The sequence below is a fragment of the Empidonax traillii genome, unplaced genomic scaffold (assembly GCF_003031625.1).
Source record: "Empidonax traillii isolate 1590-97213 ecotype Southwest subspecies unplaced genomic scaffold, ASM303162v1 scaffold395:size559319, whole genome shotgun sequence".
In the NCBI taxonomy this organism is placed as follows: Eukaryota; Metazoa; Chordata; class Aves; order Passeriformes; family Tyrannidae; genus Empidonax; species Empidonax traillii.
The window spans coordinates 315208-446523 of NW_020955588.1; the positions used below are offsets into that span (position 1 = coordinate 315208).

The 131316-nt window shown below is 40.8% G+C and overlaps 8 protein-coding genes across 13 annotated transcripts in view; 5 read left to right on the plus strand and 3 right to left on the minus strand.

Annotated features, from left to right (window-relative positions):
* Positions 1-2193, plus strand: part of PDCD5 (programmed cell death 5) — a 12786-nt gene extending 10593 nt beyond the window's left edge. The window contains exons 2-6 of the mRNA XM_027893540.1: positions 494-534; positions 807-868; positions 1283-1374; positions 1623-1694; positions 2010-2193. Of these exons, the coding sequence (XP_027749341.1) occupies positions 494-534; positions 807-868; positions 1283-1374; positions 1623-1694; positions 2010-2057 (315 nt within the window). The 3' untranslated portion in view covers positions 2058-2193. The remainder of the gene's footprint in view (positions 1-493; positions 535-806; positions 869-1282; positions 1375-1622; positions 1695-2009) is intronic.
* Positions 2194-3377: 1184 nt separating this feature from the next.
* On the minus strand, positions 3378-54083 carry ANKRD27 (ankyrin repeat domain 27). Of its 6 annotated transcripts, none has more exons than XM_027893556.1 (29): positions 54005-54083; positions 34931-35061; positions 33884-33994; positions 32707-32863; positions 31064-31218; positions 30692-30751; positions 30543-30596; positions 30391-30456; positions 30236-30312; positions 29783-29904; positions 28767-28845; positions 27880-28012; positions 23169-23261; positions 22192-22319; positions 21668-21750; positions 20822-20937; positions 20018-20110; positions 19424-19621; positions 19055-19114; positions 18824-18943; positions 15658-15702; positions 13085-13207; positions 11272-11469; positions 10102-10221; positions 9387-9548; positions 8412-8520; positions 7197-7278; positions 6610-6682; positions 3378-5008 (listed from the first exon to the last, which is right to left on the minus strand). In XM_027893556.1, the coding sequence occupies exons 2-29, from the start codon at positions 35030-35032 to the stop codon at positions 4733-4735; spliced, it is 3195 nt and encodes a 1064-aa protein (XP_027749357.1). In that variant the 5' UTR covers positions 35033-35061; positions 54005-54083; the 3' UTR covers positions 3378-4732. The 6 variants fall into 6 exon arrangements, with proteins under 6 accessions (XP_027749357.1, XP_027749356.1, XP_027749355.1 ...); XM_027893555.1 differs by lacking the exon at positions 54005-54083 and adding an exon at positions 43733-43812; XM_027893554.1 differs by lacking the exon at positions 54005-54083 and adding an exon at positions 43086-43472.
* LOC114062278 (translation initiation factor IF-2-like) lies at positions 41302-43891 on the plus strand. Its single transcript, XM_027893541.1, has 2 exons — positions 41302-41388; positions 43076-43891. The coding sequence occupies exons 1-2, from the start codon at positions 41302-41304 to the stop codon at positions 43889-43891; spliced, it is 903 nt and encodes a 300-aa protein (XP_027749342.1).
* Positions 44110-46863, plus strand: RGS9BP (regulator of G protein signaling 9 binding protein). Its single transcript, XM_027893562.1, has one exon. It carries the CDS (start codon positions 44327-44329, stop codon positions 45038-45040), a length of 714 nt encoding a protein of 237 aa, XP_027749363.1. The 5' UTR covers positions 44110-44326; the 3' UTR covers positions 45041-46863.
* Positions 54084-54150: 67 nt separating the features above from the next.
* On the plus strand, positions 54151-59047 carry NUDT19 (nudix hydrolase 19). The gene is made up of 3 exons (XM_027893560.1): positions 54151-54840; positions 56580-56787; positions 57824-59047. The coding sequence occupies exons 1-3, from the start codon at positions 54166-54168 to the stop codon at positions 58048-58050; spliced, it is 1110 nt and encodes a 369-aa protein (XP_027749361.1). The 5' UTR covers positions 54151-54165; the 3' UTR covers positions 58051-59047.
* A 1162-nt stretch (positions 59048-60209) lies between these two features.
* On the plus strand, positions 60210-84449 carry TDRD12 (tudor domain containing 12). The gene is made up of 31 exons (XM_027893552.1): positions 60210-60292; positions 61665-61714; positions 61905-62063; positions 62362-62498; positions 63875-63994; positions 64699-64754; positions 65763-65848; positions 66776-66977; positions 67464-67540; positions 67699-67757; positions 68492-68552; positions 69261-69371; positions 69770-69955; positions 70589-70742; positions 71817-71944; positions 72720-72908; positions 74235-74363; positions 75301-75418; positions 76173-76306; positions 76399-76619; positions 76816-76915; positions 77806-77993; positions 78296-78506; positions 79047-79139; positions 80252-80421; positions 81862-81971; positions 82830-82884; positions 83378-83491; positions 83579-83732; positions 83821-83887; positions 84248-84449. Exons 2-31 carry the CDS (start codon positions 61670-61672, stop codon positions 84331-84333), a joined length of 3720 nt encoding a protein of 1239 aa, XP_027749353.1. The 5' UTR covers positions 60210-60292; positions 61665-61669; the 3' UTR covers positions 84334-84449.
* Positions 84450-95467: 11018 nt separating this feature from the next.
* Positions 95468-100434, minus strand: CLEC3A (C-type lectin domain family 3 member A). Its single transcript, XM_027893553.1, has 3 exons — positions 100320-100434; positions 98389-98469; positions 95468-95859 (listed from the first exon to the last, which is right to left on the minus strand). Exons 1-3 carry the CDS (start codon positions 100432-100434, stop codon positions 95468-95470), a joined length of 588 nt encoding a protein of 195 aa, XP_027749354.1.
* A 12670-nt stretch (positions 100435-113104) lies between these two features.
* The window catches only part of VAT1L (vesicle amine transport 1 like), a 56272-nt gene continuing 38060 nt past the window's right edge, over positions 113105-131316 (minus strand). Inside the window, exons 8-9 of the mRNA XM_027893549.1 lie at positions 118095-118178; positions 113105-115978 (exon numbers count right to left, since the gene is read on the minus strand). Of these exons, the coding sequence (XP_027749350.1) occupies positions 115880-115978; positions 118095-118178 (183 nt within the window). The 3' untranslated portion in view covers positions 113105-115879. The remainder of the gene's footprint in view (positions 115979-118094; positions 118179-131316) is intronic.

The window sequence follows — 131316 nt, forward strand, 5'->3', positions numbered from 1 at the left end:
GCCCGGCCGTGCCCGGAGCCCTGAGGGCGGTCGGTGCCCGCGGACACCTCTCCTCATCAGCCCTCCTGCCCTGGGAGGTTCCGCACACGAGCGGGCCCTCCCCCGACCTTGCTCCACACCACTCACTATGCCAGGGATCACCTCCCATCCATCTCGGTTCTCATTCTCTTAACTTACTTTAATGGGTTTATAATGCTTTTGTCAGTTTTCTGGGCTTCGGGGAAGTTTATTATTCTAGACCTAAGGGGAAGGCAGCCTGTGGACAGATCCAGGAGCAGCACTCATCCCACTGTTGGCATCGCTGCGTTGTGAGGAAAGCAGAGCGTGGCATTTTTATTTGCTGGGGCAGCAGATTCCCATTTCCAGGATCTCATCCACGGCCAGGCGGGCTCAGGCAGGTTTAGAGTCCGTGGATGCTGCTGGAATATTTGGACTGACTGTCCTGTGTGAAATGTTCCTGGATTGAGGTATTTACTCCGCTCTCATTCCTTAGGAGCCTCCCGGTGATCCATCGCAACAGGAAGCAAAGCAGAGGTACCAATGAGATATTGAATTTTGGTCTTGCATCTAATAATAATTTTTAAGCTGGGGGTTTTTTTTGATTTCTTGGAAGACATTGCCAGCTGTGTAACTTCAATGTACATAGAACTGCCCATGACAGGAAAAGCTGTAAAAGAAATCATGTAAATGTAAGGTTTGAAGTGACCTTCCATGAATCAAAAGCCTTCTGTAGTTTGCTGTTCTGTGCATGTTATTTTAGGTATTTGAAATCCCACTTTTAACGTGAGGTTCATTTTCCCTTACAGGGAAGCAGAGATAAGAAATACTATTTTAGCCCAAGTTCTTGATCAAGCAGCTCGTGCAAGGTGTGAGTATCCAAGTAATTTTCTGATAAAAATTTCTCACCTAGTGGAGTCCAGTGCTGCTCAAATCCAGCAGGTGCTTGTAGGGAGGCCAGACTAGAAAAATGCTGTTGTTGCTGAGAAGATAAAATTGCAGCAATATCAGTGATTGGAGGGGAGGGGCTACCTGACATCTGAGTAATGTTAATCAATTATTTGTTTTAAATTAATAATAGGAATTGTAGGGAAAGTCAAAACTGGTTAATCTAATAACGAACTGCCTTGTGTCTGGCATAAGTGAAAATGCTTTTTTCAATTTATTTCACAACCCTGGCATGAAGGAGAGGATTTCAAAGGAACATTTATCACTTTTTAGTTACTTGGTGAAGGTATTTGAGAATGTTTTAAACCCAAATGAGCAGAATCTGTTTTTGTTGCAGTAAGCAATTTAGCACTTGTGAAACCAGACAAAGCAAAAGCAGTAGAGAATTATCTTATACAGATGGCAAGATTTGGACAGCTAGCTGGAAAGGTGAGTATCTTTTCATAATTCTTTCTCTCCTATATTTCTTTTCAAATCTGATTCACTCTAAAAAGAAAAAGGAAAAAGGATGTTTCTTATAGCTGTAAATTAAATAACTGAAAAGGCAATTGAGAGCTTTTAAATATTATTATATAATTACATCAAAAACCTTTCATAAGAAAGAAAATTGTGATTCATTGTTTGATACTAAGCATTGCTCAGAATGTGTTTGTACAGCTGTTCTTTCACTCTCCCAGGTATCAGAACAAGGTTTGATAGAAATACTTGAAAAAGTGAGTCAGCAAACAGAAAAGAAAACAACAGTGAAGGTAAGCTCTCTTTCCTAAATGTAATGTTGTTATAAAACAGCAGAAAAACAAGAGATACTGGACCAGTTTGATTCAGGGCAGAACTTTGTATCTCTCTGCCCTGCCCTGGAGAGTGCTGAGATGAAAGCAGAGCAGGCACATCTGCAGCTGGTGTGTGACACGGGCTGTGCCACTCTGTCCTGTCCCACTGGAAGGGGAGGGATGGGGGGATGTTCTGCCCCAGGTAGTGCATCGTCAAATGCAGAGTGGGAAAGGCTTGTGCCAGCCTGGATTCACTGTGACCCCTCTAGTTTCACCTTACCTATTTCACTTTAGTTCAACAGAAGGAGAGTACTGGATTCTGATGAAGAGGATGATTACTGATGCTACTGTAAGGCTGCCAAACGAACGCCTGGAGAAAGGCAACTTGCTGTTGTTATCAGGCAGAACGCAAGATCTGAACATGTTTACGCTTCTTCACTTTTTTTTTTTATTATTATTATTATAAAAGGCCAACAAATGAACTTGTAAAATAAATTTGAGAAGGGGGATTTTATAACTTAAATTTTTGTAGTCTAAGAGGCCCAAGCAGTGCGAGGTTCCCCACGGCTTCATGAGCATGAATGTTTTGTTGCCCCTTACTCAGTGTGTAAGCTCTGCTTTCAGCCACTGCACACACTTAACTTGCTGCTGTTGGAGATACCAAACACAGCAGGAGCCAAGTGACAAGCTGGGAACAGCCACTCTCTCTCTCCAGGAGTTTAAAATCTTGCCTCCAAGTGGCAGAAGTGTTAGAAAGGAGATTTCCTGAGCCCCTGGCTATCTCCAAAAAAAGCAGGTTAACTGTGTAACACAGCACTGTTCAGACACTCGGTATCATATGTTCTTAAAACTACCTCCACTTTTATCAAATGGCTGGAGTGTTTCTTACTGGAAAAAAAAAAAAAAAAAAGACCATTTCCCTAAACTTTCTGCAACTCCTGCATGCATAAATTAAAACTGAACTTGTGCTACACCTTTATTCAAAAATATGGTTATGGAAGTTAGTAGGATAAATACTGTAATGTGCTGATGAACACTCTACCACAGACCCCTTATCTGACATAACAGGATCATGTATGAATCCACCTGCAGTGTTTTTTGGAACAGAATAAAATGGTTTCAAGTGAGCACTAGTGAGTATTTTTCATCTTGTGTGAATGTGGTTAAAAAAGTATTAAACAGTTGTTATTTTTGTTTCATTTGGACTAGATTTGGAATTTTTCTTGAATATCAAAGTTGTTCTTACAGATAAGGACAGTGACTTACTCTGGGTCTTCTATAGTGTCACAAGAGGGGAGAAAACTTGGTTTGTCTCTTTCCTTTGAAGTCTTTTGGCTTGTAAGAGCTGAACATCCATCCTTTTTTTTTTTTTTTTTTTTTTTAATGTGAATGTAGAGCTGGAAAAGGAGGTTATGTGACAATTTTGAATTTCACTACCAATTATATTTTGTACACCTCTGTGCCTTAAATCCAAAACCACACAACCTAATCATCTGTGAATGGGAGGGAAGAAAATCATATAGAACTGAAGAGTAAATTCCAGGAGAACCTTTAATTTACAACTCAGTACAAGGTGAAATCTTCAAATGCCTAAAAAAAACCAAGCAAGGAAATCTGCACAACAGAAAAATGCTTGGACAAAAGGACTCCAAGAAAACAGCATTTTCAAGAGTTATTTTACTAGTTTTTGCTTTCCATCATTTGGCACAAATCCAAGGCACATCAGAAAATCATATGAACCCATAAATTATTAGAAAAATAAACACATTGCCCTCAAATTCAAATGTCATTTGACATTTTAACTCTTAGATTAAAAAGTTATTTGAAAAACCCATCAGTCTGTCTTCCAGCTTTGTACTTTGCCAGGCAGGTTACTAATACCACAGTTAAAAGAAATTATCCATACAAACAGTTTGGAAAGAGAAATAAAATGCAAGCTGGATGTGATGAGCCAAGAACAAAAAATACTGTCAAACCAGGCTTGTGCTATTTACACGTAACTGAACAGTGGAAAATGAAACTGAAATCTAAGCAGCCACCTCGTAGTTCCCTGTGAGCTTTCAGTGATCACCCCTGGGAATGGGGTGGGATCTGGCATAATCCAACCAAAGCTCACTGATGAGAGTACCTTTTATATGGGAATCTCACCTTTTTAAGAGCAGTCCAGAGCAGCCTCCTAAGCAGTTCTGTCTGCAGATGTTGCCCAGGTTCAGGATCATGAACAGGTGTGCATTTTGGCATTACTTGCTTTAGAGGAAGGAAAAAACCAAACTATTTTGTGTGTCCTTACAAGCTTCTGCAGTGTTTTTATTAGGCTGTGAAGAGCAAGCCTAAAGTTTAGTTTTGTTAAGGGCTCTCTACTTTTCCCCCAGTATTTTGGCTCCTGTGTAAGAACTTGATGCTGCAGCTCCAATACAGGGGAGCATTGCCAAGGAATCAGCAGGGATTACATCTCTTCACATTAATAATGCAATGCTGCAGATGTTATGGCCTATTGTCTGCCCAGCTACTGAACTATACAGAAATATATACTATAATGGTTTGTAACATTACAATAAAAATAGAGACATTTCAGTTATCTCTGGCAATAAATACCTTGTTATCCAATATAACTTTTCATATATATATAAATATATTCTCAGTGTAGTGATAAAAACTGAAAATGCAAAAATTATTCAAAGACTTTTAAAACAAAGTGGGTGGCTGAAAAATACAACACAGGGTTTCATTTGGTTTCCTGTTACATAGAATTTTTTAGTTAAGGGCTAAGTAGGATAGGAAGGTAATTCTGCTGTCTACATCTTGGTACGTCCCTGTCTGTGAGATCAGTAATGATCTGGCTGTGTTACCTCCACCATAAACAGGAGTCATTCTTCAAAGTGCTGAAACATTCAGTTTGTGCTGCAGAGCTGTCCTGTCCTCTGCTCCGAGCACAGGCCTGCACGTGGCACCGATGACATACAGTGAAGGGTTATCAAAACTCACACCACCAAGTTCCTCAGCTTTTGGCATCAAATTCAGTGATCTGAAATGGAGTCCTCACAGCAGTCTTGTGACTGTGAAACACCCAGACTTCCAGGGCTGGATGAACCACTGTCACTGCCATCCTCTGCTGGAAGGGGCACGTTAACCGTGTGTCTCCGCTGCATTAACTGGCTCCTGTGAGGAACTTCCATCGTGTCATCTTGTTCCACAAACTCACCACTGTTCCCCATGTCCATACCCTGAACTGTGCTCTGGGCCAGCGTTCCCACAGACTTTAACTTGGTTTTGTCAAAGCTTTTAATAGCCATCTGTGAGGAGAGAGGAAGGGGATGTTAAGAGCGTTATCTACTTTCTTCATTGAAAGAAGTTGAAATGAATATGGTGTTATAATTATCATATCAGTTGCATGGTATTCTTCCTACTGAGAACACAGCAAAGGATTAAAAATGGCAGATTCTGCAGGACAGTAATTATACTTAGGCTATATATGAGAAAATAAGAAGAGGCCACATCAGTACAAGAACTGGAAACATAACAGGCATTCCAAAACTTATTTTCACTGCAGTATTCCAACATCATCCTAATTCTTCTAAACAGCTTTGTAATGCAAGGCTCAAGCTACCTGAAATTAACAGCCTTGTCTTTTACTATTATGGAAGTAGCAATACAGACATGGTCAACCAGGCACTGCTGAAGGTAAAGGCAAAATTTCCCTGTTTCCAGTTGTTACCTCTGAGGGAATACACACCCACCCTTCCCCCTCTCCCTTAATGCCTCTTTTTGGTCATTCCAACTATTGTATCTTCCATTTCCACACCTGCTCCTGATTCTTCCTTTACAAAGTGGGTGGCTCTCCTTGATTACTGGCACAATTGAGAGCTGTGTGACTCGTGAATTCACTGTACAGCCACAGCTGTATGAACTCACCCCAGCACACGCTGAAGAGCTGTGCATCATGGTCACATATTAGTTCTTTACACCTGTGCACTGACATGACACTGCATTCAGGGAGCCACAGTTATAAAATCTAAACCCCATGTTTAATTAAGTAGTGGAATATTATCATTAATACAAGAATTAATAAAACATTACACCTTTATAGCATTAATTTGGTGTTCTCGGGGCTCTCTGCAAATGTTCAGTCTCCTAAGGGCTCTATGAAATAGAACACTACCCCATTTTCTAGCTGGACATGAGCAGCACAGTCTGCATTTCCAAGGCTGTGTCAATCTAATGATGGGCAGCTGCTGGACTAACCTGGTCAAACCCGCTTTATTTTGGACAGGTTAGTTTTTCTGTTGATGAAAGTGTGCTGACACGGCTCAGCAGAAGATGCAACAAGAGCCAAAGGCAGCATCAGGAGGAGGAGGGAGCACATACCCTGGGTGAAGGGCAGCATCCAGCAGTCAGGTTGGTGTGGGATGCCACCACAGCCCCTGGCAGAGATGGATCTATCACATACAGTTGAGTCACAGCTGACAATGCAGCGTGCACTTTGCTGTCACCCTTGCAAGCAGTCTCCTCCTCTTACAAGCAGACTAATGCAAGCCCTGATTTTAATCCACTGAAAAATGTGTCTCTTGCCAAAGAATCCCTGCTTGGCTACAGCTCCTAAAACTGTATGGTTTTTCAGTCCTAGGTTTTGATGCAGTGACACAGAAAACAAGAGATGAAGCCTGCAGTAAGAGGCTTAGGAGGTTTAAAAGTAAGAGTAAGGTGTTTAGGAGATGTTATTGAAGCACCACTGAAGTTTGAACAACTATGAACCAGCAGCAATTTGGCAAACAGGTCAAGTGATTCAACACCCATCACTAGTAAAGAAACTTTCCTCTTGTATGTACCCATAGCCATAGAAAACAAACATATTTGGTACATTATACAAATAATTCAAGCAAGTATTTCCACTTACCTGGTGCAGTAACTGATAGTCAAAATTTGGGACACTTTTATCTCTTGTTATTGTTCTCCGTAAATGTTTTTCTCTAAGGAAGATTTTAAAGAAATGAGAGAGATTAAATGTCTTTATATAAGGCTTCCATAAAAGCTTCTATCACAGAAGCTCCACAAGGTGGAACTCTCTAACCAGAGACAGGCTGCTCCCTGACACCACCTTCCCTGTATTTTACTACAGAATAAATATTAACATTAAAAAATAAAATAGGCAAACCCCAACTAATGAGTGAACATTGGTTTTTTTTTAAGCTGTCTGGCTCTGACACCCTTAAATGATGGTACACCAAGTATTAGTGCAAACCCAGTTTTAAATACATTTTAAACACGTTTGTAAGTGCTCCTTTACCACCCCAGTGAGCATTTCATGCCCAGAACATCTGCCTGGGGATGTGAACGTGCAAGCCTCGGGGGATTAACGTCCACTGTCACACCAGCACGAGATGTGTAACCATGACTGACCCTCTCTGGGCTTTTTTAGCAGATGTATTTCTTGTTCATGTGTGGGAAACAACAAACACAGTCTGAGGAAGCTCCTCTGCTTACTTGTTAAATCTGTTAATTGATTGGACCAGTTGAAGTTGTCTGCTTACGGGATCATCGGCTTTCTCACAGGGCTTGGAATGCACTGGGGGTTTAAAAGAACAGGCAGCTAAAATTACAACTGAGTCACAATTAGGAATTAAAAAAACAGTTCTGAATGAAAAGTGTTATCTACTGACATTAGATTTTAAATTTTACAGTAGAATTATAACTGTACTAACTTGAATCAGAGTGGCAATTTGTCTTTGGAAATTTTAAAGCATTTTATAATTCACAGGAGTAAGCATTCCTCATCAGATTAGCCAGACTGGCCAGACTTCTGCAGAGCCTGTGTAATTTTTACAAACCTGAATTAATTAACACACAGATGTCAAAAATATCTTCAATTGTTGTTTTAGAACTATTCCCATATTATTTGAAAGAACTATCTCAGTTTCAGGCATCAGCACACTGTGTGATTTTGGCTTTCCATTAACCAGACATTCACAGTCTTTCTGAGGGTGGAATAGAAGAGTTATTTTGAAAACTCATGGACACTGAAATGGGCCCTCCTGCTCCTCATCTTCCCTCACTTCCTGCCCTGCAGCCTCCCTGTCCTGTCTGCCTGGCTCAGCACAGAACTTGTTATGTCCCCTGCCCCAGCTTAGTGAACTCTACCAGCTTCAAAATGCCCCTGAAACACTTGTGAGCCAGCACAAGGGGAGCAGTGGGTAATCCCAATCAGGGGATGAGAGGGGAGGAGGGATGGGAACACCTCTCTCCCGTGGCCATAAAGGCACTGCAGCAGCTCAGCTGCACTGTCACCCTGTACCACGTGTCTCTGCATGTTGTCTGAGGCTGTGCCACGTCCTGCCACTGCTCAAAGTCCTCTGCAAACTGTGCTGAAAGGTTTAGACAGTTCCCTCTGTGGCTTTTATGTCTGTCCCAAAATAAGAGACAGTAATGAATGAAATCTGTTGTACTTTCCACTGAAATGCTTCTGTTTGTGAAATTTGCACGCATATCCCAAAAAAGAGAAAACTAAGTTTGCAGCAATGTCATGAACATAACACAAAGTCTGCCGCAATTAAAGTATTCTAGGTGTTACCTATCATAAATATGCAAAATAATTGACAGTTCTTTAATTATATGTAAATCAATTACATTAAATATTTGATGTATTTGCATATGAATTCCTAAATCCCTCTTTATTCATACCAGTGGAAATATGACAGATACCTTTTTTCCTTATCTTGACAGTGGCACGCTGCTCACTCTCCTTCTCTCCTTCTGCTGATGTGGGTACAGAGCTTGCTGCTGCTTCCAGCAACTTAAGGATATTTGAGTTCTTCATTTTAAGAGTTTCCATATTTTTCACCATTATTAAAGAAAAACATCAGCAAAATTTAGGATTTTAGTCTGTGCAGAGTGTGTCAATTAATTGCTGCCAAAATGAATGTAATATACACAAAATATCTCATTATAAACATAAAGCTGAAATTGTATCATTTTGAGTAGGGGCAAAATCAGTGTTCCACAAGTTGCACTGTACCAGAGGAATGGCTTAGTAGTCTCGACCTCTTATTTTAAACTATATAACTTATGGTTGAGCTAATTTCAGTTTAAATGGTAATATACATACTAAAATTGATTCAATACAGAATTCTGTGGTCATTATGCTACATCTCAGGCTATTTAAGCATATAAAGAGAGGGACCATACATCAAATCCTTTAAGGGTGAAAAAATTCTGTATCATTTAATATCAGATAGAATGAGAATGTTATTGCTATTAATAAAGGGGAAGCTCACAGTTCTCTGTTGCAAGATAAAAGGTATGAAAAGGCTTGAAGGGCAGAAGGTGGTGGGTGGAAAAAGGAAGATTGCTGGCAGCGCAACTGATCAGTGAAAGGTGTTCATTTGCCAGCATTTCTTCTGCTCTCTCTGCCATGACATAATGTCATTTTTATTTACATATGTGCTTTCACTCTTTCAAGACTCATCCTTTTTGCCCAGGATAACTTATTTTAGAAACACACCAGGTTTCATAAGATCATTTGTACGCTGCGCAATGAACAGGCATCTCGAGTCTCCGTATCACACGTGACTGTTAAACACAGAAGCCTGGCAGACACTGTCCTGCCAAACATTTCTATTTGCTGCCTTTCCCACGCTGTGCACGTGGCACTTTGGGGACCGGGGTGGCTGCACTCACGGGCTCAGCGCAGTCTGCAGGGGTGCAGCTCCTGTCGTTCCTCAGGTGTGTCAGGGCCCCGTTCTGCAGGAGCAGATCCACCAGGGCCTCGTTCCTCCCCGCCACGGCCTCGTGCAGGGCTGTGTTGCCCTTGGCATTGGAAAGGTTCACAGAGGCTCCACGCTGGATGGACAGCAAAACGAAATCCCAGTTACAAAGGCAGAGCAGCACGGACTGCAGATGACACATTATTCTGCTTTCCTCTCCTTTCCCATGCAGGAGCAAGGACAAGGCAGAAGAGGCCTCTGCAGTCACCATAAGCCATCTGATCATATTATTCCCTCCTCTCTCATAGCCACAATTTCCAGGATCAGCTCATTTCATTTTTGCATATATCTATCTACTACATAGTCCAAGTTTAGGAGATATTTAAAAAAGAAAAACAAAATCAAAATAACCCCCCCTTTGGGACAGAATCATAAGCCAGAAAACCCAACACCTGCCACATAAAAGTTCCATAAAAACAGCTAACTGTACAATAGTAAGGTAATATTTACGTAATTAAAATCTGGGAAGAGAAGGCATTGGAAAGAGTGAGTTAAAAAACCCTCTTTTTTTCCCCTGAGTAGTTTTGACAGAGAAATATTGAACTAAAAATACTGATCCTGAGTAGTGGGTAAGCCCACATCCCACATAAGAAATACCACTCTGAACATTCTGTTTTCAGTGATGTTACCTCTATCAACAGGGCAGTAGTCTCATAGTGACCGTTCAAGCATGCATAAATTAAAGGAGTATTTCCATAGATATCCTTTTTATTTTGTTTAGCATTGTAATCCATCAGACACTTTACCACCTATGGAAAGAAATAACTTTTTAATTTAAGATACCAGCACACCACAATCATTCAGTGAAAGCCCCCTCCTACTTTTTTTAACCACTATTTTGAAATCTAGATTGAGAAAGGGATAGAAGAAAAAAGGATGGAGAAAACAAGTGTCACATTTGCCAAAGAGATGACAACCACAAACAACTCTTTCTATCAGACTACTTTTCATATTTTAACACACGCTTTTAAAAAGTAAAAACTTAAAGCAACTACAAGGTAGGAGGTATGTGGAAAATATACATAACCAAAGATCAAAACCAAACCACCACAGCAGCAATACCCATCAGACTTTTCCCAGCTCATAAGAATACTTGGAAGGAGTTCTTTATGTGGTAAGTATCCCATGAACTAACCTTCATTAACCTACAAGTGCAAGTTGTATTCTTGTTCTTGCTTCCCTAGTGCTTTGTCTTCCCATCATCTTCACAGTTCTTTTTTCTTCCTGCAGTCCTCAGCTCCTTATTCTTATAACCCCAATTTTCCACTTTTCTGCATCTTCCCATTTGCTTGTCTGCCCCTGCTTTTTCCTGATTGTTATCTTCCCCCTCTCATTTACTCTTCCTCCTGTATTAAACCTCGTCCCTTACTGAGGGTAGGGTATATCTGCTACCCTCAGAGCTCTAGTTGGCTCATGAGTTGAAAACACAGCAAATATTTAATACTGTGGCTACTGAAGACACCAGGAGGTGCACATGACCTCCTTGAAGAGAAAGTATAGAGGAACATACACAGGAAGATTCAGCTGCACAAGACATTTTTAAAGTGTCTGGAGTATGACAGTAGCTGTTGGCAGCACTTGCATGAAACCAGTATTTTAGATCATTCAGAAAGGTGTCTACTGAAACAGTTTCAGCTGAAAGATCCCCTTTCCATCTGGAGATTTTACACATTGAAATAAAAAGCAGAATCACCGAACTAATTTTCTCTGTTACTGGTTTAGTCTTGTTGATAATTCCCCACCGCAGCCTTTTTGCTGGTGGCCAAGTGTCAACCAGCTTTATGAAGAGGGTGGGTTACCTGGAAGTGCCCTTTCTGGCAGGCCAGGTGAAGAGGAGCTGCGTGTTTTGCGTTCTTGGCACTGACACTGGCCCCGTGTTTCAGCAGGAGCGAGACGAGCTCGGAGCGCCCGTGCAGCGCTGCCATGTGCAGCGGGGTGAAACCCTCCTGGTTGGAAACGTTGACTCCGAGCCCATTGGCAGAGATCCTTGAAATCTTCTGTTGAGGAAAAGACAGCACAAAACTATGAAAACAATCATGCTGCTTTCTGTTAACCAAAGAGCAGCCTGGTTTACACAAACCAGGTAGATGGATGTTACAACAAGTTCTGCTACGGAGCCTAACTTGAGGGCTCCAGGAAAAGTCAGCAAACCAGAGCAGCTGGGTGGTATTTTTGGACAGAACAATGTTACTGTTCTCTCTTTTCTTCCAACATAATAACTTCATAGACAGAAACTCCAGACAAAGTATTCGTGATATTAAAAAGAGACTAAAGCAGCACAGGTTGAGATGGAAGTAAAACTTTAAAGTCTTTACACAGCTGTTACGGTGCTCATACTAGATATTAGTTTTAATGAGTTACTTTAATTTATACAGACATTTATGCTAGTCAAGACAGACACTACACACTTGTTTTACTGCTACATGAAGCTTGAGGTAATAAGGATAAAAACTAAAATTAATTTTACTCATCTGGAAGTAATACTGGCCCAGAGAGCAGATTCCCACAGGGAGTCAAGATAAGGAAACTATCTTGTCAAGATAGTATCCTACAGGACAGCTTACAAAGCAGTACAGAACACCTTGGTTCACTCCTCTCACAAACTGTGAATGCCTGACATTTACAGTGCTGGACAGTCATTCTGCCTGTCTGTCCTCAATGTGTGCTGCCTTTTCAATGTGTGCTGCCTAACACAGGGGTTATGATTAGTTAACAAGTTCCTTCTTCTCCTCATTCAGCAGACAAGTAAATTCCACAGCAGATGCCAGCAATAAAATGAGCTTTATGGTCCCAGGCTCTGGCATCTTTAGCACATGATCTCAGTACTGAGGGCACACCCATTACCAGAGACTAAAGCACAGTGTGAATGTGAAGCAAGTAATTGGTCTTCTACTTCCAAGAAGCTGGGATCATTCCTTATTTAAAAAAAAAAAAAAAAAAAAAAAAAAAAAAAAAAAAAAAAAAAAAAAAAAAAAAAAAAAAAAAAAAAAAAAAAAAAAAAAAAAAAAAAAAAAAAAAAAAAAAAAAAAAAAAAAAAAAAAAAGTGTATTGTAAAGCCTGATTGTCTTCTATAGTCCATGATAAATGAGGGGGAAGGAAATATTTGCAACTGAAAACAAAGTCTTTGTAATTATATTTAATCTCTGAAAAGGTTTTAGATGTAGCCTGTAGGAAAGATGTCACGCAATTAAAAAAAGACTTTATCAGCATTACATTGATTACAGGATTAGTAGGTACTCCTTGCTAAACTGATTACCAAGGTAAGTAGTGTGACAGTTAGCAATGTAAACTACAAAAAAGAACCAGAGGCTTAGAAAAGTATTATTATTCAAAGTTGCCCACATATTCTAAAAGCAAACTGTTAAGCTTTCTCACTCCATTAGGAATCAAGCAAGTCTTTGAATACTGTTCCTGTATCCAAAATTTTCAACAGTGCAATTAAAAAAAGGAACAATTTCATGGCATCAGATGAACTGTGATGATCTGTGTATAGTTAATTCCTTTTTAGACAGAGATACAGAGGTGCTGGGCCATAGGAATTCTACTTCTCTGGAGCTAAAATTTACATTAAAAGAATATAAATTATTCTTTTTACTGAATGAACATTCCAACCTTTTGTGCTGGCCCACATTTTGAGCACTGGCATAATGGATGGCAGAATTCTGGTTTTGAGGTACTGGCTGAGTCATCCTCATCTTCCAAGTCTTCTTCCACCCATTCCAGGAGATAACGTACCTGGCATAAAAAAGAAGTCCTTCTTTATAGGCTCCAAAGATTCCATGTCCTAATAAATCTGCATATGTAGATAAGTAAGATTTTCACAATACACTCGTGAACCTCTCAGGGAGATTATACAGCCACCTCCTGGCATCAGCTGCCCACAGGCCAAACGAAATCAAATGTTACTTTGACAAAGCAGTTAGAAAGTTCCCCAAGTACAGCAGTGAAGTGAATTATAAATGACTTCCTGCTGCCTAATCACAATTTCGGCGTTCACCCATTCTCAAACCCTCCAAATCCTTTTAGCTCAGACGATTTGTGCCATTTCATATCAATGTGAATTTTGTTTCAACTTTTGCTTTAAGGAACATAAATGACAAGGATGACGACATTTAACTGACACCCAAAACTTTGCAGGGGCTTTGACTTTTCTTAGGTCTGTGAATTCCCAGGACCTGGACACTTTTTCCTCCATGTACAATGCCTCATGTTTGAGGGAAAGGCCCTTTAGGGAAGACAGTCTCAGGACTCAGAGCATTCATGTGCAATTCGCAAACAGTAATGATTACTGCATGTTAATTTTACATTACATTTTAGGCAACAACAAAAAAATAGCTCTTTATGAAATACATTTTTTCCTTGAAATGCATTAATCTACTGTTCACTAAAGACATCTCAGAATTAGCAATGACTGTAGTGTCTCGATTATTACACCACCTGGCAATGTCAAGCCTGACACCTACCTGGTGCATCATTCTGAGTTTGTAAACTCATTGGGACGAGTGTTTCAGGAACTCAAGAGAGAAGTGGGAGTTCAGTTGGTCTCCTAATGCAAGGGACAGTCCATCAACAGTCACCTTTGCCTAAGTGCATGCCAAGGACAAACATCAGGGCACAAGAAAGACCAGGGCCCTCCTGTGTTGTGGTGAGATCTCCCCGAGCTCCTGCAGATCCTCTGGGAAGCTCCCAGACACAGCGAGTTACAGAATTACAGAGTGGGTGTGAAGCATGTCATCTGGTGAAGGGTTTTCCTTTTACCCTTTTTTTTTTTTTTTCCAGCAGCTTTTAAGAGAGCTGTGAAAAGACGTATCATTGCCCTGTTACCGTGAAGGAAGATTGGCCCTTTGCCTCCCTACTGAACAGTGGCAGCAAAATCGAGGAACCCCTTCCTGCTGGAGCTGAGACAGAGGCAGCTCTGCTGGAGTTGTGGGCTGGGCTTGGTGTCACAGACCTGGGCCAAGCCAAGAACTCTACAGTTCATAGTCAAGAAGAGAATGGGGACAACAAAATTTCCTGCAGGTTCCTCCCACTCTATTTACTCTCACACTTGTCAGCAGGTTGTGCTCCAACACATTATTAATCTATCCAATTAAACACATGCAGTTAGAACAAATCCTAGGACAACTAGTAAGGGCCAAATACCTGATTCTGAATGACAACATAATTGAGACAGGAAAAGGAAGTTTTTCCACAGAGAATATTGCAGGCTCTATGCTGATGACAAAGGTTTTCTGGCTTCCTGAACAATCACATCATAATTTTTTTTTTTTTAGTCTTCCAGTTTCATAGCACTTTTTTTAATGCCTCCTCTTGCAAAGTTCAATTGGCTGTCACAGCAAAAATCTACAACCCTTGTGATCCTGCTGCTGGGTCTGTTCCTGTGGAGACAGACCTCAACAAACAAAATAAGAGCCCATTTCTCATTTACAGCACCTATCCTCCATTACTACGGGCACTAAACATAGAATAAAGAATAGGTAATATTTAAAGCATTAGAGAACCTGGAAATTTAGGAATTAAAAAGCATTTGTGGATTAAAAACAACTGTGTTACTGGAATGCTTTTCAACTCAAACCGTTCAATATCCAGAACTGGCACAGAAACAAGGAACTGGGAATAACGTTTTCTATTGGATTGGCTGTCAAAAATTCGGTTTACCAGAAAGCTCCTCTTTTTGCCTTTTTTTTTTTGTTTTCTTTGACTGCATATCCAGTCCAACTGACCTCAGCACTGCCCTGCAATGCACCATACCCCCATCTACAGTGGCATTTAAGAGAGCACCTTGAGCACCTATAAGCAGATAAACTGATCTTTCCCACAGTATTTCAACATGCCTGCCCTGAGTGTTGTTCTTCCCAAGTTCTTTACATCTCCTAGAGGTGACTGTGCATACATTTTTAAATGACAGGCTTTCACAAAGGAATTATTCAATTTAAAGTAATTTCTTTAGTGCAAGAGGTCATGGAAATATCAAAATAATTGTCCCTAAAGCAGTGTAGGTAAAATAATTTGGGGACATGGAATGAATACTTTTTTCTGGAAAATGAGCTGAATGTGATAAGTAGTTGCTGAAGGAAGGTATTACCCAAAGCATTCCTCACTTTATATTATATAAAAATAGCTTCCTCAATTGGAATGAGATAAATTAGAATTCAATAATATTCAACAACCATGCTAAGACTCACCATTTCCAGATCTCCATCAGCAACTGCTCTCAGGAGTTTTTCCACCTATGTATGAAGAAAATAACTTATTTGTTTTGTTAGTATTGATATTAAGCAGTACACAGAAAATCCTGTGTCCTTTGCTAACCTCCTAAGCTCATGCAGTAGGATTACTGCTGGCCCATTTCATATTTATTGATAAAGTTTTAAGGGAAAAACCTTCCCCCTTTATGAAATACAAAAGCTGTACAAGGCCTGTGGCCATTTAATGATCTCTGACTTGCTTAGTTAAAGGTGAACAGTACTTATCTAAATTGAGTATATGTGACCCATACACAAACAAAGCCATGTAAGCTGATATATATTATTATGCTGGTTCAGCAGCAGCTGCCCCATACATTTCTGCAGTGAACCTAACACTAAAAACCCCTAGTCAAGACAAATTTCTACCCTAATAAACACTAATACTGTTTTGGACTCTTGCTGAGCTACTCTAAGCTACCACAGAGGGTGGCAGGGTTTATTGTGCTATTTGAGAAGAAACAGTTTGAGCTGAAAAAGTTTCTCCCCACTTCTCTGATTGCCTACTCTCCCATGAAGGAGTGGAGATCTGACCTGATAGGAATGGGAAAGGTGCCAGCAAGAGGGCAGGGAGAGTCCATTAGTCCTGTCACTGGGTACCTCACCCGGCCTCTGCAGATTGCTGAAGAATCATTTAATAAGCTTTGTGAAAGTCTGTTTCGGCATTATAGCAAATTATTCCAGCACTGTGCTAGAAACACCAAAGATGCTGCTGTGTTAACAAAGTTGTTTCAATATTAAGAAAAGTCTTTCAAGTGGAAGATACCACACAGTGACAGCTACAGTCACATTTCAAACTCTGTCTAGAAATGATCACCTTGCTGAGTGTGACAGCGGTGTTTGGCAAGGCAAATGAGGAAGAATGAGGCTGAAGTTTGTGTTTGACTGGTCTGATCTCAGACACAAACAGCTCAAACAGGACACAAACAGCTCAAAGATCAGAGGCTAGATTAAATTTCTCTATTTTTATCTCCTTTAAGGAAAGATGTGAAGTTTTATTTTATTACTATCTTTCTAATACAGGATGAAGGTCCTTGAAATCATGCACCAGCCACTCAAGGCAGAATCTACAATTCTTGATTTTTCTTTCCCACCTTTGAATGTCTAAATCTAAGCCAGTCATTTAACCCCACCCTCTGGTATCTACAGAGCAGAATGCAGTTGACAAAGAACACTTGACTGCAATTCAGGTCAAACTAAGCATGTCTGAGGTTAACTCCTCTCTGGAGGTACCAGTTTCTTTCCACGGACTAAGGAGGGAAAAATAGATGTCTGAAGTTAAGACAACCATCTTCCAGACATCTGAAGGTGGGTGAGCTGAATCCCAATCTAAAATGGACTATATATATATACTAGGGAGATCTGTGCCTCCTGTAAATTTCCCCATAACATACAGGGTTATGGAGAATAAAGATTTTTCAGGAGTTCGTTTTATCACATACAAGATGCCAAAGAATAATAGCCAGTGACCCACAAGCTCTGATAATTTCTTTCCAGAAATAACAACTTCCTTACAGTTCTAAAAACTGCCTTAGGCCCAACAGTGGTACAACATCTGTTATGCAGCTTATAGATAATTTATTAAAAAGCACTTAGGGCAAAACGTCTGCTACATGCATTTCCCCCATCTTTCCAGTTTGTTTTCTCATTCCTCCATGGAACAGAAGTACCTTCCTTTAAATGTAAAAATAGATGAAACAAACCTACTACAATTCACTTGCATGCCCAGTTTTTCAGCTGCTGAACAGAAATTGTGCAAGGACTTACTAGTTCCAACAGAGCAAGTCCCAGTTTGCAATCCTGGCTCTTTTATTCTCTCTTTTCCAAGTCATAAGCAAACCATCATAAGTGGCTCATTTAAGTGAATAGTTTACTTCAGTACTGATAATAAAGGTCTAACTGGATCCCCTTAATCCCTGGTGTAAACCTGGAAAACTGACCACATCAGCTTTCCATTATTTCCAGTGGCATTCCCCTCATGGAGCTCTCCCAGGATCAGGCTCTTAACTCTTTGGTTACTAAGAATAAGAGCAGTGAGCCCACGTGAAACTTGGCAGACAGAAATGAACTAAAGCTGGATTACAGGAGAAGGTCATTAACCCCAAGGACCTCAGGTATAAGCTGCTTGTAATCTTTTTCCCTGGACTGAACTACAGTCTTAGCTCTTGGGTGTCATAAATTTGTTCCTTTAAGGAAAAACAAATCCTCAATCTATTCACTTAGAGTCCTTGACTCTGTACAAACAGGGAGGTACATGCCTACACTGAGCGTCTCATAGACCAACTGAAGTGGGAAGTAATATTGTCCAGTCAAAATTTACATCTTTGTGTTTCTTCAGTGTTTGTAGCAAACTGAAACTTTTGGCAAGAGCCTTTTAATAGCAGGAAAGAAAGAATCTGAATGTAGAGGTGAGATGAAGAGAAACAAACATACTAAGGAGGTCAATTTGGAAAAAACTGCATAGAAGGACTATGGAAAAAATAAAGAGAAGCATCAGAATGAATGGTGATATGACTGTCTTAGGAGGGGATAAATGGGAAGTATGGACCTGAGGTCCCATATGAAAAGATTCAGAGGATGGCATCTTGGATGGTGTGGACAGAGCAAAATCAGCAAACACATAAATGTAAGATATTTTATAAATACTCTGTATTCTTCACTTGTTACAAAACTGATTCCTGTGCCTATTTTGAAAGCTTGTCTTAACATTCCAGTTTGTTGTTTGCCAGCATGCCTGTACTAGTCTCTTTTCCCTGACAGATTTTGTAAGCTAACGATAGCATCTATTTCCTGGAAAGGTCCTTGGGGCACTGTACTTTTGCAAACCTGAGCAAATTCTCCAATTACGTCGTTAACTTCAGTGAATCTGAACAACCACTCCAAATGTGCTTTCAATTTTTCCCCAGCAATAACCAACAGAGCAGTTGATACCATAAAAAATAAGTGCTCAGGTACTGAGATGAGAAGCCCCTGAGGTCAGCAGCACATAATTTTCCAAACCAGACAGAAGGCTATTCCTGAAGAAGCAGTTTAAAACTGGGACGAAATATCACTCTTCTACCTTCCTTCACTTTGCTTATTGTCAAAACTTATACCTCAGTCTTACCTCTTTATAACTATTTTTTACTTCTTCTTGCCTTATATCAGTTGATGCTGAGGACAGGCTTGAGACAGATGATCCTCTGCTGAAAGTCTCTGTTGAGAGCTGAGGAGACCTAAGTGGTGACTTACAGTTGGAAAAAACAAACAAAATTCAAACAAACAAACAAAGTTACATATCATTTTAAGGAAGTTAAAAACAGGCAAAAAAAATTTAGAAACTTGCTTTGGTTGTTACCTCAGAAGCACTTTGTCCTCTTTCAAATGTTAGATAGTTTAATTCCATCAGTGACAAAATCTGCATAAAAATATTAAAGAAAATCAGTGTAACTCCACTTGAAGAAGAATCCAGTGACTGAAACACAAGTTAGGTGACAACCTAATATTAGTAACAGATTATGACTGAGCAGATTAAAAGTACCCATTTAAAAGTTCATGTTCTATCCCACAGACTGTATTCCTGCTACTAGAGTTAAAACGGGACCCTCCTCCTTCCAAGTGAAACACACATTTTCACTTTTATTGTGAAACCCTATTAGCAGGTGAGCATCTACACTCTGTGGCTTTGCATCAGACAGGATTCAGGCCAGAAGATAAAGAAGAATACCTTGGAATTTAATGCACACTGTAGGGAAGTCTCCTTCATCCGGTTTTGAATTTCTGGATTTGCCCCATTTTGCAAAAGCACTTCTATGATCCCTTGATAGCCCCAGCGAGCAGCAATATGGAGAGGAGTGTCTCCCTTCTCATTGCCAATATCTAGTCTGCAGGAATGCACATCATAGTAGACTAAAGCTTTGACACACTGGAAAGAAAAGGAAAGCTATCAATAAATCATGGTGTTATCTCTCAATTCAGATAACATCCTAAGCTTGCTTTCATTGCTGCTCATATATCCTAAAAAGCTTTCTTTCATTGCTGCTCATATAATTCACTGCCTAAAGAGGAGGCTTAAATGGTTCAGTCATTAAATAAAGAGTTAAATAACTCAACTAAATTTGCACTGTACTATCTTTAATGTGAATTCATAATAAAAATTGCTATGAGCTACCAAATAGTCCTGATTTAGAGCATTAAATAGTTTGTCCTCCAAATCTTTTTATTTACTTTTGAAATATGTAAGTTTAGTGCAAATTTGCATCACTGCTTAATTCCATTCCATTAGAATGTCCATTTAGTTTGTTACCAAACAATTACTTACATCCTCGTGACCGTAAGTGCAGGCTAAATGAAGTGGAGTATTTCCATTATTGTCCTGAACATCAGTGCTTCCCTTATAGTGCAATAAGAGCAGCTTAAAAGGAAAACAGAAGTAGACATTTAAGTAACTGAAAAATTAATGGGCAAACAATTATTGCTCTGCAGATTCCTTCAGGGTTCTAGCATGATGAAGCACTTCATGAAACCCTGGTGGTCCTGCTTCTGACACCACCCTCTTGGTACTGCAGTACTGTTTGTGCCCCACCCTGAGAACCAAATAAAAGCCACTTCTTACATTTTCAGAATTGCCATTGAAAAAAATGAATTCTCTACTGCAGCAAACACTGCAAGACATTTACTATTACATTTTAAGGGCCTGTGCAAGTGAAGACACAGCTTAATTTCAACGATGCTAATCGAAGACTATCACATATGTAAAATTCAAGTAGACAATAATTACTAGAGTTACACAGTCTATCCTAAACACAAAGTCATTTCACTCATTCCAGTGACTGCAATGGTTCTTCTGTCTCAATCAAGAGCTCTCCATTTGTACCACATACTGGACATTTGTATTAACAAAATGGATGAATTATCAGGCACGCACAGCTGTCAATTGCTTGGTTATTACCTGTGCAGTATAAGAACAAAATAAAATATTTTGCAAACTACAGTGATAAAAGATCCTCATTTCTGACACTACACAGTTCTGGTAAAAGCTTCTCAGAGGACCTAAATGACAGCAATAGTAAAACAGCTCAGTAAGAGTAATTTATTTATTATTTAGTTAGGTGTTGGTGCTTACTGTAACATTTTGATATCCCTTCTGACAGGCAAGGTGAAGTGGAGTAGAACCGTGGTAATCTGTAGCATTGACAATGGCTCCTTTGGCTACCAGTAAATCTACTAGTGATGTTTGCCCTTGGAAAACAAAGAGACAGTAAAAAAAAAATAAGTAAACTTTGCCCAAGAACATTGCTACTTTTCAAATTCAAGCAGGAACTATAAACCAAGATACCCTACGTTTCTGCATACTATGTTTCTATATACTCTATATTAATTTCCTTGGTATTTGTTTTTTTTTTTTTGTTGCAGATTACTCAAGGTCATGAAGAAAACCTCTAGGTAAAAGCAAGCAACACTTTCACCCTATGAGTAAAAAATATTCAGATTCAATATAATAACAAAAGAGGAAAATATTTATAAATAAACACCCACTAAGAAAATACATCTTTTAATAAAAGATCAATGATACAATGAACGTTAAAATACAGATGTTACAGATCTAGCATGCATAGCCAGCTGCAGGAGAGATAAAAGATTCATTTCTCAATCTGCCAGTTCTTTAAAACAAGACTGGTTTATGACTTCACATTTATACCTTTTTCAGAGCTGAAGAAAGCACTACTGTGGTAACCACTACAGTAAAAGTAAACAGCCAGCAAATAAAGAATAAATTAGCCATAAGAAACTGAGCTTAAAAGAAAATACAATAACTTCAGCCTGTGCCCAGATAACTGCTTCAATAGAAAAGAAGCAAAAAACCAATTTAATGCAATACTCCGATTTTAATTGCAAAGGTGGAAAACATGCTGACATAAAGAAACATAAGGAATAGTAAACACTAGTGAGGAAAACCAACACCACTCACCACAAATAGCAGCTATGTGAAGTGGTGTGTATCCCCGGTCATCCCGGGAAAATGGAGTGATAATGGAGGGATCATTCAGTTTCCTGGAAAAAACAATGGTTTGGAAGCAGCCCAGTCACCCAACATGGCAGTGGTGAGGAGAGAGAAGGAGAAAAATGTCCTAGGCTGACAAAAAAAATGATTCTGGAACTTTTTATCCTTTCACATTGACAAGTTATTCTATAGAGATCTCTACATTTCGTTAAGGGATGTGGTTTCACCCAAGACCTGTAAGTTTGGCTCAAGAGAAGAAACACCACGTTTACCAAAGGACACAGAGCCTCCATCACAGAATCGGTGGGTTCCAAGGTATTCTGTTTTCTAGTATTTCCTCTGCTATTTCAAACCACACAGGCACACTCTCTCTACCCCCATCCTGAAGCGCTACCAAATTCCTCTTTAACCAAAAGCAGCTTGCTTTCTAAAGTAAAGATACAGGCTTTTACACAACTTTGTGTGCATCTGTGGGGATGAAGAGTGCTCACCCAGAAACCAGCCTCTCGCATTTGTCGCAGTAACAGAGCGGGTGGCACATTTTCTGCACAGTGTCCTTATCACTGTCACCTTGGCTTAGCAATCGCTCCACTTCTTCCTGGTTACCTGAAGCAATATGCTACAAAAAAAAAAAAAAAAAAAAAAAAAAAAAAAAACAGAAAAAAGAGAATGAGGAACCAATACAAAAGGCCTCCTTTTAGGGAAGAAAAAAAAACAAAAAACAAACAACAAGAGTAATTTACTGAAGCACAAAATGAAAGGAACCCATTATAAAAGACATATTCAAGCATCAGAAAGGAGAAATGAATAGTGCCACAGCACAAAACCCCCTAATGGGCACTCAGGATTAAAAAAAAAATCTGTTCTTGGCTTACTTCACTTTCTATAAAAAATTAAAACAATTCCCATTGTTCTCTTTAGACTCAATCATGAAATTGAGCTCCCTCTGTGCAAAAACATTTCTATAAAATTACTAAGTCTCTAGCCATAAGCTGTGAACATATATAATTAGAAGCTCTGCTTTGTGTCCTTGTAGAGGCAAAATTCTTTCAGAATGACAGTATGAGATTAACATACAATAGGGAGTAGTTATCAGGTGACCACATTTAAATTATTTCAGAAAACTCTTTCAATTTCAAGCACCAAAAGCTGTGAGGGACAACCAGACACTGATATCACATCTGTGCATTAAATGGACCAAGCAATACCAGCAGCAGTAGCATTTCATCCTCATTTGCTTCCATATTTCATGTAACATGCTGAAATCCCTAAGATTATGCTAAGTTAGGATATATTAAGTTTTGGCACAGAAATGTACTAAATCTAAAAGACACTTTTAGCATCTGAAGCACATTTTGCAGTACTAATGTAAATAACACTTCATAACATTCCAGAAAACAGCAGAAAGGGAGGGATATAAACACACAATATATAGGTACATATGTATTCTACCATAAAAATTATTAACCTTAAACAAGCAGTCTATTGGTGTAGCAGACATCTGGGACAACAAGTTCATCCTTTGTCTCAAAAGCAGCTTGTCACACAGACTCTCAGATTCCTGAAAATAAAATATATAAATTATCTATTAATTTATAAGCATAAGTAAAGTATCTTAACAGTGGAATTAAGTTTTAAAAATATTAAACACTATTTACCATGTATGAATTATCAGACACACTGAAGCTTAAATCAGTTTCACATTTAAGATTCTGAGACTCAAAAGACTGTGCACCTGCTGTTCAAAGAAATAGTAAGCAGATGTTCACCAAAATATTCCCTTACTGCAGCTTGCTGTGAACTTGCTGAACCTTAACAAAATTATGGCTGTACCGCTCTAAAAAGAACAAAAACTAGAAAAGACATATCAAAGACAGCAAAACTGTAAGAGGTACAACACAGCTTTCTCACCAGGAGAAAGTAAGACAGCTTCATGTAAGGCATGTCTACTGGTGGCTACTAAAAAAGATGACCCAGATACAACTCTGACTCAAAGACTTTGCTGAACTCTCTGCTACTTGCTGAAAACTAAAAGACTGCACCAGGCAAAGCATTCTGCAGCAGATTCATTCATGCTGTGTTTCCTACTGGGCACTTCTTGAAAATTGGAGTTTGAGCCAAGCACATGGAGTGCCATTGCATTGGTACTTCTCATTTTTTGAGATATCTGAAGATAACGCTCCAGGATGCACTAAAGAATATAAATGCCCCCAAAACCAAGTGCAGATTATTGAGTCAGAACATTGAGTCTCCCGTGAAATAAAGCAACTATCTGAAGAAAACACTTTCTAAGAACATAGATGGAAACACTTGCCCATAGTTGATTGTGATCAAGAGCTGCATATGGTTTGCAGTGAATATAATTTTTTTGGACGCTGTTTGGATAATGACTATCTCTCTAGAAATGGAAAGACTTCAGCCTCCATAAATCATAAGACCACTGCCCTTAAGATACACTGTATGAGGTAAACTTTGATGGTTTAGGATCTGGGCTGTGGCTTCTACAACTATGTCTGTGAAGACCAGATATGAGTAAACCCAGTGTGACTCCACTCTTAACATCACTATGAAGTTTAAGAACCTCATGAACTGCAAATATAGAAGATTGGTTGAATACTAAAAATACAGAGTTCAGATTTTCTAGAAATTAAATCATTTGTGTTTCAAAATCAACACAGATGTTCCTCATAAAGCTGTCTACAAGACCCCTAAACTGTACCACAAATAATACCATTAAAAACATATTTGAGAGGTCTAAAGATAAAAGTCTGTATCTGAACTTTACAGGACATTGTTTGTATTTAGATACTCAAAGATGACATGTATTCACAGATCTTTTCAAATCTAAGTACTTTAGTTAAAGATACCCAAATGTATCTTTTCAGATTTAAAAGGCATGCACTACTATTTCCCTTGGATAAATTTTTCAGTGTGACCAGGAATAACTTCCCTAAGAAATATGCAATCAAAAGTTTGACTGATACAAGTTTCTGATATCTAATCAGAATTTCTAGTATGGATGCTCCCAGACAGCTTTATACTTTGACTGTGAAGAATCTAAGTAATCACCTGCAAGAACTACTGCAGTTTTAGTACAGTTGCTTCCACACTGTGTATTTTCAAGAGAAGTCTTCCCCAAATGGAATAATTATTTAAAAGTCACCTAAGACAGCAACTCTAATAAAGCAGTATTATACATTTATTATACATTTATCATTTAAGTCAGAAAAAGAGGTCATCCCACATATCTTCAAAAGTGAAACATAGAATGACAAAAGAATCAGATACTGGTTGAAGCATTAGGCAAGTTTGGGCCTTTAAAGTCAAAAGTCACTTGTAACAGCCTTACTTCAGTCTGTAAGTTTTTAATTGTTTTTTAAAAGAAACTGCTTTGAGTGGGACTGTCAGGTATTTTAAGTGTATGTCTAGAAAATACACATCCAAACATTAATGATCTTTTTGCTGAACACTACTCAGTGTGGAGAAATTAAATATTTGTACCTATGAGGATGTGCCTGTGTAATCATCTATCCAAAGTGATTTTCACAGATTACAACTGATGATTTGGTGGCAGAAGCCAAGATAGGAAGTCTCAAACACAAAATGAGGCTAATAAAGTGGTTGGAGGGGAGGGGAGCAGAGCAGGGATAATTTCCCTATCTTGAGCTCTTCCCTACCTACAGTTTTTTCCATACATAAAACAAAATGCTGCCTATCCTATCATGGCTACACAACAGTTAGGCATAGCATCCAACTCTTACTGACTGAAACTCTAATTTAATGAAGTTGATAACTCCCAGAAAATAGAACTGATTTTTTTTTTTGAGCTACCAGTTACAGGCTCCTCTCCTCCCCACAACCAAAATGTCTCAGCACAGCTTGCATGACCTTGGTGAAGGGATCTGGCAAGAATGTCCTAAGTGCAATTCACGTACTGATGTGAGGGTGATAATATGCCCATTATCCCACAGGGTACATTAGTTCCCTGCTGAGTTTTCTTTCTGGAGTTGCTTCATCAGGGATTGGACAGCAGCATTACTGAGCTGCCAAAAGCTCCATCTGAAGCCAGCTATAAAATTAAGCATAGCCACATAAAGGGCTGTAATGAAGCCCCAGGGCACAGCAATGTTCCTGCTTACTTATATCCCACAACCCCTTCCACCACAATCTGGAAAACCACGGGGCATCAACATGACAGCTGCTGCTGCTTTCAATGGGAAGTTCATCTCCTTTACCAGAGAATGAAGGAAATATCTCAACTAAGTTGATGAAGGGAGAACAGTGCTCCTGCCTCTCCTCACTACCCTTTTTCCATTCTTGTCAGAGGGGTATTTACCACCTCATCATCTTTCCCTTCACTGAGTACCACATTCCTTCTCCTACACTGGAGAAAAGGTTAGTCTAGCTCTTTTATTTCCTGCTGTGTTGAGGGGGCAAGCCATCACCCACTTCCTCATCTTCAAGGGTCTGCTGCTTTCTCCCCTCACCTCAGGGTGCTGCCTTCAAGTCACGAAAGCAAAGCAGAAGGATCTCATGTTGCACACTCACTGTACACACCCTGAATGAGAAAGTGCTCCAAGTCTGGAGCTGTTCCAGCTGAAGTATGGGCAGGAACACTTACTGCTTGCTCTCCTATTGGTGCAGACACTCATGTCCTCTTTTAGACTTCTCAAATACATAGTTCATCTTTTCCCAAAGAAATAAATACAGCACCTTAATGGCAGTGGCACTCAGGTTATAATCAAAGGAGGGCAATCCCAGCATAAAAACCTGCTCTGCTTAGCTACATAAGGAGGGATAGGTTCAGGCATTTAGTAGGAAACAGTTTTTATTCTAGAAATTTAAGAGCAATATATTCTTTTTTAGCTTGCTGGCAGTGTTGTAGAAGACAATTCTGCTGTAGTTTCAGTTCTCCATTCAGGCCACCAGCCTTGGTATTTGTATTTGGATTGTGAGTGACAGCAGGAAGCAAAATTGTAGGTCAAGTTGTTTTTCTTTTAAACTAATGTTTTTATTTTTTTAAACACAATTCAATACAGCATTACAGACAAGAAATACCACCACAATCTGTTTAACAATATGAAAGTGTTGATTTTTTTTTTCAGTGTACAAAACAAACCTGCTCGACAGGTTCGTGGAAAGACCCCAGACAAGGACAAACCCAAAAATAACAAGAGGCTAAAATGTTATTTTGAGTCCTGCTTCTTTAAGACTGTGCCCCAGGTTATCCCATCCCAAGCCCTGCACACTGAGCCATTATTCTGGCCCCTGCAGTTAGATTCCAATGCTTTGCAGCTGGGCAGACAGACATTGAATTCACTCTGGTTCCAAGTCCACTCCTTTTGATTTCCACATCAGATTGGGAAAACCTAGTTTTACAGCAGTAGGAAGTTTTACAGGAATGGTAAGACTGGATTCCTTTACTAAATAAGCTACAAAGTTCTTAATCACAGAAGTTTCTAAAGTCACACCACTGTCACCTTGACTGGCCTGCAGGGATTGACCAGATTGACAGAAGGTCTAGCTGCCCAGTAGCAAGTAACTCATGCATACACAAACTTCCTGCCCCTGCTAGGTCAGAGATCCCAAGAGCCAAATTCAACCTTCAAACATCACCCTCTCATAGCCCTGCAGTCCCACTAATGTATCAGCTTGGTGTAGCCCAGGAACCTGCACTGCAAACACGCTGAATTTTCAGAGCATGAAGATTTACTGAATTATTCTAAGTTACACTGCAATCTCTGCTCTGATAGCACAGCTAAGCCTTTTAAAATGACACAAGAATTTGTTTAAGCCATGCCTACTCTCAAGTACTGCACTGCTTTCACAACCATGATGGAGTACAAACAGGAGACACCAGAGACTTACTGAAGACTCAGCTGTAGAAAACAGTGTTGTCATTTTTCCCCCAATCACATCAAGATTCATGACTTCACAATTTACCTACTTCATCAAGGAGTATACAGTGAACAAGTATGGCTACAGGGCTAGGACTTAATTGTAATCATTAGATACTTTTAGCATTTGCTTCAGGTAGTCACCTCATTTCTTTAACAAAAAAAAAAAAAAGGAGTTGTTCTGTTGGCTATTTGTATCCTGTGTCTGGATTTACCCCTGCAGTGGTACACAGTTCTACAAGACATCAGACAGATGTTTGACAGGGTTTAACAGTGGCTTACTGTGGGTCTGTCAGAGAGGTTGCCTTGTCGTATGTATTCTATTGCAGCCTCGATTGAGGTTAGACAGTATCCCAGCTCATCCTTCACTGAGCTGCAAAGCCTGAAGTTCTTGATGTAACTCAAGTTGGCCATCCTGAAATAGAAAGTTAAAGCCATGAACCACTAAAAATAAGACACTAGCATGACACCATATTGCAACTCAGGCTGTTCTGAGCTTTGTAGATTGATCAGAACTCCACTATCTCAAATACTCAATGAAATGTTTTTAACTGGAGATAAGAAAGATGAAGGACAAGATAAGAACAGTAGTGGGAGATTGCCTCCCTCACTTCAAAGGTGTTAATGTTTCAAGCACCATAAGCACCAGTGTACAGTGATAGCCACAAGTAAAATGCAACACACAGGACACACCAACACTGAAATTCAGTTCAGGTACAGCTGGAAGGTTTAAGTCGACTTATACTGAAGGTGAGGAGAGATAAGTACGATGGCACAGACCAGAAGGAAGCATTTACACATTCACATCTAGTTTCTCTATAAGAAATGTATCAAACATCTAGAAGATGCATAAAGGTTTCACAGCCCCCAACACTGATGAGAGAGAACCACTGTGCAGTTCATACTGACATGCAGATTTGGTAGAATGGCCTCCCAAAATTAAAACTTCTTTCTAGGATGGGAATCAAAACAGACACATTCCTGATAGGTCCTTAATTTAGTCTCACTAGTAACACATCTCTGGTCTTTGTCCTAGTAATAAACAGTTTTCTCCATTACTGGAAGTGTAAGGGGGCCTGTTGTAAGTTATTACTGCATACTCAAACATTTAGCCCTACAGCAGCACTACATAAGATATGGAGTTCTGTATAGCCAAAGTACTTACATACCAGTTTGGGATTTCTGTTTTTACAAGCAAATACAGTAAAACAGAGAGAAGATCATCTGCACACATGGTTTCCATGTTAACTAAAAAAAAAAAAAAAAAAAAAAAAAAAAAAAAAAAAAAAAAAATCACATCTGATGTTACTCATGTCATGGTTCAAATCAAATACAGAAACCCTAAATGGGAGTTCTACCTCCTCAGACTAAGGCCCAGCTCTGCTAGTAGGGAATGCATTAAATAACCAAGGCAGCCTCCAGATGTTCTCAATCTCTCACTAAAATAAGTTGACAGGAACCAACACACAAATACAGTTTGTATTGTACAAACTGCAATATTTGATTAGCATCCCTCTCTTCCTACACAGAAGGAAATCTTGAGCTCTGGCTCTGAAATTCTTGAAGGCAAAGACACACTCAAAGTTGATACACTTAGGGGAGAAAGGAAGAGATGAAATAAGGAAAGCATAAGTTAACTGTGCTACTCTTATTTGCTTCGTAGAAATATCTTCTCTTTCCAAGCCAGAAAAAATAAATACCAGGTTAGGAGGTTCATGCTTTCCTATCACAGAATCATCTCTGTAATCCACAGTAGCACTCCCACAGCAGCACATAGGTTTTTGTTTGTCTCCCACCAACACCGCATTTTGAAAAAGATGCATCTCAAGAGTATCAATTTCAAGATATCAAGGAGCATGGACCAACAGACAAAAACTATCTAGAAGCATTTAAAGTGAATCGCCCTCAATTCTGCTGCAGGAGGAAGTGTCCTGGCAGATGAAGCTTCCCACATGCCCCAGCTAATACATATATAAGCTAACCCAGAACCCCACCTTACCCCACAAGAACCAGCACTGAAATGTCTACCCTGCCTCCAGTTAGTTTGGTTTGGAGACCTCAGAGACCCCAACTCAGCTGTGTTTGACCCACAAGTGCTGTTCAAACAGTGGGTTATATACTGAAGTGCTCTGTGCGTGCTGGTTAAAAAAAAAGGTTGAAAATTATTGATTCACTAATTACTGACCTCTTTGGCTAGGAGACTGCATAATGATTTGTACAACTTTACGAAGACAAAGTAGCTTCTGTTGAGGAGAAGTACATTTGTTCAACTGACCCAGTTCCCGCTTTGCACGTGGTATATTGAAACTACAAAATAATTTGAAAGAAATGATTAGCATACACAGTTCATGTGCAGGATGTCCAAAGCCCAAGTCTTTACTTATTCAGAGTTGAATTGAAGGATGGTTTTGAAGTGTTTCCATTTCTACATCTTGTAGATGGAAAAGGAAGCATAACAATATAAAAGCAAAGCAAACCACCATCAATGCAACGATTTCAAAGCTTTGCTTTTCTGTCTCAAACAAATGAAGAGAAAACCTCAATAAATGTCTGAAGGAAGACACCTTCAGCTGATCTGATCCTACTGAAGATAGAATCTCAGTGACTCCTCAAAGAAGCCCACAATCATCTCTCTCACCTGAACTCAGGTTTCACTCCAATGTCTTTTTGCTGCAGGTCTTGAAGGCTCCTGGTGATTTTATTAAAAGCAGCATCCTGTCAATAGAAAGGCAACAGTTTTTTTAAAATGCTTTAGATGAATATAACCACCATTTAGCAATCAAAGAAACTTACCTCACTTGCCTCAATAGTCCCCACGTATTTGAAGACTAGATCATAAATAGCATGGTGGATATACATCTGTAGGAAAAAACCCAGTACTTTAGGCATGAAAGGGAGAGTCAAAAATAGCTTGCTAATTATTTTCCTTCATTTCAGATGCTTACTTCAACTGCTTGTTTGATCAGATTCATCTGCTCTTCTTGCTTTGCAAGCATCTTCTGGAAAAGGAAAGCCACACAAACAGCATGAGAAAGTCAGATAATTTATTGTCTAAGTACCACTGTACTATGTATTTAGGGGAGTAAGCATTTACCAAGTGCGAATCTCTCAAAAGATGCTGGAGACATTTGGTATAAAGTGCATTGACAGAATCCTGGGGGGAGAAAAAGAAAAAAAAAAGCCATTGTGACCAATGTGACTTGAAGAAACAAAGCTTAAATCAGCAAATAAAGGAAGCCTTCTCTTCTCAGAAGTGTGCACTATGTTAAGAGTTTAAGCAAGAATAATTACATTTACCAAAACATTAATATGTGGTAATTCACATTTAAGAATTTCACTTTCTCCCTTCCTCCTCTTCTCAACTCTAGGCTAACTCTGACATAGAAAAGCTCAGTACACTCAGACAACCAGAGCAGTGAAACAAATTATACTCAGCAAATTAGACATCAATAAGGAAGGTACTGACTATGTAGTGGCGGAGGCTTTTCCTTTCATGTTCTTTAAATGTTCTGTGGAAAGATCCTATGTATTTATCAAATCTCTCACAGTGTCTTCCCAAGAATTCTCTAACATCTTCAATATTTTTAAGAGAATAGGAGTTTGAGGAAGCTGTAGATTCACCTGGAATGAAAGCCAAGAATTAACACATAGGGTTAATACATATGCATGGGAAAAATACACTTTGTCCCTACACACACAGCCAGCTTATGTGCAATGAAACATTAATTCAGCTTACTGCACCTTTAACTAGAGGTATTATTTTTAACCAAAAGAATTTAATGCATCACATTTGAGAAGTCTCTCTTGCTTTTTATGTCAAGTATTTATTTGGAATAGTTGAAACAGATTTCAATTTTTTTTTTTCATTGTGGTAATTTACTGCCACATGCACTCAGCTTATGAGTTGTGTAAGTCAAGCTTGAAAGTAGAAGAAAAGCACATTACAGTATTGACTGAGTGCACATGCAGGAAGTCAGGGTGCTTTAAGTGAGCTGTAAAAATCCCATCTTGGACTTTTACATAACCTATTCTTTATTTAGACACGCTTTCTCTGAATGGGAGGGCAAAGTTGCTTCATGTAAATATTAAACCTAATCCACTTTCCTTCTGAATAAAACAACAATGCCTCACTTAGAATTCATATTGCTTTTCCAAAGTTTTTTTTTTGGGGGGCAAATCTTTCATTTGCAATCAAAGCCAGACAACTAATAAAAGGCTTAAATCATTCATTTCAAATTACTTTTGAAATTAGAAACTACTTCTCTGAAAGGCTGCTATAAACTATATTAAGTAATGGTTAAAAAGAATGCCACAAGAATAATTTGATATATAGAGTAATATTTATAGAATTTAAGGCTTATAGAATTTAAGGTCAGCTGTCTTTTTTCAGAACAACTTCCATTCTTCCCTCTCAGTACTATTTTCACACTATCCCAATATTATTTCACGTTTTCATCACTTGCTTCAAGTCTTATTTATTTAGGAAGACCAATGTTTTTATTTCAGAAAAAGCTGAAGCCTCTTAGCTACTTAAGGACCTTCTATTCCTCTTAATAAGTAAACACAGATATAAGTTCACAAGGAAATCCTGTAACATTCACAGCATTAAGAGTAGTCTGGAAAATAGTGTTCCAGCCTTGAAGGGCACTTTCATTACAGGAAAAAAATAAGATATTCATCCAGGAAGGCTGCTACACAACTATGCCATTCAACCTCTATCCACCGACAAAGTGATCACAAAAGAATTTACCCCTCCAGTTTTTTGTGCATCCACCTTTGACCTCAAGACACACGTCACATTTAAGACTAAATCCCTGTTTTAAGCATTCAGCACTAAACTGAGTAGTGCTAAAGAAATCATGATGGATTAATTACTCCACTGATTCCTAGTGCTGAGACTTGGGGAGAAATTCAACAGAAGTTTGCCTGGCAGCAACTTCATGTTTCTCTCCAGCAGCACACCAACATCTGCCCCAGGAAGTTAATGAATGCCAAGGGCTTTCAACCAAGCCAACACTTTTCAGAAAGAACAAATATATTAAGCACATCAAACACACTTATTTGCTCACTGTGCAAAGGCAGCCACCAAGTTAACACTTAAACACATACTTGAGCTTTCTGTTTTTTCCAGGGGATGAGCTATGCACAATATGCTAAAGCTTTCTTCTTTTTCATTGTAAAATGTTTCCTCAAAGAGAACGGGTACCGAGAGATGGTAATTAAAACCGGCTCCTAAAACGATGAGGTTTCCTTGTATGAAGATCTCCTGAAACAAAACAAAGACCAGATCAAGTGTGAAACTCTGCTAGAAGAGTTACTCTCTCGCTTCTGCATTGCATAGTTAAATTTCAAGGGAAATAAGAGAAACTTGCAAGACAAGAAAGCCACAGATTGAAAAGATTTCACATTCTCATCTGTGTAGACACTGAAATCTCCTTCAGTCTAAAAGGGCTGGCTGAACCTTGGTCACAGCCACTTTCTTTACCAGTCTGCTACTAGAGGACATTTCAGAAGTTTCAGACAGTCACCAAGGTCTAAGTGACTATTTGTAGATTTTAGAGCACTTTGGTAGAAGGGAAACTGAAAAAACAAACAAACAACAACTTAGAATTAGAACCTAAGCTCAGCTCAGAAAAACACCACACACCATGTCTATGTTTCTGACACAGAGCTTTATTTTCCCAAGTAACTCCAGTGAGCACATCTGCAACAGGAAGATCTAAATGGCAGCCTGCAAAGTACAGGTGCAAGTTCTCAGATTGTACTGTAAAATTACAAGTGAAAAAACTGGGATCCTATGCAGTGTCAGCCTTTTTTGGCACGGCCTGCTGCTACAGCAGTCACTTTGTACTCCCTGAACTAAGGCAGACTTCAGATACAATTCAATACCATCATAATTTTGTCTTAAGCCTTGGTGAACTCTCATCTGCATATAAGACAGGCAGGCTACTACTTGCCTGAAAACTGAAGAGGCAGGTCTTAACTAAGTGAAAAAGGCATTTCTGTCACTCAACAAAACTCCCATATGTAAAAAAACCCACGGATAAATGGACAAATTTGCTTTGCCACAGTAATGGAAGTCAGAGGCTATGTTATCATCTGCACAGGACATGCAGGCATGCCACAACTACTGCTGTGGGCATGCCAAATACAGCTCTTTCTGGAAGGCAGTCTAACTCCTGGTTACCTCTCCTGTAACCACAGGTTCACACTATCAGTCATCAGCTGCAATGAATCACTTATTGGAGTGTCCCCAAGCTACAGTCACACATCAAAACAGAAATACCTTTCCATTTAAGGTTTCAAAGTTTTCTTCTAGTGGCTTCAGAACATAAGATTCAAACTGGCAGGAAGAAAGACTGTTGCTTGAAAGGCTTCCTTTGCATGGAACTAGCACCTGAAAGAGTTAAATCAAGCTTTAGAGAAATGCCATGTATTGCTATGTTTACATCAATAGCTTTTGTCCTTTAGAGGCAAGCACTTAAATCTGGTTTATAAATATTTACTACTAAACACATAGCCACTATAGGTGCTTTTGTTTAAACAAAAGAGGATATTGCTAGTCCAGTAATTAACCCAGGGTTTCACTTAGTGATTTATCTGACAAAGGATGACAGATATAACTGAAGAAACAATACTAAGAGGAGGTGAAATCTTCAGTTACTTAGCACCAGTCCCGCAAATAACATAAAATTAAGCAGCTAATGAAAAAGAAGTATATTTTCAAACTAAAATGAATATCCATCCAAAAGAAGAAAAAAATTAAGGATGAGAAGCATCTTGGGTCTACACCAACAGACTGGAATTTGGGACTAATTCTTAATTAAAAAGCAACAAAGGTTATGATCAGGTAACAGTAACCTCCATGTTTAATGCAGTCTCCAAACACTTAATCTGGAATGATTAATTGCAGAACACCCAGACTAGAAACTTTAAGGACTGGAGTTTTTATTCCATCTCAATTTAATAGCTTTATTTTGCTGTGCAAAATGCTATCAGAAATAAGTGACTATCTGTTCACCAGGAATTCAAAAGGTCAATCTCATTTTCAGTTATAAGCATGTAAGAGAATATGTAACTTCAGTTCACAGCAAAGAAAAGAAATTTCCAGTAAAGTTTAGAAACAACACCAATTTTAACCTTTTACTACCTTAGTATATCAAGAGGTCCATATCAATAAATAACATGCAACTTAAACTAAAAGCTGTTCTGCTTCACTTCCAAGTTTTGCAGGCTTAAACTAACCTTTAAATGTTTCATATCAGACATATGATTTAAACTCAAATACCTAGTACTTAATAATCAGCTTTTAAATCTACTTATTTACACTTACAATGCCATGGAGTTCTGCAACTTTGCTGCACAGGTCAGGGCGTCGCTTCTGAATGGCCAAATAAAAGGGATTTTTCAAGATATCTTCATCATACATAGCCATATGGACTTGAGATATTCCAAGGAGATTTTCTAAAATACATATGGAGAACGGCTGATGTATCACACACAATATATCTGTTAAAACAAGCTATTTGGGAATACCCAGGGGATAGTTTGATTCTCCTCTGAAAGGACAAAGAAGTTTCAGATCTTGATGTAAGCAGACAGTGGCACACTAAGCTATAACTACAGTTACTCAGAAGTTATTCAGACACTTCTTTCATTAATATAAATATCCAATTTCACACTTATCCTCATAATGCCTCCTTAGGCCTTCCAGGGGTTGGAGTCTAACAACGAATACAGAAGAGGAGGAGAGAAGTTAAGATCAGAATTATTAACGCTTTGACATACAAGCTAACTTCTGCTGAAATCTAAAACAAACCAAGAGACAAGTCAGCAGCTCTTCTACAGCAGATTCTACTGCCCCACAGGACATCAATGCTTTTGCACTATGCTCATGTAAGTCTTAAAACTCACCTGCATAAGGATTACTGACACACATCAATGTGACACCCAGATAGGGTAACACACCCTTGTGTAAGGCAATCCTCAACTTTCCAGGGACAGCTACAGAGGTACGCCAGGGAGATATGAATATCCATGTCATAATTAAAAAGTCCCTGTGAAATTCAAAACTTCTGGTCATCTCTATGCCCAGGGAAAAAGTGCCAATGATTTGAGGTCAGGCTGATGCACAACATTTGGCACAATAGTGAGCAAAAAAGGGACTGGAGACAGAAAACCCAAATCTGTAAGCACTGGAAAAAGCTGTCACTAGGTGTGTCACAGTGCCCTGGAAAAGATAACCCTAAGGCACTAAAGCCTTGACTGCTTGCTTTCTCAATTCTAATTGTCTATGACACCCTAGATCCAAGGGTACAAAAAAACCCTAACAAGAGAATGGCTGGAATAACTTCAGAATTATTCTTTTTAAGAAGAATTGAGATTAACAGACTTACAAATGCTTACAACTTGCCTCTATATCTTTGTCCCTCATGCAGCTTCCCTTAGCAATCAGCAAGTTGCATGATTTCCTCACACACTTTCAGCTTTACGTGCTGGGAAAGGGTGAGCTACAAACTTTAGTTTGAGCAAGCTACCCTTAGACAATGAGTATCCCTCTGTTTCCTCACATGAAGAATTACACCTAGCACATTATTTACTCAGTGTGAGCTCATTGTATGGCAGTTTACGGGAGTGGAAAAACACAAACCCAACTCCCATTGATTTTAGATAGCCTTTGGGTTTCAGCCCTGCTGTTAACTGATCTACAGCCTGTTAACTGAGCTGGGCTCTGCTCCTCCTATTAGGCACAAGAAGAGCTGCCTTAGAGAGCCAAACACAGGACAGGGCTTGGAGCAACCTGGTCTAGTGGAAGGTGTCCCTGCCCATGGCAGGAGAGCAGAGCGAGATTATCTCTCAGGTCCCTTCTAACATCAGTCATTCCACGATCTGTCCCACCACAGTGTCTGGGTAAACAGGATTACCACCAGTAATTCCACTGCTACTGATGACTAGAAACATTTCTTGGCAGGCAGCTGCAATCCAAGTTCAAGTTGTGGGATCCTCCCTCAGCCAGTGGCAGGGGAAGGGGAAAAGGCAACAAGCTCAGGGGCAGGTCTGCTGCAGGAACACAGGTGTGTCATCACTGACCTGTATAAGCACAACTAGTTAGCTACAAAAAACCACCCGCCTGCTGAACATCTGGATAGGGCACAATTCCAAGTAAGATCTTAAATGACTGTAGCTTACAGTCCAAACATGACTCAGACAATTTAATATATATAAGTAAATACAGTTTAGTGCATATAAGTCAGGGAACAAGCAGAGCTGTACGTTCACATGTGCACAGTCTGCAAAATAATTTGCCACAGCAAGACTTATTTGGGAGTACCACACATGCTTTTTCTGGATGCTCTGATGGCCTCATCACAAGAGATGAATTGACTGGAGAAGAATCTGAAGTGAGAAAGGCAAGAGGGCCCTGTAAGCAGAATCCAGTCCATGAAAGGCAGTGATGTTTATGCTGAATAAACTGTACGAAACACCAGCTAAGAATTTTTTTCCCCCAGGTGTATCAAACTTTCAGTGAAGGACATTTTTTCCACATCTATCTCAGAAATAGGTCTTAACTGAAGAAAACAGGCTCAGATTACAGATTACAGATCAGAAACACCTTTCAAAAGAGAAGATAAGCACATGGTTTAGATTGCTTGCAAAGGTATCAAGTCTCACATAGTAAATCTCTAAGAACGTGTTAGACAAACCTCTCCCAGGGGTGATAATGGACACAGTGAAGCCAGGAGGCTGGATTACATGGTCTCTCCAGGCACTTTCTAAATCAAGCTTTCATTAATGGAGTTGGCCCACTAAGTTAGTTTCATCTGCCTTTTGTTTGGTGAATTCATGTATCTGGTCAAGCAGCAGAAGATGAGGTTGCTATGCTCTCCCAAGACAGTGATGGAGAAAGTATTAAACCATGAACTGTGCTGGGGTGAAAAAAAGCACATTGACACAAGAAGGCAACCAAGCATGAGAGTGCAGAGTAAAACTGCACTGCACAAATATCTCCAATTTTTTTATGGGGGTGTAATTAAGTTTTACAATCTGTTTGTTTTATTCTTTTATTGACACGAATTTATGGCTATGTATATGACACCTACCATATTTGATTAAAATGCAAATATGAAGAACAGGTAGAATACTTATTACTTAAAACAGTTTACTGTATTCACTTGGACCTCCATCACCCACCCACAGCATTCTTCAGAGAGACAAAAGTGTGGATGTAGAAACCATTTACAAGGTACATAATTAAAAAAACCAAAGGCATTTAGTCTACAGATGCAAGAGAATACATTAAACCTTCCCCAAAGCTCAGGCATTTTTGAGATTAAGTCAATTTTTTTCCACCTCAGAAGTTAAATGCATCTGAAAATACTGGCTAATGCATTGCTATAATTATAGGAATGCATTAGAATCCTCCAGTGAGGGTTTGTTGGCAAAATAAAACATCCAACTTCAACCTACTTTAACTTGGGGGTGACAGAGACCTGCTCTTCCCAGTTACACCTTGGACAACTTTAGATTTACTAACACTGAGAAAGCAGAAAATATACAAAGCCTTATACACATTACTAGAACTGTTTAATGCTTAACAGAAAGCTCACTAAAAACTGTCAAACTATATTCACTATTACGTTACTAAGTTCTATCATGCTGAGCTATAAAGAAATGCTCAAGTACTAATGTTATGTAAAAGGTTTAAATGGAATCATTTAAGTGTGTGGCTTCATGCCTGTAAACACAGAAATAGCTCAAATTGCTGGAAGAACAGAAGCTGTCTGGATCAGACAATCTAATAAGCATTATGTTACAGCTTAAAAAACCCACAATCATAATCTTAAAAGAGCCAAATCCTTTCTGGATCAAAAGCAGAGTGATAATTATAATGACAGAACTACGGTACAAGGCATAGCTCAAGGGAAAAACATGAAATCTAAGCTTGTCACTGTTTTCTTCAAAATACCAGAAATGAAGCCTTTGGTACTAAAACCAGTGAAGAGGAATTAACCCTGAGTTCATTTTGTCATTAATGGTGTTTTCCTTTAGAGACGGTCAAGTGAGGTACCTTTTCCAGACCTTGAAGGTTTCAGTTCTTTTTAAGAAGCATTTTGAAATTTAGACAAACAGTCACTAAAGTAGATAATGTCATTTTATTGGCATTGTTACTTGGCAGTCCACGTTCAAGTTATACAACTATTTACTCAAGTTTTAGGCACATCATCTTCTGAACATCCTGCTATACCCCTATTAAAGACTTAACAAAACATGCTGGAGAAAATGCCCTTCACAGCAGAGCTAGAGATTGTGTATACAAACACTTCAGTGCTGAACAGCATAATATTTTGTTTTCACCAAGGCACTTTAATATTACTACAGCAGAACAACATCAAACCGCTACCAAAGTCAGCAAGAAGTATCAGCCTAGTTCGACAACCTGAAACATCTCCAGGAGAGCAAGTCAGGATATTACACTGGGATGTGAACATCAAGTACCTCAGAGCCTCTCTGCACACAAACTCAACTTCAAAGAAGCAGAATGCCATGTTCTCCAAAACCTTTAGCACCAGGTCCATTAGCATGGCACATTCAAGAAGCATCAATTCACTCAATTTTACTTGCATGGCAATACCAAAGTTTCACATGACAGTATCAATTTCATCTTATCCTGAAAACTACAACAGGAACAACCAAGGCTTAGTAAAGCACTATCTAGAATATCATTTCTTGAAATGCTCAAAACAACGAACAAATCAGAACAAGCAGCACCTTATTATTAAACTAGAAGACTTATCTCAGAGTAGCAGACATTTCTAACAGTTTTTGTCATGCTAGCAAACTGCAGAGCCCCACAGAAAAAAGAGGAAGCAGTAGTTCCCCAGCTGTAAGTTAAAATCTTTTTTTAACCAAAGTGCTTCCCCCACACACTTCAAAAGCACCCCTTGTTCACAGAACAACCAAAGCTAAGCAGATCTTAAAGCACTAAGCAAGCAGGCAGTGAATTTTAAATAGTCCAGATACAATCCTAGTTATTTCTTTAGCCATTTACCAGCACTATTACTCCTCCTTTACTCTGCTTCTGGGAAAAGGTTACAATCTGAACTTGAGCCCTAAATCAGCATTCACATAAAAACAAAAACAAGTAAAACAAGGAAAAAAAATATTTTTGAGCACTTCAGAAACCTTACTCCCTCTCCTAAAGGATGAACACTGAGCATCCTATGAAAATCATCTGAGATACATTCCAGCACATCTTGTTCACCACAAGGGAGCAAAGAAGGAAACAAGCCATTCCTATCCCCTTTAGATTCAGGTTCAGCTTCTATTGGTTTCTGTGAAACTGAAGTATGTCAGAATAACACCTCTCAACTATCAAATTAGAGTGCGGTGAATTTGCATCAGTCAGCTCAAGGCTCACAGGAAAACTAAGTTCTATGACCTCAGAACATCAGCCTTGGAAACCTGAAAACTGAGCTCACCCATGAAAAATAAGAAAGTTCACCCTTTGTATTTTAACAGTGTATTTATTTGCACCATAGTTTGATCTGGACAAATTCTTACTTGCCCCAGACTTGAGGGCAGAGAAAATACTGGCTTGACTTTCCACAGTCACCTGTTCCTTTCCCCCAGGGGAAGGACATTGCAATATGTGGATCATCCTTCAAAAGGCAAACCTCCCACTTCTATCCAGTCACTCCCATATATCTGAGATCATCTTACTTTTCATTAGCCAAGTATTAGGAACAAGCTGCATTCTCCTCTTCACAACAGAATGGAGACTAGATTCCCAATTCTCAATTCTTGCAGGTTTAGAAATCCACTAGAGCAGCTGCCGAAGAACTTTCTTGGCTTACCAGTATTGAAGTTGCATTTAATTCTCAGGTGAGGAAGCCTGAGCTACTCCCAAGCAAGCACTAGACCAAAGTGCAAGTGGTGGTCAGTGAACCACAAACAGTTACAATGAACATTTAGAGGAAGAACATTAACAGAAAACACAAAGTTCCCAAAACAGCTTCTCAAACAAAGACGATTTCCCCAAATATTAGCAAGTTGTATGTAAGGCCACCTCCTCAGGTTCAGAGAGGTGTCAACACTGTTACTTCTTTGGAGGGGGAAGAAAAACAGAGTTGAAATGCATATATAAACAGAGATTTAATTAAGCCAAATATTTTCATTCTTTAGTTACAGAAGGAAAACAGTGGTATAGTTCCCCAGACTATGTACAGGTCACAAAGTAATTTCTTGCCTAGTTACAAACCACCACCACTCACTGATAGCAGGCTGCTGTCAACTCTTAAAACTAGGGACAAGTCTGTGAAGACACCAAGTCTGCAGGGCCAGAGCCAGCACAGGCCACGCACAGAAACACAAAGGAACTGCAGCCAGCAACCCCCCAGCCATTCCCCTCAGTTCCAGTGGTCCTTAGACAGACAACTGGGCAGGAATTTAATTCTTTCCCTGCGTATCTCAATAGGAAAACCAAGTCCTTGCAGGCCAGCACTAAGTCTTACCTCATCACTGCAAGAAACTTAAACATAGACAATTACAAGAAAAACTAATTATGAAATACACTGTAGAATTACACTAGATTCCTCCTTTAGGCAGCAGAGCAAGGGGAAGGAAGGTTGGAAAACAATTTAGCAGGTAAGTTCTAACTAGCAAAATAAATTACTTCTACCACCACTAGTGTTTTGATGCTACACAATGCACCATAACCAGCCTGAGCTAATTAAGAGCTTCCTGACAGTAAACATCATGATAGAGATACCAGTCTTAACATTCTTCCATGATGTAAATTAAGATTCTTGCTAAGGATGAAGTCTCAAGCCACTTAACCAGCAAAATGCTCAGCCAAAAGCAAATCAGAGAAGAGTTATTTAAGGAAGTGCATAGTTTATCAGATATGAGGGAGAGGGTTGATGTTACATTTTATTTTCACTGTATTTCACCCTTATTTTCCTTCTTCGTGTCATTGTGACTTCAAGCTTTCCCAGGTCACAGCAGTCTACAGACAAAGCTAAGAACTATGAGCTTATTTGAAAAGCAAGTCCCTCAGACAAGACTTACCAACCATTTAAACAAAATAAACTTGCATTTACCTAAATTTCTACTCTACTGAAATGAGGATGTAACATTTAATTAGTGATGCATCAAGAAGCACCACAGAATATTTTGCAGATATTTCTATGGGTACTTCATATGAAGAATATGTTCATTTACATCTATTGCAAGAAAGCCTTGGCACAGAACAAGGAAATACATTTCTCCTCCTACTCATTATGCTGCTTCTCAAGTCAGTTCTAACGATTTTTACACTCCGTTCTAAAAGTTTTCTCAGGACAGTATTTTGGCTAGTCAGCATCTTGTTTGATAACAGTATCAAGATCTGGATTTTCAGAATATCACACCTAACAAACTACAACTGAATTTTAAGGTTTTGCACAATCCAAGCAAATCCTATAACTGCATGCAGCTGAACTTAATTTAGAACTAATATAATGACTCCTTCCTCATGACACACCTAAAGATGTACTTAAGCATTACCTTACCTGCACCTGATACATATCATAACTTCTACTACCTTCAAGTTAAAGTAGTCACATGTTTCTGAACCAACACTCCCTCCCTCCCTCCTCTTTCCAGACAAGCTTTCAGAGAAGCAGCTCCAGGATTCTCACGTGCCACTTCAGTGCCATGTGGCAAACTTTAAACACAGCTACTACAGACACACAAAAATATGCACAGTTTAGTCAGCAATAAGCTTAACACTTATGCCACACAGGACCCCAGATTCAAACCCAGAGCTAATCCTTTTTCCACCTGACAATGATTAAGCAATTATAAGACTTCACTTACAATCAGGTCAAAATCATCCCGTGTTTCTTTATGCCTACAAGGAAACAGGCATGACTGATTTGTTTCTTCAAGGCTACCAACACACAAATTGGTAGGGTGCTACTCAGTTTAGTCAGTAACAATTTGGCAGTCTACAGAAGTTATAAGGTGGTTTCTTTCACAGGTAACAACCTGCAGCAGAAGCTACACGGGGGTTTGAACTAGGGCCAAAATTAAAGCAGGACAAAATGTGAATTAAAAAAGTAAAATAAAACACAGTCAGTGGAATCCAATTTACCAAGACAGAGAAGGACGAATGTAGTCTAGACAAGACTCTTCAGGTGCTGTTCAGCAGCAGGAAGTCAGTCTTCCTGGACTCTGCTCCTCACAGCAAATTATCTTGCTCATAACACACACTGCACTGCAGGGCTAGTGATAAGGGAAAGGGTCAAGCTCCCCTCTCGCAGGAGTATGGCTTCACAGCTTTGGCAAGCATCAGAAAACCACTGTGCTACCAACAAACGCTAAGGTATGTTTAGTCGCAAGCTCTCCAGAAGTCACTCCGGCAGGCACACCGCGTGCTGGAGACAACACAGTTTAGTTCACCAAGTGGCACTCAACACCACCAACTGTACTCCCGCAGACGCACACACTGGCACGGCCTAGCGCCCATCGCCGCTCCCCGAGCGGCACCGCAGCGCTGCCAAGGGCAGCGGCCGGAGCATCACTTCTGCTGCCGACAACAGCTGTGTTTCCTGCGCTCTCTGATGTGCCTCGCTTGAGCCAAGCGCGGGCGCCCCGGGTCACACACCGGCCCTTCCCCTGCCCCGCTCACAGGTGGAGGCTCCGTCCCCGGCCGGGCCCCGGAGCGCCCGCAGGACACGGGGGGGCCCGGCGGGACCGGCCTGCCCTGCACAGCGCACACAGCCGGGCTCGGGGGTTAACACGGCCGTGTCCGACCCCGCCGCGGGAGCGGGGGACACTGACCAGGGACACGCGTGTGTCCGCCCGCACGGCCGACCCCGCCGGCGCTCCGGGCAAAGGCCGGGCCGGCAGCGCCCCGCCCGCCGCGCTGCCCAGGCCGGGGCCGAGCGGCTCCCGCAGCGCAGCACGGCGGGCCAGGAGCGCCTCGATGGTCCCAGCCCGGCGGGCGGGTCCCCAGAGCGGGTCCCGCAGCCCCGCGGTCGCTGCGCGGCAGCCCCGGGCAGGAACGCTGCTCACCGCGGCACCGCCGCCTCCCTCCGCCCCAGCCGCGCTGCCCCCGCGCCCGCCTCCCCTCGCCGCCCCGGCAGAGCCCTACCGGGGTCCAGGGCGGGCCCGGCGCGGCCGCACGAAACCAATGGCCGGGCGGCGGCGGGAGGGAACGAGCGAGGAGCCGGGAACGCCGCGGGGTCGCTGCCTGCGGAGGCGGAGCCTGCGAGGGCTTATAGGGCCGGGCCGGGCGCTCCCCGCCATGTGACCGCGGGGCGCCCAGCTGGGGCTGGTTAAGTGTCGGCGGCGGGGACTGTCAGCTGCTCGGCTGTCGCTCCCCGGAGCTTTAGCCTCCGCTGTTTTTATTTTTTAGACATCTTTTTTTTCTTCCTTCCCTCCCGCGCGCCTGGCACTTTTCAGAGAGCAGCGCCCCGCTCCAGCGCGGTGCGGGACGCGCCGCCCCGGGGGCGCTGCGGGCGGCGGAGGCGATGCCGCCCGCCTGGCGGGGCTCCCCGCGGCCCGACCGCGCTCCCGCCACCGCCTGACTGGCCCGGGGAGAGGGCGCTGGATGCAGGAACTGCCCGAAAGCACCGCTTGCCATGTGCGCTGGTAGCGCCCGGCTCGGGCAGCGCCCGCGGCCCGGCACAGGGTAGGGTAGTCGGGGCGGCAGCCGGGCGGGGGCGGCCCCGGGCGCGCCGCGACCATGGTGAAGGAGGAGTGCAAGGCGCTGCTGGACGCGCTCAACAAGGTGACCGCCTGCTACCGGCACATGGTGCTGACCATCGGCGGCACCTCGGACTCCCAGAACCTGCGGGAGGAGCTCAAGAAAACCCGGCAGAAAGCCCAGGAGCTGGCGGTGGCCAACAGGAACAAGCTGACCACGGTCCTGAAGGACAAAACCGTGAGTAAGGAAGATAAAGCCGAGTTCGAGAGGCTATGGGTGATTTTCTCCACGTGCCTAGAGATCCTGGAGATCGACATGAGGAGAGCCCTGGAGCTGGGCCACGAGTTCCCGCTAAACGTCCCCAAAAAGCACCTCATCCAGACGGGAATGAGCGGGGGAACCTCTGGCGTGGCCGCCAGAGCCATGAGCGTCCAGAACATGAAATACGAGGCCGAGCGCAACATAGACGTGATGGATTTGAAAGACCTCGAGAACGAAATCAACCAGGTAGGAGAGATGATGTACGAGATGGAAATGAAGGTCAATGTCCCCCAGTGGACAGTGGAGGCTAAGCAAGACCCAGGGGCTGAACTAAAATCCACCATCAGCGTAGGCGCTTCTTCTATTGGCATGATCTCTGTGGAGGAAAATAAATCCTTCTGCGATATCAGCAAGGTTCTAGCTGGGATTGTTTTCTCTGCTGTGCTCATTATCGCCATTGTCCTGGCAGTGTGTGTGGTTAAACTGTCTTAGGGTGGTGCAAGCTCTGACGGGAGCGACCCCCTCCAGGTCTGCTTGGAATGTTTCATGCCTCACCTTTAGTTTCAAAATGTGTCACTTGGATGAGGTGAGAATTTAAACGGAGCACTGGAAAGAACAAGGCAGAACTTTGCACCTCTCAATATCCTAAGATGCACGATTTGCTTCTTCATGCTTTTTGAAGAAAAGGGATGCAAATCAGCCTGCAGAGTAGGATGTCTTCATTTGCTGGACTTGTAACAGTTAACTGAAGTATCAGGGTATTATCACTACTGGCTGTAACAGGGATTTGTCTGCTATTAATAGATCACTGTTCTCAGAAGCCTGTATTTTTTGTTGTTTCACTAGGCTCTGGTGTTTGCTGCTGGTCACTGTTTACAGTATTCGAGAGTAAGACAAACTTGGAGATTAACACGGGTGTTTTGTCTGACCAAGTGGATAGAATACTTTTTTTTCTTCCCATCAAATACACAAAATATTGTTTCAGTGAAAGAAAGGGGTAAGGATGAAAACCCCAATAAAAGAATGTGACCAACCTCTGATTTTGATAAGTTAATGGTTGGGGAGGGGGGAGAAAACAGAACAAGCAATGTTTGATACCAAGTACTGTTTGTTGATTTAGACTGAATTGTACAGAACCCAGTTGCATGAATTGGCACAGCACATGTGAATGACTAATCGCTTTCTAAATCCAGAGAGAAAAAAGGGAGAGCTGCATATTCAGAAAAATACTAGCAAGCTTCGTGGATCTCATTCAAATTTACCACAATTTTATCTTTCCCTGCAGAAAGGCTGATTCTTGCCAGTAGTTCGAATTTTTCTTTCTGTAGCAGCAGTTTGCACTTTACAATTAATTAACTATGAAAACAGGAGCAATGAATGTACCCACAGCAGATACAGTAACATTTAAAAATAGATTTTAGCAAACAAAAATCAGATTTGAGTTAAAGCACACCTTTCCAACAGGATCTCCTCTCCTGTTGACAGGCAGGGACTGATGCTTGTATGGATACTGTCGCATTTCTGCAAGCTCCCAAATTCTTTGCAGAAATCTAGACAAAGCTAAAAATGTGTCTCAGTTTCAAATCTCATTCATGTCTGATTAATCATCTGGGAAACAGAAAGCCTCTAGGACTGATCCCATTTGATCACTGCAATTTTGGGAGATAAATGTAACAATAGCATAAAACTTTCCAGCGCTTCCCTATAAAATTGTCAACATTTAAATGTAAAGTTGGGGGGGCAGACACTAACTTTGTAGAGAAGCTTCATAATGTTTTGTAGAAGGACTATGTGTTATGGCATTTATTAGATAACTTATGAAGGTAACTTCTATTACTGTGAACACTCACTGTCCGTTCAGGAATGCTCGGTCCATGCACAACAGTGCCATAGGTGTATGAGGCACTCCACGGCCAAATATAAAGGCCCCATAATATTGGGGGTTTAATAAGTCGTCCTTCATTGCTTATTATGGACATTATCAAAATAATAATCAGACATGTTCTGTGAAGTTACTAGACAACAGTCTTCATGCTTGTTAAATAAAACTGACAATGTTCATATAAACACCTAATCTTTTTGAGTTAACAACTAAACATACTTTGAAAAACTGCAGCAAACAATTTATTCTTTAAAACTTAGGAGAACTGGATTTGAGGAAAAAAAGTGTATTTGAATCTGGTCACTTGTAGATGAGAGAAAAATAGTAAGCAGAGGCCTGAATTAAAAGCTGTAGACTATACTAATGTTGAAGGATAATGTGAATTCTGCACACTGATCCATTCTAATTCCGTTCTCTTGGGAATTCACAGTGTTACAAGACAACTCCACATTCCAGTCATGTTTCACTCATTCCACAGGATATGTTTCATACGTAGTTAATCTATGTTCATAGAGATCCCTGACTGCTTTCTAACAAAGTCAAGTCTGTATTGGTGCTACAGTTCCAGCCTGCCTAGACAAGGTGTAATCCCTGTGTGTTCATTTACATGAGATGATCTCCTTCACAATCACGCTGAGTAAACATATTTAAGGAAAATGCAGCAAAAGCTGCAGGATTGCCACCGCTAATCACTAAGGATCTGGAGTATTTCCACTCTTTGCACTCTCCTTTTACTTAGTTCACAGGAAGGTGGATAAGCAGTTGGACTCTACTCTGTGCTGCTCGAAAACTCATGTACCTTGTGAAATCAGATCATTTAACCGCATGTTTTCAAAGCCCAAGTAATGCACGTGTGGTTTCTGGTGGATGAATAAATGGTAACACTGACAGCATTCATTATCTTCTATCTCGGTATCTCCTACACACTTAGCCACAGATAAACAGTTTATCCATGGTTAGTTGTGCAGAAGAATTTTTAAGAATAGGCAATGTCATCTCCTAAAGCAAACTTCAGTGAGTTGGTAAATTGGAAGTTGTCAGTCCATTGCATTTTTTTTCAATTTTGACTTTTTCCTACAGGACTCGAATTCATACAAGTGGCCTCTAAATATGTCTTGCTTTACTATGAATATGCACACAATTAGTACTTAAAAGACAGGCCTCGGAAAATGAATTTTCAAATCATAAGACAAAGCTAGATGCAGATTTATTCGTCATTAGTGTGTTCTATATTGTATTTAAGCTATCTGAATAGAATTCTAAGAGAAAATTGGCACTGCCTACATTGATAATGTTCCTGTCACTCATCTCCTACCCTTGATAGAAATGTTCGTTCCATGTGACAGAGTTCTGGCACAACAGTGCACAAAACCAAAACAAATGAAACCACCATTGCCCAAAACTACTGAGGCTTCTTATAAATTAAGATATAGAGATGTAGATTTGCAGTCTTAGTTTTTTCCTCCTACCAGAATGCAACGGGAAGGAGACTGGAAATGCTGTTTTGTGAGTGAAAAATGGGAACTGATACTTCAAAATACTCTATATTTAAGAGCATGATGAAAAAACACATATTCTCATGCTGATCAGTGGGAATTGTAGTACAAAAGAAGATGGTTATTCCTTAATTTCAGTGTTGATCTACTTCAGTTCTTTTGTCTTTATTCACAGGATACACACATTAAATTTGCTGTATACTGAAATCTTATTCCTGACTTGAATTCTACTGGTTTTGCCTGTGCATGGGTGGTATTTTCTACACTTTGAATACTGCAAACCTGTTACTGTCACTATTTATTTAAAAATAAAGTACTTATAACTTACTGGTTGGCTTGCAGCAGTAATTCAAACCAAACCAAACCTGTTGGACTGAGTCCAGAGGATCAGAGGGATCCCAGGATCAAAGGAATAGAGCAGCTCTGCTATGAGGAAAGCTGAGAGAATTGGGATTGGTTCAGCCTGGAAAAGGGAAGGCCCCAGGGTGACCTAATTGCGGCTTTCCAGTGCCTGAAGGGCAAGGAAGATGAAGTCACACTATGGACAAGGGCCTGGAGTGACAGGACAAGGGGGAACGGCTTCACAGTGACACAGAGCAAAGTTAGATGTGGTATTAGGATAAAATTCTTCCCTATGAGGGCCTGGCACAGGTTGCCCACAGAAGCTGTGGCTGCCCCATCCCTGGAAGTGTTTAAGGTCAGGTTGGACGGGGCTTAGAATCATAGAATCAACCGGGTTGGGAAAGACCTCTGAGATCATCACGTCCAACCCTTGATCCAACACTGCTGTGGTTACTAGGTCATGGCTTGGAGCAACCTGATCTAGTGGAAGGAGTCCCTCACCCATGGCAGGGGGTGGAATGAGATCTTTAAGGTCCCTTCCAACCCAAACTATTCTCTGTTTCTATGAATATCTGGAATATTTGTACAGCTTGTCAGTAAGCTCTTAAAAACTAACGTTCCTATTTCAGCCACAGTAATAAAACAGTACTAAGCCCTCCCATTAACAGTTTTCTTAACATAAACACACCCTTCTCAAGCTCATAAAGTTGAATGTAGTGATGTAGTTTAATTTATAGTGCAAGAGAATCAGCAGTGTGAAAAGTCAGGAAATCTCTGCCTTAGGAAACAGCTACAATAACATTCAGGCTAACAGATGACACTGCCTTCAGCACTACTTGTTCAGTGGTAAGTACAGAACCACTGCCTTGGACAATTGAAAACCGGGGAACGTATTAGACCAGAACAACAGATTAAATTCTCCTTGTGTTAGGATCCAAATTGTCCCTTTCAGCCAGCAAAGCTGGCATTTAATTTAGCAAAAAATACAGATAACCTAAGAGCGTGAAATTTGGTCCTGCAGTATTGATAGCAACAACGATCAACAGTTGTATCACACCATCAGAACTGAGTCTGTTCAATGCAAAAAATTGTAATTTCATTCCAGGATTTCCAGTCTATCACCATAAAACCTCTTTACATTGTTTTTCACTTTACTAACCAAAGAAAGACAGAACCATAATTAAAGTGATTCTCCTTATGTGGGAAACAATGTAACATCAAACTTCTGCACTATGAAAATAAAATTAGATTCGCAATTCTTCACGTAAATATGACAGTATTTTTTACAGTAATGCAATTATTTAAAACTGGACTAAATGACTGATGTAATTATCTTTTGGATTAAAAATTAAACACGTGCTTATTGTTTACAGTCCAAGAGGGCTGGTTATGGACTTGCTTTTCCTTCTCTTGGAAGGTTCATGTTGTTTACACCTTCCAGAAATACCTTCTATTTAAGTGCTAATGGAACTCCTAGTCAACATATTTACCCTTCACAGATTTTCATTATGTAAAAAGTCATCCAGTAAGACCAGTGGATTACAGATCTCTAAGTGCTTTCTCTCAATACGATTATATAAGTCTTTTAATGCAGGAAGAGATCTGAACAAAATAGCAGTCTACACGTGAGCAGCATTTGCTATGGTTAAATGTACAATAAAAGTGGGATTAGAAAAGAATGCCTTTCGCATAAAATTATCTGCATGTGTTAATGGAAGGACAAAAAAGGGAAGGAGATGGGTGTATGTAGTAAATATGTTAGCAAAGTTTGCTTTTTGTTAAATCCAACAGCACCCCAACATTAAGCTACAGCTTCTCTATAAAAAGAGGGACTATCTTATGTCCCATGAGACAAAGAATATAAAATATCCCTGAGTGGAACTGACCATCCATTCTTGGATTAATTCAGTACAGAGTAAGAGTAAAATTATTTTGATTTGCTACACATTGATACCCATTTTACAAAAGTCAATCCTTTTTTCTCTCTCAGTCTCACACTACGAGGGAATTTTTTTCCTGGAGAAAGGCGCTCCCACAAGGCTGGATTCCATCCTGATGGCTTGCTGCTGGAATGCAGCTTCATCAGCTACCACTGATGAAACCTGTGGAAAGGTGAAAAGTCACACAGCATTTAACCAGTGTCAAGGCTGCTGTGGATCTGCTCAGCCAGCCAAGCACAAGGGATTCATGCTGGAAGCAATGTGACTGAAAGCCATGAAGGCAAACATAAATTCAGTCACAGCATCTCTGAAATTCTGCCACCCACAGAGGCCAGTTAGCAAACGCAACCATGTTTATTGCCCAGTTCCAGTAATTTGTCACAATATCTACTATGGTTTTGCCAAAGTGACAGAAATTGACTTTTTGAGCCTCCACAGGGAGGGTTCTTTGGTTTGTTTGTTTGATTTCTTTGCTTGAGTTGTATGTTTTATTTACATTGTATTGCCTGGCATTATTTATCATGTACTTAATAATAACATCTCCACCAAATCAATCAAACAAACAAATCCTCTCAAAGCTAGTTCTAGTTCAGCTGTACAGAAAAGGAAGTCACAATCATAATATAAATATGGTCTGTCATTTTGATAATTTTTCCACTGTGCTTTAAATTATCACTGGAGTCTACACTCACTCAGGTCTGTCTCTCACACACAAATGTTCAAAGAACATATACAGTTGAACTCACTGATGTGGCACAGCACTAAGGAATTACATAGACAAAAACATGGCTTTAAAAATCATGGGGTTTTTTTGTAAGAACATTAAACATCAGATCTTACAGCCATCCATAACTGTCTTAGGGAAAGAAAATTCAAAGGCAATTTCTTTGTATGATCCAGAAGAATCTATACATAAATAGCATAAACCTTGACGAGAAAAAACAAGAAGGAGGGCAACGAGAAAAGACAAAAGAAAATATTTAACTATTTATACTGTATAAAGTGACTGAGGACTACCAGAGACACCAAACATGATACTCCCTTAGCAACTTAATCTAATATGCTAATTGCAGGTGTAACTTGAGTTATAAATACACATTTGAATTCTGGGTCCTAGAGGGAATGCTCCAAATCATTGCTCATATAAGGCATCACTACTCAGTCTGGCGAGAAATTACATGTGTGAATACTATTCATGTAATTAAAAGCTGCAGAATTAGGACCATAATTTCCGTTTCCATAAGACACGTAATCCATTATGCGTCTGTTGCAAATAGAACGTTTCCAGTTGTTAATACTATCTGTAACCCAGTTTTCTCATCTGCTTTATTTCTTGGAATACAATTTTGTATGAAGGTCACTGTATTTTTTATTTTCTTTTTAGTCAGTTTTTATAACGGTGGTATAATCATAAACATGCATTTCCTAGATTTGACATTTATCCATCATTTGTACAGCAGTAACTGGAGTAGGGAAGAATGTTTGCCTTAACTTGCACTCGGCTATCTTTGTGCCCAAAGGACTGCTTCAGATACTGAGCACAGTCCTGAACACTGCTGTAAGCACAGCACTGCAGCTCTGCTGACAGCCCTGGTGTTTTCTCTGTGTCTGAGTTTGCAAACAGCAGCCTACGTGCAGCCACACATTCCACTTTCACTCCCCTGCACGAATGCCTATGAAATCAGACCCGTGAGATTTGATACCAGTGGATACCAACGAAAACAGAGGAATGGGCCACCACATTGACCTCTAGGATGGAGCACCCCTCCTGCAAGGAAAGGCTGAGAGAATTGGGATTGTTCAGCCTGGAGAAGAGAAGCTTTAGGGGTGACCTAATTGTGGCCTTACAGTGCCTGAAGGGAGCCTGCAAGGAAGATGGAGAGAGACCATTGACAAATTCTTCCTTGTGAGGCTGCTGAGGCACTGGTACAGGTTGCCCAGAGCAGCTGTGGCTGCCCCATCCCTGGAAGTATCCAAGGCCAGGCTGGATGGGGCTTAAAGCAACCTTGGATAGTGGAAGGTATCCCAAACCACGGCAGGGGGTGGAATGAGATGGGCTTTATGGTCCCTTCCAACATAAACCATTCTATGATTCTATGACTTGTTTGCCAGGATATTCCTGCTTTGCATACTAGAACTTGTGAGACTTTAGACTGTCCGAGATAAAAATAAAAAAATCACAAAAAACCATTTCACTTAGAAACTTAACATATGAATTTAATAATCATTCCCATTCTCTAGTATAAAATTTTCCTAGATATATTCCAGGGCTATCAGACATTGCATTTTTGCCATACTGAGACAGTTTTGTGTATGTACTGGCATTACAGCTGATTTGAAAGTGACACTGTTCATTACTGGTATATGAGTACTTCCTTCTTAAAATGCCTTCATGCTGAAATGATCGGACTTAATGGACCCTAAATCTTTTTGATCAGCCATCAAGCTCATTGGACATTAAATCTTGAAAAATCTCAGTAGTTTATTAATATTTCACTAGTAAAGCAGCTTTTAGGCAAAGCACATCCCTAACAAGATGTATAGTTAACAGAGTGAAATAGTTAACTACACTAAGAGTGCAAAAGGCAAACAAATACGAGGAGAATATCATGATTTTAGGTTCAAAACACCTTCCAGTAGTAAACAGGCACACTGGTGGGCCTTGTGATTCCATTGCTAAGACGGTAATCACAGATAAGCAATAAGGATTAAGTTAGTATGAAAAAGGGACACACAAGTTACAAGATGTTATTGGTTTTGCTTGTATATTCGGTGATGAGCAAGAGAAGGAGAGAGAGGGCAGGCTTGTATATTGTCTGGCTGTATGTTTTAGCAACATCAGCAGCCTGGCAGCAGGGTGAATTTACGGCCCAGCTGTGTCTGGGTACACCTCAAGTTCAATTTTGGTTTGTCAATTGACATATTCCAGCATCCCACTGATTCAGCTGCTTCTAAATATCCTTTCAGTTCCGGTGACACACATCTCACAGGCATCAAGTACATGCTCACATACAAAATCAAATGGAGAAGTTGTCAGAAGCATGTACAGGTATGTGGGTATTTGCCAAATGCAAACCTGGCAAGAGAAGGATTATGGATAGGAGGAGGATTCTCCATGTTACATGCAAACACCATTCTTACATTTCTCAACCTCTGTTACCAGCTTTCTTCTCCTTAAACTCCTTACAAATTAAGAAAAAAAGTTATTTTAACAAAAATAAAACATTTCCTAAAGGTTCAAAGGGCTTTTTCCTGGCTTTGCTACCTTGCCTGAATATATGTTTTTCAGGTAACAAGGTACTTAAAAACCTCAAAACAGAAGAGCTCTGTATAATCATTAACTAAAACTCTACACAGTCCTCCCCGCTGAAGCCTACTATAATATATTCAAACAACTTAGTGCATACTACGTTTAATTACAGACCTAAAATGACTTTTGTTATCAGCGTGGCTTGCTATGGAATTGAGATAAGGAGATTTCTGCGAGGCCAGCTGGCGGGTCAGCAGCGGTATTACGATTACAAATCCGAGCCCTTGGTTTCTGACCCGGGGCTGACTCCTGAGGCTGCAACCACAGCCCCTCCACGGGCACTCGGGAAGAGCGTGGGCTCCGGGGAAGGTCAGCATTTACACCTCGTCGCGCTGGGGACGCGCTCAGGAGGCGCGAGGCATCCCCAGCCGTATTTCCCAAGCGCACCGAAAGCTACCGATACGTCCTCGCTCCTCTCGGCCGCTCTGCCTTAAACCCCCTGCATTTCCTTAAGCTTTCGCCCTCTGAGGACACACGCTAACTTACCGGCTTAGGGCTGGCGTGGGCTGAGGCATCCCGGCCGCCGGCCCGCCTCCTGCATCCCTCCCCCGGCGCGGTCCCGCCCCGCTCCCGCGGCTGCAGTGGCTCCTCCGGGAGCGCAGGCGGCGGTGCCGCCCGACCGGCCCCTCGCCCTCGGCCCGGCCGAGATGAACCCGCGGCTGCGGCACTGGCGGGAGGCGGCCACGCTGCTGCTGGCGGCGGGCCCGCCGGGCCGCCCTCCGCGCTGCCCGCTCGGCCGCTCCGACTATGAGCTGCTGCTGCTGCGGCGGAGCGGCCGCAGCGGCTTCATGCCCGGCGCCCACGTGTTCCCGGGCGGGCTGGTGGAGGCGGCGGATTTCTCGGCCGAGTGGCTGGCCGTGCTGCCCCCCGCGCCGCGCTGCGGGCTGGGCGCCGTGAAGCCGCCGCCGCCCGGCGGGGGCCGCGCCCCGCTGTTCGCCACCGACCGGGAGCGCCTGGGCTCGCCGCTGCCGGGAGAAGTCGCCTTCCGCATCTGCGCTCTCCGGGAGACCTTCGAGGAGGCGGGGATCCTGCTGCTGGTGCCGGGCCGCGGGCCGGCCCCGCCGCTGCCCGCGGAGCGCCTGCCGCCCGCCGCCGAGCTCGGGCGGTGGCGGCGCCGGGTGCAGGAGGACCCGTCGTGCTTCCTGCAGCTGTGCCGGCACCTGGGCTGCGCCCCCAACATCTGGGCGCTGCACGAGTGGAGCAACTGGCTGACGCCCGTGGGCCGCGGCGGCCGCCGCTATGACACGGCGTTCTACCTGTGCTGCCTGGAGGAGCGGCCGCCCCACGGCTCGCAGGACGACCAGGAGGTGACGGCCGTGCTGGTAAGAGATGGGGATGCCTGGGATGCCGCACGGTGCGGCCGGGCGGGTGTTCCGATGGGCACGGGCGCTCCTGCCCGCAGGATCACAGAGCCATTTAGGCTGGAAAAGATCTCTGAGATCATCGAGTCCAACCTTTGACCGAACGCCACCGTGTCAGCTAGACCTTGGCACTAAGTGCTACATCTGACCTTCCTGAGCACCTCTAGGGACGGCGACTCCACTGCTCCCTGGGCAGCTCATTCCAGTGTTTAATCACCCTTTCTGTGAAGGAATTTTTCCAAATGGCCAATCCAAACTTCCCCTGGCGCAGCTTAAGGCTCTTGTCCTATTGCTTCCAGATCCCTGGGAGCAGAGCCCGACCCCCCCCGGTTTCCCCCTCCTGTCAGGGAGTTGCAGAGGGCGAGAAGGTCCCCCCTGAGCCTCCTTTTCTCCAGGCTGAGCCCCCCCCGGTCCCTCAGGGCTCCTCACAGTACAGATCGTACAGTCCATCAAAGCCATCCTGATAACTCGCCCTTGACATGAGGAAAGGGAAGGGAGGGAATCCTCTCCCCTGCACCCCTGGAGCTGCCACTGCCCCCTGACCGGAGGTGCGGCTGGAGCTGCTGCTGGGAGAGGGTGTTCTGTGAAGGTCGTTTTATCTGACGTGTAATGGCACAGGATCCGTGTCCTGTCACATCACTTTCACCTTGAATTACTGTCTCTTTCAAAGGCGGATGACAAGTATCACTTTTTATACGTTCATTCGTGCAGGGGAGGGTTCTCACATGGCCATAACACAGTATCCTGGGAGACATCCGTGTGGGATGAACAGGTATACTCCAGTGCTGCAAGAGATGCTAGTAATTTTTGTCTTCTGGAGTTACTTGGAATATTTTAAGTAATATACAAACTTTTTGAAATACTCTATTAAAAAATTTGAAGCTTTGGGATTTTTACTTTTTTTTTTTAATTAAGTGGGTAAAAGTAATAAACTTCATAAAGAAACTTCTTTCATGGTCGGGTATATTGGGGTCCTTAAGTTTTTCTAGAATTCTGAAAAGTTTGATTGCAAGTTAGAAGTAGATAAGAAACGAGACAGTTCTGGAAAAGCTTACCTAACGATTTTAGCATCACTGATGCTGCAATATGTAATTTTTTAACAGATTTTCTAAAGAAATTTAGAAGTACTTGAGATCTCATCTTCAAAAGAGTTCATGTTTGTTATAATTTTGCTAATAACAGCATAAATGCACTGCAAATGCTTATGTGCACATTTATACTGCCAAATTCACCATGTGAGATGCAATCATGATCCCTAATAGTTTAAACGTGCAGAAGAAGCTTGAATTGAGGGTGTTCACGCCGTGAAAACAATGCATGAAAGAAGCAGATGTTTAGAGGCACTTTTAATTCTCAGAGCATCAGTAGCAACCTCTGGTGGCACCGAGTTGAATGTTTTGTGTTGGTTTCAGTAGACTTTTAGTCAGTCCTCTAAAACAAATACTGGTTTCTAAACATGTCTATGTGTAAAATAAAAACTTATTGGAAAGAAAGTAACTTTTATAGATGGCTTACATTTTTCAATTTTTAAAATTTCTTGGTTGTTATTTTGGTATAGTTTATATATGGGTTTTTTTGTGTTCAGGAGATGTTACAAGCCCTTTTTCTGTAAAGATGTCCTTGCTAGTGATTTTCCAGGTTACTCAGACTTTCTATCTGCTGATGAAACTACTATTTCAAGGCTTGTTTTCGTCTTACAGTGGTCATCACCTCCAGAAGCCATTGAACGCTTTAAGTCTCAAGAAATGTGGATTCCTCCGCCGCAGTTCTATGAATTTTGTAGGCTCTGCAACTTCTCTTCCCTCAGCGAGTTACACAAGTTCAGCTCTGAGCGAGCTCTGGAGGGCTGTGAGCGCTGGATGCCGGTGATGCTGACTGCTTCCGATGGCTCCATCCAGCTGCTGCCAGGTAAGGAACACCTGACAGTTCTCTTAAACATACAGCATCTCAAGCCACATGACATAAACCATCTGTAAGGAAAACACTCTTTTAAGTCGAGTTTGTACTGTGTGGTTCCTTGTTTGCTCCAGCTGTGACAGTGGCTGCTGTCAGAGACGAGCCAGGGCATCACAGACAGCACAATTATTACTTCATAATGTCATTGTCTCACCACTGTCATAAAGTTTATTTATGAAGAAATTCTAGCCTTTTTTAATCTGACAGATGTATTAGAACTCCTCCTGTTTAGTCCTTTTCAGTGGGAATTCTCTTTTACTTCAGTTATCCATTTGTCTTTGTAATGATAAGGGACTCGAGCACAGCTGCATTGTCAGTCCTCACGACTGCAGTGACAGGGCACTGCACTAAAACCATACATTAAGTCACCTTCCTCCTGCTCTCTCTCCTACTTAAGTCTCTCTCATTTCATAATCATGTACAAGCAGTGTTAAGAAAAGCTGCATTGTACTATTTATTATTTTCTGTTTTTTCAGTTTGCTTTTTGTTAGGCTTTCTCCCTCTTTCTTGTCACAATTGACCTCTAGACTTTCTGTATTTGGGGTTAATTAGGAGTCTTGCACAGGAACAGTTTGCCTTGATATGGCAAAACACTGTTTCCATCAACAAAGCAAAGCTTCTGTTCTTAGTCCTATCTTTGTACACTTGAAAAAGCATTTGTCCTGTTTTCCACCTGTTACATAAAACTCCTATCTCCCCAGGCTGCAATTACAGCATATTAATACTATCAGGAGCTCTGGAACATTTAAGTCAACACCTCAAATGAGCACTGCAGTTTGACTGACAGATGCTTCTGGAAATTTATGGCTCTATTTTTAAATCTGAAGACGCTTAGAGGCAATTTACTTTTGCATTGCAAAATACATTTCCAATGAGTTTCACGTCCTGATAAATATTAAAAAATTGCCAGTGTCACTCAATGAAAAGCTGAAAAATAAAATTTGGTAGTCTATAACTAAAACTTTTTTTTTTTTCCCCCCACCCCTAGGAGATGAGTTATATCCAGAAGATCCAGATTATACAGGAGAAAAGAAAACAATTATGTCAACAGATAAGAAGATTGAAGAGCTCATGAAAGAGGGCAGTGTATTTCACAGGATAGTAATAAAAACCATCCACAATTATGCTGTCTATGTTAATATTCAAGCAAAATATAAGCATATTAATCCGGTGATGATAAACTGTGATAGTTCTGATTTCAACAGCAAACTGTAATATGTGTTTGGTTCAAACCTAGAATATTTTTAATTACATACATATTCAGTGTGGTTTTGGTGCCTTCTAACTGTTGCCAAATAGTCAGGAAAATATTGCTCTGTCCTTCCAGAGCATTTTGTCTGTGTGTGTGTTGTCTGATTTATGTGTACCTAATTCTCTGAGTCTTCGAAACAGTTGTGCCACTGTTGGGTCACAAAGGTCCTTTTCTCACTGAAAATTTTAAGGATGTATTTTGTTCAGAACAAGAATGTTTTGAGTTGAAGAATTCTTTTCCTATGCTTCCCAAAGTTACCCATTAGATAAGTGCAATGTGTGTCTACAAATGAATGAAATCTCTCATTCCATATTTGTTGACATCTCCCAGTCTATTCTCTCTTTCATTTGGGGGAAAAGCAGTGTATGTATGTGTATATATATAATGATTTATTAGCTAAAAGACAATTTTAGAAAGAATATTATAAAGTTCATTTTTATATTTGATATACCTGAATTCTATTTACTAATAGTAATTATACAAAACTTTATAATTTCCAAAGGTAGAGATAATTTAAACAAAGTCCTCTATCAGATCAAGTGCATTATTTTTATCATTATATTTTTTTATCTTCAAGTTGCTAGCAATTAAAAAATTAGAAAAATTAAATTTTTTAGCTTCAAAAGGATACCCACAATTTAAGGGAATAATATTCCTCCTTGGAAACACCCACTTCCATATTCCAGCATCCCACATTTTGCTTCTTAACTACTTTACTAAATATATCTGAGATTTAAGAACTTCAGAGGAAGGACTGTTGCTTAATTTTTTGGTTTGGATTTTTGGTTGGATTTATCTTTTTTTTGTGCAATAAGTGGAGTCAGTGGAGTAGTGATGTAAATTCTTCATCTGGAAGAAGAATGAGTGATGACTTGGGATTACTCAATGAAGTTGTTCAGAAAGCTTTGTTCCAGCTTTTTGTTCTGTGTTTCAATTAAAATCTGCAACATTTGCATTAAATTGGTTTGTAGTATTCATTTGGATTGGGAAAAAAAAGTGTGTCTGCTGTCTCAGAACATGCCCAGATTGTTGTTCATTTTGCAGTTGAGGTTTGTAAACCTCTGCTGAACACAGCCCAAGGGAAGCAGAGCACTGTGTATAATGTATATTACACAGTAAATACCTCCTTCCAGATATTCTGGCTGGGTGGGATGTTCCCTTTTCTCCAGTCGCTGGATGCTTTGCCTGACTGCCATGACTTTGCAAATAACAGCGGGGAGTGGTTTAGGACCCAGGCTTGCCGTTTCCCTCGGAATCCTGGGATGCATCTCATCATGTCCCAAGGACTTGTCTATGTTCAGGTTTCTCAGATGGTTTTGAACTTGCTCTTCTCCTCCAAGGGAAGGTACTTTATTTCCCCACCTTGAGGTGAAGGGACTTGAGGGATGTAGGAAGAGTGACTGCCAGCAGAAACTGAGGCAAAAATAATTGTCAAATGTCAAAGTAACCCTGTCAGCCTTCTCCATAGGGGTTAACACTGGATCTCCTTTCTGATGGATGGGGGGTGTACATTTGCTGAAGTCCTCCTTTTGTAATCAACACACATTTTGAAATCACACACAGCCATTATTATTATTCTTCACATCCCTTGCCACAGCTCCAGCTGTGCCTTAGCTCTCCTGATCCCATTGCTTAACACCCAAGCACCATCCCTCTATTCTCCCTTATGGATACATATTCCTGCTTCCAGTGCTACAGCTGGTCTTTATTTTTTTTTTTCCTGTTGTCCCTGCATTAGTTAAAAGAACTACCAGCATTTTCAAAGAATTACCGCTATTTCACAAGTGCCTCCACTACAAAAGAGATTTTAAGTCTGAAATTTAAGTCTGAAATTCCCCAGCTCCAGAGATTTATTGTATTAATTTCCCATAGGTTCCAGTAGAACCTTTTTTTTCAAATTGTTCACCATAACAAATGCTTTTAGGCGTTATCCCAAGGCTTTCGTTTTCCATTTTATACACGGGAAAGCCAAAGGCTGGACTCCCACGTGCTTTGTAGGGCGGAGCTGCGAGCGCTCCTGCAGCCTTTCGAAGTGCCATTCGCCCCCCACCCACGCCTTTAAGGAGCCGGGAATGCGCCATTTGGGAGCTCTGAGCCCGCCCCCGCACGGGGGTGGCTCCGGAGGCGAGAATTTCCGGGAAAAGAGCTTTCTGGAAGGTTCTTCGGGGAGATTCCGTGCGGAGCGGCGGGAGCGCCGGCGGGGCGGTGTGTGCCGGCCCTGGGACAGCGCGGGGCTGGGCACTGAGGCTCAGTGGGATCGTCCTCACGGGGGATCCTCTGGAACTATGGCAGGACAGGGTGGGGAGGGGGGGTCGGGGCGGGGGGAGGCGGAATAAAGAGGAAAAGCTCGGGTTTTAGCAGCCACGTGTGTCCGTGCTCCGCGTGTTGTGCCTCCTCCTTTGGACGGCGCAGAGGGATAGCGGGTGGTTTGTGTTTTCCAGGAGGGTTTGCAGGCGCTGGGATTGCCGGAGAGGCTCCTCCTGCTGCTCGCAGGTTGATATCACGGCGGCGGGGTGTTAAGTGGCTGTGCGCGGTGGATATGGGATTTGAGTGAATACTTGTGATCTTGCTCAGTTCTTAGCAAAGCGGGAATGTTACTGGGAACGTGTTGGGAGCGCTGGGCTCTTCTCTCGGTGTGCTTCGCCCCCGCTGCTTTTTTGGGCCATTTACCGTGCTTGCACCAATCCACCTGAGGCACTGGTTTAGGTTATTTATGCCCCTCACTTGTTATTGCTGGAAAAAAAAAAAAAAGGTGTCTATTTCAGATGTGTAAGGCAGCACAGTGTATCTCGCTGGAGTGTGTGATAGTGCAGCGTTAAGAGACCTGTGTGTAACTCAGGAGCTGGGCTGGTGTCGCAGGACTTTATCTCAAGCCTCCGAAATAGTTTAGGCTGTTCCATTGTCATGTTAAACCGGGAATAATTAGCGGTGTTTCTTAGCAGAGCTTGTTGCTCGCTGTGACCGCAGGGTAGCTGTACTGGTGCTTGCTTAGTGCTGACTTGTTCAGCAATAGCTTTGGAAGTGGAAGGCCAATGTCCTGATTTTCTTTTCCTGAAACGTTTTATTAGGCACCTGTTTCCAGTGTGAATTAGGTCGTAAGCTAGACACTGCGGGGATTATAAATGCGGTACGCTGGCTTGTGCCAAAAAAAAAAAAATGCAAGTTACTTCAATCTGCGGGTAGTTTGATTATTCCATTGTAATTTTGGGACCCCTCTTTTGTATTAGGCTATGTTTTTTGGTTTGGATTCGTTTTGTTTTGTTTTTTAAACTCGTAAATATTTCCCTCTGGTGTCCATTTGGTCATGCAGGTAGGTTGTAGCAGCGCTTGTTTGCAGTCAGGCTGTGTATCCCTTCTAATGGAAGGGATGGCAAATCTTAATTATACTCTGGCATAGCACCTCATTAAGAAGGCTGGTTTGAACCCTTTGAAACATATTAATCAGTTGCCTAGATTAATACTGTTGACACATGTAGTAAAAATCCGTAGGTGCTTTAGGTGTCTGCTCTTTAGATACACTTCAAAACAAATGGTGGCTCTAAAAATTGTTAATCCAATGTTTGCCGTTCTTTTACAGAAGTGATGAATGTGCCTCAGGGGATAGTCATGGATGTTGTGGTACTAAAGGTATGCTAGTGTTTTTTTTGAAGTCTGAAGGACTGATGTTTATTTCCATGTGACTTTCTGGAAGTGAGGTTTGCAAACAAGGTGCTTGTGTATGAAGTTTTATTTTTATATTTGCTGGTCAGATGTTCTTAAAAGCATCTTGTCATTTTAGCAGGAGTTAATAGTACTTGTTCTCTATCCCTTGCCCCAGATTGAAGATCCAAGTTGCTTTTGGCTTGCTGTAGAAGAATGTGTGCCAGGCCTAGTCTATGAAGTGGCATACAAAAACCTGAATGCTCGAATGAATCAGTTCTATGACAGACATAAAGGTGTGAAGGAACTAAAACCAGAGGTGATAGAAGAGGGCCAGGTAAAGTCATTGCTCTGTTGTGCACATAGAAATAGTCTGTTCTTGGCATTGGTTTGAGGTGAAGTAACAGATGCATGCGTTTTCTGGGATTTCTGTTGCTCTGTAAGAAAGTAGATAATGGGATCTCTGTGGGTTGTGTGTTCTCATCTGTAAGCTTCGTAACTGCACACGCTGCAATGCTTGCATTTTACAAAGAAAATGGAGGGCTGTGTAATAAATACTGTGCTCTTGCCTTTAAAAGACTTTTGAGTGTAATTCAGGTCATTTGCAGGAATCTGCTGTCTTCTTTCTTCCTCAGATTTATGTGGTTTTCAGTGAGGAGCTCAAGTGCTGGTGCAGGGCGGTGTTTCAGTCGGTGCAGTGCCACGCGCTTCATCACCCGCTCAGATGTTTCCTTGTGGATTATGCCAGATACAGTTTGGTGGCATCAGACAAGTATGTGTCGGGTTTTTTTATCACTCTAAGATACCTGTTAGTTGGTGGATACCGATGCTATTAACGCTTATTCAGGTTCACAGTGAGGAGGCTTTGGATTAATTGAGGTGTGGGTTGGGTCCACAGGAGCTGCTAGCTGGGTGATAGGCTCTTACATAGGTGTGGATGCAAACCAGTCCTTAATTTGTGAACTTCTAAAGATGCTTTCCATCTTAGGCTTTGTTTTTTTTAAAGATTCAAAATAGAAATAATGTCAGTTTGTTATGACTGAAATGTATAACTGCAGGTTAACACTATTTATATATTCTTTCCTCCCATAGTAAGTAGCTCTATATTAAAAATTTAAAAATTATGGTCAGTGAAGTTCAGTTACAAACCAAGTTCACTTTCTGTAACAGCTTTTGACATCTGAACAGAAATCTGGGGTTTTTCCCACTGCAGTTTCCTAATTCTTTACTAAGAGTTTCCACAGTTTCTGAGTTTTTGAGAAAGGCCTTAGGAAACCTTCTGTTCCTAAAATCTTGAAAAATCTGTTCTAGAGAAACCTATTCCAGCTCTTCCTTTTAAAGTTTGTTTCTTTATTAAAATATGCAACTTAGAGTACAAGAAACTTAAATAATTTTTTGTAGTAGTTCATAGAATTAAAGCTTACATAAAATACTTCACAATAATTCTTAAGTTAAATCGTGTTTCCCAACACATCAACAGTCAATTTTAAAACAATGTGACAATGCCCCAAATTTAAAATACATTCAATTAGAAATGAATGTGTGATTTGCTGCTTTTTTTATAATACACTAAAAGATTGAACAAAAGTGATAAATACATGCACCTTAAAAGCTTGCTGTATGCAGCATCTTGCTGATTATTAAAAATCTCTAACCAGAGTGTAAAGGGTAAGATTAACTCTCTGGCAATACATTTGTAAAGAATAAATTCTTTTTTAGGAAAATGAGTACAAATGCAAATTTTTTTTGTGTGTATAAAATTTCCTTGTTAACCATACCTGGTTTCTCGCACAGAATTAAAGTCTGCAAACTGGAATATGCAGTGTGAGGTGGTGTATGTGGTAGTGGGAAGGGTTAAAAAGGAAGATATTTATAAGAAGAATATCAAGAAGACTTGAAACTGCAGTGACAAATGATCAGGAAGATTCCAAATAAATAGTGTGTGTATTCCTATCCCAAGTAAATCCCTTCACCAGTCCTGATGGCACTTCTCTCAGGGAAGGACAGGGGTTCCAGGGTGGGAGCCAAATTCCTGGAAGAACTGTGTTGTCATATACAGGGTAACAAGAGGATGTGTCTGAAACCAGTGACTTCTGGAGAACAAAATCTGCCCTGTAAGATCAGGTAATTTGCGCTTTTGTTTTTCAGCATTCGAGTTCCATTGGGACTATTTACAAAACTCCCATACAGAGCAAAGAAGTGTAGCCTGTATTGCACAAAGCCAGTGACGTTGCATCTTGACTTCTGTGAAAACACTGCAAAAATAGGGTAAGTAGAGTTTAATAAATACATTCTATTCCTACATTTCTAAGAAAAAAGTTTTAGTGAAGAATTTTGCTTCTAGAAAGGATTATGTTTCAAGAAGAACATAGGAAATTAGACTTGGAAAACTCCCTCTCTAAAACTCCCTGACAAGAGGGTGGAGCCAGGTGGGGGTCGGGCTCTGCTTTTGAGTAACAAACGACAGGACAAGAGGAAATGGGCTCAGGTTTAGACTGGGTTTAGGAAAACTTCAGCACTGAAAGGATTGTTAAAGGTTGGGCCGGGCTGCCCAGGGCAGTGTCGGAGTCACCATCCCTGGAGGGATTTAAAAGATGTGTAGATGTGGCATCTGGGGACATGAGTTAGGGCTGGACTTGGCAGTAAATGGTTGGACTCGATGATCTTGGTGTTTTTTACCAGTCTAAATGATTCCACGATTCCATTATATTTTATGTTGGATATGGGCCATCATACCTGGATAAAGCAATATCCTGTAATTTTGCTCAGTTCCTTTCATTGGTGAGCTGAAACAATATTATTACCAAGACTGAAGTTATGTTCTAAGTAGTAAGGTTCTGCTACTACAGTTGGTGCACTTTGTAAGATTTGGCATGACTTAAAATAATTTCTTTGCGAGCACAAAGTTCTTTCTGAAATGACCATTTTCATGTTTGATGATGTGGGACAACTTGTTGTGTTTATTTTCCTAGACCAGCCAAAAGATGGGATACTGCTGCTATCCAGCATTTTCGAGACCTTCTCAAAGGTAAAAAATTATTTCTATTTTGGGGAAAAAAATTGTTAGAGAAATATAGTACTTCTGTATAGACACAAGTTTATTATACTTGTGTATACTTGATTATGTTTAAGAGTGTTGTGTGTTAAAAATAACCCATGTTTGGTGCCTCAGTTGGCTGTCCTGGTTTTTTTTTCATATCAAGCCTTCCCTTTTGATATGAGACAGCTTTTGGTCTTAGTAAAAAAGTAGCTGTTTCCTGAGGTTTTGTACTGGCTTACTTACCTCCCTGCTTACTTAGCAGTATATCAAACTCCACGCAGAAGGTGTTTGGGAAAGAGGGGATGAGTTATGAAAGCCAGAAAAGGTCTTAGGCTGATAATTTCACACACCAACTGAGGCATAGCACCTCTTGCTATTCACTTCACCCCCCTCTACACACATCGAAATACCGCTGTGCAAAGTAAAGGTTAGTAGGGAGCAATAACAAAATAGATATTCCCAGACTCTCCCACAAGTAGCGATCCATACTTGTTTCAGTTGCTAATCCATCATTAGTGCATACACAACTACTTCAGGATTTGGGAATGGACTTTTATCCTCTATCTTTGCTTGAATAAAAAACTTCACATAGCTGTACAGCTGCATATACAGCTTCTTTCAAGAAAAGTAAATGTCACTGTTGGAAAGCACACAGTGGTGCTCCAGATTGTCAGAGTCTAAAAGATAAACCAAGACTTCATTGTAGAATTAAGAGCAGTTTGTCTGAAGAGGTCATTCATCTGTTGCAGCTCTCAGTCCTTTTCCAAAGACTGAGGGCAGTTTCCTTTTTGGAACTTGCAAGTGTTTATTGTTAACTTTCTTGTTTCATTTATGTGACGTAACAAATGTTATTACATTTGTTCTTGCTTCTCTAGAGGAATAGGTTACATTTAATTGTGATTTCTGTTTTTGTCTGTCTTGGACAGTACAAGTAAAGATACTTTGATAAGGGTTTAATCTTTATTTTCTTGTTCTTGTTTTCATTATTACATTTAGAGGCTACTGAGGTTAAAGCCATGGTACAGGCACTAGAAGATAATGTGTTTCAGGTGTTTCTTTTTGTGACTGTAAAAGATGAAAAGGTAAGTTGTTTTTTGTTTTTTTTTTAATCTAAACCTGTTGATGCACTTTGCTATTTAAGACTGGAAAACATGAGTTTTGAGTTTTGCAATTTCTGTCAGATACAGTAGGTGCTAAATCATCAACTTGTTAGAGGTTTATTGTAGTTTTACTTGTTGTAGACTTTGAGACATTCCGAGAGGCAGCAATTGCATTTTTCTGTATGTGAACCTTTTTTTGGAAGTTACTGGCAAGTGTAATCCAGCCAGTACTTCAAGTGAACAACTATGTGAATTATTTGGTGCACTTCTTGTGATGTTACCTTTTTGTGGTATCATATTTGAAGATATTTCAGTAGGGCAGCTGCATAATATTCTAAAATAACTGGAAGTTCATGTTTTTGCATACAGCTGAGTCCTCAAGGATGTGGGAAAAAACCCCACAATCCAGTTCCACATGCCAAAATGTGCAACTTGTGCCAGATCTCTGCTGTAGCTACTGCCAGACTTAAGCAGCTGTATGGTAGATACAAGAAGTTTTAGCTTAATATTACTTTATATCTGCCAGATTTTGATGTGTGCTGAGTCCAAAAAAAATAAACCGGCTAGACTGAATTAGAGAGTTTTTTTATGTTTGTAGGGCTCATAGAAAAAGTTAATTCAGTACAGAATTTTGGCCAGAAGCATGAAACTCACAACTAATTAACACCTGTTGAAAGAACATACAGGAAGATGAGACTGACTTTCCTTTTCTGGAGTCAATATTCTTTAGAAAGCATTTGCTGGTATTGCTTGTGTCTGGGCTTCTGTTTGCCTGGTTGCTTTGAGATGTTTTATAATTTATAAAATTACTGCTGTTATTTAAAGCTTCAAATAAATTCTAAACAAATATGTGGAGGTGTAGCTTATTGCTTGCTGACAGTGATCAGTAAAGAGTTTGTTGTTTTACAGATATGTGTTAACGATGATCTGGTCACAAAGTACTTTGCTCGTTACGAGGAACCTAAAGGGAATGCAGAGGGTTCTGCAGATGATTCAGACATGGAAGCATCACTGAATGCTGAGTGTGTTCCAGTGGAGTTTGTGGGTCCTACGTTTGTCCCCAGGCCAAAACTGCCGTTTGGGGAGAAGGTGTCACCCCGTCCTGAAACAGGTGGGAACTGTGTGTGGGAAACAATGATAGATACAGCAGTGAACCTCCTGCAACAGTCTGAGTCCCTTTTTGTGCTGGGTAAGGCAAAGGGGGGCTGAGGTGATCACACAAGTGCTTGTTGATATGGTAGTAGCATCAGTTGTCGCTGATACTACTTGTGGCATTGATCAGTGATGCATTACTGGGTTGTTTGGAATTTTGAGGGATTTATTTGAACAGAGTTGCTTCTGAAAGGAATGTTTACGATGACTTGTGTCATTGTGATTCATGCCTTTCTTTATGAAAGTATGGAACCTTCCATCCCCTCCCCTTCTTCACTCAGTTCACCTGTATAGTTATCTTTACGTAAAGACAGCTATTTGTTGTTGTTTTTACTGTTAGGAAATGATACAAGCAACTAAACAAGTCACTGTCAACCCAGTAAATAAAAATACTGGCTACAGATAATCAAAAATGTGCATCTGCATTTTTTACTTACCTTTGTAGGTCTTCGTGGTTTTAGTTCTGTTCTTGAAGAGACATGCCAAAGGCCAAGCCGAGTTGTAAATGAAAATACTGTGCCTGTAAGTATTGTATTTTGTATTAAATTGTGAAATACAAATTAAATGAAACATACATAGGCCAGATTAGGAACACTGTAGTCATTCAGTATAACACAGGTCTGTATTTTAAATGTTGCTTTTCAACAGTATTTTAGTGTTAAAATGTGTTTTCTTGCTAGATGGTCAACGCAACTCGAGGTTTGCCTTTGAAGGAAAATAAAGCAGTTCAAACAGACAGGTATGGTGCAGCATGTTAAATATTTTAAGTGATTATGGAACCAGATAACTGGGAGCTGTAGTTGTTTCCAGTTACTGCTCTTAGGCAGCTGAAAGGTGGGGGTGTAAGGGAAGGTGCATACACATCCTTGTGGGGAAGGATGGGAATATAAAGCTGCTGATGGTTACCCAGACTACAAGAAAAATATCAGTTTTTTCTAATCAGTAGCTTAACAACAAGGATATGATGGGGAAATATTTTTCTGCACACTGAATGTGTTAATTTGCTTTATTTTGTTCTTAGTGTGATATATAAAGTTTTAAAACTTAATGAAAAATGACTATGAACTTACTTGTGCAATAATTCTACTCTGCTGATGTCAATTAATGCATATGTGATAAGCCTCAGGAGTGTTTTCTATCTCAGTTTCTAACTGATGTAACGATCGATTGTTTCATATTTTGAAACTTTTAAAAAACCTTTTTCCTGCAGCCCAGTCTATTTTTCTGCCAAAGTCAAGGAACCTACCAATTATCTTTGAACAAAGTTCTGCAGGAATATTTTTGCTATGGGTTTTTTTTTTTTTTTTCAAAGGGGTGACTTTTGATTTCTTCCATGTTCAAGTGGTTTTCTCACTGGCATAGATAATACTTCAGAAATACTTTGCACTGCTTCATGACATTTTGGAAATAGTGGTAGTATTTATAAATAATGTTTTATATTTACGTTGGATTTGATACTTGTGTGTTTCTCAGCCTTCCACAGTTCTTAAATTCCGATTCCCTTCAGACGCACACGGGTGAAAATGACCAGCAGGTATTTTAAGCATCATCTTTCATTTAACTTCTCTTGTGCAGATGTTTTGGTAGTGTTGGGTCTGCGGGGGTGGCCTTTGTGGGAGGAGGTCAGGGGCTGATGGCAGCTGTATCAGCAACAAAGCCCAGTGCAGGCCAGAGCTGAGCCAGCCAGCCAGGTTAGGGACGCTCTGTGAATGTAAGATGGGGGGGAAAAAAGCACAGGGGAGGGAACCAGAAAAGAGAAAAGTGAGAAACAGAGGTAATGCCAAGGTCAGAGGAATAATGGGAGCTCCATGCAGGTGTTCCTGAAGGGACTGCAGTCTGCAGAGGACCCACACTGGAGCAAAGAAGTGAGAGGGTAGGAGTGACGGAGAAATTGCCATTTGTGTTGTTCTGCAGTCTGTGCCTCGTGCTGCTCGTATCCTCGGGTGGGGCTGAGTGCCAGCTGTACACACACCATCCACTGCTGCTCTTGAGGGGTTTGACGTGGTTGTGTTAAGATCCTCTTGAAAAACCTTTCTTTAAGAGGTAGTAATAATGAGTATTTGTCTTGTCATTGGTCTGTGTAACGTACCAGTGTGTGTGAATCATATTTAAAGTGTATTTACAATTTATGTGGCTCATTTTCATCAAAATACCATTTTTTAAATACAGTGAGTGCTTTTGAGTTGAGTGTAAGCTAAACCCCTTTTGTTAAGTATTGCCTTCATCATCTATTTGTCATTAGTTTCAGGGTTTTCAAAATCTTGGGGAAGGAAAAAACTTCGTGTTCCTTAGCAAGAAAATTGAGCCATCATCAGTTTTGAAAACAGCACCACTTTCTGATGGTCTGAAAAAGGTACTGCTAACACCATGATGTTACCCTGATTATCTTTTTTAAGACAAGTATCATCCCTTAACTTTATACACTAAATATGAAAGTAATACCTCAGATTGGTTGAGGAATGTGTAGGGGTTGTTCATGTGGTTGAATAAATGAAGCTTCAGAGAGATGCTGTAAAAGTTGTACCTATTTCTCCTGGTATATCAGCCACTGCTGCAAGTCTTTGGATTTGAATTTTAATACAATGATTTAACAACTCAGCCCAGAAGAACTTTTTTCTTATTACCTGCTAAGGACATGTAGTCTGTAGTGGGTCAGAGGCTTTTAAATCACTCGGTGTTGTGTTTTGTCACGTTTTGTTAGTGTTAAAGCGCACAATTTTCATGTGGAACTCTTAATTTCTTTCTCTGCAGGAACTTGTTCAGAACAAATTTTCAGGCCCTAACTTCACCGAGTCTTACTGTTGGCCGCCAGTAGCTTCAGGATATGACCTTGTTGCCATCTCCCACCAGGGAAACGATCCTCTGTTATATATTCCACCAGTTCTTACATTTTTGCAGCTGAAAAGTGCCTCCCATGCCTTGCCACACTCGAGTGGAGTATGTATATACTAGAAGAGAAAACCTGTTACTCCTGTCAAGTGCAACTGTAGAATAATGATCGGAAAGCCAGTGAATGTTGGGAATGTGATCTCAGTTTATCTTCATGATACCTGCCAGTGTCTATAAGGCTTCTGCTTAGAGACCTACAGAGGTCTCTATGTGAATAGGGGAGTTTAAGACTTATTTATCAAGTAATCCCTAACAAGTGGTTCACGTCCTGGAACTTCAGTTTGCAATAAAGCTTTGTTTCTATAGGAGTGGTATGTAATCATTAAATTAAAAGGAGTATTACCTGTTTTAAATACTGTAATTGATTTTCTAACTTAAATTAGATCACAAAAACAGAATCGTTGAGTTTATAAGGGACCTCTGAAAATGGCCCAGTAAAACAAGTGGGACAAGATTCTCCTGCTTCTTTTAAATTTTTGGACCTTTTACTGTTGCATGCATCTCTTTGGGTGTGTAACATCTGTATTCAGGGGGTGCTATAGTACTGAAAGCCTCAGTTTTGAAGTACTTATAGACTGTGTTGTAGTTCATGGCTTTACGCTAAATCCTGAAATAGTTCAATTCTTCAGGTTCTTCTGTCTAGTACTGTGGTGTCAAATTTTTTTGTACCTGTGTATTTAGCCAGTAGCCCTTATTGTATGTCCTGGATGGAGGAAGGCACAACTTGTTTTTGACCTACTGAGAATGTACAAGAAAGGCTGCAGAGACCTTCATCCAGTGTTGATAACCCTTGAGCAGAACAAGGAAGCGACCAGCCGTGTGGAAACCCGAGGCTGTAAGAATCCTTTGTCATCTTAGTTGTGCTTGAAGGCAGTGTGGGCTGCCTTAATTGCAGGAACATGTGAAAGAAGCAGTTTCTGCTTCTTAATTTTTTGGTTCTGCAAAGTGGAGGGGGTTTTGTTTGTTTGTTTAAATGGTGGTTTACAACTTGTTAATGCAATAAATGCTCAGTACTTTGTGCATATAACTCAGTAGTATGCAGAGGGTGCTCCATGGAGAAATAGCATGGAAGTAATAAAAAAAAAGCTGTAGAGAGACTTGCCCTGCTTAAGTATATATAGTTAGAACACTTCAGTTTATTAATCTAGTTTGGTCCCTTTGTTAAGCCTTGGTGGATAATTGCATTTTCAAAAGTGGCTTTTCTTGTGCCAAGGGAACAAGAACTATGGATAAAACTATGTAAGACTTTCCACTTCAGCAGTTCGTCTTCTTTCATCCATCATTCAGGTTTGAGCCTGGTGGATGAATCCAGATCTTTTAGTAGTGGAGCTGTTGGTGTATTTGCACTGATGAGGATTGGTGTGGTTTTATTTATATATATAGATACACATGCACACATGTGTGTAGAAAGCTAAGCTACAGTGTGTGCTTTATTCTACTTTTGAAACTGAACTTTTGTAAAGTTATTCTTGCACATATTTCATTATTTCCTTTCTGGCTGTTTGGTTATGAAGTTATCTCTGCTTTCAGTACCTTATTGGAAAATGAATGGCATCCTGCTTTGTGAACTTGTTAACCTTCAGACATTTCACTTGATTCCAAAATCTCAGAGCTTTGCCCACTCAGGTCTTGGAAGACATGCAGGAGCAGAAAAATACAAGGAAACTTAAAACAACTAATTGACCAGAAGTCAGAAAATGGAGTTGAATGTTCTCTGTTTAAAAAACAACATAATAACAACAAATAAACAGAAACCAAAATCCAAAACCAAACAACAGAAAACTCCCCAGCTTCAAGATGTTGCATTTGAAATGCAAATGTGGCCTTTTTAATAAAGCTACTGTGTTTTTTGGTGTCTTTATAATATTAAGTTGTAAGTTAATGTTAAGTCTTTTCTTCTGACTGGTAGGTGAAGTATTAGTGACTACACCACACAGCCTTCTGAGACTGCTGGAACGCAAGAGCTGGTTATTGTGTAGACTTTGCCATCTTGTTCTTGATGAGATCGAGGTGCTGTTGTCTGACACCACTGAACAGGTAATGGCTTATACACTAAGTTGGTGAAATGCTGTTCTAGTTGTGCATGTCTGAAGCAGTGGCTCATACTGAGGGGAAATAACACTGGAAGATGTGAGCTCTGATGTACTGAATCTGACTTTCCCTGTTATGTGGTGGTGGGTTGGTGTGGGGTTTTTTTGGTTTTTTTGTTTGTTTGTTTGGTTTTTGTTTTGTTTTGTTTTTTTTTGTTTTTTTTTGTTTGGTTTGGGGTTTTTTTGCCCTTTTTTTTTTTTTTTTTTTAATTAAATCTCTTGGTCATCCTGATGTTGTTCCACAGCTGGACTGCTTGTCATTTATTTAAGGTAGTGTCATCAGGAAAAGATTCTTTTTTTTATTTAATCATTTGTAAATTACCTTAATGGCAGGTTGGGTTTATCTTCTGGTTACCTCCTAGTTTTTGCTGACTGCCTCTGGCCTCTTGGATCTACTTTGTGTAGCCTCAGTACTTTGTAGATTTGAACAAATCCTTTTCCTGACTTTTCCATCTTTGGACAGAATCCTGCATTACAGTCTGTGTACATGCATATGCTGTTAGTTCATGCTGTCCTGTCACTTCTCTTCCTTCAGAAGTCATTTAAAGAATAGGATAAAAGTGTACATACCAAACGCTTCCTCCTGGGTTGTGAAATTTGCGTTGTGCTGTGGTAGTGGTTTTGTGGCTGGAAAACCCAGTGTGCTCAGTGTTACTTTTCCATGCTGTCACATGCTCCCTGGAATAGGATGAGAGGAGAGAAAACCCCTTTTTTCTTTGTAGGTGTTTACTATATTAGATTGTTACAAGAAGGCCACTGCTCGAGCGTGGGGGAATCCACCGCATCAGATTGTTGCTGTGGGAACTCAGTGGAACAAACACATCCCACCCTTGATGGAGGAGTTCATGAACGATCCTTACATTGTGATAACAGTTGTCGAAGAAGCTGCCATCTGTGGGAATGTGCAACAGGTAAAAACTGGGGAATGATGTCACTGCTTGTGCGTGTGGCTGCGGATGGTTTGTTGGAAGCAGGTGGAGCTGCAGGTGGAGCTCAGGCTGCTGAGGTGCATCTCCCATGTGTGAGCTGAAGGGGCTGTTCAAGTCCTTTGCAAGAGACTCACTGAATGAGCTGAAGGTCTCATAGGACTGAGGTGAAGATAGTCCCTTGAATATTTCATGGTTAGTGCAAATGAGTCTAAATTTGATGTGAAGTATTTGCAAACAGTATAGTTTGTGACCAGAGTGTTATCAGAATGTTTTTGCAGTTGTTAACTCTGAGTGGCAGAACTACAAGGCAGACATAGTAAAATACTTGTTGTGTTGCTTTGTGCCACACAATACTGAACTTCTGACCTCAGATTTCCAGAGAGCCTATGACAGGTGTCTTCTCACCTGATTTCCAGTCAGTGTGGTGTAGGCCTTAAGGATAATACAAAAGGGTTTAAGTGTAATTTGAATTCTTCTGTGTTTCAAAATGGAGCAGTTTGAGGATTTAAAATGCTGGGAGATCTCCAAGACTAGCCATTCTTGAGCATGACAGGAAACTGAAACACCACGAGTTTCTGTGAGAAGTCTTAATCATTCAGCTGGACAGAACACGTTGGTGTGTGGATGCATTAGTTACTAAGAGTATTGCAGTGGTGCAGAATGCTTTGGGAGAGTGAAGCTTTTTGCAGAATCATAGAAGGATATGAGTTGGGACTTTGAAGATCATCTCGTTCCACCCCCTGCCATGGGCAGGGACACCTTCCACTATCCCAGGTTGCTCCAAGCCCCGTCCAACCTGACCTTGGACACTTCAGGGATTGGGCAGCCACAGCTTCTCTGGGCAACCTGTGCCAGGGCCTCCCCACCTCTCAGGGAAGAATTTCTTCCTAATATCCAATATAAACCTGTTATCTTTCAATGTGAATCCATTCTCTCTTGTCCTGCCACCGCATGCTCTAGTAAATAATCTTGCCCCATCTCTCCTTCCTTTTCTGTTTGTAGTGGTGATTGAAAATTCCAAGCTTAAACTTGTAAATCAATTCAAACTGATGTAAAACCTTAGTGTGGGATTTTGATGATGTGATGGATTTTAATTATGCTTCTGGAAGCTGTGCTGAATGCATGCATTCTGAGAGTTGTATCTCCTGTAGGTTCAGCAAAAGACCTGCCACTTACCAGAGCTGCCATGTATTGCATTCTCTTTGGTATTACAGAATAAAGCTTAGTGGTTATTAAAAAGAAGAATTATATGGTGAAATATGTCTGGGTGACATGAATTACCAGCCCTCTGTTTTGTTCTGTCTCTAGGTCGTGCAGCCTTGCAGGAACAGCAGCAAAATTGCTGAATTACTCAAAATACTGGATTTTACCCACACGAATCTTCAGAAGGTGCTGGTATTCACTGACTCAGAAAATGAAGTAGAGATGATTCATAAGGTAAGAAAGTATTTAAACTTACATAAGTAAGTAGGTTTTTTTTTTTAATAGTGAAGTTAAACAAAAATACCTTGATTTCTGAGAATAAAGGAGGAGTGTGAATTTGGAATTTAATTATTTCTGCTGAAAGTAACCCCAGCCTGCCCTGCTAGTGAAAAAAAAAAAAAAAGAAAGGCTAATTAATTCCTGAATTCTTACCTGCATTCTGCCTTTCAGACTGGGACTTTGAATTGAATCAGACTGACTTTTTTCCAGCAGAAGCTGGCATAGATCCTGTGCTACTTGAAGGTTTCTTCTTATGCAAATATTAGTGTGTCTGGAGTGTTTATTTTTTGATGATTATTAATGGAAGCAAATCTGGTTCGGGCTTGTGACTATTTAACACGTTTTCCTTGAATACTTGAGGGTTCATTTCTTCAAGCATATCAGAATTGCTTACCTGCCAACACTTGAGGAAGTGCTTGTTGATGCAAAGTCGGGTTGAATCTGTTCATAGTATTGCTTGTGTACATCAACTTCAGGTATCTTACCTGGCCTGTGAAAATATTCCAAGAGTTAACTTTAAGAGTGCTTGTTCTCAGAGACTGAAAGGTGAGTCTGCATGTTGTTAGATGATGGGATGGACTCAGAGAAGACACATTAATGGTGGGAAAAGCTTGAAATGAAACTTGCACTTTCCTAAACATCTCCCTAATCTATTAATCCACGGGAACCTGAGATTTTAGTTTTCTTTTTTATACAGGAAATTAAGGAACTTATTTGCCATATTTTTTTTTTTTCATATAAGGAACCTAAATTTCATTAACTCTTTCCATGTGTTTCTTTGCAGTATCTGAAGTGTGCTGGATTCTAGTAAGAGTCAGTGCTTATTAGAGTTGATTAGAGAAGTTACTGCTGCATTGGAGAAATGTGTAACTTTTTTCACTTTGTCATGCAGGCACTAAAGAGCAACTCAGTAGTTACCTTGAAGAAACATAAAGAGAGCAAGTGTAATGTCAGTTGTGTCTCAGAGAGATGGAGAAAAATGCACAGTTCTGGCACTCCTGTTGTGTTGGGTGAGGATTCTCTCTCTGTCTAGTTGGGATTATGTCTTCGTGCTGAGTTAAGATCTACACTAAGTACTTACACTGAAGTTATCACTTACACTGGAGCAGATCCCTGTGAACTCTTTCCAGTTGTACATTTACTTCTTAGTGCTACAGCTGGTGTTTTTTGTATTATTTTTTCCCCTGTTACTGTTGTCCCTACATAAGTTAATAATTACCAGTGTTTTCAGTGGTTTTCCATAATTTTACAATTGCCTCCACTACTGAGGAGGTTTTAAGTCTGAAAAAAAAGAAATATTGTAATAATTTCCCACAAGTTTCAGTAGAATTTTCTCTAAGTTTTTTTGCAGTAACATTCTCAAACTGAATTAGTTTTCCATTTTATACATTGAAAGCAAGAAGTTGGATTTCTCTCTGCTTTGTAGGTTCATACAGAGCTGTGAGCATTCCTGCAGTTTTTCAAGTGTGTTGTGTCTCACTCCTGTGAAGTGCTTGGCTGTGCTCAGTTCTGTGTGTTCTGTAATGCTGACAGGAGATACAGAATTATGCCAGATTGCTAGAGCTTGGCAAGAATTGGTGTGTCTGCCATATGCTGGGGGAATTTATTGATTGGAAAAACCTAATGCCTTCTGGAAGTATATTGGGAAAAGACCTTTTTCTTCATTTTCCAGTCAGTGGGAGGGGAGAAGGAAATCATCCATTATTCACGTGATGTGATACTTCTCATGTTCGAAGTTTACATATCTGTGTGAAATGTGTTTAGTTTTAACAGATGACTGCCTGGAGCCCTTGGGAATTACAGATGCAACTTGTGTGATCCATTTCAGTTTTCCTTCTCTAAGAATCTTGGGCCAGCGCCTACAGAGCATGACTGACACCTTCTGCACCCTGAGAAAGGTTTGAGTAAACCTTCAGTGGGTTAATGCCACATTGGGTTCTTAGTGGTGGATACATGAGAGCCTTCAAAAACACTTTTTTATGATTTTTAGGATTCTTCTGTAGATCAGGAACATACAGATGCCAGATCAGTCATTCTGCTGACAGGGAACAGTCCATGTCATGCACCTGAGATTCTGGGCTATTTGAAGCATGCAGGAGCTGAAATTCCACAACAGCTGCATGATTTGGCTGCCAGGGTGCTGGAATCTGAAGAAAGTGAAAAATTGTCACGGCCCTTGTGTGCCTCTCTTAAAACATTTGGCATTTGCAGGTAAGGAGATGTCAGGTTTTTGTGCTCTGAATGACAACTACTGCTTCTTCCTTGATGAATTTATCTGAAACAGGTTTTGCTCGTGATTTTTTTTCCTTTTTTTTTTTTCCATTTTGCCTGTTACAAGTCAAGTAAAAATAGTTCACAACTGAAAACAAAGAGCTTTTTTCTAAACCTGTGGTGTTTTGTAATGTAGGAATAGAACAGCGTGTCCAGATCGGCACCAAATTAATGTATCAATAGACATGGCCCAGAATATCCCAGATGAAATGATAAAAACACCTGAACGTGTGATGGTGAGTTAGAGTTTTCCTTGGGTTTGGGTACCAAGAGGACAGGTCTTAAATGGCTACTTAGCATGTTACTTCCTTTTTTTTTTTTTTATTCCATAATCCTACTGCAGTATGTACACCATTTGTCTTGGCTATTTGTTATTTTTTAGCCTTCCCCCCCTCTCCCTTGCCCAAATAAGAGTGCCAGATTTTCCTTGTGTCCTTAGCTTGAACTGAAACTGTTTTGCAGGTTATTCTGAGCTCACCTCAGATTTTTTTCTGCTTTGAAGATTCATGTTCCGTGGGAGGAGAACTTGTATTCTGCTTATTCTTTTGCTTTATAAATTGAGACTTTGTACCAAAATTAACAAAGACGAAGGTTTATAGAAACATCAGTTATATTTCTTGTAGAGGAAACACAAAGTAATCTTTGGGAGTGAAGGGAAGTTGAAGTGGAGGGTGACAGATGTGTTGTTGGAAGTGAGGATTTTTTCTTAACTGACATTTTCATGCAAACATTTGTAGTCTTTCATTTAAACCATTTTAGTGCAAAAAGAGCAGTCAGTTCTTCTAAAACTCCCTTTAAGGCTGGAGAGCACTTAGAGTTGAGTTGGAATGGTGTGGAATGCCTTGGTGAGCAGCCTTGGCAGAGTTCACTGGTGTTCACTGCAGTGGGATATCATCAACTGAGACCTAACAGTTCTTGCTCCATAAATCCCTGTCCACTGAACTGCGGGCCCTTAGGATTAATAATAATAACAATAACTCATCATCTGAAATGTGTGCGTACAGCAGCATCTGACACCTTTTGGGGCTGGAAAGAGGTGGGTGATCATGGGTATAAAAGCTTACATTCCACTGATTTAAGGAATCCTCCAGCCCTCCTTTCTGCTTGATGTGTGTGATCCTTTCAGATTCTGCCTCTCCACATTGTACATGCAACGAACTACTTTGGCCGAATAGTGGATAAAGAAAAGGACCAATATGCAATTCTTGCTGAAGAAATGCAGAATTATTTTAAGGTACCAGGACACAGGACTTTTGTAGACGCCGTGGAGAAGTCAGCATTTTATGGGTTATGTGAGGGAGCCCTTTGTCACAGGTAAAATTTGTTGGCTTTCTACTTAATTCATTTGCATGTTTTTATACATGTTTTTAAAAATTTGACTGTTCTGTTAAAAAGTCCATCCCCAAAAGGAGCAAAAAAATCACTGCTGTTCAAATCATGCTTTCCAAAAGCTCTCACATACTCTCTAACTTGGTGAATGGCAAACAGAATGGTCCCCCCACCTCCCCAGTTAAGAGTGCTGTGAAAATGCCATTTTTAAAACGAGAGATGAAAAAATCCTTTTACAACTGGTTACGTGAATAATAATTCTGTGTTTCTTTTCCTACTAAATGAAGGGTTCAGGTGGTAGACATTCCAGCAAAAGAGGAAGAAAATTATGACTGTAAGGTCACAATTAAATATATAGATGAAGGCAGAACAAGTCAAGTCAATAGTGATCAGCTGCTTCACTTACCTGCAAAGTTTCAGAGTCTGCCACCTCAGGCTGTGGAATTCATAGTTTGTAGAGTGAAACCCATTGATAATGAAATTGAATGGAACCCAAAGGTAATACTGAGCAGGTTTTGTATGCTATTTCCTTTACATTCTTCACCTTCTCTCTCTGTGTTACTTTCTACAAGGAAACAGTTTCAAACTGTAAACTTAGGTACCAAATTTCTGCTTCATCAGTATTACTAGTAAATATCTGCCAACGGGCCAGATTCCAAGAAGTCAGTTTCCATTTGTGTTCTCCTACAAAATAATATAGTGAAATTCATGGGATTTTCTTCTCTGTGGTTTAAGTGGTTTCTACCAGAACAGGTTACTGCTGCTTTTGAATCCGGGGGAGAAGGGTAGCCTTTGTAAATTGACTTATGTTTGAGTGCTCTTCCATTGAGGAAGCTCCTTCCTTAAAGACTAATACTATTCTAACATACAGTTAAGGTGGACTATTCCACTGGTTTACTCAAAACTTACTTATTTATATAATACCCTTTGCATTGTTAGAAGATTGTTTCAGTATAGTGAGTTTTATAGTTAAAGTAACTGTAAAGCTGTGTTGGTGTTGATACATCTCAAGTGCAGTGACACCTTGTTTTCTCCCAGGTGACTGATCACATTCGTCACAAAATTAAAGGAAGACTACATCATGCAAAAATAGTCCATACCTTGGGAAGGACAGCTTGGGTTGACCCAGTGGTAGGTATAGAATGACAGCACTGTGAAATCTCGGTATCTTAACTGCATTATAACAAGAGCACCCATTATTCTCTCTCCTTGTGTCTGTCCCTGTAGTGATCTTATCCTGTGTGATACTCACATAGTGATGCTGGTTAATTTGCTGTGGTGGTGTCTGAGCACTGGAACAGGTTGCTCAGGGGTTGTAGAGCCTCAGTCCCTGGAGGCGCTCAGAAACAATTTGGACATGGTCCAAGACTACTCCACAAAGTTAGTAACAAAAGTGTATTTTGGCACTACTAGTTTTCAGGAGTTTGTTGTGTAAAATCGATTCTGCAGTTCCTCACACATCCCTCTGGAAGAATGAAAGTTGGATGTTCCAGGATGATTTCCTGATATCCAAAGAGCTCTTGAACTAAATTTAATTAATTCTGTTTACATTTCTAAGTCTGCTGTCTCTTACAGCTCTTGTGCTACTTTGCTAGTTAGCGTAAATTGTTTTGCAAATTTAAAAAATACTGAAGCTTTTCTCCTTCATTTTCTTGACCAGAATAGGAAGAATAGCTGCTCTTTTTGAATTTTTCTTGTTCCACAGTTTCACATATGTAAACATCCAGCAGATGACTTGATCTTGTGGAGTGAGTCAGCTGAGAAATTGAGTGGAAAGGGACCTGGAAGTCATTCTCTTCAGTAGCTTCTTTTCATATGGTGTATCTCAACCTTTCACCAATTTTTAAGCTTTGGTTTTACTTAACAGTTTTTCTTACTGTGCCCCTCACCCTCCTTTCCCCAGCAGCTTCCTGTTTGGGACTCACAGCTACTCAAAGTATGTGATGTGTATTTTTGGTGTCACTTACTTGATGAGGGCTGGGATTGTTTACTTCATTACTCCCCTGGTTCTGTTAGACAGGACACACTGCCAGATCACTTGAGCCATAATCACAATGGAAAAGGTGATGACACTTAGAAAACAAATATGGGTGGGTTCCTGTTTGAAAATCAGAGAAAACAACTTGCTTACAGGTGGAAGTCAGTAGGGCTGTGCTTGAAGTTAGACTTAAAGAGCAGCTTTGAGTTGGAGTTGAGACCATTTAAGAACTGTGGTTTCTGTTTGTTGTGTTGTGTAATTCAAGATCAGGGTTTCCAGCCTTTCCAGTGTCAAGGTGTGGATCAATGAATACAACATTCGATCTGAGATTCTGTCCACCGGTCTCGGAACTGACAATCCAGAACATCTAGAAGAAATTCAGAAGCTGTGCAGACATGTGCTAGTGTCAGATTATTCAAAGAACTTGGAGCACTTGTAAGTGTTCACAGATTTTTTTTCAGCATATCTTTTTCTGAGGAAAAAATACTATTTAATTTTAATGGATTATTTTTTTATTAATACAGTGATCTTCATTTAAACGTAGAAACAATTGTGTTTGTAATGTGTCTGCTTCCCTTTAACTGTTCTCTAGCCACATAACCACAAGAGAAAGAAAATTCCAGTTCTAGAAAATGTTACACCAGAATTTGATGCAGACAGTCAAGTTAATGATTAAAATAATGGATTGTTCACTATGGTCAGTGGCTGGTTTGAATGCTTACCAGTCAGTACCTAGTACTGAGTCAGAGCAGCTGAGCATGTTGTTTCTGTGTGTTCAACTGTGGAGTGCAAGCTGGAAAATGTAACCAGTTTCCTTTGAATTGATTAGAGCTGTACATTTAAGGACTGTGGCTGCAGGGGGAGTTCTGCAGAAGCAGCACTGAACTTTTTTTCCCTTGTAAACTGGAAACTTCTAGAACTGAGTAAATACAGTGTATGGTGGGAGGGCACATCTCACTCTGCTCTGCTGCAGATCCTTAGGCCCTTGATGTAAAATATTTATGAGCAAGATGTCTGTAGCCTTTTTGTTCTGGCCCCTTCGTGGCCCTCAGTGCAGCCACTTAATCTTCAGTCTGGAAGCTGTCATTGAAAATAGATTTTAGTATTTCTATCTGACCAGCCAAGGGGTTTAAAGTCTTTATAAAGAAGAAAGAAATCTCAAATACTTTTCTTCCAGAGTGGCTATTGCTTGGTAAACAAGAACGGTCCTGGAATACCAGCACAGGCTGTGCTGTCACAGGGCTGAGCAAGTTCAATTAGGCTGTTGGTTCTCTGACTTCACTGATCAGCAGGAGGAGGAACCCTGACCCTTTCCATACTCCATTTCCATCTTAGATTGAGGCTCTTGAATTCCTGTCTAGAACTGTGCTGGATTTCAATCTTAACCAAAGGAATTGGCTTTTCCCGTACTTGTTCAGACTTGGTGTATGAGAACAGTGTTTGCGCTGCTGATGCTTGGAAGGCTTTTTTTTCAGGTTATGTTCCTTACAGAGGATTCTCAGGCTGTGAGTGAGATTTCTGCAGCCTCAGGCAGAACTTTTTTGCATTCATTTCTTCTTTCATGCTGTTAGTGACCAGGAGAGGAAGGTTGGGAACCTCCACATGGTCATTAAAGTGTGTAATGCAAGAGACCAGCCAACTTTACTGTGTTGCTGTGTGCTGTGGCTCCATCTCAGATATGTGTAATGCAAGTGCTTGGATCACTTTTTATAGATTCACTAAGCCTGATACTACTGTTGAAACATTCAGAACTTATTTCAGACTTTGTTAGTAAGGTGCAGGTAAAGCAAGGGGGACTCAGAGAGCTTCTGTAAGGTGAAGTTGACTGGGTATCATTTATGGGTTTCTTTTAAAACGTTGTTTTTCTATGTTCAGAAGCATAAAGGAGAGCACAGCTGATCTTGAGAAGGTGTCCAGTCCACAGGATACGTCAACAGAAGAAGATTCTCCTGAAAGCTGTAATACTTCTGGGAGTTATCCATGTGGTAAACCTTCACATAATTTCCTGAGGTTTTCAAACTTGAATTCAAGTTAGGTGCTTAAAGTCTGTTGAAATACCAGCTTGAATAACAGTGTTATTCTCTGGGAGGTTATTTTTTTCCTGAGATTTGAGGTGGCAGAAAATAGCTTTTTCTCCCACCACCCCCTTCGTTTTTAATCTAATCTCAAGGATGTGGTATTTTTAGTAGAGGCTTAAAGTGTTCAGGCATAGCAGGGGGACACAGCATTACCTGCCAGCAGCCGGCACATGAGTTTGGAGCAGTGAAAGCTGAGAGATGAAAAAGTTGCAGCAGACGAAAGTCAAGTGAGATCCAGGGCTGCTTATCATAGAAGGCTTTTTTCCCTGCTGTGGTAGAGTCACATTGATGTTGTGTTTCCAACGCTAGTGGTGACACCACTGTGAGCTATTTCATCCCTGAAAGTCCCCATCAGTTTCCAAAGTGACATGTTTTGGAGTTCAAATAAATATATCTTGAAACTGCAATAAACTTCTACCTGACCTGGAAAACTGCATGTTTGGTGCTTTTGTTTGGTTGGATGGGTTTTGGGGTTTGTTTTGTGTGTGTGTGTTTATTTTTTGTTTGGTTGGTTTGTTTTTGTTTTGGTTTTTTTATTATTATTTTTATTTTCTTACACCAGCGATAATACTCTTGTTAGTTAAAATTTTCAGTTAATTATTAACTTTATGAAATCATTCAGGTTAGGAAGTGCCCAATATAGAGGCCAATTCAGTCTTGCAGTAGTAATTTCATTGCTAGCAAGTTATTTTTGTGATGGTACTGGGATATTCTGGAAATACATGTTTCTGTGGTGTAAGATGTTTCTGGATGTTGTCTTTTCAGATGATATAGCTCCAACAGAGGAAGCAGAAGACTCTATGCTGCATCAGCATAAATGGTAAGAAAAAGGAGAGTGATTTGTTCTCATCTTGCTTTTATATGAACTGCCAGAGAGGGCTGTATTTGTGTCTGTAGTCAGCTGAAAAGCTTCACTCTGTCAGAGATTGGTCTTGCTAGCACATACCACGGTGTTTGCTGCAGAACACAATTAAAAGAACTCTTTAAGCTACAGGAACCACAGTTAGCATTTCCTTTGGCATTTCAAGACCAGACTGTGATGTCATCCTGAAATAAGTGTGATTCTTTTGGATATCAAACAATGGAGTGTCTCTCCCCACTTGAATTAGTAGATTTGCTCCTCCAAAGACTTGGGACTGTGGTGCTTTTGTAGGAAGCTTGAGTAGGGCCCTGTCACCTGCTTGCCTGGCACTGCTTTTGGTGTTAGTGCCCCTTCAGACAGGGACACATGGCTGAGTGTGTGGGACAGCCTGGTTAGACCAAAGTGGGTTTCTCTTTTGGAAAATAATCCTATTGAAGTACCTTTCTTTCAGCTATCATCCAGAAATCAAGTGGTTTCAAGATAATGAGACTGTTACACTGAAGGTAAAAATACCGAGTGCAGCTGACACTAAGTGCGAGTTCTCTAACGAGAAGGTGGTTTTCAGGTAGGTTTAAGAAACCTAAGTATAACAAAAAAAAGTGTTTTATGATCAGTTTGCATTTAATATTTTTAAACTTCTTGTATATTGCAGTGCTAGGTCAGGAGAAAAACTTTATTTGGCTGACCTGGAACTGCAAGAGTCTGTATTTGCAGAGAAGTCCATGTGTGTGATTAAGGATACAGAGGCTGTGATTGTTCTGGCAAAAGAAAAACAAGGAGCATGGTGCAAATTACTGAAGAAAAAGGTGAAAATTTATTTGAGAGTTATTGAATGTTTTGAATATATTTGTTGTGCATCAGAGCAGATACTTCAAACAGTGTTTTTGCCAACAGAATATTCACGTGTCTTTAGATTTTGAACACTGGGAGGAGCCTGAAGAGGAAAGCTCTTTTACAGTTGGTAAGGATTGAGTGAGTCTGTGTTTATAATACATGAAACAGTGAGTGTTCTCGTTTCGGCATCGGCTTTCTCTGAAATACTCATTTATTTCAGAGATGTGACACTTGCCAGGTTGCTCAGATTCTCTAGAAAGAGGTGAGAGGACCTCTAATAGCAACCTAGGGGCAGCAAAGCATTTTTCTATGAGAATAGCACAGACAAAATTTGGCAGTTAAAAAAGTAGTTTAGGGTATTTTGGTCTAGTTTGTGGTCTAAAGTGTGTTTTGCTAGGTTAGGGTCATTTAATGCTATCACCTATTTGTTCTGAAGTTCATTTTTTTTCTTGGTTTATAAATGTTGCACTTTGTTAATTACTTTTAGGTGCTGGAAAACTGACTTTCCCTGCTGCAGGAAGTGAGGAATGGTTTGACTCCTCAGAATACAGTGATACAGAAAGTGATGAATAGTTGGGAGGAGAAATTCCTTTCTCCTCTGATAAGGATTATATTGTTAATTTTTAATTAAACAGTTTATGTAATTGGTTACTGTTGATTTGATTGTTGATGTAATTGTTAATTAAAAACAGTGCACTCAGGACCTGACTACAGCTGTGCTTTAATTCTAACCTTCACCTGAGAACAGGTATTTGCAAAGCTGTACCTGTTGCAGCAGTACTTAAAAACTGATGTACCTGTGTTTTGGTCTTCCTCTGTACTGTGAGGCAAACAGAAAGCTGTCAAATCACCTTCTTGAAAAAAAGAGCCTCGGGGCTGATGTTTTCTTTTGCCTGTTCTGTTCTTCTTTGACTTGTCTGATACCTAAATATAAGGTGGTTTTCTGTGTGTGGTTTTTTTTGTGTTTGTTTGTTTGTTTTGTTGGGGGGTTTTTGGTTTGGGTTTTTTTTTTGTTTGTTTTCTTTTTGGAGTTTTCGTTTTTGTTTGTCTTTGTCCTTTTGTGGGGTTTGTTTGTTTGTTTTTTGCTGGTACCTTCATCCTTCTGGGTTATTTAAGGCGATCTAAGTTACCTCCAGTTTTTGTTTGAAAAATAAGGCCCCTTACATGAAGTGAGAGCCGAAGCTGGGTTTAGCCATACATTATTAACAACTTGAAAGTGCCAGTCCGTTATGAACAGTGTATAAAATACAGCAGTCTATTCCTGTACTATTGTTCTGGCCTCAAGCCCAGGCCTCGTCAGTGACTGTGGCAGTCAGAGGGTTTGTGAGCTCTGAGAGGGGTCCTGCAGCCCTGGAGAGCTCAAAGGGCCTCACCCAGGGTCACGAGATGCTTGAATTTGGCCATCAGCACGTTTCCATCCCGGCCATAAGCAGGGGTGGGAGCCGCAGGGCTTTGTCCCCAGTGGTTTAGCAGGGCTGCAGGGGGTAATGGCTAATTAATCCCTTGTTTCCCGGGCCGGGCGGGAGCTGCTGTGCTCGGTGTGTCCCTGAGGGAGGCCGGGCGGGAGCTGCTCGCGCTGTCCCTCACGGGCCGGGGCTCGGGCCGCCGCCGCCGCCTTGTGGTGCCGCCCGGTGCTGCAGCCTGAAACTGCGCACCGGGTCCGTGTGCTTTGAATACCGGGCTGGAATTTGAGTCCCCCCCACGCCACCCTCCCCTTCCTGGCACAGCAGGCAGCGAAAGAGATGCCACCCTGCGCCCAGCAGTGCCCGTGTCTCGTGCTGTCCTGGTCTGACTAATCCCAGGGGGCAGCTGAGACCCTCGCGACCACTCCCCTTCCTCCCTCCACGCTGGGAGGGGGGACACAATCAGAAAGGTAAAAACGCAAAACCTCACTGGCTGAGGTAAGACAGTTTAATATGGAAAACAAAGCAGAAGCAAAGAAGTGATAAGAAGAATGGTTTGTGACCAGCCACCTTGTGCCTTGCTGGTCCAGGAGCAGCAGCAGTAGCTGCAGCCCTCGTGGTGCTGAGCATCATGAGGTGTGCAATAATCCCTTTGGTTAGGGGGGTCTGCTTTCCCAGCTCTGTCCCTTCCCTCTGTCTGGTGCTGGGCTGAGGAGCAGAAAAGGTCTCAGCACTGTGCACTCCCTGCTCAGCTGTGGCTGTGTCACCCGCACTGCTTTGGTCACAAATCCAAAACCAGTGCACATTCTCAACACTGTCACCACCTCCAGGCTCAGTGAAGTCCCCCAAATCGGGGGAGGGAGGTGCACACAGATGGGTGGTGGTGATGTCATGGCAGCCACTGTGACATCATCACCCAGGCCAGCATCAAAGGATACCGGGCATCAGTGTGAGCTGCAGTGATCTGAGGAGAGGGCTGTGGAGGAAGGAGCTTGTCCTGGGCTGCTCAGGGAGGAGGGTACTTGCAGGGGCTCTGGGGCCTCTGTTCCCTCTGGGTTGGTGGAGGAGTATCAGGAAACCAAAGCCTGGCACTGCTGGGGCAGAGGTTCTCTCGGTGCTCGCAATCAGCCTGTTCCATTTCACAATGGTGCAGCACAACCCCAGCTCGGGAGGCTCCCATGGCACCGTGGCCGCCAAGAGGGACAACTGCTCCCAGTTTGGGCCCATACGGATCCGGCACCTCTTACGGCAGGAACGGCGGGCCAGAAAGCCCTACAGCCGTCCAGGAGGGCAGCGCAGGGCCAGCCGTGTGCCAGCCCCCGGTGCTGAACCCCCTCACCCAGCACATTAAAGTCTGCTGATCTGCTCTGGGAGATGCCACACTCGTTTGTCAGTCATCCCCCTCCGCCTTTCTCAGGGGAACTGCTAAGGGAGGGGTTGTCTCGTCCCTCAGGGTTGGCAGCGCCTTCCATGCTCCGGCCTCCATTCCCTGTCCTGGTTGAGCTGGGGGGTCATGGCACAGCCTCAGCCCACGGGGGCTGGGTAGTGCTGCCAGCTTTTGGGAGGGGCTGCCAGTTTTGGGGGGGCTGCCTGGCCTGGGGCAAGGTGCCCGATTCAGGGGTGTATCTAGGGGTTCTTTCTGGACTTGTGGGACTGTTGGCAGGTTTAAGATGTGTCCCTGGGTTTGGCAGTATTTGTGGGTTTGGAGATTGCCAACTGGTTTTGGGGGGTGTATGTGGGTGTAGTGTCTGCTGCCAGTTTGAAGAGAAACTCTAGGGTTTGGGAGGGTTACCATTTGTGTCAGGTGTGTCCTGCCACATTTGGTGAGTGCTGCCAGGTGTGGGGTGCATCTGGCTTTAGGGTTTGTTCCTGGATTTGGGCAGTGCCACCAAGGTTTAAGGGTTATTTCTGGTTTGGGGGTGCCACTGGGTTGAAGGCTGTTAAAAGCAGGTAATATAGTGGCATTTGATTTGTGAGGGATTTGAATCCAGCTTATGTTTTAAAGGAACTTCAGTGTGTGATGCATTTGCAGAAAGAAGTATCATAAGTCCTACACATCCTCTCTCATTTCCCTTTGGATGACTGTGCACTGTTTATCTGTTTATCTTGCCTTTGTTTCACTCTCTATCTGAATCTCTGTCATCCCAGTGAAGAACATCACATCTGGTTGCAGTCATAACTCTATTTCCTTGGCAAGACTGTGGGAATTCTCTTCCTATGCACATTAAGTACAACTCAGTGGACTATTTTATGGACTCTCAGCTAATTTTTGTTCTGCCTGAAAATCAATTTGAATTCAATAGGAGGCTAGTACTACATTCATTTACATCCTGACATCTGCTGATCCTGTAATTGAGTAACAAAAAAAAGCAGCCACAGTTGCCTAATCTACTGACTTAGTGTTAAGACGATCTAATGAGGAAAAAAAGCGTTTGTGGAAGTGCAAATTAATGGATATATTGGATTTCATTTCAATCTGGAAAAAACAGTGCATTGGTATGTCCCTGTCAGAGAAATTTCCAATGGCTAGAATCTCATGTTGGCACTAAGTAGCTGGATTTTCAACGAGTCTTAATTGCTGAGTGTTTAACCCTGTTGGACCTTGGGTCTCAAGTCCAAATGTACTTCTCAAAAGCTGGTCATGAGTTCCCCTGAGAGTCATGCACAAGATGTTTGATTTAGGGTATTCACCTTTCCCTACTGAATAAGAATATATATATTCTGTGGTTTTGAAGAGGGACCAAAGGGAGAGTTACCTCCAAAAATAGTCTGTGGCTTGTGCAGACTTTAAAAATGAAAAATAGATCTTTAAAGAGTAATGGTTAACAATATGCCCTCATTACTCATTTTTAAATTGCTTTTCTTGGCACAAAACACTTCTGTGGTGGAGCCTCTATTCCATAGCTGGAGAGAATCCAGCGTTTTAACTCTTTAATGCAACTCACAAAACTCTTCACAATTATTCTGTCTTCAGTGGTAATATGGAACTCCCAAAATAGGTTAATAAAAATCTCCTCACACTTTTGTAGCCCTAAGCTACCCACAAGACTCTCATGGGGGTACCCTCTGCTACAAATATTCAGCAAGTGATTGGAGTAGTCAAATGTAACATATAGCAGTGTTAAAAAGCAGATCTCAGTCCTCTCAGCTAAAGATCATATTCCTGAATGCTTTTCACATGATTCATTAGCTTCTAACAACAAATGTCATCCCTTTGGCAGCAGAGCTTGATAAGGTACTATTTAACTTTTTCCTCAATAAAAGTCAACTGTATCTTGATCTTACAGAGGAATATGAAGACCCAAACTATTTTCTGACACAAGAGGGAAGCAGAGATGCCTGTATAGTGCATATAGCACTGTCAAGCAGGATGGTGGAAAGCAGCACAGGTAAGAGAAGTTCTTAACCTGCCAAGATATTTCCAGCAAAGTTTACCGTATCATGACAAAAAGAAAGTATTAAAATCATCTTTTAGTAGTACCTGATTGACACGGCAGCTAAGGAAGACTTACGAAACAGTTGTGGTCTTGCTTTCTCAGGTTTGAGTTTAAAGACAAAAGGTGCACCCATAGCATCTGGGGCAGACAGTTATCAGCAAAGCTCTTCTGCTCTATGATTAGTGACTACATAACTTCCAAAGAGGAAACTCATGTCTAGCTGTCTCAGAATGTGTAACTTAAAAGATTTGACACTGTAGACATACCCTTATCATTCAATCCTGAGAATTTTCTGCTCTCATCAGCTTTTTTGGAGAGGATACCTTGTACAATAGCTACCAGGTAAAGCTGATTAGAGATCAGAGATCAGCTTTTCTTTTTTTCTTTTTGTTTTTTTCTTTTTTTTTTTTTGCTTCCTTTCTCCCTAGCCCCCTTCTCTGTATCTAATCTCTCTTCTTTCCTCCAAGAAAATAGAACTAAAAAACCCCCAAACCCTCAAAAATGTCCTGCTTTGCTTGATCATTTTTCTCCTCTTGCTTTTTTTTTGCTTGACCACAAAACCAGACAACCCATTATTTACCCAACTCTACTAATGAGTTTCTTTCTCAGATTTTATGTACCCTGCATAATGAAGAACATCTGTACCTTGAGTAAAGCTTGACATTTCCCTGCCTATTGACCATTGGCCTTTTTCTCTTTTCTTTCAGTGCAGTACTACTAAATGTAATGCCTGGGAAAGAAAACTGGCAGAGTCTCCAGAACATTCTATTCTGATCACCTTCCCTCAATATTTCAGTAGAATTACCCAATTCATATGGTAATCATTTCCTTCTAATCAGTGTTTCATATGTGACCTTGCTTATTCACTCCTACTTATTCCCACTTGCCAAGAAAGCCAAATGAGACTATTGGGGGTATATGTCTTTCATGATACTGAGAACAGATTGATCATGTTGGCAGCATGCTAAGAAAAAGATGTTTTTCATTAATTAACACTTATAAATAATTTGTCAAAGGTTATAGAGTGCTTGATGTATTCCATAATAAACAGTTATTACATGGACCAGCCAACCAATACATTGTTTATAACTACAAAAGCTCTTCAGCTGTGCTTAGAGTGCTTTTCAACCTTTATGAAAACCAAGGGGCACCTACTACCTTGTGGAAATGGAATATTTTATGCATCGCTGCCATAATGTGTTTCATACAAATTTATTATATTTTTATTATCCGTATTAACATATCTCTTTATTTTGTCTTGATAGTTTGGTCATCTGCATGGGACTGATTTTTTGAAAGGAGAAAGACCATTTTTCCGGCTACCTTGTGGTGTCTGGCAGACCATCAGCGTTCCAGGTTGAGGTATAGTGATGTATTGTACACACCGCTCAGGGAAGGTGCTATTATTCATTGTCTTCATTAACTCTTTCTAGAAGTGTACTTAAGAGCTTAGATTCTAGTCATTAACATTACTGAACAGCTGCAAACACACACACACGTCAGCAGGTATAGTTAATATTTCCTAAGAAACCTTCTGATTTTATTTTAACACTAGTACAGCACCAAGTTCCAGTAGGGCATCTAATGAAGACTGAAAAATCTGGATTTAAAATTCTGAAAAAAAGGCATAAAAGCATGTGTCTGGTGGACAGGGACTGCATCAAGTCTCCTAGTGCCCCTGATATGTTTGCAAGATCCAGTGGATGCTACTTAAATGCCATATATTGGCAAATATATTGCAGGAAGATTTATAGTGCCATGCAGGCCAAAGTCTGGGAAGATTCCCATGCTTATAGAATCCCTATGAGCCTGTTGTCTTCCCTTTTTCTGGTGTCTACATAGCAGAGTGTTGAAGGGAAAGCTGAAGATGTTTTCTTTGGTACCTGAATCTGATCTCAAAACCTGCATTTGCTTCATATGCATTCCAGGATTCCAAAATGTAATCCGGGCTGATCCCAAGAACTCAGCTGGATTCTCCACAAGAACCATCCACTACCAAAGGGGTTTTTCTGGCCAGTCTCAAGATAAATGCTTTCTCACCTGAAAAGAACCTTTAAAAGGCAATATTCATATGTGATTTACTTGCTAGGGACACTGCATGAAGTGGTTCACCTTCTTTGGGAACACCAAAAGCAGCCCATGAGAATGTAGTCCTGTGTCAGTTAAACTCAGGAATAAATTACAAGAGAACATAAACAAAAACATTACACCTTACTGAAAGATCCCTTGTCCAGATTAAACACACATGTCTATTCTTTAGGAAGATCTCCAAGTACTGCAGCATATTAGTAAAATTTTGCACCTGATACCATTTTGAACCAGTTATATATGTTCCATTTTACAGACATGGGAAGCAGCCTAGGAGATCAGGCAGTTAGAATTTAATTTCATTTCAATCAGTGGAGAAATTCCACTGAGCTTTTTGCATTAGTAAATGCAAAAGAGAATTGGTACCAAAGGTTTTATAAACTGGAGACTAAGCAATATATTCACATCGTCTTCACACAACAGATTTTATAAAATGTAGGATTAAGAGAGGACAAAGGGCTTCTTAGCAATGCCTTTCAACTATCTTTTATAATGTTCAAAAATGGTTACAGTGGTTCTTGGTAAACAATATTCTCGGCAAATGTTGTGTTTTAATCAGCAAAAGACCATGCCAGATGGTTGCAGGTCATACATATGATGATTAACAATAAGAATGGGTTGATAATGCCAATAACTCCAGAGCCAAGAGAAAGTTAGATGAGTAAACATCTTTGAAGACAATGCTTGAACCTCTGACCTTGGTGCTTGGAACAGAGAAAGCTGTTTCTCACTTAGTAGACCTAATTATGCCTCAACACTACAGACTACAGAGTCTTAAATCTTTGTATCAGCCATATTTTTATAGTAAATAGTTTAACTTTTTGCAGCATGTATGAAAAATATTTGCAATAGGAACAGATGTAGTTTTCACTTCTCTAACCAATTAAAATTGTAACATTATAAATATAATATACATATTTGAACCAAGTCAAATATCTCAGTCTTCATCAGGCTACAGTGAAAATACCTGAAATAGTGCCTTCTGAAACTTGGACAGGTTTCCTAAAACACATTTGCCTGCAGCATCCATGTTTGCACTTCAGCATATTGTTCTGTGCTTAATCAGATACAAGAACAGTTTGTTTCATCCTTCTAATCTTGATATTTTTCACTTTGCTTTATCTAGCTTAGACTGATTGCTCAGCTAAATATGTAGAATGGTAATCAGTTTAAGAGCGTGGTAGATTTATAGAGCAGTTCTACAGTAACTCATTATTGGCTACACTGATCACATGGTGTGCACTAACAGAATTAGTCTGGACATACTGGGGTAACTATGAAAGATAATATTTGTCAATTGAACGTTTAATACAGCATTACCCGATCCAGGAATCAAAAATAAAGTTAATTTGATATGGGCTTTTTTTTTTATAGAAGTGAAATTCATGGTCCCTGTCAGAGGACAGAGTAGTTGTGGGGAGGAATAATCCTTGCCCTCCTTGTTCTCCCAGCTGACATCCTTGTTATCTGGCACCTGGATCCTCCTGCCTGGTCAGTCTCTGTGCTGTTCCCACACACACACATTCTCACTCAGCTGTTCCCACATTCCCACTTAGCTGTCCCCCACATTCCCACTCAGACCCTGCACTCAGGATGGAGGGATATGTCTGTGCTCGAGACAGTGGGATATTCATGGCATGCCCTCTTGGAAAAGAAAGACACCCTAGTGGCTGAAGTACTGGGTCCAGAAGAGTTCATTTTCCTTTCCTTGCTCGAAGTTGCTTTATTTCAATCCTTAATTTCTTAATCCCTTTGTAAAATGGGGATAAGGTTCTTCCTTTTTTCCTTGTCTAGACTGTAAGCATTTTGGAACAGGCTCTTTGTTTTGCCATGTACACCAAAAGGCTCTGAACAACAGGGCATGCTCATATTTTAAGTTAGAATAACGAACTCTGGTGACATATAAGAAAAAAATAAACAAATCAGTTGTCTTTTGCAAAGTTCTGCTAGTTCTTCTTGACCTGATGTCTGCATTTGCTAGCTTAAACATCTTCAGGAATGAAACAAGAGTGATAGCCAGTAAAAACAGAAGAGGGATGACAAGTTCTTGTTTTGGCCCAGAGTCTGTTGAAGTAAATTGAAAAACAGTCCTTTTCCTTCAATACTTTGTAGATCAGGTATTTTCATTTGGAATGGACTGAAGGATTTCACAAGTAAAAGGTTTCCAAAGCAAGACCTAGTTCTGCTCCTGTGCTTCCTTCACTGGGAAGGAAAATTTCACTGCTACTGAAAGAGGAGAATGAGTCTTTTCATTTACTGGATTTTCTGAGAAAGTAAAAGGTCCTGGCAACTTCACCTTTTGAACAAATATCTTCTGTAGCAGCACTTGAGAATGCTTGTCTTAAAGCAGATTGTACTTCAACATTTGTGTACTAAGAGTTTGGGATATTCTGGTTGAGACCTCCTTGATTTCAACAGGAATCTTTCCATTCACTTTGAAGAACTTTGGTAGTGCAGCTTTAGGAGGTTTCTATTCCATTTTCCCTAAGGATGTTTTTTTTATTTTTGCAAAATGATTATCATTACATGGACAAATAGTGTAGTACTTTAGCAGAACAAAGATAAATGCCACTGTGCCTCTGAGGAGGTTAAGTATCCTCAGAAAATCTATTTTTCATTATATTTGTTTAAATTAGAGAGAGAGGGAGATTAATTTTGAAGGGTTTATTAATTACAGGCAGCTCTCAAAGCTGTGATACAATATAGAGGCAGCTCATTTAAAAGTACATCCTTTACTTTACAACGAAACCCTCTGTACAGTTTTGTCCCGTTGTGCTGCTGCTTTTGTTTTTAATTATACCTGTATTCCTCTCTGATTATCCTGACAGAGGTGATACATGTTTGTGGAATTTTCCACATTGCTTCTGCATAAGCATAGAAGAATAAGTCGTGGTGCTGTAATATTTGTTATTTCTTAACTAATCATTCTGCTGGGAAGCTTCAAATTGATTTGTGTAAGGTGGGTTTTGTCTTCATGTACTAAATCACTGCTGAACAAAGTGGGGTATCGGTGTCCGCTGGCTGATAAACATCCACCAAAAATACCCATAAACATTCCTGCATACAACTTGAGAAGCTTGGCTGAAATAGATTGAATGGGACATAAATGTATAAACTCTTCAAAGGTAAATGAGCTCTGGAGTTGCTGGTGAGTTTTCAGTTTGACTGTAGCTGTAGATATTATTATTACTATTGCCTTATTATTATTGCCATATTATTATCTGCCTTATTTCAGACAAGGCAGAGGTAAAGAATCCATACAGAATTACTGCAGACTTTTAATCATGTATGTAGACAACAAGTAACAGGAATACTGACCCCAACCTTAGCAAAGGCTAGATTCTGAAAGAAAGTTGAATATTTATGGGGACTTTTTGCTTTTCTATTTCAACTCAGGAGCTAAGTGAGAGAATTCAAAATCAGGTGAAATACATTAAGTGTAGGATGAATGAAAATGGATTGAAATGAGTTAAAAATTAATTTAATTACAACACATTTCAGTGGTGCATTGAATAGTTGCATCTCATACAGCATTTGGCAAGTAGGAATCCAAATTTTGTCCTGTGGCCTGTAAGCAGAATAGTAAAAAAAGTTTCCTTTTTGAATCCTCAAGAAGTCCTAGGAAAGAATGGCCTTCACATGGCTGCATAAGCTGTCAAAAATACTACAACAATTAAATACCAGGAATTGCAAATTTATTGCATAATTTAAAAAATCTTGCACATATAAAAGGTAAGAAGTAGGATTGAGCATCCAAGTAGCAATATATTTAAATATTTAAATGAAATTCCTATCTGCAAGAGAGAAACTCCTATTTATGACATGAAGGCAAATCTCTATTGTGAAGTTAAGAACAGCAAAAAGCAACCAGCGCATTTTACTTCGTTTTCAGACGTCAGGAGTTAAGTTGGGAAAATTTGCATGTGGCCATGGTTTGAGCTGTGGTTTGGCCCCACTCTTTTGTGCCACTCGTGCTGCCTTTCCCACGGGGAGAGGTGAGATGTTGTGTCCAGAAAGGGGATCCTCCCTCCCTCCTCCCTCCCTGTGCTTTCAGGCAGTGTGACTCTCTGGCTGATAAAGCCTGTCTGATGCTTCAGGAGAGAAGGATTATTAAGGCTTTACACAGTAAAGGTTGGTTTCTTCTATGGGAATGTTCCAAATGACTTCTAATATTTAATCATAATCAAGACATTTAGAAGCAAACTGATATTTTAAAACAGCCAGTCCCCCTTTTTCTAGCATTGTATCATTGTGAGCTGCATGTAGCATAAACATTTACCATCAGATTTTTCTGCTTCATTCTCCATTCTAATCCATAGGCAGAACTCTTGGTCACAGATACAACCTATTAAACTCTATCATGACAATGGCTGTTTTTCACAGGAGCTCACATAGTGCCTCTTAGGCTCTGGAACTGAGAGGATCCCTACACCTTATATTGGCAAGGGTCACCATACAGCAACCTTTTGTAAATAAAGTACAGAAATAGGAGGTGAAATCCAGCAACCCAAACATCAGGTTGAAATAATATGCCAAAATAGGATACAATGTCGGTCAAAACATAATATATATTCCTGTACCTAATGAGAGCACTCAGAAAACATAATATTTTTAGCATCTGAATAGAAAATAAATTATCAGAGCAAACTTGTGTTTCAGGAAAGAGTGAGTATAATGCAGGAAATGGATAGTTTTAACTCACCCCACTCTGAGGGGGTTTACTAAGCAAAACTGCACGTTAATAACCTGAAACGTGGCCGTGGTCTTTTGCCTCTGTAATTACGGGATCAGGAATTCACAAATGTATCTTTTGGCGGTACGACACACCTCATCCACCCACTTGCCTTGGGATGAAAGAGAGAAAAATACACAGTTTTCCCGCTTGCCCCCGTTTGGCTGGGCACGCTCCCAGTTGAAGTACTGCAGAACCATGCCATTGACATCAACAAATTTCCCTTCATTTACCATGTCAGTGACCCCCAGCCAAAACTCGGACGCTCTGGGCGTGCTTTTCTTGCCGTAATCTCGAAGAATGTTTGTTTCCTCGTTGTTCCTTGGGATAGCCAGTGTCCCTCCCTTGGCTATGCAGTCTTCATTGGCTTCATGGAAATGTTTGGTGCCCTCTGGCATGAGGTAGCACTTCTTATGGGCCTTTGTCCCACGGAGACACACTGGGAATAGAAAGGAGTTTGCATGTTCAGTACAAGTGTGGGCAAGAGCTTTCAATAGCGGTTCTTCTAATGATAATTTTCTAGAGGTATGTTGAAAATCGAGCAGACAAGGCCCTCAGCAAGTGAAAGGCTTTGACTCCACAGAGTGGAGTTTCTTCTTTTACAGAATAGTCCTTCTTTCACACAGTTTTTACCTTATTTCATTAGTCTTGAATGGATGAGGTATGGATGTTTGTATTGTTGGCAGATGTGAGTTGGTCATCAGGAAACCTTTATTTGGCTTTATAGTAGAGACATATCTTTTAATATTTATGCTGTTTTAGTGCTAAATTAAAGTAAATTTTTATACCTTAACTAAGCCCAGTTTCCAGCAAGCAAAGGCAGAAAAGTGCTGTAGTAAATGTGTCCTGCTTACCAGAAAAAATATTGATTTGAAATTTGTAATGCAAATGTCTGAATGGCTGATAAAAGTTTATTTCCACTTGCAGAACTCATATTCACCTCTTTAGGTGTTAATTTCTTTCCAACAATGTCTCTCCCTTCAAACTCTAAATTCAAATGAAGTAAAGTGACTTACATCTACAAGCACTTTTTAAAAATGCACACTTATTACTGAGCTTACAGGACAATCTGGACCAAATCTTCTAAATATTTGAATTTATAAATCTATTTGCTTTTACTTCTAGTGGAAAATATCGGGGAAGTCTTGATGTAAAGTCCAAATGCACTAGAACATTAATTTGGCGTATGCTCTGTAACTGGAATTGTCTTGCAGAGCCACTGTTGGAGTCCTTCCAGCCCAAGGTCTGGGAGGGAATCCTTAAAGTTTACTTTCCAGCTCTCCAAATGCAGATATGTGAAAAAATGGTTTTCCCAAGAAAAATACTTACAGCAAGAGAACTCTCCTTAATGGAGTGTTCCTTCTGAGCTGAGGAAGGTAGCAAAGGCCTTGAATAAACTCCTGTGACATTTTTAGAATCAGCATGTGACTACTTGCAGATTATTTAATTTATTGCTTAACCCCATCTTGTAGTTACAACATCTTCTGCCCTGATGTTTTCTATAATCTGTTTCTAATTCCTGTCATGTGTTCTTGTAAGAAAGTAATTATGTCTCTGATCAACAGGATATGGAAATCCACTTTGGACCACATCCTATGTCTCAGTTTTTTATATTTCTAGTTGTAATATTCACTGCATTCCTTAGCTGCATTTTATGGTCATAATTTTATATTAGGGCTTAAATTTCAAATTTTAACCCTTCCAACTACTAATGGCCAAAGAGAATAATGAACATATTTGTTAAATGTGGAATGCTTTAACAAATTGATATTCATGGGAAAGATCAGAGAGACTTTATCTACTTCAGCAATGCTGCATCATCTTTAGGGAGAAAGTATGTGTTGCAAAGTGGTGTGTGGCAGCATTTCACATTTCACACCACGTAGAAAGGAGACCTAGGAAACTCAAGCAAAAGAAGAAATCAGTCTTGTAATGTGTATTTTAGAAATGTCCATAAGCTGGAAAAGCAGCTCCTTTTTCAGGTATCATCATAAGGACATTAACACACACAGTCAGAGCTGGGGTGGTGATAGGTCTCTTTTTGCCAGATTTGGAATCCAGTTGAACAGTGTGGGTTATGAATTTAGAATAAAGCTCAAAATAAGTTTTGAGGATAAAAAATCTCCTGGATCTGGTTTCATTTCTAAGCCACTGCATGCTTACTCTCAAGCTCCTTCTGGAAGCAACACAAGAATTACTTTTAAACAAGAGCTACTTGTCTAGTACAGACTCCCTCTTTTAAGAAACTTCTAAAGCCTTATTATAAGACATTTGAAATAAAAATATTTTGTAAAGCTCAAAAAGCTCTATGTAACCCAAGGCATAAAACTGGACAACCCAGATATTACCATCCTTAAGGAAAATATGTTCTGTTTCATGGGAATGATGTAATTTCCTCTTTATTGTCTTCTTGTACAAGATTAAGTGCCAAATTTTATGTCAACAGCTGTGAAAAAGCACAACTGTTTAATAGGTGCATGTGTATTTACCCTTCTGATTTTGTTTGGAAATTTCCATCTGGTTATTTAAATACTTAAAGGACTCTGCACACTGGTGCAGGGTATTTCTGAACTCACAGTGGATATAACTTCCAAGCTTTAGGGCAACATTCAAATTTGAATGTTGCAAGTTGCACATTTTAAATAGGCTCAGTCCTTTTAGCTGTTTCCCAGAAACCCTCGTTGTGTTGCCTTTGGTGATACCAAAACTCACAGCTCGAGGTTGTGCAAAGACAAACGCAGTTTTTGCTCCAGATTGACTCTTGCTCTTAGTGAAGAATCACCACTTGTTCAGACTTGATTTTCTTTCCTTCCACACTTGTCTCACTGGTACAGCTGTGGCACACCCTGCTCTTAAGGAGTTGTGTACCTTAGTCACAAAATCCCACGAAAGAGAGGGATGGAAGGGAAGGGGAGAGGAGAGGCAGTGAGAACTTTTGGAAGCCATTGACCGGTGTAAGCTGCTTTACCTGTCTGGAGTGCTTGCATTTCTTTCAGAGCATTTACTTCTCGCCACAATTTGTCAATTTGGGTCTTCAGGTCATCTTTTTCTTAAATAAAATCAATATACATAAATTAACAGATCTGTATGCACACACAAATTAAAACATACATTAAAAGTTGTTTCAAAATATCCTGGGTTGCTGCATTGCTGAGATGTGTTTTGATTCTTTTTGAAGATTTGAAGATTTTTGAAGATTAATGAAAAAATTCCTGAAGGATTCCTATAGAAAACAGAAGGAACCCACCTTTACCTTTCATTCTCATAGTTTATCCTCGTAACTGCTTGAAAACCATGGACTGTTGCAGCTGATCATTATTTAGTGAGCTGGTATCTAATTTACAGAAAATGTCCCTTTTTCTTTTGAACCAGTACACTCAGGTGTATAGATGTGACATACAAATAATAGCAGGACACAGGCTGTATTTTTTCAAAGAAATGTTATTTCTGTGAGCATGAAAGTTTCACACAACTCTTGTTTTAGCAACAGTGAAGAACAACAAATAAAATCCAGCTGGAGAGTCTGAATGTTGCAGTCAAGCTTGCTGAGCTGCAATCTTCCCTTCCAAGGGTTAACCTTCCCTTTCTCCCTCAGTACAGAGGGGACTTGAGTCACACAAATTCACTCTGAATCATCATTTTGTAGTACTTATAAAAAAGCACCAAGAATATGGTGGAACAAGAAAAGAAGCAAATTTGCACATAACTCATTTTCATGTCCCCTTTTCTATTATTTTTTTTTTAATAATTGTAATATTCCACCACCACCAAACAAGCAGCAGGTATGGTTCCACTGCACAGGATGGCAATTATTTGGTGGCAGCAGCAACCAGACCTTCCAGAAACCCCAGTAATGAACATGAGGAATTAACCAGCTGTTTCACGTATTGCAGAAGTAGCAAAACTACAGTTCCTACAGATCTGTGTTACCTCCTCAGTCCTCCATCTGCACCCCAGAAAGCTCCTCTCCACATTCCCTGCTGCCTGTGGGGATAACCCTCGCTGTCCTTCATGGGTTCCCAAGGCAGGACTTCAGCTTCTCCAATCTGTGCTACTCTGTGCTGGCACAAAACGTGTATAAGGAGCCTGTCTTTAGGATCCCACACTTAAAACCCTGGAGATTCCAATATCTATAACTGCATGGCTCCACAGCAGTGCAGTCTTCTTTTACAATGGCTTTATCAAAGCATTTTTTTTTTCATTAGCCAGGAGTTCAAATATTTGCCATCAGTGTAACCTCTGTCATACCCTCTTTTATTAGAAATAAGTCTTTAAATTAAATACACAGACATCTCCAAACAGCATTCTGTGGTTTTGTATTTGCTCTGTAAGCTTTGCTGTGGGAATTGATCCTTTATCTTTTCCTGCTAATTCTTTTTCATTGGTTTGACTTGACATTTCACAGTACTTCTCACACAAGTAGAATAATATTCCACAGATATTGGACAGACATTCTGTTAAAATTAGGAAATGGTGCAAAAATCTGAACAATAATCCTTGGAGACTGAATACTTTATTCTGCTTTTTTCCCCCCATGAATTTCCATTTTTCTGATCTTAATCAGTATAACTGTGTAACTAAAAATGACTGGCCAGAGTCCTCTCTCAGCTGTACCTGTGAGTTCTAAATTAAGTTGGCAGAGGCAAACAGACATAACAGAGCAATATATTTACATCTTCTATACCACTCTATTTCCATAACTCATACCAGCACCTTATTCTTGGCTTTGCTAACTCACATGTAAATGTTTTAAAGACAAATATAAATAGACTCAAATGTCCTTTGTTAATAAGCATTTGTTTAATGTATGTTTCTGGTTCATGCAATGCTATTTCAAGTACACAGTAAATTTGCATAGAGTATAAGCTTCTATCCCTCCTCCCAGTCAGGACCCAGTACCTTTCACTCTACGTTTGCTGTGCTTCCTGGCTTTGAATTTGGAAGCCTGGCTGACGGTCTGATCCAGCAGTAGTAAACTTATGAGTAGGAAAATCATAAGTCCAGTTTGTGCCATGTCTCTTTGAAAGACCTTAACAAGGAACTTCAAGAGTTTCTCTTCAGCAGCTCTGAGAGCAAGTCACACAGACACATCTCAGTGGGGACTGCCTGAGGTCAGGTTTATAAAGTGTGGTGGAAGGGTTGGCTGTGCTCCTTGCTTACGAACTGTGTGTAATCCTTAGGCTGGCTGTAGCATAAGACACCCCCTTGTTCTCACATGCCATCTGAAATTCCTGCTTCCATTTTGAGCTCAGCTGTACCGGCACTGAACAGTGCACCGATTGCCTCACTCGTAAGCCCCGTATCTCCTGTTTTAACGTTGAAGCCAAAATGTATGGAAGACCAGATGGATGCCCAAAACCACCTTGTGCAATGCCAGCCCCAAGGAGGGGGAGCCAGAAGATTTCTGCAAACGTCACAGGCTCATCCAGAATGGCTGGTTAAGTCATGACAGTGACTGAAGCAAAACCAGAATGTCCCTCCCTGTGAGTAAATGCAAACACTGCAACTACAGACCCACATGGAGTATATATACAGTAAGCCCACATTATGTGAGGGGTACACTTACTGTTTTATGAAGAATTAATAAATGCCTGATAGATATGACTGCATTTCTGAGTTAGAACAGTCCATGCAACCAGCAGGGTCTAGTCAGGGGAACAAAAGGTAGTAATGCTCTTCCAAAGGTTCCCAAGTCCTGTCTGTAGGGTCAGAGGAGAGTAAAACAGAACATGCTTGAAGCAGGACAGTGTCTCTCTGGATTCTGGAGAGCTCTCTGCATTTGGATCTCTTTCATTTGCCCTTGGGCTCTGTGGAATTTTGTGGGGCTGCCTTTAACTGGGGTTGCTATGGGAAGTAGAACCTCTTACTGATTTTGGTGGACAAATGAAATTGTCATAAAAATGTGCCCATCCATCACAATTCTCCTTTTTTTTTTTTTGTTTTGTTGCAGGGGTTTGGGGGTTTTGTTTGTTTGTTTGTTTGGTTTTGGTTTGGGTTTTTTTTTTGTTTCTTTTTTCCCCAGTGAGAGAGAGTTTGTCTAAAATGTTGACACCAAAGCCATTGCTGGGTGCTGGCAGGTGCAGTTCATGCCCTTCAGAGCTGTTCTTCCAGACATCTCTTTGCCATTTCTGCTTCGTTTACATTCTGCTACCTTTTTTTTTTTTTTTAGAACTGCAACAGCAAGAGACTTATTGCCTTATTAAATGAAAGCTGAGACTTAGGAACATGCTGGTGTACTACATAAATGCATACTGGCTTTTCCAACCCCCACATAGAGTCTAAAAGCCCTTCAGTACTTAAAATGCAAATCACACCTACTCCATGTGTCCTGGACACCTTTAAACATCTTGCTGTACTCTCATAGTTGGTAACTAGTAATTATCTCCTAATCATTAGTTAAGAAACTTTCCATAAATGCATCCTGATGTGATAAAATTTAGTTCCAGTGGTCCTGCTCCAAAATATTTAAGGATTAACAGACATTTGGTAGGGAAACCTCTGGATTTTTGTGGTTGCTCAGTCCTCAGTGCTATTACAGAGCACAGCATGCTGGAAATGGCTGTTGTGAGTCCCACCCATCCAAAACTGCCCAAAACATCCCACAGCTGCACATTTCAGTCCATGGTAAGTGTGGAAAGGGCTGGCATTCCAACTAGCACACCAGGAGCTGAAAAGTGAGCTGGTGGGGAGGAAAACAAGGAGCTTCACAAGGGTCTAGTTCAAGATTTGATCTGTCGCTTAGAACAAGCCCCAAGTTCAGCCTTGATCCATATTTTATTCCAGTAATATCAGGGCATCAATAGAAGTTAATTAAGGGCAGATGGCTGAATCAATAACTGCCTCCAGTTAGTTTTTAACTTGTTGCCTTCTCAGATCTTGTGAAATTGCACCTGAAGCTGATTCTGAACCATCGCAGCTTACAACCTGACTAATTAAACTAGTACTAATTCTGGGAGCTGTAAACCCCTGGAGATGTTTCATGGGGAGCTTAAGTGTCCCACAGGCGCTGGGGGAGGCAGGACCAGCAGCTGGAGTCAATAAGCCTTTTAGTGTGCGTGTTTAAGGTCTCAGGATCAGAATGGATTTGTTCCTGCCCCAAGGAACTTGACTTTGCTAACACAGGCTTCTTTTCTTTCTGTGAAATGAGCCTGACAGAGAAAGATTTGTACTCTACTAAGGCAACACACAACTCACTAGAAATGGAGGGATAAAGAAAACATAGATTTGGTATTCTGACAGTTCTTGGCCAAGAGTCTGAGTAAAAAACTGCTTTTTGGAGTATGCTACGTAATGTCCTTTTAAGAACAGGGTTGAAATTCTGTTTTGAAAGCTTCAATCCCCTCGTTCACTAGTCTCTCTGAATATTTAACCAGTTTGCAAGTAGCTCAGCTGGACTTCACCCCTAAAAAGTGAATCACAAAGCTGCCCTTGCAGTTGCCAGGATAGACCACAAGGATATAGAATTCATCTAGAGTACCTGAAAAATTGTTTTCGTACTTATGACTAATCTACAGCAACCAAGGAAGCAAGTTTAATTTCTTGTATATGGTGTGTGGGCAGGAGAGCCAGACAAAAGTCAAAATATGCTGCTGAGAAGGTGTAACCTCCCAGTGCTACTGTGAGGAAGCAGGAAATGGAGCCACACAGGAGGCCTAGAGCCTCCCTAAAGTGAGTACCTGGTCTTGTATGGGCTTGGAACAAACATTATAATGTCATTTAGAGGTGGAATTTTTCTTTTACTAGCATAGTTACAGTAATATAATACAGCCCAGGGAGGGAACATAATTATATATGGATAGAAGTAATTTATTCCTGGAACAAATTATTCTACTTTCCATAACAGAATGTGCTATACAAATATAAATATTCTCATAGTTTTATAGCTGCATCCAGACTAGGATGGAATCATGTTTTTTTATTTGCACCAGTACACTAGAACTGTTGAGCATACAGACAAAATTGTGGTTTCTCTTGAAGTGCTTAATTCACTTCAAAGCACTCTTGAAGTGCTCTGTCTGATAAGAAACATCTTCCAAAAGCCTTAACTGTACTGCACTGGCACCAGGGGTTTTGGCTCCCATCTCCCCACCCCATTCTGTTTGCTTTCAGACAACTGGACCATTCAGAGCAAAAGCATCCTTTGGTAAAAGGTTTATTTCAGTTTCTCCACGGAGAGTCTTCAAGGTGAAAAGTCTATTTACTTCAGAGACAGTTCTACCTTTATATGCTCCTGTAAACTGGCTCAGAACTGTTCATTCAGCTGGTTTTTCCTCTTCATTCTCAGCCATCTCTGGGTTTCTGGAAAGAACAGGCAATGGGACAGAGTATGAGAAATCGGTGTGAGATGAGGACTGGATGCTGGGCTGGGCTCCTGAAATAGGTCTGGCTGCAGAAGTACCACAGTCCTTATAAAAAGTAAAAATCTTTAAAAAGATTTTGGAAAGTTCACTGTTGGAAAGTGAACTGCTCACAATGTTGCCAGTGGATTGCCTATGTTTTACTGAGACCCACAGTCCCCTCGTGCTTCAGAGCTAATTGTGCTGGGGGATGTTGGACCAAATGGGAAATGGATGGGCTGCATCTGCTACTGGAGTCAGAGCAAACACTTGTTTCTTGCAGCATTTCAATTCTGGAAAATTCAGCCCAGCTTCAGAATTTGCCCCCAAAAAAGCCTTGTATGTGAGTAACCATTTACTCCTTCTACTCAGTATAAAGAGAAAATGAAAACTGAACAGAGCTTTTGCCAGGTTAAGGAATTTCAAGTGGGGCAATCTAAAGAACCAGCAACAAAAGTAGCTAACACAAAGATTAGTAAAAGATTTATCACCTCTGATACATCAGTTTTTACCACTGTCTTGGGTGGCAAACAGGACCCACTGGTTGATTTTTATTTGTTTCAATTTAATGTAGAAAATGTTGCAAACTCTCCTAGTCACGGATTATGTCGTGCTTGGAAAATTACAGTAAGCTCAGTTTCTTTGGCCTTGAAAAGTCTTGCAAGTCTTTCTTAAGGATTTGATCTCAGTCCAGTCAGGTATGAGGCAGGGTTATGGCTGACATCCCAATACCAAAGTTATTTTTGGGAAATTTGTGCAAACAAACCCTGTTTAGAAAAGGGAAGGGCTAGCCTTATGGTATGTGAGGTTTTGTGAAACTTAGTAATGATATTTTGGGGTTTTGCCATCAGTTTCAAGTTTTTTCCTGCCATGCTAATTTGGTGTTTTGAAAGAAAATTTGCTGGGTACAAGTGATCTGCTCTGTCTGCCAGAATTAAAGGAGGTCTCAGGTTTATTGCAGAACCAGCTGCCCACCAGTGACCTGCACTGAGTGCCACTGAGTTTTGAAATGAGGACATTCATGTCTTCTTTAAACATGTGATGCTGCTCTCCCAAGCACTTGCCTCACCTTGGCACTATGGCACTGATACTGGGATTGATCAATAAATTGGCTTCTCAAGGTGGTATTTTCCTGTTCCAAACTGAGCTGTTATTACCTACAGGTCTGGTGCTTTTCACTTCCCATGCTGTAAATAGAAGCTTCAAAAAAAGAAGACACTGAAGATATAAATAACGTATGTGCACTGACAAGGAATTAGGGCAGTATTTTGGGCTTCTGGAATAAGTGCTTTTTGTATCTCTGATTTTGGGGTCATTGTAACAAAGCATCTCAGCTCAGTCTCAGCAAGCAGAAAGGAGGGGAAATGGCTTGCAATAGGCAGCAGAAAGACTTGTCTGACACCTATCACACGTATTTAAGGCAAATATCATCGTCTTGTCTATGTGACCAAACTGTCTCACCTGTATTCCTTTACTTCTCCTGTAATGGCAGTGGATGTGGATTACAGGACGTCAAGGGGAGAAAATGCAGTTTAATAAAGTCCGAAGAGACTTGGAATTCAGAAGAGATTCACCAAATCTACACAAAGCAACATGAGAAAAGCCATTGAGCTCTTCTTGTTACCTGTCCACTGCAGTCTGCACTGGCATGGGTGCCTTTTTAAGATGTTCAGGTATCTCAAAGGAATCACGGAGTTGCCAAATAATTTTTACTTCAGGCTTTTATCTACAAAAATAAGAAGGTGCCTTGTGTTTTTCTGATTGTCATTGTCTAGTTCTTTAAGCAGGAAGGATCCCAAAGAAATGAGTGTTTATTTAGAGATAAATGTTTTCCTGGCCATGTGAAATGTGCACAGAGAGCAAACCATATTCCTGCTCAAAAAAGGGACCTTTTTTACAGATCAGCTGACTCTGGCATCTCTAAAAGATAAGGGAGTTTAGGAGAAAAATTAAAGCAGTTTCTTTGCAGTCCAGGTGCAAATAGAAGAGTTGAATGGAGTCTTTTAAAATGCTACTGCCACAGATTTGGCAAAGTTGCCATGTTGGGAATTCCTGGCAGCAGCTCAGCTCTTTTAGCCCTTGGGATGTGTGTGAGAATGCCTCTCTTTCTCTTTTGTAAACATAAATTACCTGTTGTGCTGTATTTTCTCCTGTAATGTGTGCTGCCTTCTTTCCTTCCTGGAAATGACCTGGAAAACATCCTGAGCATTTAATTTCTCCCTTTAAGTATTTAATTTTTTTTCCCTAATATGAGGTTTTCCAGCTTCACATTAACATGATCTTAATAGGTTCTGCTCATCCTTGCATGGGCCAGACAAACTGATCTGGACAAAGCCTTGCTTTAGGCACTGTGAAACTCTCCAGACAGTCTGGGTTGCACATCCAGGGGCTCACAGCAGGTTTCCAACAGTGCAGCTTTGCACACACTGCCACGAGGGCTGGGCAGAGTGGGGATTCTGGCACATGTAGGTGTTTGTAGGATTTTCCTAAACAGGATGGAAAATCGGACTTCGTCAGGAGTGTGATCATGTCTGCCTTTGGTGGCTGCACTTTACCAAGGACTTAGAGGTTCTGTTCAAAGGCTGAGGCTTTCTGCTTTGCCAATCCACAGCTCGAGCTCCCTTCTCATGTATGGGAATATATATTGCCTTTGAGCTCCCCAACTCCTGCACCATGGCCTTTTTCCAGAGGTGCTCCCAGTGCTGCTGCTCCCACCCAGATGTGTGGCTGCCCACTGACAAGGAGATGCTTCGACTGGACTTGATGATCTTAAAGGTCTTTTCCAACCTTAATGATTTTGTGCTTCAGCTGGGGCTGCCAGCCTGGCTCAAGGCAAAGAGCCAAACCATGGCTCTGCTGTTCAGGGCCATCACAGGATAGGCAAACACCTTACCCTGCTTTACTGTGTCTTAGAAGCAGCCCTACCCCCGTGCACATGGGATGGAAGTGCAAACCACACATCAGCTGCTGGATGATGCTCACACAAGGATGCTGAGAGTGGAAAAGAAGAACTAACCTGTGTAATTCCCACTAATGGTCGAGTACTTCCAGTCAGAAATAACATTTGTCTCTGGGAGGGCTGACCACTGGGAAGCTCTTTCAACAGGACATGGAATCCCAACACAGTAGGATTTTTAAGCAAGAGGTTCGTAAACAAGATTTGTAAGTAAAGAGGGAAAGAGATTTGTGTCATTCCCTGTTGCTTAGATCCATTCAAAGCCTGAAACCTGTCTGGGACTTCAGTGCCAGCACATGATGCTGTGTATTGTCCATGTATGTCTGTTGCGTGACCTCACACATCAGGGATGAAGGGATTTCAAAGGCTGCATTCACACTTGCAGTTTTTAAAAACTGAAATTTGATTCCTCAGTGGCAACTAGAATGGCAGGAATAAACAGGCTATTCAAATATTTGTTAATACTTTCAAGTAGAAAATGTTCTAGAATTTTTTGAGCAACTTAAGCACTAAGTATAAACTTCTCAGAAATGTTCATTATTCATTCTATCATGCACATTCTTATTGCAGTTTATACTCATTTCCAGCAGATGTCTTCAGTGCCCTAGGAATGATCAGGAGAGCTCTGATTTTATATTGCTTATCCATCAAATTAAAAGAGAAAATATCAGGCTCTCCTCTGCCTGGTTAATGCTCAGGGTAAATCCACTCTGTTGTATAGCCTCACACCAGTGCTACCCAGGAAAGGATCAGGCTCAGTCTGATTATACATTTTCCAGATGCTTCTTTGCTCTCAGAAGAGCAGCTCCAGACAAATACTTATCAGGTGCATCATGTCAGTACAGCTGGGGTGTCAGTGTTGTACAGACATTGTACAAAGGAAAGGGAGATAGTTTGTCCTGGCTCTGTCAATACTGTTTCCCAAAATAATGCTATGGCTCTGCATGCAATATCTCAGCTTCAAATAACAAGGTGACATGATCTCACAAGTTACATCCCCAGCTGCTCCATCCCACTGAACAAACCCCCAGCTCAGGTCCCCTGACAGCATCTGGCTTGTGGGATTGTGGCACAGGGAGGGGATGCTGCACCAGGCTGGAAATATGGGGGAGATGGGCACTGATCCAGGAGTGTGATATGAGGGTCACACATAGCCCAAGCAGATCACAGAGACACAAACAACTTTGGCATCACCCAACTCTACCAGAGGAATCTCATTTTTTCAGGAAGAAAAGATGACAAGGAGAAGTGGGCATTTGTGTCCCACTTTTCAGGACCAACAGGCACTTTCAGGTAGTTATAATATGACATGAATTTGTTCAGTTCTGAAGGATGCTCTGTCCAGATCCGTAATCCCTGCTTATGAAGTCTCCCTAAAATGCAGATGGGTGCATCCTCTCAGGTACAACTGCAGCCACATGCACTGGTGGTTCCTCCCCTCTCACATGCACTGGGATATCAAACATTGCAGAGAGCTGCTTTTATGGCTTTAGCAAGCTCTGTGCCCTTCCTTGCTCAACAGACTTGCATATTACTGGGAGGCTCTCAGCCTTCAGGAATGGGAAAGGGGAAATTCCTGTCAGTTCAATTCTCACTAAGGGCAACAGAGCTTTGCCAGCAGAATGCCAGCAGTCTTTGCTGCTTCTCTGATAACTAACAGCAAAACTGTCTGGGCCCATTTCCCCGTGGAGAAAAAAACTGGTGCCAGGTCACTGAAGCTGGACACGCAGATGTGAGCCACCAACATCTGTGCAGCACTAGATTTGAGCTAATCCAGCCTGCTGAGGTGGCCAGGCTACTTCCAGGTAAGCTGACAGGTGCACAGTCCCTCCTTCTGCTACATGGACTTAACAACTTGGGGCTCCATGGTCTGGAGGAACTTGGCACTGCACGCTGCTCCCTGGTGTAGATGCTCCCCAAAGGGTCTCTATGAAGGCAGCCCCTTGGCAAGGGATCTCAGGTGACCAGGACACAAACAGCTGTTCTAAAGAAAGGCTGGCAAATTCACCTCCCCACAGGCAAGATCTGTGAGACAAGTGCTTGCTTTGCATATCCAAGCTTCCTATACCCACTGGCACTTGCTGCAGGGTTGGCTGCCCTTAGCACGCTGCTTCTGGCAGAGCTGAGGGCAGTGAGGCCCCTGGACTATCAAGTGCAGCACACCTGCAAATGCAGAGGAGCAACTGTATTCTCCGTGCAAGGATTTTCCATTTTATACTTCATTTGCTTGTTCTAGCAGCTCCATAAAACCAGGATAAACCAATCCCGCATCCTCAAGAAAGATAATTGGGTTTGGCAATGCGTATTTTAACATGGAGGGTTGAGTAAGGATTTAAAAAAGAATCCTGTGTTTTTTTCCCCCACCCAGTAAGTTACAACATGGACATAAATATTAATCACTGAATTTTTAATGCTGCAACTATGATTAGATTCATTTAGAGGACCAATCAGCTTGATGCTGTCCCTATCAAAGCCAGTGGGAGCAGACCTGTGATATTCCAGTTTAAGTTGAGCTTACCATTTTAATGGGAATAAGGAAGGAAGCTTGCAACAATTACCCTTTTATTTTCCTGTTTTGCTCATTGATTAGCCAACAGAACACTGTAATGACATAATGCATCACTGACGTGTCAAACAAAATGCAGATCAAAAATCTCATATGAATCTTATTATGTATGCTTTATTGAGTTAACCTACAACCCCAGGGAATGTGCTGCAAGAAAGACAATATTGAAATGAGAGTTAACATTTAATATGGAAATGGTGAGAACTGGCCAGGAGCAAGTGTTGCACAGCACAGCCAGTGGCATCCAGCACGTTTAGGGGAGCAGATGCAGATCAATCATTCAAGTGAGACCTTAAGGACAATTCCTCCTGTAAATCTGCTCTGTGCCTGTGCTGAGCCCGAGCACTGCCCCTCTCTAGTGCCACCCTCTACAAACACACCATGATGTGCAGGTCTAGTGTCCCCTGGCAATCAGACTTCATGAAGGCACTCATTTTTACAGCCCAGGATTCAATCACTGTTTTCCAGCTGATCCTCAGGCGGAGCAGCCTCAGTTCTCCACGAGGTGAGGAGGAGCCAGAACGGCTGGATCTGCAGCCTCCTCTTAAATCCAGGCACCACTTCCTGGATCTGGGGATCTGGGTCCCTCCTTTCCCTGTGAGTCCCTATCAGAGGCAATTACTCAGATGTGCATGGAGAAAATGATCAAGAAAATAGTAGAAAATTCTTGCAATGGCCACATTCAGTATTTGTTCAGGCTCTGAGTTATCTGATGGGAAAGCAAGGAAAATTTAGCAGATATGACTTGAGACAGTTTTCAGCCATGGAGGTAAAGCTTCCAACTCAGCTGCTAAATTAATCAGGAATCCTTAGTAAATGGAGAATTAAATGCCAGAGAACTGTAAGTCCTTAAACCAAATGGCAGTATGATGGCATTGGAAATGTCATTGGATTAATTTAATTTTCCCTGTCTACAATAGAAACGGTTCAGGAACTCATAGGTATGTTTTTATACAAGCAAAAATACTTGACAAATCACAGAAAACTTGGTTTGATTTTTTTTTTTTTTTACAGTGGGAAAATATTCCTAATATGAAAAACAGACACTGGAAGGAAAAAACAGCAGCAGAGAAATAGAAAAGAATCTGCCAAATCAAACTTAGAAAAATGCTTCACTAATCATCGTCTCTCCTCTGTGTTAGCAACAAAAAATGTTTTCTCCCATCTCTGGAAAACATCACTGATCTGAGAGGGCCTCCAGGCACAGAATGCCTGTATCACCAGAAGACACCCCACTCACCATTCAGCAAACTTCACATACCAACCTTTACAAATATTTGGTTATTAGCTTATCACCTGGCCAGCCCGTGGGATGGCCATTTCAGGGAAAGCAGAGAAATCCTTATCCTAAAGAATGCATCCAGCATGTCTGCCATCTCACTCTGTTCTTGCAGGGCAGAGAAGATGCTGTGTCATGTCCTGCTGCACGACACGGGGAGCCACAGCTCTCCATATGGGAAACGCATTTACCCAGATTACCCACCAGATGGGCACAAAAGGATTTGTACTGGAACCTGCAGCTTATCAGGAAGATGATGTTTGGCAGGGACACAGCTGATGGCCTGGCAGAACGCAGCACATTTCCAGCTCTGGCAGTTGCAAAGGCAGAGCTGCTTCCAGCAGGGCTGCAGGAGCAGGAGGCTGGACGGCTCCAAACCTGACCTGGGACAGGCAGAGCCCCTGGGCTGGGCTGGCACAGCAGCTCACAGGGGCAGTGGGCATGGGTGGCCCAAGTGCTTCACAGTTGTGGCTCTAAAGGCAAAGCTGCACCCAGCAAAACACTCAGCTTCTATCCCCCAGCCTCTCAGCCCTCACAGTAAAACAGTTTTTCCTTCAGTACTTTTCCCAGTTCTTTTGGGTTAATTGTAGCATCTCAGCTGCAGGTTCCCACCCCTACAGCCTGCCCTCTGTCACAGACCACATCCCCCAAGCCACAACCCTCTGCCCCTTTCCATAGCTGGCAGCTGCTGATCCTAAACTAACAAGTGCCAGTGGCAGCTCTTAATTTAATCCCATTTAATCCCCAGCTGCCCAGTTTGTCCACTGTTGTCTGTAACAAGTGTTAAACACCATGAGGGCTCAGAAGCTGAAAGGTTAAAGGGTCTTCCTTTGACTTGATAGATGATGTTTTAGTTGAGACAGATTCAAAGCTTCTACCAACCATGCAGACTGTTCCCTCCTAAATGAAAGCTGTTCTTACATGATGGCAGGTGTAGGAGCTTTTAAGAGACAGGCCAATCACTGTGAGGGTTGTCAATGTTTGTTCCTTCCCTTTTTTTCCTCATCTTGCCCAAAATGCCTGCAGTTCCCATGACTGAGAAGAAAGGTTTCCATATGTGAAGTGCTAATCTACCTATGTTAGGTCCACTTGGAGTTTGTCTGTCACTCTCTGTGGGGGATGAAATGAACACGACCCATATTATTCAGTAGGTAAATATTTATTTTCCTGAAGTGCAACCACAGAACAACAATGATTGAGTATGGCAGGGACTCTGGAGGCCCTGCAGAGAAAGGCTGGGACATGTGTTGATTGCTTTGGCTCTTTCTGCAGTGGAACAAAACACATCAAGGGACCTCAGTGCTGCAAGGGGGAGAAACTTCCACACGGTTTTCCTGGAGCTGGGGGGGTTAGAGGTGTGTGCTGGCAATCACGGCCATACCAGAAGAATCTTTTTTGACAAAACCCAATCAGGATTAATTGCTCAGCTCACAGAAAATGAGAGGGGAAGCACAAAGTGGTGAATGGGGAACCAGAGGCACTCAGGATCCTAGGTAGATTTTTCCATTTTGTCCAGATGCCACAAAAAGACAACCTGCTGCATCCTTGCTCTGTGTTAGAGTGTGTGACAGTGGAGTACAGACAGCCTAGGGGGAAAGCTGGTAAAGGCAGAGCTTTATTAGTAATCACAGAGAGTCTGCAAAAGGCTATAGCTGTTTGCTTTCAGCCTCGTCTGACCCTCTCATTAGGGATGCACTGATCATTATTTGCTTATTAGGGCTTGAAAACAGAGGGCAGAAATTTACTCTGCTCCTCTTCACACTCAGAAGTGTTCCTATCACCTTTTAGATTATACAGCAGATTCAGTAACTACTGATGTGAGATTTTCCAGGGACTTACAAGCTTTGGAATGTGTCCTGCACGACTGGAATGAACCAAACCCAACACTTCCTCTTTGTTTAGATACTAAACTGAGGTTTTTTGGATCATTTCTTCCCTTCATGTAGGGAGACTTTAAAGCCATGTACTCAAGCAAAGGTTGAAGATGATGTGTAAGGTTTGGTAACCATCACCAGTTCCTTCAAAGACATGGTGAAAGACTCCTTGCAGCCCTGAGTTAAGACCAGGGCCCAGGAGAGTGGGATTCAAGATTCAATCATGTCCTCCTGCTTTATTAGCTGATTTGGTGGTGGCTGCTTTGGATTCTAATTTAAAAGTATACCCTCAGAGTATCTCAATTTCTGAAAGGAGCTGTCTCTCTGAGGATAACTTGTGTGGCAATCTATCTCCTAGTGAAATCTGAGTTCAGTTTCTCTTCATATCAAAATACACTTCCCTGATCATTTAATAAATGGGGCTTATACAATATTTTGAATTTCTTAGACTGTGACATTCAACATTTTGTACCCAAATTGTTAGTATTCTGTAAAGTAGCACACAGCCATTTTAATAATCTCAATTAAATCCTTAACAGAGAAAAAAAGTAATTCTTCCTATATCCCACAGTGACCAAAATGGAAAACAAGACCTCAAATTTTCCTCTCAACCAATTCCAAGTTAGTTCCCTAATGTGACCATAATATTAGAATAAAATATGGAGGCCAAGGATAATGCTATGCTCAACATTTTATTTATATTTTTGTGTAAACATAATTTGCTTTGTAGGCACAATATAACAAAAGCTCTAAAGCAACAAATACAATTAAACAGTGTTTCAGTTCACTTCAATCAGGCTTAAGTTAAAGAGAAGCTTTCACAGTTCCTTTAAGGCAAATTGAGAAATAATTTGTTTCACTTGAAGAAACTACCCAATTGTCTCAGAGTTGTTTAAACAACACTGTCAGTAGTAAGCACAAACCTTCATTTCTGCTACAGCGAGACTTGGTCAGTAACAAGTCCCGGCTTCCCCAGTTTGTACAGCACAGTCTCCACACCTCCAGGTGCAATACTACTGCTTGTGGTCTTCTAAAAGGTACTTAGGGCTTGTGGGCCAAATTCTGCTAGCACACATCCTGCTTCCCGAATGGATACCTGAAAAACTTGCGTTCGTTTCAGTAGTAACTCCCCTGCATGTCACATTAATACCAGTAGAACACAGAGCAGAGTTTAGCCTGCTGATGGTCATCCTCAGCTGTGTTGCACTCAGGTAGTTCCAGAAGTATTCCTTTGTACTCACTGCAATTACCTGATATTCTGCTGATCAGAAAATGGCCCTAAAATTGGTATGAATCAGCATGAAGAGTAATTCTGCCTTGCTAACAAAACCAGAAAGAACTAGCCAAAATTGTTTGATTGTTGTCCCCGTGGTGTCTGTGGCCATGACCAAGACCACCCATCTTTATTTGTCTTGCAGGGTAATTTAAGTGTAGAGCCCACCAGACTGTGGTTTAGAACAGAAGAACGGGTTTGCTATTCTGCTTGCCCTACTAATTTAAGGCCTTGAGAATGCCACTTACTGCCAGCTCGAAGGTCACCAGCAATATTGCTCACTTTGGCGTCAAATCAAAGTTCCTAGTTATGTTAAGGTCTGTTGCAGGACAACATCATTACACTAACTGCAAAACAAAATTGGGCATGTTTCCTACTGCTGTCAGCTTATGAGTCATGAAAACTTAATGGCCTTTCTTAAAAGTCCAATTGGCAAGCCCAGTAAATGGAAAACTGTCACTGAATATATATTTTCTTCTGTGGATAAAGTCCCTGTTTGGGCCCAATATGGCACTGGAAGTGTAGGCAAGTCTAGCTTGAAAAGAAACTCAACTACAATGAAGTTGTGCATCCACATCTAGAGAAAATGGAAGTTCTGGTTTGATTAGTATTTCAAAAAGCTTTTTTTGGCATTTTTCTCCAACGTTATTTCTTCTTGTTACCTTTGAATTTGTTTAACCCAAGGGAAACTCCTTTGGGATGAACCATCTGCACAATTATCTGGCATTAGAACAGCGAATTCATGAGTACAGTGTAAAGAGATGGACATTAATACTCAGGCAGCAAGAACAAACAAACAGAAAAAAACAAGAGATTCTTCTAAAACCACATATAAAAGTCATCCAGACCCAGAAGTCTTTTCACATTGACAGAAGTCTGACAAGTCCTCCCTCTCCACTTTTCTGTATTAATTTTTTACTTCTATCACTAGAGGCTACTTGTAGATTTAGGTAAACAACTAGTTGTGTCTGAGAAAATATTTTCTTTTGCAGAAAAAAGAAGATCAATTCAAAGCTGTATGGCATTATGCAAGGTCTCTGACAGTCCTTCAGCATTTCTACTGTAGGTGATTGCAGTAATTTTAAAATAATTGTTTCAACAAGATATTTGAGGACCTGAGTAGTTGCCATTTGGATAGGTGAAAGATATGGAAAAAATATTAAATTTTGTCACGTTTAGATATAGTTTCCACTAGTGGGAGGTAGATAAGACTAGCTGGTCTTGATCCTGCAAGAAATTACAAACATAACTGCACATATGGAGCAGAGCTTTTGACAGAACAACTCACCTAGATAAAATGATCCCTGTGCATGATTTGTGGTGGTATTAAGGCCTAAACCTCTTTTTTTGCAGGGTTAACTTCTGCAGGAGTTCAGCTCCAGCTTGATAGTTGACCAACATTAACAATTTCAGAGCAGTGAACTCTTTCACCAAATTTCTTTCCACGTACTGATGAGTGATCTTACCAATGCAATTTAAAAATGAAATTTAAAATTGGTTTGGGTTTTGGACACGGATAAGTCAATGTGTCCTTAAGCTGAAGATGTTGATCAAAGTCTCTCAATTAATGATTTCTTGCACAATTTCAGATTCCATGATTCTAAATGAGGTATTTTTGAAAATGAAGATAGGATTGCTTATGTAATGATAAAGTGTGACTGAGGAAAATGAAAACTCATCTTTGTTGCAACTTTTATTTGTGGTTCTTTAAAGGAAAAATATTTTAACACTGAAAATCCACAAACATAAAATTTTCCCTCCAGTTACTAGAATCTTCCAGACAGCAAGTGGGGAATTTTTTTTTGTTACTGTTTCCAACTTGCAAAAGAAAGCCCAAACCTCCCAAATAACTTTATGGAAAATGTTGGAATTTGCATGAGAAAGATGCCCATCTAAAATTACACAGTAAGTTAATAAGGCTTTCAAACAGGAACAGAAAAATCCATGGGACTCCTACAGGGAAATTGGGTATCACACAGAAATGTCATAATACTGCACTGGATGAGAATGGCACTTGAGTTCAAAACAACAATGATCAACAGCTCATAGCTCAGCTGACTGCAAACAAATACAACACACACTGTACTACAGCATTTGTTCACTGATGCACAGAAGAGATTTCCCAGTCTCGTTCCCTTCTACTTCACCCCTCTCCTGCCTCCGCCGCCTCCGGTGTTACTGGATGAAGGGCATGCGCTCCTTGTTCTCGTTGTCCCCTTCGTGGTCCTCCTCCTCCTCTCCAGCCTCGCTTGTCTCCGTGCTGTCATTGGCCATCTGCACCACGAGAGACGAAGGACATCAGAGCACCTTTCAATCATTTTATTCCTTTCTCATTTCAGTTTGATTCCTTTAATAAGCGGCTTTAGGAACTCAAAGAAGACAGACCCGCCCCATGAAAATGGACTTTCTGCCTATGCAAAGCCTTTGCTGGCGCTACACGCCTTCCAGCTAAACCTGTAAGCTGTTCCCTCATGGCTTACAGCTAAATTACCTTACAGAAAATTGCTGTGCAGGACAGTTGTACACACAGACTCTGTTCTGTGCACTTGTAGTAAACTGATATTAAGACTCTCAGATAGCAAACAGCTGTGCAGGAAGTTTACAGAATGTGAGACCTCTGTTTTACAACTCCTGTATCTGCTCTTCCAGAAAGAGGCAACACTACTTAAAACCAGGGAAGGGATGGCCCCGAGGCACAGTGCCATGAAAACTCAGAAAGCATTTTTTTCTTTTATATATTAAAAAAAACCCAATGAAACCCTATAGAGCAGTGGATATGTAGATGACAGAGTGCAGGTCTCAGGTCATACAGGAGTGGGAAGAAACTGCATTTCCATATTTTACTGAAGGTGCCTGTATAGGTAGTAGGCAAATGCAGAAATCTGTAGTTCAGGACAGCAGATGAACTGCTGTCATCAGTTCATCTGATAACAGATAACTGTCTGTGATCTTAAGTCCTTAACTGTAGTTCAGGACTGCATTGTGTGTTTTTTCACTTGGAAATATTTATTACAAGCTGTGTAAAGGTGCAAGATACTCCAGTACTTCACCTTGACAGTGTGACATGTCTCTGGAGCCACAAGAGTCTGGATGGGGGGTAATGTTTAACAACACAGATTAGTGTGACTGGATTCCCTCATACACTCATGTTACCTCTTTTAGGACACAGAATATTCCTGTATTAGCTTTTAACTACTACAAAACCAAATAAGCAAGGGACACATTTACTTTTTAAAGAGAAAGGCAGTGATATTGTTCCTTCCCTGTTTGATTACTAGCCTATGCTGGAAATAAAAATCTCAAACACAACCTGATTCTAATGCTCTGAAGTTACCCATATTTTTGACTTAACACCCTTTCATAAAAGTGTTTCAAATTTATTATCACTGTCTAACCAGTGGCTGTTGTGAATATCAAGAGAACAGATGGAGTAAGTGTAATAACGTTGGGTTATGCATTCTTGTTTATGGTTTCAGGATGCAATTCAGCTAGAAAATAATGCCCAGTTTCCCCATGTGATGTCCCCAAAGCCTTCCTTTTCCTTGCAGCGATTTTGTGAGAGATTTGGGGGCAATTAGAGGCTGAGCTTGAGTAAGAGCTTAACTGCAATTCCATCTTATTTTCTGTTCTTTTGAAATGGGAGATATCTCAGGCCTGAAAGCAACTTCATACATCAGTATTGATTTAAAGTCAGTTTTTCATTACCTCCTTTACTGCTCTTTCCTACATCCTCAGTGAATGCTCAGGCATGAGCCTGGGTATCATTTACTGCTGCTCTCTGTGAGGTTTCAGTACCATGCTAAGTGCTCCAAATCCAGGGGACCAGGGCTCCATCCCTACTGCCTGCCTTCAGGACATTTCTAGAAGTATTTAGGTATTATGCTTCATATATTATAAAAAAACCCAGTAAACTAAATTCCTTCCAAAAGTATACTCTGGCTTTATTATGAGGATGAGAAAGCACTTTAATGTTTGCACACTGAAGTAATAAACTAGGGGTTTTTTTTCTGTCCAATCAACTTATTAATACAGGATTTTATATATATTTGTGTGTGTGAAGCATCTATTTTGGTTTTGTGAAATGTCCATTTTGTTTTCCATCACAAGGACAGAAAGACGTGGCAGTTTTACCCTGATTCAAGACTTGCAGGCACATTTTTGGAGAAGCAGGCAGTCATTCAGTATAGAAAAGTAACTGCTGGGTCTTCAGGAATTACATCTCACTTTGGGTTAAATGCAGAAATTATGATTACTGGTGGTATTTAGGTGCTATGGATTTAGAAGAAATCAGTATAAAAAAACCAACTGTATGGGACATGTCTCCAAAAGTCACTGCCAGGCTTTAATGTGTGTGTGGCTGTACAGCATGTCTGTAGTGCTCTGCACTCACCAGGGGAGTGGGTGCTTTCTCCACATCCAGAATGAGTTTTCCTATATTTCCTCGGTCATGGATTCTCTGCATGGCCTCCTTCACCTGAAAGAGAGATCACCCGTTGATAATTGCCAGCCACACGCAAGGAGAAGCCTGAATTCCTCCCTTCCAAAACCAGCAATACACTGAAGGCATACCCTGTGCAAGGTCACTCAAACAGCTGCTTGAGAAAAGACAAATAATCATTTCTTAGTGAACTTGTAAGGCCTGGTTTTTGCACCGTGTTTGCCAATATGGGATGTGAGTCCTGATGACAGTTTCTGAATAACTCAACACATCCATGATGTTAATGCAGTACCAAAGTGATGGAGAGATGAGGTGCAGAGAGAACTGCAGGGAGGGGATCCTTACAGGGGGTTCATTACATTCTATCTTTGCAGAATATTTATCAAGAAGCCCCCCTTTCACTGAATGCATGAAATGTTTTTCTAATTGACCTATGATATTTTTCAATTTATTTCCTTTGGGTTCCCACAGATGGAATGCTGTGTCCAGGCAATGGTTGGGATTAACACAATACTGTGGAGTCTTGCTGCATAAGCAAACATTTATTTACTTCCTTTTCTTATTTTTTTGTAAGTTTTTTAAAAAAAAAAGTTAAATAAGTGCTGTCCTACTGATACCACTAAGACCATCTGTTTAACAGCTGGCTGCAATTAGTGCATGTGAGAAAGGAACAAAAGCCTCTTCTTATGAGTGCACTGGAGAGATACTTATTTTGATGTATGAAGTTTCAGAACTCAGGAGAGCTCAGTGTTGATGAACTGAAATTGTGTGTGTGTTCAGTGTGCAGCACACAAATCACTGCTAAATCACTGGCACAGGTTGCTCAGAGAGGATGTGAACTCCCATCCCTGGAAGTGTTTAGGGCAAGGTTGGACAGGGCTTGGAGCAAGCTGGTCTAGTGGAAGGTCTGCCCATGGCAGGGGGGTGGAATGAGATGAGCTTTAAGGTCTCTTCCATTCTATGATTCTATAAAGCACTGAAAACTGGAAAATGTCAAGAGTTTCCTCACTTTCATGGTGGGAAACTTCAGGAACTGAAAATATACACATAAAGGCTGTTCCATACCCTCATCACACTACTTTTAGCCAGCATTAACAGGGTTTGTTGAGACAAAAATGAGTCTTATGTTACTAGGATTTACCATCTGTGACATAGTTCTTTGAACATTTTAAGAATAACAATATGTAAGTTTGAAAGAAAATGATGAGTTGGGAACTGGTGGGTCCCACAGTACATTTAGAAGCCTGAGTTGGTGTCCAGGTCCCTAAAATACTACCTGAATGTCTAATACAGCAGAATACATGAGATTTTTAAAGATACCAAGAAAATACAGGTTTTAACTTCAAATTAAATGTAATGGATGCTGGGCACAAAATGTCTTTCCCATCTGTCTGCCTCACTTGGAAAGCTGACTGCAGTGAACTCAGCATTACCACTTGAATTTTGCAGAGATGTTCCCTCAACTGTTAAACACCAGACTTGAGAAAAATTCTACTAGAACAAAAGAAAAATTGCACTGCAAACACAATGGCTTTCTAACTTAAGGTGTTCTTGTAAATTAACCTGAGAAAACACTGTCTTATCAAATCCACTGGATAGAAGGCTGACCTCTAAATCTAGTCCATAAAATCACAGTACCTTTTATGAAGATACCTTAGAGCATAAACACCCCCTAACTGTCCTGTCAGACTAGTTCTGCACCGTGGACAATATTCCTTTCAGAATATCCAACAAAGACTCTGAAGAAGCAGCAGCTCTATAATTTTTTATGACTGTTGTTAACCAAATCAAGCTTTTAGGAGGTTACAGCACAGCATAAATAACAGAATTGGAGAAATCAGCAAACACACTTGCCTGTCCATTGGAATTTATAACCAGAACATTATGTGGAAAGCAGGGTATGCAACATTTATTTTAATTTGTTCCATATCATATTCAGCAAGGCAAATTTGAGAAAATGTGCTTTTCCTGCAATTTTCACATATCAAATTTAAGCCCCTGGAGAAAGGTTCAGGAGTTGTTTCCAGGACACTTGTAAGTATCTTGCAAATGCAAACAGCAGGCAGAAGCAAAGGGAACAATAAAACTTGAAACAATAATAGTGGCTATGGAATCCAGATGGAACTATTAAAATATATAAAAAAATCGAAAAAAATTGAAGAGCTGATACAACATCTGTGAATTTTAGTGCTATTACCTACTGTAATGCAACTTACCCACCCAGTAAGTCAAATTCTGTACTAGTGCAGTGCCATTCAGCACTCCATGTCTGGGTTAAGAGACCATGAGCTATTTTATAAATGAGTAGTTTTTATGTTTATGGTTGCTAACAGCCCACTTATTCAACCAAGACTGCAACTACTTGTTTCCCAAGGTGCCTGAATATTAAAATTATTCTCTCTAACCCTCTAGAAGACAGAGTGGCTTAAAAACCTTCTTTGTTACGCAAGTATGGCTAAGGCTTAAGTTGTTCTTTGCAGACTATAGAAGAGAATTTACTTTTCCCTGTGTCTTTTGTGGAGAGTGGAGCTTCTGTAAGTTTGTGCCCCAGTGTTTGCACGTTCCCAATGAAGACAGTGCATCACTCTGCACTTAAACCAGACCTAGGCTTAACTTAGGTAGTACAGAGAGCCCTGTGGGAATCCTAGAAATTACTGGAGGTTCCCTGAAGTGGTTGAAGTTTGATTCAAAATAAATATGCCTTCTAGCAGCAAGGATCACAAGGGTTTCCCCTCTTCTTACAGCGCCGTGTCCCCAAATCCCTTTGCACCAATTATTCCATGTTGGTTGCTATTTGCATCTGTCAGTTCAGGGCCAAGTAAATGGATTCTATTTTTCTTTATATGGATGAGTTAATTGAAATTCTTCTTGGGCAGTATCATGAGGGCTCTTGGATTGGAAATAGTGGAAAGGAGTGTTTATTGATCCAAAGAATTTCCATTGGAATAAAGGACAGAAACTCTGCTGCCTGTGTTTGCTTTCATTATGGCCCAGCCCTTAAAGGGTCTGTGTCTGAACTAATGCCAAGCTACAGATTTTAGCCTTGAGAGCCCCCAGTATATATCACAGAGCTCTGCAGTGGGATCAGAACTATTCTTATATGAGTGGACCACTGGTTCTCGTAGCAATGATGCACTGGATTGATAAAGTATCTGTATTTCCATTTTTCATTGGCTAATGATTTGTGAAGTTTTTATTTCACTAAAAGCAAAAGTGAATACTCCATAACAACACCCATAAATTATTCTCCTCTGCTCAACACAGCACCAGAGTATGCACTGGGAATATGGTGTCATTTTATTGTAGCCATTCTGTCTTGAGTGAGCTGATAGCAATTTTAGTTTAAAATAAAGCACAAGCTTGCATTAAAAAAAAGGGAGAACAATAATTATTTTGGTTTCTTACTACTATTTCTACAGTGGTAAAGTTCTAACAGTAGCAGATTACTATAAGTGAAGCACTAATACTACATGTTAGATGTCAGCTTTTAAGAATCACATTATATCCACAAATTACTTAGAGAAGTTTAATGAAGTGCTCTGTCAGCACTCCTGACTAATTTGCAATACTTTTCTCTTTGAGAAATATATGTAAAAAAGTACAAAATTAAGTATGTTATTATCTGTAGCCATTCAGACACACACACAAAAAAAAGGATCTTCATACTGAAAATTAAAACTGCAGGCACTACACATTTTTTACTCCAACAGTATCTTCAATTCTAAAACAATGAAAACCAAGTGTACTCCAAACAGAACAACTAACATAACATGCTATCAGAGGCTGACATGGTATTTGGATATTTGCAGCTAGCTTCTGACTACACTGGTTTTGATCTCAGGGTGTAAAAACAGTCCATTTTAAATTGACAAAAAGATATTTTTCCTCCGAAATGCACCTTGTACACCTGCCTTTGCTTCCTTTTCCCCTTTGTTCTCCTTGGATTTTTCTTGTTTGTTTTTAGCACCATGTTTTCCCCAGGTGGAATCAGGAAGTGGGACAGCTTTCTTGTCTGGCTTTTCAAGTAATTCCTTTCAGGTCTCCACCTCTGCTGTCCTGCTTCCTTTTCCTTTGGAAAGTTCCTGAATAGAGATGGTTTCCTGGGTGTAAGTCTGACCCTCTATAAATAACATAGGCCTGAAACAAACAATTATGCTCCAACTTGGTATTGCTATAGTCAAGCCTCCCCTTATTTACCCATTTTACTTCAAACTAATTTGTTGGCTGTTTGCATTTGAAAGTAAGAGCCAACAATAATCTCTACTGAGATATTCATAAATGCTTGCTGACATTCAGTTGGCTCTGGAACTTCATTCTGCTGTTAGAATATAGCAAGAGCAGTCTACTGCCTTATAAATACAGGAAAATATAAATGGAAAATGTATTACTAATTATCTGTTGCACCATTTCACAGTGTGAAAGAGAAATGCAGCCTGCCTAAGAAATGGATGCTATTTTCAAGCCTTTGGATATTATTTTAAACATAATGATCCATTTCTGTATTTGGCTCTTACAAGGAACCAATCTCAGGAGTAAAATAAAAGAGACTGGGGAGCTGGAACACAAAACCACTTGCTTTGCCAGTATAAGACACTGGGGGCTTTAGGCCCACGTCAGTAATATGGATGTTTAATAGAAAGAAACAATGCAGGCAACATGCCATGGAAAAGCTTCCTAGTGGAAATGTCAAAACAATGCTTTTATCATCCTACATGAAGCTGTTTAGCTCAGTAATATGATTAATTGCATCAATTTTTTAAAAATAAAGTTAAACATTTACTGCAGGAAGAAAACAAATTGAAAGACACTTGCAATAGAACAGTGGATATTCTTTAACTGCATGAGGTTAAATGCATTCTGTTGCACAAACTGCCATCTACAGATTGCAGTTTCATTTTTGAAGACAAGTTCTTTACCCCCTCACTCTCAGCAGGTTTGTTGGATGGTGACAAGGACTGTGTTCTTTCTTTTCTCGGGCCCCTCTGATGACAGTGGGGTATATGAAAGGATTTCTGCTCACAATAAAGGAATCCTTCATTCCCCTTTTTGATAAATCAGGCCATAGTACAAAAGGCTAAAGAATCTTATGCCAAGGTTACAAATTTAATCCAAGCCAGAAGTGAAATTAGTTCAATTATCTCAGTGTAATGTGTCAAACTGCCCACTCGTTCTACATGGTGTCATCATGTGCTGTCAGAAAGGTGATCAGCACCCAAAGGAAGGGAACATCCCTCACCTCCAGATGGGCACAGTGAAGCAGAGCATCAAATAGGTTGTGGTCTACAATGTAGTTTTCCCTCTAATTAGTTCCACAGCTTTAGATTCAAGATTACTGCTTATTTTTACACATCATCTCAAAGAATCAACTTTTTTGTCCTCTGTTTATACACTGAAAATGTCCAAGCCTTCCAGCATGCCAAGACTGTTCCCTTCTAGCCGTGAAATAATCCCCTCATCCACTGTAACCTGTGCTGCACACATCACCCCAAAGCCTCATTTTCCAGCTGCATCCCTCCCCTCTTTAATCCTTCAATTTATTCTTCAAGCTAAAAGCAAAGGCATAAGTAGCAACATTTACTCTCTGCATCTGGCCATCAACCCGAGTCTCTTCTGCCCTCATCACCTCCTATGAGAGCACTTCTGTCCAGTATTATTTTAAGGACCCACATAATTTTTTGTGCTGGTTTTATGGTTGTTTATGGTTTTTTGTTTGTTTTGGTTTTTTTGTTTGTTTGTGGTGTTGTTTTTTTCCCCACAGAATAAAATGTCCAACAAAGACATCTCCAAAGGTTCAGTGATTCTTTACAGCAATTCCCCAAATGGCAATGTCCTTGCACACCTCAAACCCTGCACTTACTGGCTTGTACCAGGTGATGCTCTTGGACAGTTTCTGAAGCCTGGACTGTGTCTCCTTAGGGGGGTGCATGTCATGTCTACAGAACCCCCACCTGATCCTAGCCCAGCCTGCTCATCACAGCTGGAGCACCCAGAAATAGTAACAGCACCTTTTAACCATCTGTTGTTGCCCAGCCCGTTTCATAAATAAGTAAAAGAAGCGGAACAAAGCATTTTGCAACAGGAAAATAGTTTTATCTTGTCTGGTTTCTGTTCTCCAAATAACATGAAGAGAAAGGAGGGAGCACCCTTTAGGCTGCTTAACCACCAGAAACAGAATCATGTCTCTTCCCAAAAGGTTGGTTTGTTTGTACTCTGTGTATTGTCAACAAAAGTTCAGGAGATGAAGTAGCATAATGCAGAGGTCAGACACAAGAAACGCAGAAAGTAGGAAAGGGTTTGCTAATAGGGTTAAATAATAGTCTAAATATATGGGCATGTGCTAGAAATTAAAATTCAAAGCCTGGGTTCAGAAATAGGTTAGAAAAGACAAAGAACTATGAAATTATCTCATGGGAACTTTCTAACACTCAGCCTGGTAGTTGTTTTGGTATCATGCAAAACAGATTCAAAATCTACTTCATAGTCCCACTGTTCAGTAAATGCTGGAAACGAAAGCAGAGCATGACAGTTACTTTTTGAGGAGAATTTGGAATATTCTGTGTACACAAACACATTTTGGTGCCTGTTCCACTCATGTAACCTCCCTGACATCACTGGGTTGTGCGTGAGCAGGTACTGGGAGGGGATAAAAGCCTCAGCCGATAAGGGAACACCAGTAGTGTTCAATAGCCTTCAGTCACTCAAAACTATGTTCTGTAAAATGTGTATTATCCTTCAAACATGGTTTTCACACAGGTCAGCATTTTCTGATCACTCCTCCCATCAGCTCCCATCCAGGCTGAGCATGAACTTTCCATCAGGAGAACTCAGTATTTTCCTTACGGAAGCCAAGAGAGCTTCCTCCTGTCACCCTTGCCCTGGTCCTCTGACTACAGCTAAAACAATCAGGAAAACTTCAGCTTCTGCCTGACTTCCGTGCAGGCTCTGTCTGACAGAGCAGAGCTGTCTGCAAGAGCACCCCTCACCAACAATGAATCCCTCTCTGAGCAGCCTGCAACTGCATCATGCCTGCAAAATCACATGGACAGGATCTCCATGGTGACAGTGTCATGCCGTGTGCAAACATCAGCTGGCGAGTCAAGGTTACTTTGGCAACCCAAGTGCCACAGGTAATGATCCAAATCCCCTTCAGATTTATGGAAGAATAATCTGAATTAAAAACATGCCCATTTTTCATTCTAGGAATGGTTCTGTTCTGTAGCTGTTCATGGCAGACACTATTTCAACGAGCCCAGATGTATCTCCATTAGAATTACAAACACTAATACCAGGAATAATTATTTAAGCATCATTTCTATGCAGTAATGGAGAAAAAAGATGCATACTGCAGTCCATCCTAGCTGAGATACCACATAAACAAAGCTTCAATACTATGACTTTCATTAGTGCTATACAGTAAAATAATTTTTGCTATCAGGCTCACTGCTGTGGTCCATTAGAAAGCTGTGCTGTCATTAATATGGATTGTGAGCTGCATTCTAATTGCAGATGCTCTTGTCAGACCAGGAGAAGGGTTTTTCTTTCACGTCCCTGGGATATATGGCTTTTAAACCTAACACTGCACTCCATACAAAGAAAAATCACATAGTCTGCCCTCTGGATTGTGTCTGTTTAGATTGGGTCTGTGGAAGGCAAGAAACTCAAGGATAACAGCTGCTCAGGTTGCTGGCAGCTCTGGGGGAAGTGACCTGGTACACTATTCCCTGCAGACTCTGCCAGGGTGCTGGGGAGCACAGAGCAGAGGTAAATCTCCCTTTTCAGCCACATGTACCACAGTCCTGTTAAGGTGGCTTGGGCTAAGAGAAGGGACAGGCCACAGGCTCCCTGGACTTTCCAGGACACACACATGGCCAGCAGCCACTGGTCCCTTTGCACCAATGACTGTGTACTTCTACTCCCAAAAGTGACATCTGTCAAAATGCAGTCCCCTTGTTTTGCTGGCATATTTCCTCCTTGGCAATCTTGAAACGTCTCTCTCATGTTTATGCAATATGAAGTTGTGGGTTCATTGGGAAACATACTGACTTTTTTTTAAGCTTTTTTAATTTTTTTTTTAAAGTGCATTTGCAATATTTCCCTCTCTCAGGCTGCCTTCTGTACAAGCTTTTGTAGAAAAACTGTTTGCCTGTGTGATTACTGACAATTATCCTACCAGACACAGTTATTTGGACAAAATCATCATTTGCTGGTAGGGATTATTTCCCTTGGGAGCAACGGAATAACCTGTATCCAGCACAACACGCTTCCATGGGAATGATCCTTTGCACTGTGTAGCAGAATAGCTGGCAGAAAAGTGCTTCTAATATTTAATGGACTCATCTGCTGCGACAAAATCCTCCAATTACCTGTTTGTGTGGGAGCTGGGGATATGGGAGGCGGGCAAATCCACATCTGCAACCAGCCTCAACACTCCTCTCCTACCTACACCATTAATTCTGAAGAGGCCTCCCAAACTCTGCTCTCCTGGAGGCTGAGGGTATGCAGCAGCTTGCAAGACAGATGGAAAAGCAGCATAATATTTACAGGATTTTGAATAGGCTCTATTCCTGCCTGTCGTGAATGCAGCCAGCTCTTAAGATGCAGAAATCGAGCACTGAGCATATGCAAGAAGACACATCAAACTCAGGGTATCTGGGGCCAAATTTTCATAAGTGCCTACAGGGGGAAAAAATGCATGGGGAAAACATGGATACAATCAAAATGTAAAAATTTGGTATCACTAGCAATGTTTTTGAGCTGGTTAGAGTATTTTTCCTAAGAGGGGTAGGAAAATAACTTGGATCATGAAGTCTGTCTCCTTGCTGTGAAGCAAACACATCATGTCATGTCATATCATGTCATCCTGCCAGTGCCCATCTGAAAGCCAGAATGACTTTATCCAACTCAACTGTTTGTGCCCCGTCACGCTGAACTTTTGCCCCAGTGGTTTTTCCTGCCCATGTTGAAACAGAAAGTACTTTTTAAATCCCTCTCATCCCTGTGTTGCTGTTCACGGCTGCAAACAGCAGCTCTGGCCTCTATTCCCTTCTGCTGCCTGCCAGTGCGGACAGACCTTTTCTCTGGAATACCTTTTAGCCTCTCTGTATGTTGCTATGGCAGCAAGACTAAAACCAGACCCAAGATGAGAAAAATGTCAAAGGAATAAAAACTGACGCTACAGGCAAACTCTGAGTCCTCCCTTGGCTGCTGGAGATACCTATTAAGTGATACATCTTCTAGATGGGGAGCTACAGCTGCAGAACTGTGCTGTTTTCACTCTTCCCTTATTCCTATAAGCTCCTGCTGACGTCAATGGGTATTTGTTTTGTCTCGGTAAAACTCTAAGAAAAAGAGATTTACAGCCTTGTAATTACAGAATAACTGAGCCAAATCTCACCAGCCTTTACTTACAGAGTCAACAGGGATAAAGCAGGAAAACAGGCAGAATCAACATCAAATTAAATATTTAGAAGAACTAAACAGCAGTGCCTAAACTATCAGTTTGGTGGGAGCTTTTCTACACGATAAGGGAAAAAAGAACTTGAAATTTGATCCATCAACACAGAGAATTCCATCAAGTTAAGACAGCTGAGGGGTATTCAGCACTTTGACAGTTAAAGACTAAAGTTTTGGTTGCAGAGAAGTGCCATAGAATGGACATCTCTGTAAGATTATCTGCATTATCTCAGAACCTACACAGAGTGACAACAGACACTAGTTTTGATTTGAATTGGCACAGCTTTTCTCTGTATCACTTATTATAAGATAATCTTGAGGAAAAAAATTTTTTTTTTCCCCCTCCATTAATATGGAAAATAATTATCTTACTAATTTCAAAGTCAAGAGTTGCTTCTGAGGAGTAGAGATTGGTGACGAAATCCCTGGAACACAACTGAGTAGAAAAGACACATCTTGTGAATCAGGATGAGGCTTTAAGCATCCTGTGCTGGAATTTCTTTTAGAGTAGCAAAAAAGCCAGAACTCCTAATCTGTGCCTGTGAGCCACTGACTCCCTGCTGCTGGTTGAGCCTTTGGGATTGATGGCAGCAATTACAATAGCATGTTCCCAATTTCCACTAGGAAGATGGCTTTAAGCACATCAAAGCCATGAGCAGAGGAGTTCATAACTGGTCACCTTCATGCTGCCTTTCTCCATTCTCAGCATCAGTGCATCTTACAGTAAGTTGAAGCAAACTGTGCACACAGGGATGCCCCAGACACCCCTGAAGCTTGGGGTATTGAGGAGTGTTAGTGGTTCAGATTCCACTCTGGTGAGGCTGGTTTGGTCTGCAGCAGCAGCTCCTACACTGGGGAAAATTCCTTTACCTGCGAAAGACTTCTGGGAATGGCAGGCAAAAGAAACAGGTCCTCTGTGTTTGGCTAGGATGCATCAGCCTCCTGCCTAAATTGAATTCGTATATAATGTTCAGTTTGCTGTATTCCTGTATTCCATCATATTCTATTTCAACAAATTACAGCATGAAATGTTATTACATTCATCACTACGCAATTAAAAAAAAAAAAAAGACATCTTACATTGTTATTGACTATCAAGCTCTATGACATGGGTTTTTAAACTCTTCCCTCAGCAATGCTGCCCTGTGATGTCTTTGAAAAACGTTCTGAGAAAAACTGACTAACCCACAAGAACATCTCATTTGTTCTCTTTCATGTCATCCTTACAAGTGTCATTAAACTCTCCCTCTCCTCCACCCCCTGAACTTGCGGGTTCAGTTCTAAGCACTTTGTTTTGTGCAGTGCTGTACTGTTGGCTTTCAAATCATAAGGCCTAGACTATCAAAGGGGAATGTTGCTGCCTTGCAGCAGCAATCCTGTCCTGTTACTTCCCTGTGGGAATCTGGCAGAGATCCCTCTTCACACCCAAGCGAAAGATCAGTCAGCCTCTCTGGAACACCATCACTCCACAGCCATATGAGAACTCCAAGTCTGAAGTTCTCCCAGAACCACAGCTTTTCACAGGGACCATCTACACACTTGCAGGACACTGCTTTAAGACAGAGGAATTTTTGATTTGACACCATATTCCCAGTTGCCTCTCAGCTCCAAGTCAATCCACGTCTTCTCTCTGCCTCTGGGCAAACGGGCCCAAACATTGTCACTTGGGGGTGGGGGGATCCCAACAAAGCAGCTTGCAAAGTGTAAGGGGATTCTTGAACACGCATTTATCAAGAATAAATGACAATTCTACCATGTTTTGGACACATATGCAGTTACACCAGAACATACAAGACCAGGCTCTCTTCTTCAGGGCTTCTACTTGATCTGAGCAACGCGTGGGACAATGGGGCCCTAACCACCGAGATTCCAGGCACAGCACACTTGGCATTAATTAATTAGACCTTCACAGTGACAGCACCTGTGGATATTATTTGTGGGTTTAACACTGCTTCACTGTATGGCTGAGTGCAAACATCTGAATTCCACGCCCTGGTTTCTTCATAACATCACACCATACTTACACAGTCCACAGGAATGGTGCTGTGTGCCAGCACATCCATCAGGTGGCCCTTCCCACCACACCACAGCTTCAGTGTACAGGCTACTACAATTTTTAGTGTTCAGGGTCAAACAACGTATGAACATTTTGCCAGAAAGCTCAAAGTGCCCGTTCTAGGTGCTGTTTCTTTTATAGTCTCCAACCAGCAGCCCTTGCCATCTCAGAAGCTGGAGAGTTGTGGAGATGAGACCCTGTTCTGACCTCATGTGATGCAGATCTACAGACCCCACTGGGTTTGTATCTGTGTGCATAAGTAATTTGTACCATCACTTTTTTGCTGCTACAGTGGGGGAAAAAAAAAAAAAAAAGCTATTCAGTTTTAGTTGTATGTGCACACCAAAAGCCCTTCCAAGCACCTTAAGGATATGACAAAACCAAAACCCCATGTGCAGTTATTTTCTTGGTCTTTCCCAAGCTTTCTTCAACATTTCTTTACTCAAATTTCTGTTTACTGACAACAAAAGAGTTTATTTTATATAAAGGAGATTTTTTTTGTGTGTGTGTATACCTCTCTAGGGAGGATTTGCTTTGTTTCAGGAAGCTGCAAAACTATAGAAAACTTTCCAAAATTAAGGTCCTTTTTTTATGTTTATGAAGAAGAAATTCTGCTTTATTACAGAACCACTATTCCAAACCATGGGAACTAAACTTAGTGATTAAAAAATACAACAAATATTCAGTCTCCCAGATGGTAAAGAGGTAATCAGTAAAAAGCCTTGACACTCTAATTTCCAAAGTCTGAGAAGCTTAATATACAAATCCACCCACTAGGACCAGATTACCAGAACACGTTAATATTCTGTCTTCAAAAAATTCCTCCATGTCCTTTTGTAATAATGGTATATCTTCAATAAAATCTATCCTCATTGAGGAAACTAATTATGTAAATTTCTGAAATTCATCAAGGTAAATACCAAAGGTCTCTAAAGGTAGCAATGACAAAATACTTTCATTTCTTGTGTAATTTTTTTTGTTTTGCTTCAGAAACTAGCGCCATGAGGATTGCAAATCTAATTATTCGTAAGTCATCATAGTATTTTTTGATTATGCAAAAAGCTAAGTCAGATCTTACCTTTGGGTGCCACTCTGAAACTTCATTAAAATTATATTTAAAGAAAAGCAAAACCCACTGTCATATTAAACTGTAATACAGTTGTAATATTAGAATGTATGATTCATGCTTAGCATCAGTTTGAGCTACATCACTTTACAGCAAGATTGAAATCATTCATCTAGGCAAGAGGAAAGGTATTTGAATTTATCTTGTTCGCCAGCTGACAGTTTGACAATATATATTGCAGCCCTATTTGCTTTATTACTTAATATTTCTCCTGGCACTGTTAAAAAATGTCTCATTCTAAGCCTATATTAAAGATCTTAACTTCAGGTTAGCATTGTACCAGTGTGATTGCTATAAAATTGATTTAGTTTACAGCAAGTTTAATGCTCATGTGTGAGCACTCATTCAGCTCAGCATTACATTTTATCGACCCAAATCAAACCGCCATGTAATTGGTACCAGAGAGCCAAAGCACAACTGTCCGTGTGATAAAATATCCCTGATGAAGCCAAGGCAGTTTCTAATCTAATTCAATTAAACTTGCATGTGTAGAGACACCCGACATACCCCATCCCCCAGCATGTACACTGGCTACAGAA

Coding starts and splice junctions, on each gene's coding strand:
- RGS9BP (XM_027893562.1), top strand. CDS start 44,327: ATGGTGAAGGAGGAGTGCAAGGCGCTGCTGGACGCGCTCAACAAGGTG.
- NUDT19 (XM_027893560.1), top strand. CDS start 54,166: ATGAACCCGCGGCTGCGGCACTGGCGGGAGGCGGCCACGCTGCTGCTG. Junction 54,841..56,579: donor AGGAGGTGACGGCCGTGCTG/GTAAGAGATGGG, acceptor TTCGTCTTACAG/TGGTCATCACCTCCAGAAGC. Junction 56,788..57,823: donor CTCCATCCAGCTGCTGCCAG/GTAAGGAACACC, acceptor CCCCACCCCTAG/GAGATGAGTTATATCCAGAA.
- CLEC3A (XM_027893553.1), bottom strand. CDS start 100,434: ATGGCACAAACTGGACTTATGATTTTCCTACTCATAAGTTTACTACTG. Junction 98,470..100,319: donor CAGCAAACGTAGAGTGAAAG/GTACTGGGTCCT, acceptor ATTTTATTTAAG/AAAAAGATGACCTGAAGACC. Junction 95,860..98,388: donor AATGCAAGCACTCCAGACAG/GTAAAGCAGCTT, acceptor TTCTATTCCCAG/TGTGTCTCCGTGGGACAAAG.
- LOC114062278 (XM_027893541.1), top strand. CDS start 41,302: ATGCACCATAACCAGCCTGAGCTAATTAAGAGCTTCCTGACAGTAAAC. Junction 41,389..43,075: donor TCTTAACATTCTTCCATGAT/GTAAATTAAGAT, acceptor GTACTCCCGCAG/ACGCACACACTGGCACGGCC.
- ANKRD27 (XM_027893556.1), bottom strand. CDS start 35,032: ATGGCTATGTATGATGAAGATATCTTGAAAAATCCCTTTTATTTGGCC. Junction 33,995..34,930: donor TTGCAGAACTCCATGGCATT/GTAAGTGTAAAT, acceptor TAACTCTTTCAG/GTGCTAGTTCCATGCAAAGG. Junction 20,111..20,821: donor AGGGATATCAAAATGTTACA/GTAAGCACCAAC, acceptor TTTCCTTTTAAG/CTGCTCTTATTGCACTATAA.
- TDRD12 (XM_027893552.1), top strand. CDS start 61,670: ATGAATGTGCCTCAGGGGATAGTCATGGATGTTGTGGTACTAAAG. Junction 61,715..61,904: donor TGGATGTTGTGGTACTAAAG/GTATGCTAGTGT, acceptor CCCTTGCCCCAG/ATTGAAGATCCAAGTTGCTT. Junction 69,372..69,769: donor TTTCTGATGGTCTGAAAAAG/GTACTGCTAACA, acceptor CTTTCTCTGCAG/GAACTTGTTCAGAACAAATT.